Source organism: Eumetopias jubatus, unplaced genomic scaffold, assembly GCF_037043125.1.
Source record: "Eumetopias jubatus isolate StellerSeaLion01/CBP00866 unplaced genomic scaffold, mEumJub1_p1.0 scaffold_2, whole genome shotgun sequence".
Lineage (NCBI taxonomy): Eukaryota > Metazoa > Chordata > Mammalia > Carnivora > Otariidae > Eumetopias > Eumetopias jubatus.
The window spans coordinates 142,981,005-143,101,092 of NW_028274808.1; the positions used below are offsets into that span (position 1 = coordinate 142,981,005).

Consider the following 120,088-nt stretch of genomic DNA (forward strand, 5'->3'; position numbering starts at 1 on the left):
GCATGCACATTAAAGTTTGAGAAGCATCATCATTCTAGATAGAACATGGGCTTTGGAGTAAGAAGGTCCAACATTGAGATCAAGACTTCGCCTCTTACTAGCTCTGTAACAATGGGAAGGCCACCTAACCTTCCCGAGCATCAGTTTTCTGGTCTCTAAAAAGACCTAACAATCTTCCAAATGGCGTAGACACATCACAGGCATTCAACAAATGTCATTTCCCTTCTCCCCTTCTTCTCTCTTCCATCAGAGGACATAGTCGGGAAAACCAGTTAAACTCCCTGGTGATCCCTAGGGAATTGTGACCATAGGAAATGTGGCAAGATGAGGAGAGGATGATATTCTCTCTCCCTGCCCCCTCCTCACTCTCCTGCTTTCTTTCTGTAGTGAGAGACACAATATTTATCACGTTCCAGCTGAGGCATCCCTGGGCCACCACAAACGCTGGAAGCAAGGGCTGATCTGGGTGTGACCAGTGTGGGGAGAAGCCAGTACCCTTGGCTCAAATGTCAGGAGGAACAAATTAAATTTCTAAGATAAAATCTGGGACTGGTGGCAAAGGATGGATCTTCAAAGGAAGAGCCCAGAGGGCAAGTTCAGATCCAGGGAATGGATTAGGCGGATGGTGGCGGAATGAGGATCTGAGAGACATCTGGGAATAGCGAAGATGAAACTTAACTTGTCAGGACACTTTCCGATCTTTTTACTACACCCTCTTGCACGCTCCCAGTGCCCCCTGCACATTACCAAGGTGCCCGTCACTCTGTACGGAGTCCCAGTTTTAGATTTAGCCTGTTTAATTTTTAGACTGAAAGCATGTTGACGATGAATATTATCTTAGGGATCATGTTTTGTTTCACCTGTTTATACATCTAGAATGTATAAATGAATACTGTTTGTTGAATGGTAAATAAATGAATGAATGAAATGTTTGCTTTCAATGCTACCGTTCCACCGCAGTCTACTCCTTAGTTGAATCCATGGGGCCCTTAACTGAGCAAACAGTGAGGCTGTCCATGAACAAGTGCTTTCCAGTTGGCCCCTAGTCCCATAAGGCCTGTCAGGTAGCAGCCTGGGTTTCCCACTGCCCCCCTCCCTTCTTACAGCTAGGGTCCTAAGCATAGAAAAGGCACTGAGAGGGGAAGGATGCAAAGCAGGGCAGAATCTCTAGCCTTTGTCCATGGTTTTGACTATGCTTGGATTGAGAGCCTGCTACTCTCCAGGGAACCAGCTGCCTCAGTTTGCAGGAAATTATGGAGGCTGGGAAGGATGATTTGCCTTTTTCTTTTTTAAAGATTTTATTTGTTTGCTTGCTTATTTACTTATGAGAGAGAGAGAGAGAGAGAGAGAGCGCACAAGCAGGGGGAGCGGCAGGCAGAGGGAGAAGCAGGTTCCCCGCAGAGCAAGGAGCCTGGGATCCACCCCAGGACCCCGGGATCATGACCTGAGCTGAAGACAGATGCTTAACCTACTGTGCCACCCGGACACCCCGAATGGTTTGCCTTTTTTTAGCTGAAGAGCCACCTGTCAGCTCCCTGGATAGCTCAGGATGTCGGTCCCCGAGGAGTGAGTTAGTTTACCTGAACTCATGGGGGCACTGAAACCGGTCTAGGGGAGACAGACGTAGAATCCGGCCTCTCCGCTCTGGAGAAGAGTCCAGCAGCCAGGTATTGCTGGGAGCCCTTGGCAGGGGCCAGGCAAATGCTTCAAGGCTGTGCCCCCATGATTAGGGCTGCTTAGTGAGCTTGGCTGCTTTCCAGAAATAGCTGTTCAGAAGGAGAGAGCACAGTCCCTCAAGCAGCCCCCCCGGCCTCAGGATTTGAGATAAATTGCCGTTGGGGCTTACTCATCCTGTAAGTTAAATGTATTTCAATTCATTGCATATCAGCCCCAGAGCTTGTAATCATGGCTCAGCAAGACCATCTGCAGCCAGGCACTTCCTCACAGGAGGAGAGGAGTGGGGGAGTTGGGAGGATGTGGAGGGCGGAGTGGCCCATGGGACTTCTATGTGGAAAGTGAATGAATGAAAGGAAACCTTTGCTCTTACTGCCCGCCACACTCCCCAGCAGATCTTTTATCAAGTTCTGGCTTTCTGAAGAATGCACCATTGTCCTCAGAAGACCCCAAGCAGAGATGAGGAGCTGGGGGAGTTGGTGGGTGGATGAGGGTGTGGAATGACCCAGGGCTCTGCCTGCAGCAAGCTAAGTGCTGAGAATGGTTTTTAACCTCTTCTCTACCCTATTTTTTTTTTCTTCTTCTGTTTAGTGGGGGTGGGTGAGGTGGGCTGGAGGGATGGGGGCGGAGAGAGGAAAGAGGAATGAAAGTAGGGAAGGGAGAGTATTTGGCACTTAGGTACCATGTGGGCATCTCTCTCTCATGTTCATTTATCTGTGGTATTCAGTTCAGTAGCTCTCTTGCTTTTCCAGTCCCCAAGCTTTCCTCACGTTCCGGCAGGAGGTCTGAGTCACCCTGCCACGTAAAGAACCCTGTCCAGATGAGATGTGGCTGAGGACAAAGGAAAATGCACAGGCTAGCAGAAGAAGGAAGTTCTCAATACCAATGCTGTCTCCTCATCAGTTGCAGAAAGGAAGTCTTTTTGTAACTATGCATATTCTCTTCCTCAATTTGATACATATATGCGTATGTGTATATATATATAGGTATTTGTATTCATCAGTTCCTCTTCTCTCTTCATCCCCCCACCTTTATCCAACATAAGGTGGTTAACCCTATAATTGGGCATTTAAGTTGCTGGGTATCAAAGGAAGATTGCATCTGGACTAGGAGTGAATGTTCCCAGAGCTGAAGCCACACATGGCATATTCCGTGTTTTTGTCTTTCTTTTTAGGGGGCAGGTGAGTGTACCCTCAGTTGTGTAAGGGACAGTTTTATCACCTTAGGGATAAAATGATGTTATTTTCCTTTTGGGGAAGTTCTAATCTTGGAGGAGTGAGGGTGGACTGTGCTCACTTATTTGCTGCTCAGCATCCTTCCCACGTTGCCTAAGGTCTCCTTGGCAAACCAGAGGGGAACCAGAAATCGCATTTCTTCCAATTCCCTTTCCTGCAGGGTTTGGCTGGAGCTTGCCCATGAGAAGTTCTCCAGGGATATAGGCAAGATGGAAAACAGGGGAAGCCATTCCCCCGAAATCATTGCAGGCAGGTGTGGGGGCAGCTGTGGCCCCCAGTGAGCTCTTGAGGACCCCACCTCTCCCCTGCCCCACCTCACTGCTGGAGCCTGAGATGGTGGCAGTTTCCCAGACACCCAAGATTTCCAGCAGTTACCTGCTATGGTTCCCCTACCCACTTCTCTTCTCGCTCTCAAAGTGTCTATGTGAGACTCTAATTTCGACGTGAAATCCTTTGCTTTGTATTGAGATTTTAATATATATTCCAGAGATACACGGAGAAGTGTTTTTGTTTGTTTGTTTGTTTGTTTTCCCTGATGAATGCCGGTTGCAGGCTTCAGTGTGGTGGTGCGGGGGCATGCGTTTGTGTCTCACACCACCTGACAACCCCTGGCTTCTGACGGGTTTGAACTTTTCAGCACTTTGCCCAGCAGTGTTTGTTGCAGTGAATTCTGTCCCCGTGCCAAGGCAGGCGTGGCTAGTGGGAGAACACGAGAGTGTTCTGCACTGTCTCACCACATCCACTGTGTGGGTGTGGTGACAAGGGACAGGTCAGCCTGGAGTCGCCTGCTGTCGAGCTGGGGGCTGTCGGGTGGGCGACCTTGTCTGGAAGCGCCAGAATCGAGACAGAAGCAGCACAGAGTCGGCCAGGCCAGAAGCCTTCCTTCAGGGAGGGAGCTCGCTTCTGTGCTGGGCGCCCAGCCTTGGCCACACGGAGTTCAGACACAGATGAGCCTGTCTGATGGCGGGCTGAGCGGACGTGCAGGAACCTCTGGCACCGGGTGGGGGCTCCATGGAGGTGATGGAGAGCATGGGCGCTCGAGTCTGACTGCTGGCACTTGAATTCTGCCCCAGCACTTAGGGGCTGTGTGACCTTGGGCAAGTCTCTACACCCTCAGCCCTTAGTTTTTTCATCTGTACAATGGGGATACTGCATCAATAATATCTACCTCCTAGGGATGTTAATCCGGGTAAAGCGCTCAGAACAGGATCTGGCTCATAGTGAGTGTTAGCTGAGAATAAGCTATCATTATTGTTAGGATACCAAGGAAAGACAAGCTCTTGAAATAATGGAAACTTAGGGCGAGAGGGGAAGAGATTCCGAGACAGAATCTCTAGTCCAGGCTGCTGTGGGCTCACACTGGTCTCCTACGGGGAGTGGGGAGGCCGCAGGTAGAAGCTAGGAGAGGTTTTCACTCAACTCGGGGAGGCAGCGGGGCCTGTGTTGATGAGCTCTAACAGAGTGGGGGAGGTGGAGGCAGCCTCTTCCTTGGCAGAGGACACAGCCCAGCAGGGCAGCATGAACTGGCAGGAAGGTGACAGCGCCTGGCAGGGGACATGTGCCTGGGAGCTGACCGGGCTTGCTCTGGGCCGCGTGCCAGACCCCCTTGAGATCACCTAAAATAGCTGACGGGAGACTTGGCAAGAGGTGGAAGATCCCATTTTAGTAGAAGGTGTGAGCACTGGGTTCTACTTAGATCAGAAACCAGTCCCCTGAGTGGAAAATAACCCAGGGCTTTGGTGACAGACAGACCTGGTTGGAATGCCACCTCTGCCACTGACTCAACTGTAAATATGTGGCGAGCAGGGCCCATCTTATTTGATATGGAGTCCATAGAAGGATTCAGTACACGCCAGAGTGCATTTCATATGCTGGAACTTCAGTTTCCTTACCTGTAACATGGAGAGAGTGTAGAGACCATGACGTTGATGCAGGATGGCATCAGACAATGCCTGCAGGCACCCAAAGTTCCTACTGGGTACTATATTCCTTCTGTTTTATAGTAAATATTCAGTGTCTTGCTTAAAATAGAAACGCAATGCATTTCTTGAGTCAAACTGATCAATGCTGCTTTAGTGCAGTAATGGAGTCCATTCTATACTTGCCAAGGTTTAGATCCTTTCAGAGATCATACCTCTCACAGGCTTTGTCCCCCAATCTGTTCAGTACTTTTCAATCTCGATTTGACAAAAATCAAAATATAGCCAGCGATTGGTGAGTCCTGCTGACCTTTAGGAGAGTAAAACACGGCAGCGAGGTTACTAAATCCTTGAAACATACTATGATCTGACTTGGAAAAGCTACACTGTAGGAAAATATATTGTTTTGGACCCAATAATTCGTAATAGGTAAACACTACACATTATCCTTACGCCTTTTCTTTCCATGCACATTTGAAGTGCTTTCTGACCGACTGTGTTCAGGTGAGCTTGGAATAATGGAGTTGCTACTTGCTTTTGTGCCCGTGGAGGGCCTCCAGAGATGCCTGGATCATCACCAGGAAAGGGTCTGTTTCACGTTTGGTCCTCTTTCTTCCTCTTGACTCTTTCCAGTCAATCCTCCATGCTGTGCCACTGGACCCCAGGCACCTAAACTTATTAAATCTGACCTCAAGTTTTCAAATCATCGTATCACTTCACTCTAGCTTGCAGGTGCTTCCATTCCCCTCCTGTGTTGCAAAATGCATGGGTTTTATTGTTGCTCTTTTCTTCTGAATCAGAATAATCTTTGGTTAGCTCCTGAGGGTTGATATTATGTTCCGAATGATTGAAATTGCTTGCTATTTCAACTGTCAGGATGGGTATGATGAACTCAATTTTTTTGAAGGAGAATGAAACAAGCAGGTATCAAATGTACCACTAATGCCGATATGCCTTAATATGACTTGATTTTGTACCCCTGCCTACTTATTGAATCAAAGTGTTTATTTTTACAGTTAATTTAGAAGACATGGTGTATTGTTAAGAGCAAAATGACGGCTTGGAAAGTTTCTTCATTTCTGACACACTTCAATTCTGTTTCGAGATCAGAGAGACCTTCCCGCTGTGCAGAAAATATTATTTATTGATAGGGGATAAATTTTCTTCAAGAACAAGTCAAGGCTACTTAATAGGGGCATATCAACTGAATGTCCTGAATAACAAAACATATCAAAATGTGAGTCACCACTGTCAGATGCAAGCTTTTAACAACTTTAATCGATATAATTGGTATGCAATATGTCTTACAACAAATGTAGATACAACGACATCAAATATCAAAGTTGCACATCTTTCCATCGTTAGATGATGTTGGCTAACTCACCCCAAGAAAGCAATGTGGCATTGGTCTCTCGGTTAGCACTATTAGCAGTACCAACTAGCACTTTTAAAATGGAAGTTGAAATGGTACATTCGTTTGCCAAAAAGAGGTTAAAGGCAAAGAGGGTGAATCGAACGTGCAAATCAACATGGCGCAGTTGCAAAATTCATTTCCCATACGCGAGGGATTGAACCATGCACCCTTGCAAGCAAGATGAAGGGCAAACGGATGACATCAAACCAAAATCAACTCCACAAAGAACTCAGAAGACTTCAGGATGGCGAAGGCCAGAGGCCTACTTCTATCAGTCAGTGCTCAGTATCCCTCCTGTATTACCCTAACCTTCTGGATCCTAACTCAATAGTCTGTGAGACCTAGGTCCTGGGACATCTTTTCATTTGGAGATGGAAACCATTCTCCTGGTTCCAGGCATGGTTCACCCTGCAGTCAGATGCACTGGGGGTAGCTCAGAGCTGGGACAGCTGCCTGATGTGGCCAAGAAACAGCTGTTGTTTTATAGATTTAAGTCAAAACAACACACCAGTATAACAACAAACAAGAAACTGAAACTGAGATCACTTATATACCTATGTAATACTTAAGATGTCTATAAATATTTTTCTCCAGAAACTGAAAACACTGTAGACATTGTTTCATGAATCCTCACAACACATTTGTGAGGTAGCATGGGGTGAGGTCAATATGAAAGCATCACCCTCATTTAAGAAATGAAGACAGACATCCAGGGAGGGCAGGAGACTTCACTGGGGCCAGAGAAAAGAAAACAAAGTTGAATCCCACTCTTCATCATTTGCAATCTACGGTCTAGAAGAGGCTGCTTGCCTCCTTCCTGCTCTGACAGTCTATCACTTTATGACTAGTCCTATTCCTGGATGAAATGTGGTTGTTTTTTAGATCCACTGGAGCAATTTCCCTTGTGCAGACCTAGACAGAATATCTCCCTGACATCAATTATCAGCATGTATTTCAGGTGTGTGTGTGTGTGTGTGTGTGTGTGTGTGTGTGTTTGTTTCAAGCAACATGTGTTGAATACAGTTCAAATTCTTTGGCCAACTCAGAAAAAAAGTACTTGGCAAAATAAGGTTCAACCTGGAGGTATTTTATACTGCCATAACAAGGAGGGTTAGAGGTTTTTTTGTTGTTGTTTTTAAATTTTTTTCCTTTAAATTTTTTTGTTACGCTAATCACCATACATTACATCATTAGTTTTTGATGTAGTGTTCCATGATTCATTGTTTGCATATAACACCCTGTGCTCCACGCAGAACGTGCCCTCCTTAATACCCATCACCAGGCTAACCCATCCCCCCACCCGCTCCCCTCTAGAACCCTCGTTTGTTTCTCAGAGTCCATCGTCTCTCATGGTTCGTCTCCCCCTCCGATTTCCCCCCCTTCATTCTTCCCCAAGGAGGGTTAGAGTTTTTTTTATGGGAAGCTGTCACCTTGCTGAATACATTTGCTTTAGGCCCAGATCCCTCTCTTTGCCATAAGGATTTGGAAGTTAATAGGAGCAACAAACCCATCAGGTGCTCTTGCACAACAGAAGACTCTGGTAAGGGAAGATGCTTACTGATTCTGTGTCATAATGGGAGCAGCATCCAGGAGAGCAACGCTCTAAAGGTGTTTCATGGACATTTCGTTAAAATGTTTGTGGCCAAGGGAGAAAATAAAGGGATGTCCTGTTTTTATTGAATAGTCCTTTGCTAAACTGAAGGCCTACAGGCTTTATAAAGGGGGTAGGATAGGGAAGAGAAACAATTAATCAGGCCCAGCACAGCCGGAGGGGGCACCATGGGTCATCCCTGGCCAGTTTTCTGAGAATGTCCATTTTGTTTGTTTGTTTGTTTTTTAATAATCAGAGCTAATCGGATTTCCTGACAGCCTACTTCTCATTACCTGGTCCTGTTGTAAAGTACCTGTGGGGCTTGCTCATTCCCCTCTGATAATGTAAGGAGTTTGGGAATAATTTCTCTTCAGAGTGTGGGAAGGCAGGCTGTGGAGGGCGGCACAGCTCCTAGCATCTCCGAATATCATGGCAACAGTGGTCTTCATGTCAGTACTTTGCTGGACCACAGCCAGTGATAGGTTGAGCTGAGGGTCAGATTTCTGGGAACAGCCACGGCAGCAGGTCCAAGTTTAGAAATAAAAATTGATCCAGTTTCAAGTTCTTTATGACACTGTAGGACACTGTTGGACAAGAGAACGTATTCCGAATCAGGACCCAATGGATGCTTCCTAATCCGTGAAGTTTCCTACTCCAATCAGGGCACAAGATGCCAGTTACTAACATGAGGTGTTTCGGGAAGATAGAGTTCTAGCTACGAAATAAAGCTATCTAGAGAACACACAGAAATAAAAAGGCAACCACACATGCCAAAACAACCCATCAGCCAACAAACTGAATACTTCTTAGGTAACAATTTAACAAATCATTTCATTTAGGTAAAAATAAAAAATGTTACTAAGCTGGGAGTGTCTTGTTTTGTCACAAGGGACGTTTCAAGAAACCAGAGTTTCTTAAACTCAGCACTACCGACATTTGGGGCCAGGCAATTCTTTGTTGTAGTGGGCTGTCTTGTGCATTGTAGGATGTTCAGCGCGTCCGTGGCCTCTATCTACTAGTGGCACCCCCGGGTCGTGATACTCAACAATGTCACGAGACATTTTTAAATGGCTCACGTTGGGGAGCAAAATTGTCTGCCGGTTGATACCCACTGCAGTAAATGGCCATCTGCAAACAATAGCAGTTCTTTTTCAAAATTCGAGATCTAGGATTTGAAGACCATGTACCTGGGAGTGTTCGTTAATTAGAGGGCAGAATTAGTAAGGTAAGCGTACAGGAAGAATACATGGATTAATCGTGGTGTCTGTTTCCTATGGAAATGCCTCACTGAGCAACTGCAGATAGACTAATGCCTTTACAGTTTTTTAAAAAACAGTCTACAGCCGTTATCCAACAGACAGTAAGGCAGTGAGCTAGCTGTTTTGTGGGTATAAAGCAAGGATTCTTTCTAGAGGTTCCTCGGAGCAGTGGATATCTCTTTCAGTTATTGGGGGCTGATTCCTCGTTTCCCCCAGGTGGTCCTCCATGCCCTCCCCTCCCAGCCTCCTCCACAGCCCCAGCGCTCGCTCCCTCCCACGCCTCCCCCTTTCTCTTCTCTAACTAAACTCCTCTCCCAGACGTCTCCCGCAGAGAGCCCGCGGGCCGGATGCCGGCCGGCTGCAGCTGACCAGAACGGGCATCCCGGGCAGAGCGGAGATGGGCGGCCTGGAGGGGAGAACAGGTAGAGGGCACGCTGCGATCTGACAGCAACACGCTAGCTGTCCTCCTGGCCTCCCCGGGGCACCTTCTGGTTTTCTCCTCCACTAATTGGGCAGTTAAGAAGCCGGGACCCCGCTCGCAGAGCCGAGCAGGCATGCTGGCAGATACAAACAGAGATTAAAAAGGAATCGGAGCAGCCCCTGCGCCCTCACCTGCAGGGGGAAGTCCTCCCAGTACTCACTTCCCTTCCCCTCATTGAGACTGAATGTAATTTCCTAACTAAAAAGTTTGAGAAATACCACCAACAAAAAATTCCCCTAAAAGTAGCCCCCGACGGAACGACTCGATCCCTGGCCCTCAGTCCCTCTTACAGTGGATCCTGCGGTGGGTACGGAAGCTTCCACCATGGTGGTCCGGCTCCAGGCTGGCCCATTTCAGCTGCAAGGAAGCCTCCGCTCACCTTTAAACAATGATTCTTTTTGTACCAGAAAGGGGAAGTTATAGCAGCCAGAGGAGAGGGAGGAGAACAAAACAACCAAACCAACGAAACAGGGCTTAAGAGATTGTCGCTCAATGCATATCAGGTACTTGTATTAATTCTACTGGGAAAGCACTTTATAAATAAACAACAGTTCTTCCTCGTCCCGGCCATGTTCCTTCGTTAGGAGTCGTCGTACAGAGGATTGTTGTAGTTTCCCCAGGATCCGTAGTCATGATCATCCAAAAGCCTTCCGTAGGAGGAATGCCTGGTGGAGGGAGCAGAGAGCTATGGTTACCTGGAGAAGTTGCCCGCCTGAGCGGAGCCGAATGCCTGGCAGCCTGCGCGGGGGAGGCTTCTGGGGCCCGCAGGAGGGGAGACCCGATTCTTCCACCCGCCAGCCCTGGAGGCCCCAGTCTACAGACCCCTGGAAGTTAGGACTGCTCACGTGGGAGCCCAGCTGGCCCCTTCCGTTGAGATCAGCTGGGTCCTTGTCTCTCTACTTGATCTCTAGTGCTGGAGAAGGAGGAGGACCCGTTCCTATGGCTCCTTAATAAGAAGGAATAGCAAAGGGAAGGCTGCATTCCTGGCATTTGACTTCAGCCCTGGACTGAGTTTTCCCGGGAGTCGTAAGGACGCCACCACAACCACTGTTGCTCTCACCACCCCTTCTGACCTGCATATCGTGTTTTACAACCTACACAGTGTTTCTGTGTTCCATTTTCACTTGATCCTCAAAATAAGGCCATGGGGCGGGTATTGCTTATTTCTCCGACAGGGAGAAGTTCTCTCTCCGAGCTACTGATCTGACGTGCGCCAAGTCACCCCAGCGAGCTATGAGTCAGATTCTCACCTCCTGGGTCCAGATCCCGGGCTCTGAGCTTCCCAGAGTCTGATTAGCATTCTTAGTTCAATGGCAACTTGGGTTTAACAGGCTTTGACTGGTTATTCTGGGAACCTGTCTCACAATTAGTATTATTTCTGTAAGAAACTGAAATCAGATAGTTCTTGCTCCTCTGTTTAAAACCACATGGAGCGGCTCCTTATCTCACAGAGTAAAAGCCAAATCATTAGGATGGTTTGCAAAGCCCTCTGGATCTGGCCCCTGTTATTTTTCTGAGCACATCAGCTGCTATTTCAGTCCCCCTTGTTCCCTCTGCTCCAACCACGCCTCCTTGCTCCGCCCCATCACGGCTGGCACACTCTTGCCTCAGGGCCTTTGCACGTACTGTTCCCTCGGCTTGGAACAGCTGGCCTCCAGATCGCCTTCCTTCACCTCTATCAAGTCTTTGCACGAACGTCATCTTCTCAGTGAGGCCTCTCTCAGGAACTCTGTTTAACTTGCAACTCCCACCCCCCACTCCCAGCATTCCTGGCTTCATTTTCTCAAAGTACTCATCACCGTCTAACATACTATATAATTTACTTGTTTATTTTGTGATTGCCACCTTCCCTGACTAAACTCTAAGTATGGATGATATGACGGCTTTGTTTGTTCTTGGCACTATCTGCAATGCCTAGAAGAATATCCAGGACATAGGAAGTCCTTAATAAATGTTTGCGGAAGAAACAGTGATTGGAAAAAAAAAAAAAAGTCCCCAAAAGCCAATCTGTTCACAAGATGGGAGCTTCCCAGAGAGGACTGTAGTCATCGTATGGCTAAAAGTACTGTCAGGGTGAGGAGAACATCACAAAATGAACACCGAGTGGCTCTCAGGTTCATGTTTGTGTGTGAATGATTACACCTTGCCACTGCAGATCCCATCTGCTATATATAGTATGGACAAACGGGCCCACGCCCCCTAATTATTGTCTCAACTCGTATATGAAACCTGAACCAAATGAAAACACAATCTGAAAGGCACAAAAAGCATTTGTTACACTTCTATCTGTTGTTAAAATAACTGCTGTTCTTCTGAAGCTTACTCCCATATGCCAGATATTTGAAAAGAGATGGTCTGTTGCAAAGCATCAGGCCCTTGCTGAGTTGGTTTTAGATTCTTAGTCCTCAAAATTCTGCGGGCTGGCTCAGCTGGCCCAGCTGTGCACCTGGACATTTGAGGATGTTCCACAATATGCTTTGTTTGCCCTAAAGGCCCACTTATTTCCGTGGATGTGAGAGGGACAGAGACCACAGATAACACACCACTGATCTTCTGATCGCCGGGAAGAGGGTAGGCCAGTTTTGGTACACAAGGTCACTGGCCACGCATCGCCAACACCTCCCCCACATTTAACACCTCCAGCCTCAATCAAATCCTTCAACAGGATGGTTGAGCAATGGAAGCTAGAGAATGAACAAGTAAAAACCTGGGGATTGTATGGGACTGGAGCCGAGCCTAAACTTTAGCATGACTTACTGTTGTAAGCCTGGCCAACAGCTACCTAATAAACCTGTTCCTTTATTGATAGGGTACTCCTGCCTCGCCTTTGTATGGTAATATAACTTCTCGCAGCGTTTTATTATCTATCATATAATTTTATTCCCAAGAAGTATCAGTTGGGTCAACGGATGTATGTCCTTGAGTATGTTTTTAATCCCCTGTTTCTCCATCTATAAATTGAAGAAACTTAAAATGTGTTAGAGCTGGTGGGAGGATTAAATGAGGTAATGCCTATAAAAGCCCTGGCACATAGTAAAAGCACAGTAAATGTTGGCCAGTGCCCCTTTTTAATTTTTATTATAATGAAACTTACACAGGCACAGGGCAAATCTGCAAAGAGTGGAAAAGGGCGCGGAGGGAAAAGCGAGCCTCCCTTCCATCAGGAACTCCTGAAACCACGCTGCGGGCACAGTTATAAAACCGGTTTCTTATAGTAGTATTTGAATTTGTTTTTTAAAGCATTATGCTGGAGTGGGGTTAGAGGATTAAAAATTTCTCGGCCATCAGGTTTTCCTGCTTATAGTTAGTCCAGGCAAGACTATTTGATCCTGAATCTGCTGTATTATAAGAGACGTTCACTATATGAATACTAGAAAATAAAAGGAAAGGGGGGACCTTTACTTTCATTTTTCTTTGCCTTCTTGTTGGAATGTACAGGGAGTTGAGCACAATACCAATAACTGACGAAAGTGAAGCAAAAGCTATAGATAAGCCCTATTTGGGAATGTACTGAAGCCGGAGGGCTTCTTTTAATATATTAATGAGCCTAAGCAAGAAGAATTGGGTGTGCTGGGATGCAAGCCGGGTTTGCATCAATCCTCTAATACTGTAAAGAGAGGAAGACAAACACGTTTGTGTTGTGTGTGTGTGTGTGTGTGTGTGTGTGTGTGAGTTAAGAGGAGGATAAGAGACTCTGGATTCCGGGAAACAAACTGAGGGTTACAGAAGGGAGGTGGGTGGGGGGATAGGGTGACAGGGTGATGGGCATTAAGGAGGGCACGTGATGTGATGAGCACTGGGTGTTACACGCAACTAATGAATCATTGAACACTACATGAAAAACTAGTGATGTACTATATGCTGGCTAACTGAACATGATAATAAAAAAATAAAACACGAAAACCTGGGTGGCTCAGTCATTAAGCGTCTGCCTTCGGCTCAGGTCATGGTCCCAGGGTCCTGGGATCGAGCCCCGCATCGGACTCCCTGCTCGGCGGGAAGCCTGCTTCTCCCTCTCCCACTCTCCCTGCTTGTGTTCCCTCTCTCGCTGTGTCTCTCTCTGTCAAATAAATAAATAAAATCTTTATCAAAAAAATAAAAAATAAAAAAAGAGAATAACTAAGGACCCTTTTAAACTGTCTCTCTAGGTCTGAACTTCTTAAATCATGCACGTCTTAGATGGCGATGGGGCGGTTTTCAGATTGGTACTTGTGAAGTCCACGAGGGGCAAACAACCTCACCCTCAAGATAAGGAAAGTGGGACTCGAGGAATCTAGATGCCTGTGTGCACGTGACTTAAAGGCAGAGCTGGTTCTGAAATCTGGGTCTCCCGGCTCTCTTCTGCAATACTGCTTCATCTCATTTCCCTCGGAAGAGCAGTCGGTACGAATGGCATCATCACTGGATCAGAACAGTTTTGTTTACTCAATTTCATTGTCAAGACTGGCACCAGCCAACATAGCTACATTTCCTCTTTGCTGCACCGCGGCTCCCATAGATGGTAAACCTCTTGGGGACAGGCCGCCTCTGACTTTTCTTTGAATTCTCAGAACATTTCACATGTTGCTCTTGAGTCAGTGGTTCTTTCGTAAATACTTGATGATGAGGGCTTACATCAGGTACACATAAATAGCATAGACAAGAGTTTGCTTGGTCGATACCAGCAGGGATTCGTACGGTCTGGGGCAATTCATTTCATAATATAACTGGGGCAGGGTGAAAATATTACTAAAGAGTACAAAGGGTCAGAGACACCATTTTGACCTTAATTATAGTGAGAGGAAAGAGAGCTCTGCATTTCTCTGAGACAATGATGTGGCATTAAAGCCCCCAGCACAGAGCTCACAGGTAATCCATGGCCTTGTGCCTTGAGCCCCATGTTGCTGCTACCGTATGGGTTCGTGAGCTAAAAGCAGAACCTGGGGGGACAAAATAGGGAGTGATTTATGTCAAGCCCTGGCCTCATGGCTTCCTTCTCAAATGGCTTTGCTCTAACAGGAAGCAGCCCTTCCTACTCACCTTGTCCCTAATAGCTGATGGCCTGTGACAACTGGGACATGCAGTGGAGACATCTGCGGTTGGAGGCCTTTCCCCACAACTGCACAATGGTACCTATTTTAAGATAAGTGCAGCATCGATACTTAATGGAACCCAATCGTCTTTGAAAATGAACGAAGGGTGCCTGGGTGGCTCAGTCATTAAGCGTCTGCCTTCGGTTCAGGTCATGATCCCAGGGTCCTGGGATCGAGCCCCACATCGGGCTCCCTGCTCCGCGGGAAGCCTGCATCTCCCTCTCCCACTCCCCCTGCTTGTGTTCCCTCTCTGGCTGTGTCTCTCTGTCAAATAAATAAATAAAATCTTTAAAAAAAAAAGAAAAGAAAATGAATGAAGTGTCTTACTTCCCTTGTGTCGACACATACTTGTTTGAGAAAACACCTTCTCCTTTACAAGGGTCAAGCCCCGATCTGCCTCTAGGCTCCAGCTTTGCTTATTGTGACACCCCCCAAGTTCTCTCCTCTTGAGTTAAGTGAGTCTTGCCATTCAATTGTGAGCGCTTATTATGTGCTAAGAAGGAGGGGCATAAAGATGAAAAAGATATGGCTTAGTGCTGGGAAAACACAGCCTAACGTATAGCTCATTAGTCACTGGTAATTAAGCCTTCAGACTCTTATCATCCATTTGCAAAGCCAGTTTGGTACAGTTGCCACGGTCTCCTTTGTTTCTGTTGGGTGGCTTGCTTTCTCTGTCATTTCCCTGCCTGGTTCCTTTCATTTAAAGATTCACTGAAAATGAATTCACTTACAATCTGTTAGGCCCTATTCAGGGGCCAGGAGATACTTCAGTGAGCTAAACAGACCAAAACCCCTGTCCCGCCCCCTTTTTTTAAAGATTTTGTTTATTTATTTGACAGAGAGATAGAGAGAGAGAGCACAAGTAGGCAGAGTGGCAGGCAGAGGGAGAGGGAGAAGCAGGCTCTCCGCTGAGCAGGGAGCCGGACGTGGGGCTCGATCCCAGGACCCCGGGATCATGACCTGAGCCAAAGGCAGCCGCCTAACCGACTGAGCCACCCAGGCGCCCCCAAAACCCCTGTCCTAAGGGACCTCACGTTCCAGTGGGGGCAGGCACAACAAATAAGACATGAAAAATAATATGGTGGAAGGTAATCTGTGCAGTAGAGGACAGCAGAGCAACAGAGGGGAATGAGGAGTTCTGCATGTGAGGTGGAGACTGTTCTTAGGAATATGGTGATCAGAAAAAAGTCTCACTAAAATGACATTTGAACAGACAGGTGAAAGAGGTGTGGGATGAGCCACGTGGATGCCTGAGGTAAACCATGCAGAGAGAACAGAAAGCGCAGAGGCTCTGAGGAAGCAGCAAACACCGTATCTGTGTGATAGCTACTGGCCTATAATCGTTTCAAAATAAATTATTTAATTATTTGGAATGATTTTAGATTTATAGAAAAATTACAAAGATGGTACAAAGAATTCCCGTATGCCCTTCACCCCGCTTCCCTTGATAGTGACGTCTCATATAGCCATGTCACATTTGTCCAAACTAGGAAAGGAACACGATCAGCGACATTTTTGAGGCTAAGAAAGCTGTGACCATTAGGGGTGAATTTACAGTGACTGTAGCAAGTCGGTGGCAGAATGAGTATCATAACTTAGGAAACCTATCAGTCCTGTCTTTCTACCCAAATCCCAATGATGGAAACATTCCAATCATTCATTTTCAAGGTATTCTGTCCACAGTCTGGGTTTCTTTTAAAGACCAGTTACTTTTGAATTTACCTATAAATAATCACCTTTACTTTGAAGGAGTAGATGAAATTTGTTTGTTTTCCATTTTAAAATTATCTGCCAGTATCATCCTGGCAGACGCTCATCACAGAAAAGGCCCACATATTGAAACACCTGTTTATTTGTAAAGCAGTTCAGAGTCACGAGGTAACTAACGAAAGTGTATGGTTTTAACAGATTCCCACAAGCTCCCTCTTCTCTAAACCCCATTTCCTCCTATTTGGAATAAATGAACACTGCTGCTGTACCCCAAATTTTGCTACCCAGAATCATTCACTACTCCAGGAACTATGTATAAAACAATTATTGATTGTCAGGTATTGCGAGGGGCTTCTTATCCTTCTAGTGGAGCAGACTGACAAAGAAGGCAGTGATTCCAGGATAGGGAACTGAGTCATACAAAGGAGAAGCTTGCGGTAAGGGGCTCCCCGTGGAGATGGTGGGGAGGAGGCTTCCCGGAGAGCATCTCTTTCAAGCTAGACAATTTGGAACTAGCCAGATTAAAAAAGGAGATGAACCTAACACCTCTAGCAGGGGGATCAGCATGTCCAAAGTAACCAAGACACAAAACAGTGGGGGTACCGTATCTACAGGGTGTGTGTTTGGAGTGTTGGGGGACAGGGGTAGATCAGGGTTACTCAAAGTATGGTTTTCACAGCCTGCAGCATTGTCCTCACCTGTGAGCTGCCACACTGCATCAGAACCTATGGGACCACACCCAGGAAACTGACATTTTTTGTTTTTGTTTTGTGGGGGGGGACTATCTTGAAATGTATTTCTTCTAAAGACCCATGATGACAGATCTATGAACAGGGACAATGGCCATGAGGAACGCACTAGACACTTGAAGGAGGAAAAGTGATGAATGGGTTATATAAGTGAGTTCAGATATAAATACAGATTTTTTCAATGATAAACATTTTTATAGACTGGTGTTTGCTAATTCCACATGTTTTCACAGATTGATATTGGCCTATAAGTGGGTAAAATTGATTGCTAAGCATAAATATGCTAAGTTGAACATGACAATGAGCTGTCCAATATCCATCGAAGCTGTTTTTCCAATGTTTAGCAGAGAAGAGCACCTAATTTTGCCTACATAAGCCATGGACACATCCTGCGGATAAAATCCAGGATACTAAATTAAATTTCATTTTCATTTAATTTCTTTTAAGACCTACTTCCTTCATGAAGACTTTGTATAGTATCATCTCTAAGCATCTTCCCCTTTTTTTGGATTTTTGTCAAAATAAGTTAGGACATGACTAAATTGGGTTTAGGAGAACATTCAGGAGAAGCTGCTAACACTGTCGAGTCATCACCTGAAAGGAAACTGTGTTTATAATAAGCTCCCCCATTGATTCTTATGCACATTAACGTTTCAGAAGCATTGAGCTAGAGAATCAAGTCAGCTGGACCTACAGAATGCCAAAAGCTGATCTACAAAGTCAACCTGTCAGTAACAAATTCTAGAAGATCTTAGACTTAATGGCTGGCTGGGCTAACTCTTTAAAACCTACCAACAACCAAAAAGGCATCCAGTTGTATAAAATGTAATCACTGGAAGACTTAAAGCAGAACAGGTGACTTCTAACAAAATGCCTTACGAGCCAGGCCCTGTTGTGTCTATAAATCAAGATCACATTTATTTTTGTGACGGGAACAGCCCATGTTGTCCGCCTGGGTTACCCACACCTAATTATAGCAGCATCCACACTGCTGGCGATAGCAGATACGGTCTCCCGCGCAGGGGATTATCTCCTGGCAGAACAGTCTTGAGCCCATTTAAACAAAAACAAAACCGACTTACCTCATTCTTCAATCAGCACGAATTAAAGACACCCTTCTGCAAGAGGCAGGCAGGGCTTTTGCTTTCTTTGCAAGTTGCAAATAAGCCTTGGAATCAAGACTGCTCAGAAGTAGTTTTTGCTTATGAACCTATAACATGGGTGCAGCCTCACAGGCGTGCAGAAAACAACACAACTGAAACCATCAAAGGGAACGTGGACATCCGCCCAACGGGGCATAATTAGAAACCTGAGTTGCTGTGTCCTTTCCCCCTTCCCTCTCTGAATCCCCGATGCCTGGTGAATGGGACTGTCAGCTGCGACCATCTAACTGAGCACTGAGGTGGTAAGTACTGTTGTAACAACAATTACAATGACAGGATTTAGCCCTTCCTCCGCCCTCACCTCGCAACCAGCGCTGACTGTGTATCTGTATTATAACTTAATCCTTGTAACAATCCTGAGTTCGGTATTAGGTATTAGGATTAGTTAGGTATTAGTATTACCTAACCTGAGTTAGGTATCAGTACCATGATACTAACACAACTATATATAGTTATACTCATAGAACTATAAAACTGATCACAGTGATTAATAAATTTGCTGAGTACATGTTCTTAACCACCAGGTGCTCTATCTTCATTACTCCATTTCATCTTCAAAACAACCTTGAGAGGTGTTATCCACTCTATTTTTGCAGATGAAGAAATTAAGGATCAGGGAGATTATAACTTGCCCAAGACCCCCTAACCAGTAAGGAGAAGGGTCCGTGTGAAACCTGACCGCAAAGCCCACACTCCTCCTTCCCTGCCACACCACCACCAGTGAAGATGTGGGGTCGGTGATGGAGAAGACCCCTGGCAGACTCAGGGCAGTTCATGTTTATAAGTCACTTCCAACAGTGGCTTAGTGACAGAAGGAGGTGGTTCTCTAGGCAGGGGATACTGTGACAGAACTAGGGGTCACAGGTCCCAGAAGAATAGGAGCATGGAAATAGATGGTGGAGGCGGCCGATGCCTTCAGAGGGAGTCAGGATTTGGGAAAAGGTGAACCGACCAAGCCACTTAGCAGAGCTTACAAGACATGCTCTTCCCCTGGTTGTGGGGCTGCCCTTTGAAGCAGCCTCTTCTTTTGCATTTGTAGGGACCCTGGCTGCGCCAGGCTGATAGCCCACTGGCTGCAGGCCAGAAATGGTTCCTTCCTGGGTTATGATTTCAGTCACTTGCTACTCCAGCCAAGTGAGCTGAAGGACCACAGAAGACAGACCTCTTGTCATGTTATTGTTCTCAGAAATCTGGGATGATAGGAATGCAGTAAACTTGCAGCCAAGGGAAAACCTAATCCTAGGTACACATGCACGCGCACGCACACACACACACACACACACACACACACACAATTTGTCAATTGATCCACATGTATTTTTGATGAATGATAAGTGGGGCTTTCCAAGAATCTGGCAAAATAACACTCGAAAGGGTTTTGGCATAGCCTTAATATTCGTGAGGGCTCTTAACCTCCTTATGTTATCATTTTGCCAAAATAATTATCAGAGCAGCAGAAAGGGGCTTTCCTTAGGGGGTTTCTACACGGGGTCTGATCACTTTATCCATCCTTAAATTTATAGTCCCAAAGATAAATAACAACCTTAAACTTATCCCCCCGGGGCCTTTCTACATTTAAGAGGGAGGACCCAAATGGGGGAGAGAAACAGTGACTACTTCATCTTAATCATTCACTGAATTTATCTGGTGTTGAGAATGCCTGGAGAAAACACTCTTTAAATTTTTAAAATAAAATGTTATGCAATTTTAATCAGCACTCATTAGAACTGATTTTAATGACCTGCTAACAAAATATTCCAAACGAAGTATGTTCTGTGATGGCAGGATTGTGTCTCGTCACTGATGGGACCCCAGTGCTTAGAGGAGGGCCTGGCACACAGCTAACACTCAGTCACTTGTCAAGCAACTGTTTTCCTGGGGGCCCTTCCTTCTAGTTGACCTCTTTGATGCTGATGATGCTGATGACCGTACTATGTACTTGGGAAGCAGTGTCCATTAATTTTCCCAACAGTGCTACCAAGCAGTTAATATTATGGCCCCCATCTTACACAGGAAGGAGAAGCGAGGTTTAGTGAAGCTCTGTCACATGCTCGGGTCACACTAGAACCTGCTGAAAACTGGTAGAGCTTGGATTCTAACTGAGGCCTCCTGGCTTCTGGAGTCTGCTTTTTTTTTTTTTTTTTTTTTTAAGATTTTATTTATTTATTTGAGAGAGAGAGAGAGAATAAGTGAGAGGCAGGGGGAGAGGCAGACTCCCCCCTGAGCAGGGAGCCCAATGCAGGGCTTGATCCCAGGGCCCCGAGATCATGACCTGAGCCAAAGGCAGACGCTTAACGACTGAGCCACCCAGGTGCCCCAAGGAGTCTGAATTCTTAATCACTGTTCTATAGATTAGGCAGTGGTTTGAGATGGTAAACCTGAATTCTTGCCTGGAGTCAAGACAAAGATAAATTTTGGCAAGTGTGTGGCAAGAGGAAAGCATTTCTATTCGACTCCATATTTCAGTGGAGGTCATATTTTTTGTGACCCAGCCCTTCAGAAACTCACCACTGTGACTGCAGAGTGATTCTAAAGTTTATCCGTAAGTTCCGCTTTTGCCTCCTCCCACCTCAACACAAAGTGGGAATGAGGGTTCCAGACTAGCTTATTAAAAGCCAATTTAACTCCTAATGAAAACAGCGTATCCCGCAGTGATAAACTAGTAACGAAATGGACGGAAAAGTGTACCATTTCGTAAGATATAATTCATAAAATTAAGTTTTTGGTCAAGGGAATACAGACTTCGTGAAGAAAAGAGATGTTTTAAGCAATGAAGGAGACAAGGATGCTTTCACAAAGGCTTTTAGATACAGGTAACGCTGGCCCTTTAATTCCAATTTCTCTTTGAAACCTGGCTTTCCTGTTCTTTGTACCTTAGGTAAGGTGATATCACAAGGCATTCTCATACTTGACACCATCATTAGATTGAGCTGGTGCACAATTTAGAACAAAAAATGGAGGGAGGTAAAAGGGAAAGAGCATGGGAGAGGTTCCTGGTGGGTGTTGGTTTGGGCTGGGGCGAGCAGAGGAAATGAGAGAGGAGAGCAAAGGGAATGTGCGGCAGAGATGATAAGTTAAACATGTGGTTTACTTATTCAGTTTATTGAGCATCTTCTTTGCGCCCGGTGTTGTGCTCATAAAGTCTGGGTCCTCATGGAGCTTAGCATTTTTTGTGTGGGGAAAAGAGACAATAAACAAGTAAACAAATATATAAAACAATGAATAAAATAATAAACAGTGGCGATAGCCAGGACAAACGTAATGAGGCACCAAACTGGAAGGGAAGTCTTCTGGAGGATGTGATGTGAAAACCCTGCATGAGAAAGAGCTAGAAGAAAAGCCTTCAGAGACAGGGTCGGTCAAGAGCCAAGGGCCTGGAGAGAAGAAGAGCCTGGCGCGTTCTAAGAACCGACAGAAAGCCTGTGTGACTGTGACTCGGGGGTTCAGAGGGAGAGAGAGAAGTGATGGGTGAGAAGATGTAGGGCAGGCTCCGTGAATGACCCTGAGGGCCAAGCTGGGGGGTTAGAATTTAATTCTAAGTACAGGGGCGCCTGGGTGGCTCAGTCGTTAAGCATCTGCTTTCGGCTCAGGGCATGATCCCGGAGTCCCGGGATCGAGTCCCGCATCGGGCTCCCTGCTCGGCGGGGAGTCAGCTTCTCCCTCTGACCCTCCCCCCTCTCATGTGCTCTCTCTCTCTCTCATTCTCGCTCTCTCAAATAAATAATAAAATCTTTAAGAAAGAAAATAATTCTAAGTACAGGGGGAAACCACCCAAAAGTACAGGGGCTTTTAAGGGACGGAGTGACGGCCTGCCCGGAGCTACCGTAAAGATGACTCCAGCCGTGGGAGGGGGTCAGAGAGCGGCTGTGCTCATGGTGGCACGTGGCCTTTTGTCACTCGTTAGAGGCCCTGCACAGACTGGCAAATAAGACTGCCAACTTGCCATTAGGCATGTTCCAGCTGTAAGGACCCTTAGGGTAAGCAATGTGGTTTTTGAGCCTTTGGGATTTCACGAAGCAGTAGACAACAAAATTGGGGGCTCACAGACTGTTGCAACTTTCTATTTAGCCAAAGCAAGTAAAAACTCAGCTGCCATCCGTGATCACCTTCATTTCATAAAAGATGAGATATTTTAAAGCCAAAAATATAAACATAATCTCGGGGGGGGATCTAATTTTATAGAAAACACTACACTTTCTTTTCTTTTTAAGATTTTTTATTTATTTGAGAAACAGAGAGAACGAGCACAAGCAGGGGGGAGGAGCAGAGGGAGAGGGGGAAGCAGACTTCCCGCGGAGCAGGGAGCCCAATGCAGGCCTCGATCCCAGGACCCTGAAAACATCACCTGAGCCGAAGGCAGACGCTTAACGACTGAGCCACCCACGCACCCCGAAAACACTACACTTTCCTTGTATTTTCAACATTTTGCTTTAGAATCAGTGAAAACCTCCTTACAGACTGGGCACACATCCACACAGTGGTATTCTGAACATCAGTATTTACGAACCACTGAGCCTCCACCCCATCTCCCAGATGAAGAACCTGAGGTTGGTGGGGGGGGGCATGTAGCTTTCTCAGGGTGAGGAGGGGAGTTAAGGGCAGAGGGCCACGGCCTCCGTCTCCTGACTGCAGGTCCGTTCTCATTCCATTACAACAGCATGCTGTATACCTCCGCTTATTTCTTCTGCATTGCCAAGGTTCAAATACCACAGCATGGGTTCCTGTCCAGCACGTGCTACGATGGCCATTGCTACATCCCTACCAGCATTCCCAAGAGCTAGGGTGCTTATCAGGACACAAGCGTGTCCTGCAAACCAGCTCTCAGCAAACCAGCTCTCAAACTGACAAAAATGGAACCCTTCTCTCTGTAAGGAAGAGTAAGGTGCGTCTCACCTGATCTTCAGATACGCTGCGACTCCAAACACCAACAACACCACGGCAATGACCGTCACTGTAATGGCGGCGATGCTCCCTGCAGGGGAGGAGAGGCAGAGGGAGAAGATGAAGGAAGGGCATTCACTTTCATCGGTCTGCACAGAAGTCAGAGCTAGAACGAAACCCAGGATCTTTTCTTTCTTTCTTTTTTAAAGATTTTATTTATTTGACACACAGAGAGAGAGAACACAAGCAGGGGGAGGAACGGCAGGCAGGGGAGAAGCAGACTCCCTGCTGAGCAGAGAGCCCGATGTGGGACTTGATCCCAGGACCCCGGGATCATGACCTGAGCCGAAGGCTGACGATTAACCAACTGAGCCACCCAGGCGCCCTGAAACCCAGGATCTTAATTCTGTTACCAATACGCTTCTCAGGCTCCGAGAGATTGGGTAAATGGCGAACTTTTTAAGACCGTGTGGCTGGCCTGGAGTTCTGAAAATAGTCTCCAGTGATATTTGTTGTTTTAAGAACGACAGCAGGCTGTTTTGCTGCTGCTGTTGCTGGTGGCAGAGGTGGGGACTGCAAACCTCCCGACATCCTATTTTCTTCTTTTATAGACTCTGGCTCCTCTCTCTACCCTTGGGAGATCTTGGGAGGCTTGGGATGTTTTATTCAAGGGTCACTACAGAGTAAGTGGTTGGTTTTTAAATAAACCAGAACCACACAGCTGTATCAGCAGTGTCCACTTCAAAAGGATCATCTTGGTAGGAGATGTACTCATTTTAATGATGCCATCAAATCAAAGCATTTTTTTTTTCTAAAACTCCTTTTTGGGAAGTGTTGAGTTTTCATCCTCGGAAGGTGAATTTGTTTTTGTAGAGAAGAAAGTCAGGTTTGGTGTAAAACTATGGTCTGGTCTGAGAGGTAACACCATTTTCTGTGTATGGAAATAACCAGGTGTAATTATAAAGTAACATGAATGTTTTATTGTGTAATTTGAAATCTGGCTCCAAAGGCAACTATTAATGGGCAGTTAAAAACCCTTTGAGCAGGTAGCCTTGTAAGAATAACCATACTGCTTCCCAAGATTACTACTTTGAAGCACAACACTCTTTTTTTGTGTGAGCTTTGGACGAATAATGTATTTACTTCAGCTTTATTCTACCTGAGAAATGCAAAGAATCAATCGGGCTCTTGTCCCCTAATAGTGAAAGTGACTTTTTTGGCACTAAACCTGGTGTTAGGGGCACCATGTACTCTTTCAGGCCACTGGGAAACTGTTTACTACTTCAACAAATGAACGGGACTCTTAACCACACTGGAAAGAGCATCAGAGATCTGGAGTCCGAACATGTGGATTCAAGTGTGCCTCCATCATTCGCTGTGTATGTAGCATGGGTTATTTACCTAACACTGACTTGCATGCCATTCACCTGCAGCAACAGAGAAAGAAGAGCTGTTCCCCCCCGCCCCCATGACTTTAGCAGGGATTAAATGAGATGCCACGTACACCGAGTGGAAGTCTTATCCAAAAAGTACCGTCCTGGACCAGTGCCCACCAGTCATGTACTGGATCTCAAGGGTGATGGATCTGCCCCCACATTTTTGGAGACTTGTCATTTGTAGATTATTTTGTCATTTTTCCTTTTCTTTCTTTCCCTCTCTTATGAACGGCTTTTGTATATTGTTCTTCTTGTTAGCCCTTCCACCAAAGGAATTAGAGCACAGCTAAGAAGCAAATCAGTCTAGTTATTAACTCTTTAGTAACTCCCCAAAAGTTCTGACTGAAAGAAGGCTACATCAAACATCCATGCTCTCTCTGCTGGTTTAGAATTTCTAAAAGAGAGCCAAAGAGGTCCACTGCTAACTAACACTGAGGCTAAGACCAGAGCTTGATGTGTCCATACAGACTGACCACATTCCACCATTTCAGGGCTTCCACATATGTGGACGCTCACATGCCCACCTCCTTGCTCCTGGAACCCTTCAGAGCCAGATTCGTGTAATTATCAGGTTAATTCTCTCCCCCCCCCCTTTTTTTTTTTTTACCACGGTAAAGACAGAATTATGACACGGAATGCTCAGATGTGCAGATCTGATCGATGTAGAGAAAGTTCAAGGTCAGATCCCCTTATGGAAAACTTCCACCCCTGCTTTGAAAGGCTGCACTTAGCTTCACGGCCTCCAAACTGTGCTGAAATTAGAACAATTCAAAGTTCACTGAAGCCTCTTAAAAGCTCTTTTAAGAGCTTGTGAAATGAGGATTATGACTGCAAGGTAAGGTGATGGGGGCCTTTCAAGATTCAAAGACATACAGTGGTTGCAATTAGGAGCTGCTTAAAAACTGACCTTTAAATTTAATTTGCCCCTTTCAAAAAAAAAAAAAAAAAAACAGGAGAAGAGACAGACTATAGTTGATTTCTCTATAAGACTTTTCTTTCTTGTGCCAGCAGAGTTTAATACAGGAAACTGTAGGTTTGACCTTTTACAAAGTTTCTTTCCTAACCCTAGGCAGTTGGATCACCTCCAATTCTGCGATTTACTGGATATATTTATACATCACCTCTTTCTAAAGATAAATCAGGCAGTTCCCCAACTCAAGTGCTGTTCTTTTTCAAAACACGGCAAGTGACAGAGTGATCCGCTGCCCCTCTCAGTGGCTGGTGGCTGTCTTCTAGCTCTCGATGTAGCCCCAATCCTCAAATGGGGCTCTCAAGGCCATCCTTCCTTGTTCACAGAGGGCAGCCTCTATGACCAGAGCAGGGATTAGCAGGTGATTTTCCCCCGGATGGGCTCCTGAGGGCAGCTGAGCAAAGGGGCACTTCTGAGGGTTGGTACTGCTCAATATCTTAACTATTCTGCCAGCCGCCGGCTCTTCTCCCGGGGTGCCAGGGTCCCTTGGAAGTCGCTCTCTATCAGGCCCTAAGCCTAGGAGGTCTTGTGGGCTGAGCCTGCTCTGACCTGCAGAGTGCCTGCTACCTTCAGAAGCAGCCAGGAACCTCATCCTGGGAAGTTCCACACCTCAGGGCATCATGGTTCAAGCATATGAGGGGTTTGCTGAGCCAACATCAGCACAATTTTTATGGTAACTGAAAAGGCTTGATTTCCTCCTTGTGAAAACAAATGTCATCCCCCCCCCCGCCCCCGAGTTCTGTTTAAACTAAACTGGAATTCCCCTTCTCCTCCTACTGACTCTTTTTTCAAGGAGGGCCAGGGGGACAGAGAATGAGGAAGGTGTGGTTGGGGCAGCGAAGGCTTTGCCCTGTGAGGAAGGTATGGCCACTTGGTGGGCAGGACGCTGAGAGCGGGGGATGGGAAGGTGGCTGGCATTTCGGTTCCTCCTCCGTGGGATGTGCTCCTTACAGACTGGGTGTGGCGCACGCTGAAGAGCCCTGGAGCCAGAAGGCATTAGAGAGAGTTGGAGGAAACTTATCTGTATATTTTATAAGCCGAGATGCAAGAATATTCCACTGTGCTAGCACATTCCACCCTGCCAACATGTTCTGCCTGACTAGAGGGCTGCTGAAGATCCATGCCAAGCCTCCTGGAACACCGGGCCTCGCTGGAGGCTGGGATTTCTCAGTGGGCCACTTCACCACCTTCACAACAACGCAGAACAAAAATAAACAGGCTAAAGAACCACAGTTACCTCTACCCTGTGGGTACTTTGGGCTAGTACTGTGCCAAGAGCCTGATGGCGATCCTGTCACTTGATTCTCCTTATGAGATGAGTGGACTGAGTCCCATTTCATGGATGAGAAAGTTAAGGCTCAGAGAATTCAAGAACTTGATTCAGGTTTTACAGTCTGATAAATGGTTAAGCTAACATTCGAACCCGGGACTATTTCATTCCAGGCTTGGCATTTGTAATCACTAACATATACAGGTTACTTCCACTGGCCCTTTTCCCAGCTTTCTTGGTGACCTAACTAAATACCAACCCTTCTGATTAGCTTTCCCGGCGCCCCCATGCAAATGACCGTGTTATTGTGGGTTCTCAGCTCTCTGTGTCTGCCTCTTTCAAACGCTCTCTGTTGTGTTTATGAGCTTCCCCAGGCAGGTTCTAACCATATTCATCCTGCATCTCTTCCCCTACTTCCTGCACTCTCAACCCCAGGTGCAGTCTCTAGCGCGCGGTGGGTACTTGATTCATTTATTTAATGTCGAATTAATAAATGTAATATTGGCAAAAAAGAAAGAAAGAAATAAAGAAAAAAGAAAGAAAGAAAAAGAAAGAAATTAAGAAAGAAAGAAAGAAAGAAAGAAAGAAAGAAAGAAAGAAAGAAAGAAAGAAAGAAAGAAAGAAAAAGAAAGAGAAAGAGAACTGGCAGTTTTTGAGCCCAGTCACTGTGCTGAGAAAGTTCCCGAGCAGCAGGTTTCCTGTCTTTCCATCTTGGAATCCCCTGCTCCAGGTCTTACCCGAGCATCTCCTCCTATGATACTCTACAGCTATGGTCCGACCCCTGCGGCATGTGCTTGCGAGTTCCCATGGATGATGGAACTGGAGGAGAGTTATTTTGGGAATAACTGTCCGAACAGAGTCAGATAACATCCTTGAAGTAGCCACAGCTAACTCCCAGAAGGCTATGCTCCCGGTCAGACCTGGCATCCCCGGAAGGCAGGCGGCTGCCCTGGAGGTCATCGCTTGCCCTGCTTTTAGTCTGTTCTGTGCCCTGTGCTGGCCTGGAATAAACTATGGCATCCTGTTAAGGGATCTCTCTCCCCGCACCCGCCTCTCACACAGCAGACGTGTCTTGTTCTTTTCTTTCCTCTCCCTGGTCCAGAAAGTAGGTAAGAAATGGAGAAGAGGAGCAGGGGACCACTTCAGAGTGCGTGGCTGCTCCTTCAGTCAAGGTCACGGAGAGGAAAGGTACATCCTGTCTCAAAAGGCATTCTTCCTCCCTGAGAGCGTGTGTCTGCGCATGTGCTGGAGGAGGGGAGGGGGCAGCGGCAGGGGTGGGGTGGGGACTGGGAGGTAAGACCTCCGCGGAGGGGGGGGGGGCAAACTCTATGACACTAGGAAAAGCCCGTCCCAGCCTTACAGTCATAGTCTCGCATCACACCTCCGTACTCCAAACAACAATGTTAATAGTATTAACAACGACAAGAAAAATAATTGCAACCCACACTTTCTCGTTACTTATTCTGGTCCCGGGACTGTTTGTTCTAGGAGCTTCACTTATTCGAATTCATGTCATTCGTGATCACGAGAACTTTGTAAGGTACGGACTCTCATTATCTCCATTTTATAGATGAAGAAACCAAGGCACAGAGAAGCTGAGGGCCGGGAGGAGCAGCGTTGATCCCTGGAATTGCTGGAATCCGGCACAGGTTCCCGGGTCCGTGCCGCCCTGGGCTGGTACGTGCGAGTCCACCCAGGTTTGAACCCTGCGGCCCTGCACCTCCCCTACATGCTTTCTGTTGGTTGTCCAGGACGCCCGGCCTCACTCTGGGCTGTGCTGTGGGTCGGGTCTTCTTGTAGGTCCCGGTGAAAGTTGGTTAAAACTCTATAATTCAGAGTAATTGTAGGCAGGACTAGTTAGAAGCAGCCAACAGCCACAGAACAGCGACCTAATCAGGCCCATGTCATTGGTTTCTAGCGAGTGTTGTGGTCCGAAAGAATGGCTGAGAGCATGGCCCAGTGCTATTCATTGCCCCATATGAAGTGACCCCGGGGGGTTGACACTAACTGCAACTCGCTTTGGGGCATGTGTGTGTCCCTGCGTGTGTGCGGGATATGGTAGGGGGGAGAGAAAAGTGAAAAAGAAAATCTCAGTATTTGGGAGATCTAGGTGGATCCTAATTTTACCATTATTTCAGTTCACTTGGACTTCTGGCCTTGAATTCTGCTTGGAGTTCACTCCTGTTTTTCCTCCCACTCTACCCCACAACAAGGGAAGCTGAGCTTATCTCCCTCTGATTCTGAATTAATCCCATGAACTTCTCCTGAATAAGCTGCATGGTTTCCTCTGAGCTAGGACCGAGTAGGGTGTGGACAAGCAACAGGCAGGGCTCCCAGGTTTCACTACCCAGTTGCAGAGACAGGTGTCAGGCTCTGGAACCATCCAGTGGAGTGTAGGATCGGGTGGACAGATAGGTAGGTAGTTAATGTGGGAGGTGGATGGTACCAAGCTCAGTGTTTCTGCCTCTAACTTGGGGGGTGTCTATACAAGCTGGAATCCTGGGGATGAAGCTGTTCTTCGAAGGATGGGCCGAACTTGGACAGCAATGAAGATCTGAGGCTGGAGCCAGCTAGATGGAGAATAGACACCTAACATAGCCCAGCCCCTTCACTTTAGGATTCAAGAGACCTCAATACTGAGGGATTCACTGAGCAGTTTACCCAAGGTCACGCAATTTACAAAGCTGACAAAACCAAGGCCACAGTCTACATAAACGGATGTAATGGAAATTAGTAGGGACCATGAAATGGCTGGGTATTTGGGGCCAAATCATGGGAGTGTTCTCAAAGCCAGACACGGTGTTTGGGGACACCGTGACAGTGTGGGGAATGGGGACCATGGAAGTGTTTTGGGGAGAGGGCTGGTTTGCAAGAACCTTCTCAAATCTAGTCTTCTCTTGGAACTCATCCGAAATGATGTCCTGTTCATCCTGAGCCCTCTTTTTCTAGATGTTTGCCCTTTTACTTAGCATGGCACAATTTAGTAAACATCCTAGCACATAGCTAATACTGACACAGGTAGCTCTGGGTAAGTTATGCACATACATACAAGATAAAGACACTATATGCCGTTTTACTAATGGTTTTACGGGAGCCCTCTCATGCCTTGATGTCTGCTCTCTCTCGACTGAAAGTCCTTGAAATCCTGGGATACCAAATATACTTCTTCATTTGTCTAGGCCCAAAGTAAGAAATTCATAGAATATACGATTTCTTCTGAAAGTGTAGCTATTTTTAACATTGGACTTTATTAGTAGTTATGATGCAAATACAGAGCTCCTTTATAAGGCACGCAGCTTGCATCCAAAGACGTTACAGAAATGTTTTTAATTAGCACAACCTAAGTTTGCCTCAGTAAATTGGACCTTCTCCCCACTGCCCCATACGCCCAAATCTTTAAAGCATTAAATCACCGCTTACTCATTCCCTTCCACAGAGTGGCAGAGGTAAATTTTATAAAATTTAGTCAAATATTACCACAACTGGCACCTTTTATTTCATGCTTATTTTCTTACTTAACACGTTCGTTTATGGGCAGAATTGGCTAGTGGGCAGACTGGGGATCCAACCTTTGGGACAGAACCCTCAGTACCTATCTTCTTCCTCTTGTAATCGGAAGACCTGGTTTGGGGACTGGCTTCACTTTTATCTAAGCATTTGACCCACTTAGGTAGCATGTAAAGATGTATACTGAAAATATTAATCTCTTTAAAGATGTGTCCTGGACACATGAAGCTTAACTAATATTAATATAAATCAAGCAAATGCTCGTTTCCTTTTCCTCATGTCCCTCTCATGTGGGCACAGGAGTTACACTTTAGGGACACAGGGAGCCCGGGTCTGCAGTGAACACAGCCCAGGGCACACAAATGGGCACTATTCCTGGTTATCAAGGTCCTAAAGTTTCTTCATTTCACTCACAATTACAGTGTCTCCAAACACGAATGAAGCCCCTTTCCCACCTAGGAATTTGTTCAAACTACGTGTTCAGGTCCCCCCGATCCAAGCTCTCCTTTGACACTTGTACTGTGAGTTAGACTGGGTTTCTAGAAACAGCAAACGGTGCTCCCCACCGGCATTTTGATGATCACACGGCAGCCGCCGCTCAATGTCAGGGAGCATTCCTCTCACTCAGCGCTCCCCAGACCAAAGGAGCCCGCGGGGAATGAGAATTTCTCCTGAAACATGGCTAAGCCTCCATCTGAATGCTATTCACAGGGTCTCCTTAAAGACTGCCCTGAGTCCATTCTTGGCTCAGCAGCTGTTCTCAGGGGACACGCGGAGGAGTACTAGGCCGAGAACAAGAGTGAGATCATGAAGGAAAGAGACCCTGGTCATCACAGCTGGAACCGCCGCCATCATTGCCTTGAGCTACCCCGTGCCAGGCCCCAGCTAGGCACAGATGGGTCGCATCTTCATTTGGGCATTTAGGAAATAAAGACTCCAAGAAGTTACCAGAAACTCAAGGAGTTACTCAAGTAACATAACATAGTAACTCAAGAGGTTACCAGCTCAATTGATTAGTGGGCAGAAATGGGATTCAGCCTTTAAGGCTGGATCCCCCAAACCCATGCTTTTCTACTTTGTGTGATTAGAAGGCCTGGCATAGAGACTGGCCTAATAAGGCACCAGCTGAATAGTCTTTTTTTTTTTTTTTTTAAGATTTTATTTAATTATTTGACAGAGAGAGAGAGAGCGGGCAAAGGGGAAGGAAAAGAGACAAGCAGACTCTGCGCTGAGCGAGGAGCCCAATGGGGGGGCTCGATCTCACCGCCCTGAGATCATGACCCGGGCTGAAACCAAGAGTCGGAGGCTCAACCGACTGAGCCATCCATGCGCTCCCACGAGCTGAACAGTGTTGGGCAAGTCACTCTACTCCTCCCCGCCTTCCTGGCCTCATTTGTGTCTCTACTTGTAAAATAAGGACTCATTCAACCATTCACACAGCTGATGTTTATTGCTTACGAGGTGTCAAACTTTGATGAAACACACTCTTCCTCTCGAGCATCTTTCCAAGTTATATAGTGTATTTAAAATGCTTTGTCCATCAGGAAGTGCAATACAAGGGTCTCACAGGCTCTGGGCACCTCTTACCCATAAAACCCTAAAGCCAGTAAGAAAGCTTGATGTGAGGACATGTGAGCCAACCCGGGTATCTTAGCAATGACTGTGGATCTCAAATTCAGGTTTTGTTTCCAGTGAGATCGTGACCAATGGGATAATGTCATTTTACTGCTGAAAGGAAGTTCTGAGAAGGTTCACTGAATCTAACTTCTTCATTTTACAAATGATAAAACAGAAGCTTATAGAATTTAAGGGATTTGGTTGAGATCAGACTCCATCAACTGCAGAGCTGGGACTAGACACCTTTGGATTTCTGGTTTGCATTCTTTTAAATTCTCTGTTTCTTGGACTCATCCCAAGTGAAGCTGGTAGCTGAGACAATAAACAAGGATAAGATCCTGGTCTCTGCCTCACGGTATACTTTTTCTAAAATTCAAACATCTCCATACCACTCGTGGTTTTTTTTTTTTTTTTTGCCATCTTCACACCTCCTACACTATAATTTTCTTAATATGTCTTTAAATCAAGTCATTATTTTTCTTTAGATACTTACTATATATAGCCTAAACAATAATAGCTATGCAGTCGTGAATTCAATGTGCTATTTTATTTTTTCAAGTTCACAGGAAAACAAAAACAGGTTTTATTAAGATAAAAAAAAGGTTCAGCACCTTGCATACTAGCCATGTAGGGACCATACTTTGGGAACACTGCTCCAGGAACACCAGTTTCTCAAAGGGGCTGGGGGATGAGATGCTGGGCTGGGGGGTAAATCAGCCTCCCTCAGGCCCCCGGAAGAGGCCAAAAAGAACGGAGGGCAGAAAGTTGGGGCCAGCAGCACCTGTGTCGACACCTGCCACTGCTCTAGGGAATGCGGCAGCTTCATGAATACTGCTGCTTGGTGGAGGCCAAAGTTGGCGGAAATGTGACATAGGAGGGCCAACTGTCCTGCCTCAGCCCCTCCCAGGAGCAGTGCAGACATGGAGGAAGACTGCACTTCTGGGTCCATGATGTTAACTAAGCCCCAATGTCTGTTCCCTCACATGCCCCATGTCCGTTCTGCCTTCTCTGCTCTCTCCTGTAGCACAGATTTGCACTGCCTGGCATCATTGCCCATCGTCACTATTTTTAAATTACTTTATACAATGAATAGAATTCAGCCTGGGCTGAATTAGAACTTCTAATGAGCTAAGAGTACCACAACTTGCCATGGGTGGGAATCTCAGCTCAGATCCCTGGGGGATAGGGAAGGGGGAGTGCGGGTTGGAGTGATTTCTGGAGGAAAAAAAAAAAAAAAAAAGAACAGAGAATCCCTTCTATTGTTTATCCTGGATGATGAAGAATTCTCTTTTTGCCCTTCTGAAAATTCTGATCTGTAAGTGTGAGCAGGTCAGCTGTGTCATGTTAGGTCATCTAATTCCTTGACTGGGGGATATAGATATTTCTATTCAGGAGTTAATCAGAAAGAGGAAAAGAAATCCCTAAATCACTCTGCTATCTCAGCATCCTTAATACAATTAGCATTGTAATGATCCAAAAGAATCTCCTAGGGTTCTTTCCTTTGGGGACTAGCTGCATGGCAGGGAGTAGGAGGAGGAATGCAGAGGCTGGGAAGGCAGCCTTTTGTAGCCTCTGACTTTCAACATGAAGGACCAGGTTGGGAATCTCAACTCATCCCTTTGTGAATGACTCAGAGGGGAAAAATAATGGATTGCAGGAAGCATGCCACTGTCTTGCTTAAGAGCCCTCATTTAGCTCCATGGACACCGAAGGGGAGGTTTGTTGTTGTTTCTCTAGTATTTCAATGATGAAAATGAGGCATGACCATGGATAAAACAATCCTGAGGGTAAAATAAACCAGAAAAGTTGGCATATGCCCTTTTTGAGACCTAACTGGTGTGCAGGTGAGGCTCAGATTCCCTTCAGGGTTCACCAGCCTTAGCAAGTAAGACCTTCCACGGTGCTATTTCCTTGGTTCAGAGGACATGTGCAAGAAGGAAGGAACCTCTCAGAGCGCAAGATAGAGTCTGAACCCTGTGTGCCACGCAGTGTGCAAATTTATGATTTTTATCACGGAATACAGATGAATGTAGTTATTTTTCCCTTTCACACTCTTGATTATCCCTTTCTGTATTGGGTTATAGACAGATACTTAAATGGATCCTTATTACCTAAGATTTACAGTAATAATCCTTTTGAGAGTCTTCAAGTGTTTTACAAACATTCTGATTTTTTAAGTTAAGAAAATCAAAGTCTAGAAGAGTCAAACCCTTGGTATCCACATGAAGAGCTGGCTACCCACTGTAATAATAATCGCTAATACGTACTTTAGTGTGAACTCTGCAAGAGACACTTCACATGCTTGTCTCAGTTAATCCTAATGAGCAGCCCATGAGGCAAGATAGCAATTCTGTGGCCTTCGTTTTAGAGACGAGGAAAGTGTCACACCCAGTGATGAACAAACTTGCCCACATCTCCCATCCAGCAAGTGGCGTTGGTGAGATCTGAAGCAGGCAGTCCGATGCCGAAGTCTGTACTATTAGTAATATTCTTACCCTTCTAGAGCTTGGCTTTAAAATGACCCCACAATTTCTCCAGACAGAAATATGGCAAAGTGTCTTTGATGGCCTACTTCCATGGACTTACTGAGATTTCATGATCTTAACCTAAATTCACATTCATTTTTAAATTTACTTTATTTTTCTTAAGGGTTTTATTTATTTATTTGAGAGAAAGCATGCAAGCAGGGGGAAGGGGCAGAGGGAGAGAGAGAGAATCTCAAGCAGACTCTGTGCTGGCTGGGGAGCTGGAAGGGGGGCTCGATCTCCTGACTCTAAGATCACGCCCTGAGCCCAAGCCAAGAGTCCCACACTTAACCAACTGAGCCATCCAGGTGTCCCTCACCTTCATTTTTGAGACTGTGGTTCCCACCTGAAAACCATGAGTCTGATGATAAAAGCAAGGTACTATTAAGTGAAATGCTGTCTCTTATTGGCCAATATTTTTCTTGTGTAAGACCTGAGAAACAAGGCATGCTGAGAGCAGTATTAATTAAGTATCTATTATGTGTTCTCCTAGTACAATGCTCCCCAGTCAATACTCTGGGGTGGGATATTTAGATTCTCATTTTGATAAAGATGATGAATTGGTGCTGATCCCTTTTCACTTTCCTATTATTTGATAATGAAAAGACGCAATCTTTTGAGTGAGAAGATTACAGTAAAGGGTCTAGATATAGAATCGAGTCTATTCCAGTCAGTTTCCCCACTGAAACAGCAAGCCATAGATTCATTAATGACATCAGCTGTGCTTATAAGCGAAATCCCACTCTCTCAGTGAAGCATTTACAGAATCACTTTAGTCATATATGACTGGTGAAAGTATTTGAAACAGAAAATAAGAAAGTGTTCCACTGAGACAGAAACTGTCCAAATGTAATGAAAGGTGATACTGAGACAATTAACATATTGGATGGATGGAGATGAACCGCTACCAGGTAACAACAGCAATGGTAACTAGCTTGGTAACTAGCTACTAGGTAACAACATAGATGGTAACTAGCTGGTTTTATTACCTTGACATATATTTTTCAAAGGATATTTTGGAAATATTTCATCTTCAGATTTCAGATTAAGATTTAGATTGTAAAATAAAGCAAAGGAGAAATAAAAGTAGTGGAGACAAGAATTCAGAACAATTTTTACCTAAAATGAAATCTGATCTTTGGAGCTCCTTATGGGAATTTACTTGGGATTCACAAGCTTTGAGGTTTAGCCTAAGTTTCAAAAAGTGGGCACAAAATTTAAAAAAAAGTGAGTGAAGGTTTATGGCAACCCATAATCTCATCAACTCTGAAGTCCATAGGAACCAGACAGGAGGGAGTCAGCAGGGTAGAAGAGGTGTGGTGGGAAGGAGGGTGGGCTGAAACCCACAGTGGCGGCAGAGAGCCCTTTAGACGGTCTATAATGATGGCTGTGTGTTAATGAGGGGGGTATCTGTGTGCACAGGTATTATGGACTGAATGTCTGTGCCCAATCCCCAAATTCATACATTGGATCCTACCCCCAATATGATAGTATTAGGAGGTGGGGCCTTTGGGAGGTGATTGGGCTGTGAGGGTGGAGCCCTCATGAATGGGATTAGTGCCCTTATACAAGAGACCCCAGAGAGCTCCTGTGCCCCCTTCTGCCAAGTGAGGACATGGTAAGATGTCTGCGTCAGGGGGCCTCACCAGGCACTAAATCTGTAGGTGCCTTCATCTTGTGCTTTCCAGAACTCTGAGAACTACATCGTAGGTTAGTCCACCCCACCTATGGGATTTTTGTCCTCATAGCCCAGACCGATTAAGACAATAGGTGAAAGTGTTTTTCTTCACTCTCAAAGGTCAGGGTTTGTTAGGCTAAGAAAATATGTGGATTTATTGTCTAAAGTTTGATATTTTGTCATTAAACTAGACTCTTGGGTGCTAGGAATATATCTGTGAGCCCACACAGACAAGGCCCCACTCTCGTGCACCTGGAAACACAGTGTAAATCACAAACAAAGAGCCACAGGAGTAGATGCGAAGAAGAGATACCAACTGAACTGTGACAGTTTGTAACCGGAAGACCAGAGTGGGACTGGGGGGTGGGCCAGGAGACACTTCCTGAACAGGTGATCTTTGAGCTGAAATGAGCTGGAATTAGCCAGTGAAGGGATGTGTTTTGGGGGTTCCCAGGAGAAGCATTCTAATGAGGAAAGGCCCTGTGTCAAGAGGGAGATCAGCACGTTCATGGAACAGAGGGACCCCAGGGTGGGAGGTACAGAGAGTGAAGGGTAGGGGGTGGGATGAGGCAGGGATGGCAGCACAGCCCGGCCTTGCAGGGCTCTTTGGGCTTACGGATTTCAACCTCAGGGCAGTAGGAGGCCCCGGAGGGGCTGGGATGCAGGTGGTAGCAAGGTGGTGTGTGACCTGAGCAGATCTGTGTATAATCGTCCCTCTGGCTGCCATGTGGAGAATGGGTAGGATGAGGAGACTGGGGCAGGTGAGCACGTGAAGGGACCACTAGGGTGCCATCATGGGAGCCTGGACACAAGAGGGAGAATGAAGAGAAGTGGACGAATTTGGCAGCTCCTAAGACTTTGGTGATGGAGAGGACACAGGGAGTAAAGAAGGAGCGACATGAAGAGATGGCGGCCCCACTTAGCGTAAGAGGCCAGGCCTGGGCATGCACAACGATGGGACGTCTGCACCACTGAGCCTAAGACGCATAGAATGCATTTTAGGATGATCGCTTCCTGACACATTCTGGGCATTCCAAAAGAATCTGATCAGTAAATCAGTAAATGTTCAACATTCTTTTAGATGATCTTCCCACCTATGTGTTTTTAATAAATCATACACATTTTTAACATATTTAACATATTTTTAATACATCATTTAAATTAACTTACCACGATGCACATTTTTTTTTTTATTCCTACAATTTTTCCAGGTGTACTTCAAAAAAAAGTCTTCCACCTTTTTCAGGACTTCATTCTTTTTCAAATCTATGGCTCATCCTAAGAGTTAATCATGGAATAAGGAAATGTCATGTGGAGCTAAAAGTTCCTCTCAGGTATGGATGCAGAGCTGTCTAGATGTCTGTGCCTGCCAAATGCTCTTTATGGAAGGGTATTTATTAGCACAGTTCATACTGAATAAAGACTGGGGTTCAGACTAGCAATATAAAGTTCAAAGACCATCATCAATTTTCACAATTACATGGCTTTCCCTTTGTAATGAGGAGTATAAGCTAGCACAGTAAGGCCAGTGGACACTTGGGTTTTACAGACAAAAGAGAATATCCACTCCGCAACAAGCAAAGTGACCATAATTCAAAATTTGCATTTGCAAGAATTGAAGATATCTCCAGTATAACTTGGTATGCAACGTCAGTCAATCCCTCAAGCACGTGTTGCGCACCAAATTGCACACGGCACCCTTCAATTTCGGTCATGGGTCAAAGCATATCGTTCTCATACTGTCCACCCTTGAAGAGCTGATCTAATAACACAAGAGGATCCAAACTTAACAGATCATGCCTCTCTTCCTCAAAAGCAAAACAAAAACTGAAAAACAAAAACCAAAACTCATTTCTTCTGCATAGCCACTTTTGGAAGGCTGTGACTACCACCTGCTTCCCTTCCCGCCAGGCAGCCCCGCCCCCTAGACTCGGCAGGCCACGTGCAGCCTTTGACAACATCCCACGTGGCTTATTTCCACAGTAGTGATGGAGGCCGTCGGTCCTCCCCCAACTTTTCCCTTCTGTGACTTCAGGTAGGATCGGTGTAGCGGAACGAACGTTTGACTTAGGGTCAATCAGGAGAACTGAATTGGAATCCTGGTCTGGTCACTCAAGTGAGAACTTGAGTAAGTTACTGAATCTCTTTGGTAGAAAAGATACCATTGAGATCACCTAACTGGAATGTTCTGAAGATCACCCAGGGGCTTACTTGTGTCCATTGCTAGCCTGACTCTTAGAACGTGTATATTCTCAGTAAGCCTTACGTGAATATGGATCTCATTTCTTCGGCATAGGATAATTGTAATACACAACTCCTGGTATGATAAGCCAAAAGGACCCAAAAGATTGCCTTTCTTGTATTTAGTTTATAGCTAAGAGCCCTTAAAGTCAGAGTAATGAAGTGACATGGTCTATCAGGGGCAATGGCAAACTGGAAACCAGGTAGAAACTGGTCTATGTGTTTTTGGTACTGAACGCCCTACAACTTACCATACCTATTCCTGCCACAGGAATATCCTTAAAATATGATTCTCAGCATCTTCTTCCCCTGATCAAAAGCTTTTGATGACTATCAATGGTCTGGCAAGTCAAGTAGATCACCTCATCCAGGTTGTCCTGAAACCTTGCTTCCTGCTTCTACAAATTCCCCCTTCCATGTGGTCTGGGATCCACTAAACTAGACTACCTGCCATGCTGTGCACATGCTACCTTGTAAACTCTATGAGGACAGTGATGTCTTATTCATGGCCAAATCCCTAGTACCCAGCCTCACAGTCAAAGCTCAATAAAAGTTTGTTGAAGATGGTGGGCATTCTTCATTATGATAAATACGACAACAACAAAAATAATAGTAACGATAGTAAAATGGCAATAATAATGATGATGATGAGAAATCATAGGGAAATAACAATCACAGACATTGACTGAACCATTGGTCAATAGCCACTAAGCTCTAAATTTCTTAATTAAACCTGACAATAATCTCGTCATGGGGATACTAGCCTTATCTCACCTTACCAAGGAGATGACCAACGCTCAGAGAGGTTAAGCAACCTCTCTGGTATTGGTTGACTGACTCTTTCATTCACATATTCAACAAATGTTACTGAGGGTCTCCCACATGTCAGGCTCTGTCCTAGGGATCGGGGATGTAACCTTCATCTTCCTCTTTGTGAGCAAGTTCCTTGCTTTCGTGGAGCTGACAGTCTAATGGTGGAAAACAGACACCCACTCGCTAAATAAATGAGATAAAGTCAGAAAATGGTAAGTAATCAAGAGGGAAATAAGTCAGGGTAGCGGCACCAACAGTGATGGGATGACTAGTTCACCCAGGGGGAAGGGGAAAGGCTCATGGGGATCCCTGAGGGGCTGGCAGCCAAACAAAGTCTTGATGGGTGAAAAGGAGTGAGCCACTGAAGACCTAGAGGGAAAATCTTTCAGGCAGAGGGAACAGCAAGTACAAAGGACCTGTGGCAAGAGTGTCTTCAGTATGTTCCAGAAACAGTAAGGCTGCCGGTGCATTTGCAGGTAAAAGTGGAAGAAGAAGAGGAGAGCAGAGACACCGCACGGCTTAGACTGTGGGAGCACTGCAGGTGTGACACAGGCTTGGCTTTGGCTGTGCTTCGGAGGGAAAACAACAGAAGGGTCACAGAGCCAAGAAGTGACAGGGTCTGTCCTAGGTTTTAAAAGGACTTCTCTGGCAAGGGAGAGCTAGTGGGGATCCGTTATAGGAATATTATAGTCACACCGGTGAGAGAGGGAGAGGGCTGAGAGAAGCCTGGGCTCTGATGGGCTGCCTGAGGAGTCTGTGAGGAAAGAAGGAGTCCAGGACTAGCCCCGGGTTTCTGCAAGGTGAGGGAGGAGCAGACGGAGGGCTGAGGAAATCAGGAACTCACCCTACACGTATTCAGCGCAAGCTGCCTACGAGCCAGGCCTGTGGGGATATGAGTTAGCTGACAGCCGGCTATACGTGACTTTAGTTCATTGAAACAAAACAGGGATAGAACCTTCTGTCTCAGGGTTATCAGCAAACGGATGGCATGTTAAGTCCTGCAACGGGATGAGATCATCTCAGGAGTGAGTGCGGAGAGGTCGGGACAGAGGAGGGCAGGACTGGCCCTGGGGAGCAGCACGGTAGGAGGATGAGGGGCGAAGGGAGGCAGCAGAGACTGCGAAGGAGTGCTCCGCCAGGCAGGTGAAGCCCTGAGAGACGTGCCCTGGAGGCCAGGGGGAGACAGCGCCTCAAAGCCCAGGGCAGTGCCCATCCCCGGCCAATGCCGCTGACAGGTCGGGTCAAGCCGGGCCTCACATTAACCCCTAGACTTGGCAGAGGTGGAGGGCGCTGGACCCGTCCTCCGCAAGAGCAGTTCCGGGGACTGCAGCTGCTATGTGGATTCTCAGCTACTCTGTCTCCGGCTCCCTGAATCTCCCTGGCCCTGGCTCTCTTTAGGTCTCAATTCCCTTCCTCTCCTCGGACTCAGCTCCTGGGCTCCCTGCATCATGGAACCTTCCCTCGGCCCCCAGTCACATTTCACTGCCACGGCAATTACCTTGTTTTAGATTTATTCACTGCTGACCACGGCTAGATATCCGTGGAGTGGACGAGTCCTTGGAGGAATAAAAATACGCCAGGTGGATGTCATGCAGAATAGGACAAAATGAGAAATGGAAGTGTGGTATAATTACTGCCATTATGAAGGCCGCTCAGGGACCTCTCAGGGAGAACAGCCCCAAACGCTAATCTGCTAGCCCAGTCTCTGGGTTGCCCTGGCCTGCCGGGCTGGGGAAGGAGCAGCGCAGCAACCCCCGCCTGCTGAAAGGAGGCCTGATCGTGGTTTTCAGGATCTGGGCTCCGGGCCCAGCTCTGCCCCTGGGCGGGGTGACCTTGGGCGAGCCCCTCCAAACTTCTGGGACATAATTTCGTCACCTTTGAAATGAACAGATTGTATCCCATCTGCTCAAAGATCCTTCTACCCATTTCAGTTCTTTCTCGGATTAGAAACTAATGTGATCGTAGTAGTGGTATGAAGAGTTAGTCGTGCCCTTTTCTCTCTACTGTAGCTATGAAATCTCAAAGACCGGTCTTCTCCTCCTTTGCCTCAAGCACAGTATACTGGTAGATGCACAGTAAACATGGGAGTTTCTGTTCACAGGGGTTGCTTATTGATTGTTTGTTAAAAGATGTTCATTTCTCCTCAGTCACAGCCATGCCTTTGACCCCAGCTAGTCGTGTGGCTGTGTTCTGAACATTCCCCAGGGGAGGGGCCACAGCTCCGTCCCCCCCTTCACCTTCTGGGGGTTCTCACCTCACTGTTTCTCACTCGGGAGGCCAAACACTCCCACGAAAGCCTTTTCCTGCTCAATACCCTAAAGTTTACCGTCTTTACGTCAATGCCAGATGCATGTGACCTCAGAAGAGACCCTAAATCTCTCTCCACTGTAATTTCTAAGCTTGCAAAATCAAGATAAGAATAATACTGACTTCAGAGGACTGCTGGGGGAATAAAAACAAATGCGATGTCCTGTAAAATTTATTGTCTTTCCCATGAACTATATCAGTGACTATAAAGAATAAACAAGTTCTCTACCCCTCCCCCCCCCTCCTACTTGGCCTGACTGGTTTCCATGAGGTAAGCACTTCGTTAACAGGCTGAGCAAAACACTAATAACTGACATTTCCTGAGCACTTATTCCCCTCTGGGAACTGTTCTAAGCACTTAATAGGTCATCTCATTTAATCCCCATAAGAATCATGTCCAACAGAACCTGTTTTGTCCCCATTTTACAGATGAGGAAAAATAACGATACAAAAAGATGAAGTCACTCACCCAAGGGCCGGAGCCAGAACTTAAAACCTAGGAAGCTCGGCCAAAAAGCCACGCAGTTAACCCCTCTGTTTACACTGTCTCCCCTGTGGACATTCTCTGTGACATATGTGAAGACACATCATGAGGACTGGCGGCAATTAGTGAGATAGCATGTGGAAATCAATCAAGTGACTAAAAGCAACGTTTGCACCTTGGTGGCAGTTCTGGTGAACGGACCTCAGGCTTGGCTCTCCAAAACTCAAACTGAGATCAGTTGGGTGGGGTTAATGGAACTGCATTCTTCACATCTCCGTGTTCTGGTGACTAAGACTCACCTGAACTTAGCGCATGCTCCACTTCCTGCATGCTCACCCCAGGGGAGGCAGTGGTCTCCATGTCCATCATCACACAGGTCACTTTTGCCGGCACTGTGGCTTGGGGTGCTGTCTCCGTGGGCAGTGGCTGGGCTGTGGCATGTGAAGTGGGTGTGTGGGCAGAACTGTGCTCTTCTGCTGGGGACTCCGGTGGGGTTGGGGCTCCTGTGGGCTTGGTGCTGGTCTCAGCAGAGCTGTGATTGGTGCTGGCAGAGGAGGCAGAAGAAACCTCCGGGGGTGAGGTTGATAGGCGTGGGGGTGATGAGGCTGGAGCCTGAGGGGAGGTGAGGGTGGGAGACTCAGTGGGGGCCGCCGAGGGGGGCTGGGACCCTGTGGGGGGCGCGCTTGCCTCCTCGGGAGTGCCTGAGTTGTGTTCTGAGGGTGTGGCTGTTAAGTGCACCCCACCGCCGGCTGGTGAGGGGTCTGTGTTCGTGCCTTCCCGGGGGGAGGCCAGGCTGCTCGTCGTCTCCTCTTCTCTGGGCTCTGTGGAAATGTTCTTGGGGAGCAGAGGTGCTGGCGCCGAGGCTGTGGCTGGGAAGACTGAGTTGCTGGGAGTGCCACTGGTCAGGGAGGCAGGAGGACTCTGTGGAGAGCTTGTCCAGATGGCCGTGGAAGGGAGAGTGGTTGCCGGAAGAGAAACAGGCAAGGGGGATGACGCAGGCAGGCTCTGTACCCTCAATCCTGTGGAAGAGCCGGCACAAAACGTGGTTAGTGTGTGAAAACCTCCGAGGGAAGCCTGCGTCACAGCATTTTCACAGGTCTTTCTCATTTTGCATCGTGCCCTACCAACTGTGAAGGTGACTTGTGAATATTTTCTGCCCACTCACTGCTCCCCTCTCCCTTTGTGACTATCAGTGGGAACCAGCCTGCAGGCCCAGTAAGAACCATTAGTGGGTCAGTTGACACACGTCCAGCCAATGCATGGAATGACCTAATCTTGTCTCCTGCTTGCTTAAAACTGTGCCCTTAAAAAGTGAGACTCTCTGGGGAACTGACCTTTACCGGGAATTGTCTGAATTACTTTGGGGCCTGTACCCAAATACCTGGGGATGCCCAGGGCGTGTGCTGAGGGTGGGGAGGCCGTGGTTGGTGAGTGCAGAGCTGGAGGGACTTGTGGATTGGCTGTTCCCTGCCCCAGAGGTTGTGAGCTCTGTGTGTGTGTGTGTGTGTGTGTGTGTGTGTGTGTGTGTGTGTGTGTGTGTGTGTCTCGCGCACGTGCGCTTTGCATTTATGCACAATGATACCAGGGCTATGGGCTTGCTGGTGGGATGAGTCAAAATGTGAACACATTGCCTTTGAAGGGGGAAAGGCACAAAGTCCCAGAATAAAAGCTGAGAGGAGGAATCTGAGGTTTGGAAATATTATCTGGGACTGGAACCTATTTCTTTCAAATCCTAGCTTGGGGTCTTTACGATCATAGCATTTTGCAAAATGTTCTCCTTCACGTTTTGTAACATTTAGAATTAGTTTCCTTTCTTCCTTTTTTCCTCCCTCCATTTACACATTCCGTTTAATTAACTAATTAATTCTTTCATCCGTTCAAGTTCTTAATGAATGGCTTCTATGTGCTATCACTCAGCTACTCCTGGATTTTGCTTTTGCTTTTTATGTAAACCATCTTTTGATTGAGTCCCCATGCCCCTCCCCCCCATCCCCCAACTAGCTTTTCCCCTAGTCATTTCCATTCAGTGGTTGGCACATTCTTTCACTCAGTTGTTCAGTTAAAAACTGAGACATCACCCTTAATGCACCTCTTTCCCTCACACCCCATATCAAATCCATTGGCGAATCAGGATGAGTCTACCTTGAAAATATACCCAACCCAACCACTTTTCCCCACCCTCCTGCATCATCTCAACATCACCCAAGCCACCAGTCACTCGCTGAGACAACTGCCATAATCTCTTCATTAATTAGTCTTCTGCCTTCCAGATTTTCTCCCTTTCTGTTACTTTTCACATAGCAGCCGGTATGATCTCTTAAAGTGGTACATCAGAGCATGGTCTTTAACTAGTCAAAACCCTCCAAAGCCATTCTGTTGCACTTAGAACAAAATTCCAAACTAATCCCCTACATTGCCCCACGCTCGCTTCATCATTCAGGTTGGTCTTGGCTCAAATGCCACCTTCTCAGAGGAGCCTTCCCAGATGATCTTAACTAAAATCATTCCTACTCCAGCTCCTTGCTTACTTTTTAAAAGATTAATTTTTTAATTGTTAAAATACGTATAACATCTACCATTTTAACCATTTTTTAAAATATTTATTTATCTGAGAGAGAGAGAGAGGGAGTGCAGGGTGTGGGGGGAAGGGGCAGAGGGAGGGGGGAGAGAGTCTCAAGCAGACTCCACGCTGAGGGTGGAGCCTGATGCTGGGCTTGATCTCACAACCCTGAAATCATGACCTGAGCAGAAACCAAGAGTCGGGCACTTAACTGACTGTGCCATCCAGGCCCCCCATTTTAACCATTTTTAAGTGTACAGCTCAGTGGTATTAAGTACCTTCCCATTACTGCATTACTGTTCAACCATCACCACTAACCCATTTTCAGAACTTTCTTGTCTTCCCAAACTGAAACTCTGTACCATTAAATAACAGTAACTCTCCTTTTTTTCCCCCTCTCCTCAGCCCTGGAAACTACTATTCTACTTTCTGTCTCTATGAATTTGACCGCTCTAGGTAATGCATGTAAGTAGAGTCATATTACAATTGTCCTTTTATGACTAATTTATTTCACTTAGAATAATGTCTTCAAGGTTCATCCATATTGTAACGTGTCAGAATTTCCTTCCTTTTTAAGGCTGAATAATATTCTATTGTATATATAGACCACATTGTATTCATCCATTCATTCACTGATGGACTTTGATGGGTTGTCTCTACGTTTGGTGACTGTGAATAATGCTATGAATCTGAGTGTACAAATATCCATTTGAGACCCTGCCTTCAATTCTTTTGGGTATATATCCAAGAAGTGGAAGTAATGGATCATATGGTAATTCCATGTTTGATTTCTTGAGGAACCACCATACCCTTTGCTCATTTTTTTTCATAAAATAAAAGTTTCTTCCTGAAATCATATTATTATTTATTTACTTATTATCTCTCTCTTCTTTCAGAATGTAAGCTCCATGAGGGTCCAGGGACCTGGTCTTATTCATTGCTGTTTCCCCCAAACCTAGGACAGTGTCTAGGTCATGGTAAGTGCTCAGTAAGCCCTTGTGGAAGGAAAGAAGGAAGGGAGGGAGGGAGGGAAGGAAGAAGGAAGATGAATTAACTTAAGAACGTTATCCAAAAATACTCCAGAATCTCTCTATTCTCTTCTACATATCACTTAGTATGGCCACATCCATCAGAGCTACTTCAGGAACGGCTGCCTACCTGGTGTTACATGAGTGCAGGAACCTTGCTTTCAAGTCAGCCTCAGGCTCTGTCATTCTACAATGACACAAACCAATGCCTGATGTCATGTTAGGTCTTCAACTCTTTAGCCCTCCATACTCAGAGGAGATTTCCTTGGGGGTAGCCTACAGGTAATGGCCAACCAGGGTCAAAATTCATAAGCAGTAAAACACGGGCTAGATCCCAGCACAGAGGAAGGGGGAAAAGATGTATGTGGAGGCATTCAGGCACTTGGGGGAACACTGCTTACCTCTCCATTCCGGCACACAGTAGATGCCGTAGCTGATGAAAAGTTGTGCTACAGAATCTATTCTGAAAATAGTTTTCTCACATTTAACTGAATTTAACGTTTGAATTGTTATCGAAGTACTTGGTTTTATCTTATAGAAAAGGAGTCGGTAAAGACCATAAACTAGAAGAGTTACTCTCCTAGTAAATAGGAGGGCAGACCTCCTAAAATAGGCCACATAATAGTCCATGCTGCTATAGTGGACGTTTCGCAGCTCTGAAGTGTCAATGATTTCAGAATGAATACAGAGAAAGAGATCTTAAAAATATGGACAGAACAACAGTTGGGAAAAATATTATTAAGATGCTGGATCTTCATATGCGACCTTTGGAGCTCACTGGCTCTGCATCCTGGTAGCTCCCATGGCTCATTATTCTGTGGCCAAAACCCCAAGATGATGACGTCTAACTACTGCTGAGAGTATCAGATAATAGACGGGCAGATGCAGGCAGAGACGGTCACAGTCTGGTAGCTGATTCAGAGCCTCTGGAAGCCTGGGATATGTGAGGAATAAGTCATACACAAAGGAGCACTAATTCACTAATTCATTCATTCATTCTTTTACTGAGTAGCTTCTATGCCTGTGGCTTTGCCCTCAGAGGGTTCAATATCCAGCAGGACAGAAAGGACACCTTCCTGTAATAGATGTGGCAAGTGCCTCACTGAAGTATAAGCAGGTTATAGTGGGAGCCCTGAAGTATGACGGATACATTCTGTATAGGGACCATGAAATGCAAAGTATACAAATGTCATTTTCAAATGACATTTAGAAAAGTCACAGAAAAGATGACATTTGAGTTGGTTCTGAAAGGATGAGAACACACAAGATGCCACTTAAGGTGTATGATGTTCAGGGTGACACTTGCTTTGTCATTTCCAGTGGAGCTAAAAGCTGCCATGAAAATCATTAAAGTGCTGAAAAGAACATGCTCCAGTAATTGGTTTTGTTGAAATAGAAATATCTATTTCTTGTTTAACTCTGACTAGCATACTATTATAACTCCTATCTTCCTGCTTCCAAAGAGGACTGGAGGTGGTCATTCATCTTCCATGGCTACCTTCTGAGTACTTATTTAAAGTACTTTACGTCCAGTTCAAGCAATTCCTACTCCTAACAAAACAACGATGCAGGAGATTGTGACAGTGCTGGTCATCTTCACTTGAATAAGGCATTAGAAGTCTCTGCTCTGCCTTATTTGATGGTGCATTCCATACTGCTGCAATCGCATGGTGGTGGTGGGTCTTCTTGCAGCATGAAGACATCCAAGGCCCACTAGGACTATGGTAAGGAATGCCTGCTACCTTCCTCTGCTCAGGCTGCCAGCACGAAATACCATGTAGACTGGGCAGCTTTAACAACAGGAGTCTACTTCTCACAGTTCGGAGGCTGGGAAGTCTAAGCAAGGTGTGGGCCCGTTTGGTTTCTGGTAAGAGCTCTCTTCCAGGCTTATAGGTGGCCACTTTTTCTCTGTGTGCTCACATGACCTTTCCTCACATGTGCTCATGGAGCGAGGGAGACACAGCAAGCTCTCTGCTGTCTTTTCTCATAAAGGCACTAATCCCATCCTTAGGGCCCCACCATCACGATCTCATCTAATCCTAATCACTTCCCCAAAGCCCCATCTCCAAATACCATCACACTGGGGGTTAGGACCTTAACGTTCAGAGTCATGGAGACAGTCTGAGGAAGTATCATTTCTGCTTTCTCACATGATGGATTTGTGTTTCCAAAGGAATATCAAACTGTGTAAGTCAAACGGATAAGGATGTATACTTTGTCAGGATTTAAAAATTTTTTTTAGTGGGGCACCTGGGTGGCTCAGTCGTTAAGCGTCTGCCTTCGGCTCAGGCCATGGTCCCAGGGTCCTGGGATCGAGCCCCGCATCTGGCTCCCTGCTCAGCGGGAAGCCTGCTTCTCCCTCTTCCACTCCCCCTGCTTGTGTTCCCTCTCTCGCTGTGTCTCTCTCTGTCAAATAAATAAATAAAATCTTAAAAAAAAAATTTTTTTTTTTGTTTTAGAGCTAGAAAGGGGCTCTGTGATGTGAGTACTGCTCCTCCTTTGATACATGGAAGACAGACGCAGAAAGTGGTGTAAGTGAACTCATACTTCTAAAAGGAGTAGCTGGGCTATGTGGCCCAGAAAGAATCGTGTAGGGACAGAATCAGACTGTGTCCTTGACTGGAAAAGAGCGGTAGAATGCACCGTAGCAGGTAAGCAGGGGGTGGGTGGGGCACAGGAGGCCGGGCAGCTGAACAAGCTGAAATCATGCAGTGCCCCATACACCTTCCCATCCCAAATAGAGCCACTTTCCCCTGAAGAAAAGAATTAGCTCTCATATTTCTTTGAGAAAAATGGCAGAAAAACTAGAGTGAAGAAATCGAACCCATTACTCTCAATTTAGAGGTGAATGTGTGTTGTTCCAAAACAGTGACATCGCCAGATGTGGTGTGCCCCACCTGGGCAGTGACAGGCCTACATGCCTGAACTGGGCTGACTCAAGGAAGGAAATCTCTTAGACTTGGCCCAGAGGAGAGTTCTAGGGGAATGATGGCCAACTTCACCTAATCTGAAATTCCTCCTAGTGGGCTGACAAATGGCAGTCTTTCCTGAAGTTTGGTCAGGTTGAAGCTTTTCTGTTGCAAGAAGAGCTGGCCACTTGCTGCTCAGAAAAAAGGCGGATTCTTAGTTGGAAAGAAAATTATTCATTTCCATGTACATTGTCCTTTATGGGAAAGGCCAGGATCAGAGTTTCCGTCTCTTTGATGTACGAGAGCAAGGTGTCTGGCTCGATCCCCAGTTTCTTGCCTTGCTAGGAGAAGGGATCTGGGAGCCACCAGGTTTGGGTAGGTGAGTTCTCCCCGTGCTGAGATATTCCAGGGTAGAGTGGCTGCATTCTGCACACGTGCTGCCGCCTCCTGGCCCCCACTGGGTGTCAGCGACATTCCGCCGCATGGGCAGCCAGTGGACGATGAACGCCTCGAACGGTCACCTTTTCCTGGGTTTCATGAGCAGCAACATGGGCCAGTGCCAGAGTCCCAGGTAGCTCGACTGCCGGTGCTGCTTACCCATCCCCCCCACCCCCCTGCATGTCCTTTCCTGCCCTTGGCTTGTCAAGTACCTGAGGAAACATGTGACAAAGCTTTGGCAAATTCAGTGAAACTCGATCAAAACGCAGTCAGGCCCTTTCCCGTTGCTGCCAAGTCAGGCTGAGTGTTGCCTCTGCCTGTGGTCTCGCGGCTCACGCCAGGCCTGCCTGCCAGAGGCCCCACGGCTGCTGAGGGCTGCGAGCTCAAGGACCGCTAAGGTTAGCCAGAGGGCTGCCGCCACGAGCTTCCCTGCGGCCGCCACAGTGAGCTTCCCGAAAGGCCAACCGGGCTGCACGACACCCCTTCGAGGCTTGAGAGAACGGGCAGCCTGAGCTGGTTTCCCCCTGACCTGAGGCTAAAACTTCAAATGCCCCGCAATGATGGGGATTTGGAATATAGGTGAGGTCCGGAGCCCACGGCCAAGAAAGAATTCTTGAGTCGTCTTTGGTGCAAAAAGGTGGTTTATTAAAGCGCGCGGACTGGACGCGTGGGCAGAAAGAGCTGTTGCCCCGGGGTCTTGAGGAGTGGTGATTATATACTCGGGAGTTGGGGGGAGTAAGGAAAAGGGAGGTTTCAAAAGAACTTTCATATGCTTTTTTTTTTTTAAAGGTTTGATTTATTTATTTGACAGAGAGCAAGAGAATAAGAGAGAGAGAGAGACAGAGAGAGAGAGAGAGAGAGAGAGAGAGAGAGAGCACACATGAGCAGCGGGCAGAGGGAGAAGCAGGCTCCCCATTGAGCAGGGAGCTCGATGCGGGACTCAATCCCAGGACCCTGAGATCATGACCTGAGCTGTAGGCAGACGCTTAACCACTGAGCCACCCAGACGCTCTACAAGATACCTGCAAGATACCAGAGGCCGTGCCACTGTCAAGTTAAGGTTGTTTTCCCCTCTAGCAAGGTATTAACGTTAAGATAGCTGGGAGATTCCTGGAGGAATGTCACACATGTCCCACCCAGGAGTGGGGGTGGGGTGGGGGGGTAGGATGCAGGGTGTCAGCTTATGCTTTGTCTTCATCTAGCCTTCTGCTCCCTCATCAGCAAGGCCTGGAGGGCTCTCCACCATCCAGCCCCAGTCTGCCCCTCCAGCCTTGCTCCCCACCAGGCCCTCAAACACACGAGGCTTTTCCCTTAATTCTATTCCTTCTGCCTAAACAGCGCTCTCTTTTCTCTGCCTGAGTTACTCCTATTCATCATGCCAGTGTTAGCTGAAGGGCCTTTGCTGACTCTCCTGCTAAATCCGTCCCTCCCCTACCCCCCAAGCCCTCCTGGGCTCAGAGCACCCTGTACCTTCACCGGCTAGCACTGACCTCAGTGCGTTAACTATGTGATTGCTTGCAAGAAGCTTTGTCTAACGCATGCCTTCCTCTCCAGCCTCCAAAATGCACACGGAACATGGGCCGTGGTGGATTTGCTCACCACGCATCCTCCTTGCCTGGCTCATAACAGGAATTTAAATGATTCCTAAAATAAACATATTTTAGCAAACTGAACTGTTCCCTACTGTCTGCCTCCCTGCCTTTGCCTGTGTTCTTCCCACCCCAAATCCCTCTCCCCATCCCAATTCTGAGCACTCGAGAGCCTTACCCCTCTGTAGAGTATTCTCTAACTTGACGGGGTCACAGCACTTAGCACAGATTTTAATTGTAGCACACATTATTCCGAGCCATGGTTTCTCTCCATGCTTGTCTCCCATCAGTCTGGGAGCCCTATTAATAGGGACTGCAGCTTGTTTTTTGTGTCTTAGTGCCTGGCACAGATAAGGGACTCAATAAATATTCATTGAGTGAAAACATGGATTCTCGACCCTTTGAAAAACAGAAATGTTCTCTGGCTTATAGGCTGGGCCCTGATAGGACAAATTCATCTTCCCTTTGATCTGTCTCTAAGTTCCATAAAAACCATCAGCTCATATGAAATTGTAGATGGGTCTCCAAGCAGACGTTTGCTATTTTTTGCTTGCTCGTTTCCACTTTGGAGACTGCAGGACTTTCCTCTCTCCGGGCATGATACAGACCAGAGTTACACACAGCCCTCGAAATGCTGGCCATCGGTCAGTTGGCCCAAACACAGGCTGGCCTCACCATTTCTTCACTGAATGGGCTACATTTCTGTGCAAGAGACAGAAAAAGAGGGAGTAAAAATAATCTTACGATGATAGATATTTTTTAATATCAAAACTGGGTCTTTGTGTTCTTTAGTTTGAGTGAAGCCACTGTTAGGGACTTTCACAAAAATTCCCAACTGAGGGCACCCACCACTCCAGAAGAGTCATCTAACATCTGTAAAACCATCACTAATCAGAGCCTGGTCCGCCCATATGGTATTTGAAGGCTATCACATATCTAGGCGGAATGTGTATGCCCCAAAGCCATCAAACCGTGTTTAAGAAGACACTTGTTTGAAGTAGAAAAGCCAGTTCTCCTGAGGGTTTTGTTTATGGAAATGAGGTGCAATCCTAGTCCAAAAAGAGGAAAAACCCTTTTGTTTTTGAGCCACCAAATGAGAACCTACAGACCTGGTGTATGACTCAATTTCTCTCTCCATAAAGTCAGGACCTCATGATATCACTGGGCTCCCTGTGGGTGCTGGGAAGACTAATGACAGAAGAACATTTGGGAAGAAGTTTTTATCTCCTGGAGAAAAAAAATGTAACATTTTCTTTCTTTGTTCCAGAAGCAACAACTGTCTTTTGTCAGTAGGATGTCCCCCCAAAACTCATTATCTTTGGTTGCGTGGGGACTGTGGTGCTTGGTCTCAGGAAGCGGCTGTGCTGAACAACGACGCCCACAGGTACCCGAAATTCCAAAGGTACCGTATTGGGGTTCCTCAGGGTGGAGCAGTGGAGAGAAAGAGACAAAGAAGGGAGGGCGAGAACCTTCTCGTTGGCTGCTTTGTGGTTGCGGGGAATATGGGCATGTGCCATGGGTAGTAGGCTGGAAGAAGAAGACAACCTAACATCTCCATCAGGGAGCGGGGGGATTTCTGAACCAGTGTCAGGTTCTCTCGTTCTTCCCTTCCAAAGGTCCAGTCCCAACGTTTGTGGGGTCCAGGACCAGAGCACACACAAAGGTCCACACAGAGAATGTCTAAATATGTAACTGCTACACATAACTCTGTGTCTGTGCCCTAGGCTGCGTTCCATCCAGGGCCCTGCAGCCCACAGCGAGGGGATCCCTCTGGTGCCCTGGGAATGCATGGGGCCGGGGACCTGCTGGGGCAGTGCAGGCCAGAGCCGGGCCTGGGCCCCCCCAAACCCAGGATGGAGCCCGCCCCATACACATTTCCCAGGCAGCGTTGGTGGGCAGGCTCCCTCTCCCCAGGCCTCACTTTGCAGGATTTTCAGGCATTCCCAAACACAGGGGATGGAGGGAGTGCAGGTAGCACTCTGGGTGACTTGCAGTGACCAAATTTAAGTAGAGGCAGCCACCCCTCTGCTGACCCAGAGCTGAGGCTGTTGATTCTCTCTTCCCTACACTCACTGGAGGGCTTGCTGGCCACACTGTCTGGCCTGGGGGCACAATTCAGCAACCCTGTCCCTCTCCTGTTTGCTCTATCAATTTCTGAAATTAAAACAAAAACAGAAACAAAAAAACCTTCATAGGATTGAACAGAAAAAAAAGGTGTTTGTATTTGGGTGTTGTAAAATGCAGTGGTCTCTTGCCTGGTTGAGGGGTGGCATACCCTTTCTTCCACCCTATCCCTGAGAAGCGCAAATGACAAATAGGTTATTTCCCAGCCCCCATAGCCCCTGCAAAGTATAAAATGTAAGAAAGCCACTAATATTGTCCCGGTCTGACTCTGAACCTCTTCCTTCAGAGGATCTTCTTTCAGGCTTCGAAGTACCCTGATGGCTGCGGCAGCCCTGGGCCATGGGCACCACTGCCTTCTCAGCCTAAATGTACTTGCCCACTTCTTCCCCCAACATTGTCCCCAGGTCAGCTGAGGGCAGCATCCATGACCTCTTGTTCCACACAAAGAGTTGGAGCTCTTTAGGTGGTCAGCTCCATGGCAGTCTGCCTTTGGAAGGACAGTTCTTGGGGGCATTCCAGGCTGATGCATCCTGGCGTTCGTATTGGTCAATTAGTAGGCAATCTGACTCATTACAGGATAATGCCTGAGAAATGCAATCAGATGTATTTCTGTTTGCCTCCCCACTAAAGTTCACCACTGACCACCCAGGGGTGAGGCAAGAGGCAAGAATGGCTCCAGTACAAACACATCTCCATGACTGGGCAAATGACTCAGAGGAAGTTTCCTCTGAAGGGAGGGGGACGTGCAGCAGAGGCTTTCTGAGAGAAGACCAATAGCCCTCCTTCCCCTTCCTGCCACCATTTTTTTTCTAAGAGTGTCCTCCAGAAATGCCAGTCAGCGTAAACAGGTATGCTTCATTGTTTCTGGTTTTCTCTTTTTAACATTTTTTTATGTACTCTTAAAATAGAAATATAACGTATGTGCAGTATAATGCACACATCTTCAGTGTACAAATCAATGAATTTTTACATGTGTATATACCGGCATAACCACCACTCAGATCAAGATACAGAACCTCTCCAGCAGCCCAGAAAGTTCCCTCATCCCCTCTTGCAGACTTAACTCTCCCAATGGGAACTCTTCTTTTGACTTCCATCACAATAGGTTAGTTCTGCCTGTTTTTGAACTTCAAATGCATGGAGTCACACAGTGTGTACTCATTTATGTCTGGGTTCTTTCACTCACCATGAGACTATCCTGTGTTGTTGTGTGTATTAATAACTCATCCTTTTTCACTGCTGCATGGTATTCAGCTGTATGATTACACCACGATTTATTGATCCCTTCTGCCAATGGGGGGCATTTGGGTTCTTTCCAGTTTGGGGCTACGATAAATGAGCCTGCTTCATAGATTCTTAGTTAACAAGTTGCTAGTGCTTATTCCAAGCCAAATTTTCTGGGTACTCTACAAGTATTACATCACTGACTCTTCACCATAAATGGAAGGTTATCCCCATTTTACAAGTGAGCAATCCAAGGTGAAAAGAAGTTAAATAACCCCTCAAGACATAAACTAAAAGGAAGTAGAGCTTGGATTCAGAGTCTAGAAGGCAGTCTATCTCAGCGACTTGCCTTCCTAACCATCTTGCTAGATGGCTGCCAGCTATGGTGGAAGCTATAAGCCAAACCATTTATCAGCTGCTTGATCTTGGGCAAATCTCTTAACTTCTGTCTTCTCACCTGCAAACTGGGGTATCTACAGTACTCCATTCACAGAGCTATTGTGAGGATGAAATCAATAATCCATAAAAGGCAGACACTGTTGTTTGACTAAGCTAACATCCACTCCCCATCCCCTCTTGCCTGCCTCCCTATAGAAGCTATGAACGTTATGAAAGTTAAATGCTCCCTTCCTGGCCTCCTTTGCAGGGATTGACGGGATGTAGGTTCTGCACAGCAGGATTGATGGGATGTAGGTTAAGGGGCTTCTGGAAAAAATGTTGTTTCCTTATAAAAGGAATATGTAAGAAAGGGAAATTCCCATGGTACCTACTCTTTCCCCCTCCTTCCTGACTTTAATGCAGATGTGATGTCTGGCATAGGGGCAGCCATCTTGTGAAGCTAAGGCTGAAAGTCAATCCACTAGGGATGAAAGTGAAAGAAAGAGCCTTTCTCCATGATGATACGGTTGAACTTGCCAAGCCAAGACCGGTCTGCCTATCTCCAGACTTCCTGTTAAATAAACCATAAATGCCTTTGGGGATTAAAGCACTGTTGGTCAGGTTTTCCATCACTTGCAATATAGATGACAGACCACGTAAAAAGGCCTATCACAATGCCTTGCACAGAGTAAGAGCTCAGTAAATATTAGGCTATTGTGCTGACCTCTAACTGGAAACTGGGCCCACGTGCCTTCACCTCCTCTAATCTGCTAATAATTTGCAAAAGGCACTTTGCAGGCCCAATCAGAGGGAGACTATCACTCTTCATAGCATCAGCTGTGAGCCTCAGGGCCGGAGAGCTCCCCACATCCTTTAAGGAAGCAGCAGGTAACAGGACCTGTCAGCGTTCCTAGAGGCATTCCTAGAGGCATTCCTTAGGCTCATGCCTCTGAAAGCTGAGCTGCCTCCCACACCCACAGAATGCCTCAGAAAGGAAAACAAAACAAAACAAAACAAAACAAAAAACCCAGCTAACGGGGATTTGCATTTTTCCACTTTATTGAAAAAAAAAAAAACCATTCAAAAACTTCTGGGCAGCTTCACCGTGAATCTTGATAGGACCTGAATGAGGCTGACTGGCTTCAGTAGCACCGAATAACCCACCAGGGACCTGCCTCTCCTTATTCTTCTTAGACCGGCGGCCTGCCTTCCTCAGTGCTGGGGGTGGGGTGGGCGGGTGGGCGCTAAGCAAGAACGCACTCACCAGAATCGCACCCTCCTATTGTTTTCCAATTTTTGGCTTCACTCCACGGTTTACTTTGTAAAAACTCAATCAGACTTCTGTTTGTTTAGGTCCAACGTGACAAGTCCCTGTTGAGTGCCTGCTCCGGAAGAAGGCATACCAGAAGTGATATAAATGTGTTTTATGTTTCATACAGCCTTTCCACTGACCGCTGCAATGTGACTCTACTTCCCCCCTCGTGCATGTTGATTAATGCCTTCTGTACCTGACCCTTCTGAATAAAGACCTCTGATATTGGCGCGGCCATGATTGCTCCTCTACCACTTTTTCTCCCCACAGATCATCTGTTTTGCCAAGCATGCTGAAAGCTTGGTGCTATGGTCTGAATGTCTGTGTCTTCCCCCCACCTCCCAATTCATACGTGGGAGTCCTAACTCCCAATGTGATAGCATTAGGAGGTGGGGCCTTTGGGAGGTGCTTCGGTCAGGGGAAGGTAGGCCCTCATGAATGGGATCAGTGCTTTTATAAAAGAGACCCCCACAGAGCTTCCAGTGCCTTCCACCCTGTGAGGAGGCAGAGAAGACACCAGCTATGAACCAGGAAGAGGGCTTTCAACAGAATTTGACAACGCCGGTGCCTTGATCTTGGGCTTCCCAGCCTCTGGAACTGGGAGAAATGAATTTCTGTTGTTTTCTAAGCTACCCAGTCTGTGGAATTTTGTTACAGCAGTCTGAACACACTGAGACAGAAGCAGATAAACAACAAGGTGAAAGGGATTGGTAGACTATTAAATAACACACTGAATTAATTAATTATAATTTCTATGCTTTAGCTCTCTTTCTGCCTTTTAAACTGTCTCCTAAACAACAGGTTTAAAAACTTACAGTGTTGGCATGAAAAGATGCTCAACATCACTCATCATTAGGGAAATGCAAATGAAAACAACAATGAGATATCACCTCACTTCTGTCAGGATGGCTAAATTCAACGACATGAGAAACAAGAGGTGTTGGTGAGGATGTGGAGAAAGGGGAACCCTCTTGCCCTGTTGGTGGGAATGCAAACTGGTGCAGCCACTCTGGAGAACAGTATGGAGGTTCCTCAAAGAGTTAGAAATAGAACTACCCTACTATGATCCAGCAATTGCACTACCAGGTATTTACTCAAGGAATACAAACTACTCATTTGAAGGGGTACATGCACCCCAATATTTATAGCTGCATGATCTACAATAGCCAAACTATGGCAACAGCCCAAGTGTCCATCGACTGATGAATGGATAAAGAAGATGTGATATACATATATATAATGGACTGTTACTCAGCCATAGAAAAGAATGAAATCCTGCCATTTGCAATGACGTGGATGGAGCCAGAGTTTGTTGTGCCAAGAGAAATAAATCAGTCAGAAAAAAGACAAATACCATGTGATTTCACTCAAGTGGAATTTAAGAAACAAAACAAATGAGCCAAGGAAAAAGAAAGAGAGGCACACCATCCTAAGGGAAGAGAGAAGCAAGTCCCCGTTATTTCCCTGAGGAAAGAGAAGGGACCCTGGTCATGAGGAGCCTGCAGTCACACGTGCAAGCTCATAGCTCAGATGAAGGTATGAAGAACAGAACCTAAGTGGGAACAAATTTTATTTCCAGTTTATGTGCTATTAGAGGACCCTGTTAATTTTGTAGGAGTGAATCTTCTCTTCAGAAATATTCCTTATGATGAACCAAATCAGTTGAAATCAGTATGAGGAAACATGCTTGATAGAACAAGGTAATGAATGTTAATCAAATTCTTTAAGTAATGAGGGAAACTGGCTGTTTGAAGGAATTCCACGGTGAATTTTCATTTAATGTGATTAATTACCTCCTAATTTGTCACTTGTGTAAAGAAAGATTTCTGATTTTTAATTTGCCTAAAAATCCAGACTCTCTTAGGCTCTTTTTCCCGAACACATTCACTACTCCAGAAAGAATTAGCTTACTCCCTTTAATCACAGAGTTTACATCTCTGCTTATAATACCATAGATCACTGGTTGGGTACACACAGACACATAAACATCGTCTTCAGGGTTTCATGTGCTAACCGACTTCCAGCCACTTCTCCCTCCAGTATTTCTGCAGCCAGGCCACCTCTGCTGGGAAGAGTGTCAGCAACGCCACCGGGGCAGGTGCCCCCTGGCACCGTTCGTGGTGTCCAGCGTGTTCTGATGAAAATCTTTGGGATCCATCAAAATGCCACTCTGCAGCCACTGCTGACAGATGCTATTAAACGCATCAGTCCGGAAGGACAGAAGCTGGCGACATGAGCTAACTTGGGTGAATTGCGGAAGATGTATAAAAATTGGTAGCTCAACCTGAAGCGGCATTTTGCTTTCGGCATACTGACTTCGAATGCATTTGTAAGTGTGGCTGCTTAGAAATAAAATTATTCAAAAAGTAACTCTGAACCACTTCCTTAATATATTCCTAAGTTCCCTGTGGCAGTGTTGGGATGGTGCAGCAACGCCCAGAACACACATGTGCTTCATCTGGGGCAGCGGCAGCTAGCTCTACCTTGTGGCTTTATTTTAAAAGCAATTCCCAGGTCTACCTCTCCAGCCTGCTGTTCTCTCCTGGGTTCCAGGGCTCTGTCTCCAATAGCCTTTTGGGCCTTGCATAATTCAGTAAGTCCAGCAACTGGTTTGCCTTTCCCCATCAAACTGGCTCCTCCGGGCCTCCCTTATTCCTGTGATCACCCTTCCCCTTAGCCAAGTTCCTTTTATTTTATTTTTAATAAAAACAGTATATATTTAAGGAGTATAACATGATGATTTTATTTATATATATATAAAGTGATATGATTACTACAGTCAAGCCAATTTACATATCATCTCTTCATGTAAGTTACCATTTTTTGTGTGCAGGATGAGACCACCTGAAATCTACTCTCTTAGCATACTTCTGGTATTCAGTACAGTATTCTTTTTAAAGATTTATTTATTTATTTGACAGAGACGGAGAGAGAAAGAACAAGCATAAGCAGGGGGAGCGGCAGGCAGAGGGAGAAGTAGGCTCCCCACTGAGCGAGAAGCCCCATGCAGGACTCGATCCCAGGACCCTGGGATAATGACCCGAGCCCAAAGGCAGGTGCTTAACCGACTGAGCCACCCAGGCGCCCCTCCATACAGTATTATTAACTACAGTCACGGTGCCATACATTAGATCTCTAGACTTATTCATCCTATGTATCTGTAACTTTGTATCATTTGACCCACATCTCCCCCCATTTCCCCACCTCTAGCCCTTTGGTAACCACGGTTCTACTACTCTGCTTCTATGTACTTGACTTTTTTAGATTCCACATATAAGTGAGGTCACAAAGTTGGTTTGTATTTTTCTTTCTGTGTTGGCTTATTTCATTCAGCATAATGTCCTCCAGATTCACCCATGTTGTTGCAGATGGCAGGATCCCTTTTATTTTTTTTTAGGCTGAATTATTATAAATATAAATATATATGCCATAATTTCTTTATCCATTCATCCAAAGTCACACAGCCCACAAGAGGCAAAGCAGGGGTTTGGGTCCTGGTATGTCTCTTTTAAGTAATCCTTTAGGTCTTTTTGTAAGGAGGATCTTATTCCTGTAGATGTGGAGGCTAGAAGGGAAGCACTCTGTTTGCACTCGGGTGAAATATTAAGCTACACATGAACGCACACACGCATGCACGCACGCGCACGCACGCACACACACACAGAGTCCAGCCAAACATACAAATTCCTTAGATGTTTAACCAGAAGGAAATGGGTGGGTCATTCTTTAGATTAGAGACCAGATGCCCACACATCCTTTGGCAGGGGCTATCTGCCAGCCAGACTATCAATGCGCCTTCTCTCCAGCTCTGAGGCTACTTTGAGCGTGACAGATTCACATCTCACCATAACAGCACATATCAACGGTTAGTTGGGTCCCTGTAGGCGGAAGCAGAAGCACTTTGGTTTGGTATGGCTATGGGGCTGGAATTGCATTCACAAGTCTTCATCCAGAAAATCTACCTTTAACTAAGTCCTTATCAAATAATGATGTATAGAAAAGCCAAATTATTCTTTGCCATATCAGGAATAGCATTCCTATTTGCTGTGTAATTGAATCAAGTACATTTCAGCTTTGGCTTCTCTCTCCTAAATCCGTCCTTTCATTTACGGCCTAAGCAAAGAACAGCAGAATAAAAAAGATACAAGCAAACTTTCTGAACAATGCAGAGAAAATTAATTCTCCTTTCTGTGTGTGGTTGTACACACAACCTAGAGAGGAATATGCTTCATAATAACCTCGATTTCTGCTTCATTGTAATAAAGCCACAATCAGTCTAAGTAAACACTACCAAGCAAAGACAGGAGAGCAAGATTTTCAAAAAAAAAAGTGGTAAAATCTTAAGAGGGTAACATTTGCAAGTTTGAATCTCCAGCCTCACAAATGAGCTTGTTCCAGCATTTCAGCTGCACACAGATCAGTTCTTCTCAGATGACATTTCATCACCAGATTCCACAGGCCCCAGTATAACCCCAAAGGATTTTCCTAAATACCCTCTTGGTGCTGCCAATGGTACTACTTAGGTCCGGTGTATTAGAAGAAAGTTTGGTTTCTCTCTCTTTTGTTTTCTATATCCTGTCAAACTCAATCCTTGTTTATCCTCCAATTAAAAGAGTTATTTAGAGACCACTATGTCCTAGGTACCATGCTAAGTGCAGGGGATATAATAATGAACAAGGTCACTGCCCTCACAGAGCTTAATATTCAGGGGAGTGAACCAATTATGAAGTGTGTGGTCAGACTGCTGTATAATTAGTGAAGGTACCAGGCACTGGGCACGCACATCAAGGGAGGGCCTCAGGCACACGCAGCTCAGGGTGCCAGTATAGAATTTCTGAGGGAAGTGGCCTCTCAGATTGGATGTGAGGGATGGGTAGAAATTAGTCCATGAAGAATGGGGAGGGTGGGAAGAAGGGGGAGCAGTATTTTATTTTATTTTATTATTTTTTTTAAAGATTTTATTTATTCATTTGAGACAGAGAGATACAGAGAGAGAGAGAGAGAGCATGAGCAGGGGAGAGGCAGAGGGAGAGGGAGAAGCAGGCTCCCCGCTGAGCCAGGAGCCAGACGCGGGGCTCGATCCCAGGACCCTGGGATCATGGCCTGAGCCGAAGGCAGACGCTTAATGACTGAGCCACCCAGGTGCCCCAGGGGGAGCAATACTTTAAATGGAAAGAGCATCAGGTACCAAATCCCAGCAATGAGACAGCATGAAGTCTCATGGCATGTCTGGAACCTAGAATGCCAAAGGATCTGGGACCAGATCATGTAGAGCCTTAGACGGCATGGATGAGCTTTGGACTCCATCCCAGTGATTCTGAACAGGGGGGCAATGTGATCAGCATTTAGCTTCTGGAAGATTGCTCTGGGGAGAGCAGAGAACTGACTGGAGGGTGACAAGTCTGGAGCTGGGGCAGGCAGCTGGAGGCTGTTTCAGAGAAGAGAAGCCATGGTCTGGGACGAAGGCAGGGGCCATGGACACAGAGAGCTGTGAGTGCACTCAGGGTCTTGCGGACTGGGTTCCTTTCATGTCGTTCTTGGTACTATCATGGGGCCCACACAGCCTGAACACCTGAGGGTCTGCAGAGCTAACATGGCACTCCGGGGCCAGACCATCCTCTTCAAACCCCAGCTCTGCTCCTCAGTAGCTCTCTGACCATGGGGGAGTTACTTCATCTCTTGGTGCCTTGGTTTTCTCAAATGTAAAACCGGGATGATAACAGTATACACCCCATAGTAAATATGCAGTCAATGCAGAGCTCATACATATAAGCACTTAGAAGAGCACATAAGAAGCAATCAATATCAATTATTGTTATTACATGCGTTTGGTATTATGCTGCCACTTGCTTTATTCATGCTCATCATCTACCGCATGGCGACCTCTCAGCCCTCCCGCCTCGCTCCTTTCTTGTCCAATTCTACTCTGCTCATGCCTTCTACGTGACCGTCAGCACATCTGTCATCACGTCCCTCCCCTTTTCCAGATAGCAGAGGCCTCCCAAGTAAGTCCCAAATCCTTAATCTAACAATAAAACCCTTCCTTAACCTGGTCTTATTTGCTCTTCCTTAAGCTTATTTTCCGTTATAGTTATATCCCGGAGTATGCCCTTCTGGCTTACAAGAATTTAAATTTGCAAGGAGTTTCATGTAGTATCTGCTTTGGCTTATGATGATGCTTTTATTCACATTTATGAGAACTGCTTTGGACAGCGTGTACTTCCCAAGTAGCCGAGTGTCAGGAAACAAGAGCCCCTATGAGGTCATCTTCCCAGTGGGGAAAGAGTCCCAGTATTTTTGGTTTGTAAGTCTATAGCAGGGACAATCTGATGCACCATTTACATTGCTTTTAGTGATTTATCTTGTCTTTTGTTGGCTAAAATAGAATAGTAAACCTTTAAATATATGGGATGCAACAGCCATAAATGAGCTGAACTAAGACATCCAGCCTTATCATAGAGTAATTAATGAGGGGAAATTGCCTTGGAAGACCATGCCATGGTAATTAATGTCACTTACTTAAGTGACAGTGTCCGTTTTAAGGGGATTTGATATTGTTTTAGTATAAGTAGCTTAATTTCCAGGCTCAGGAAGTATCAACATCTCTTGGAGTTAATAGTATCTATGTCTTAGACTTATAGGAATTTGCCCTCTGGAGATTTTCAGGAAGAAATTACCCTTGAAAGATTTGAGGAAGGTGGTTTTCTGGCTAATTCTCCCTGTCCATACACCAATACCACCTCCTCCTTCTTGGTCTTGAGTACTCTACCCTCTGCCTCAGTGTCTCCCTGCCTTCCTTCTACCACTTTACCAAAGCCTGACTCTGTTGCTCGGTCTTCTGTCCTTTGTGAAACTTTTTGTAATAATTACAACCTACCTGGACTCTCCCCTTCTCCAAACTTCTATTATTTATTTTTTATTCTTTAATTCATACCTTTTTTGAGTATATAACTCATGCACAACGAACAGCACATACTTAAAGTATACAAAACTGAGGAGATTTAGCATATGTGTACTCTTATGAAACCATCACCACAGTCAAGAGAATGAACATACCCACTGCCTCCAAGTTTCCCTGTGCCCCCTTGAAATTCCATCCTTCTTCGTATCTCGCCCTGCTTCTAAACAACCACTGATCTGTTTTCTGTCACAAAAATAAAAAAAAAAATTGCCATACATTTAATTTCTTCATTTGTTATAAAATTTTTGCCTTAAACACTCAATTATCTTATAAGGATATGTAAAAAATAGGGCAAAAGTATTTTACATTTATCCTTATATATATTCCATTTTCCTTCTCCTGGCATATCAGGTATATATTGCTGCCTAACAAGTTACTCCAAAACTGAGAAGCTTAAAACAACATGTATCATTTTACAGTTTCTGTGGGTCAGGAATTAGTATGGGACTCAGTTGGCTCCCCTGTCTCCAGGTATCTCACAAAGCTGTAAACAAAGTACCTAGAGCTTCAGTCAGCTCAAGATTCAACTGGGGAAGGAGCTGCTTCTAAATTCATTCATCTGGTGGCTGGCAGGATTCAGGTCCTGAGGAGTGTTTAGACTGAACACTTCAATTCTGTCATGGCCATTGGCTACAGGTCACCGTCAGTTCCCTGCCACATGGGTTTCTCTATAGTGCAGCACACAACAAGGGTTGCTTCATCCAAGTGGGCAAGCAAGAAGAAACAGAAAGTGTGAGCCAGATGGAAGTAACAGTCTTTTATAACCTAACCTTGGAAGTGAGATCCCAGCACTCTTGCTATATTCCATTCACAAGAAGCAAGTTTTCAGATCTCTCGAACACACAGGGAAAGGGATTACACCAGGAAGTGGGGATCACTGGGAGCCATTTTAGAACTGGACTACTACTGTTTTTGTTGTTGTTGTTTTGTTTTTTTCAGTACCTATGTTATAAATTGCACAACACACTGTTATCATTTTTGTTTAGAAGGACAATTCCTGGAGCTCTTCATTCCTTTGGTGAGATCCAGACTTCTACCCGGCATCATTTTCCTTCTGGATTTCCTTTAACATTTCTTACATTGCTTGTCTACTACTGCACACACAGTCTTTCAGCTTTTATACGTCTGAAGGAATCTTTATTTCACCTTTGTTTATTAAAGTTAGTTTATTTGTTTGTTTTTGCTGGGTACAGAATTCTAGATTGACAGTATTTTTTTTTTCAAGTACTTTAATGTTGTTACTTCACTTTCTTTATATTGACTTGCACTGTTTCCAATGAGGAATCTGCTATGATTTTTATCTTTGTCCTTCATTGTATTTTTTTTCCCTCACCGCTTTAAAGACTTTCTCTTTTTCATTGGTTTTAAACAATTTGATTAAGATGTGGCCTGATGCAGTATTCTTCATGTTTTTTTTGCTTGGAGTTTGTTGGAATTTCTTGGATTTCTAAGTTTATAGTTTTCATCAAGTTTGGACAAATTTCAGCCATAAGGTCCTCAAATATTTTTTTCTAAACTCCCCATTTCCCTTGAGGATATGTAGAGGAGGCCACAAAGAGAGGTCCCACTACTTACTCCTGCCTTTTTCAATTATTTTTTAAATCTTTTTTCTCATTATCTTATATTGGAAAATTCCTATCACTTTGTCCTTAAATTTACTAATTTATCTTATGTCGGGTCTAAGTTTTGTTAGTCCCATTCAGTGCTATTTTGCTTTTGTTTTTTGTGGTTTTTTGTTGTTGTTGTTTGGTTTGGTTTGGGTTTTTGACATTGTAATCTTCTTCTCTATACATTTGACTTGTCTCTTTTAAAAATCTTCCACATGTCTCCTTAAAATGCTATTCATTAATTTTCTCTTCATGATGAGTTGTATTGTATTGTTTCTTTATGTGCCTGGTAATTTTTGATTAGGTGACAGGCAGTGTGTCTTATCATGTTGGGTATTTATTTATTTATCTATTTATTTTTGCATTATTTAAACCATTTATGAACTTTGTTCTGTAACATGGTTATTTGGAATCATTTTGATCTTTTCACAGCTTACATTTAAGCTTTGTTAGGTGGGACCATAGCTGGCTTTAGGCTAAAGTTAATTTGGCCCCCCTACTTAGGCAATATCCTTTTGAGTACTAAATCTGATGCCCCATGTATTATGGAGTTTCTCTCCTCTGGCTGCTGGGAACTTGAATTATTTCCAGTCTTGAATGAAATTTTTCTGTCAAACCATGTTCATGTCTGGTAATTCTTTCCTCAACTTTAAGCAGTTTCCATGCAAGCATGAAGGACGTAGTACTCAGCTTAGGACTTGAAAGGAACCTTCTTCAGGTTCTGGAGCTCTCTCTGTATTTCCAGTACACTGCCTTAGGAATTTAGCAGTTTTGTCCTCGAAGATTCTCAATTCTATCTCTTCAACTTAGGGAGATTGCCTGGCTCTCTCTAAGTTCTTTTTCTCTGTACCCCAGCCTGGCACTCTGTTTAGGTATCAAACTGAGGCAATTATGGGGTTCATCCTGTTTGCTTCCCTTCTCTTAGAGATTATTGGCTGTTGTCCAATATTGGGAAACCATTGATTCATATAGTTTGTTTTTTTGTTTTTGTTTTTTAGCGTTTAAGGCAGAAAGTTAAATCTGGTCTCTATCACTCCATGATGTTCAGAAGAAGAAATCTGTTCTTTACTAATCTATAACAGAGTTTACTCTCCCCCCCTCCATTTTCATATATCCCTTACGCTCATGAAAAAGTGCTCCCAGAGGGCAGAAGATGCATCATTTGACTTCTTTTGCCCTAACACAGTGCTATGCATATGTTGAAAAATGTTTCTTTTTGCACGGTTTCTTGGAAGGGCTGGCTGTGAAGTATCTTCTGTTTGCTCTATAAAAGTGCACCCTTGTGGTCCTTCTCTTATCTCTGTTTTCTTCATATTTAGTTTTTCTTACCACTCCATAGATACAGGAGCTCCTCTGCATAATACCACTGAATCTGATGGCTTCAGCTATTAATTTTGTTAAATCCTCAGTGGCAACTTTACAACACCAGAGGGCCCCAAATTGGAATTTATGTGCCAAATATCTCAAAGAGGAACACGGGCAAGAAAAACCTGCCATTTGGAAAGATTAGTCTGATTATCTTAATTACTACACTTGGTTGACTCCCATTATTATGGCCATCTCCCTGCCTTCTGATCCTGAGCTCCAGCTTTCTGCTGTGAACGTCCATGTCTGCCCAACTCAGATGGTAGCAACCTGTGACTTTCCAAGACGTTCCCTGGATGATCCTAAGTCCCTGTCTCTTGGATCACAGACAGAGCCCAAGGTCCATTTGCTGTTTCTGGTACTGTTCTAAATTTCGTCTCTAGCTAGATCTGTATTGTGCTGAGGCCAACAATAATCTGAAGGAGCTCAATAATTCCTATTCATACTGCAGTTGCAAAATTCTTCTTCCAGACAGAAAAACTGGTTTTGTAGATGAAGATATCAATGAAATTACTATCTCATAGGTGAAAGTCATTCCCTTAAGGACCTACTGCAGTGGCTCCCAAGCCTTGCTTGCCTGAATTAGAAACTCTGTCAACCACGTCGACAGTCTGCTCTCACCTCAAGCCCAGTCTATCCACAAATTCACCTTCTCATCTCTCTTGCCTTTCTGATCCTCCCCCTGTGGTTCCCATTTTCATTAATGGTGCCTTCAGTCTCCTAATTTAAGATTGACGCTCAGGACTCATCTGGAACACCTCAGTCTCTTACTGTTTTCACCTGATCTGTTTTCCAGTTCCAACAGTTTCATATTTATGATGTCTCCTGTATGTTACAGATTCTCACCCTCCAGTGTTTCTCTTATTCATTTTTTCTCTACATTCCCATCATCACTCCCTTCCTTCAAGGCCTCATCCCTGACACCCTGCCTCTAGTGTCACCAATCCATCCCAGATGGTCTTTCCAGGTAAATCTCCCACAAGGACAGCCTGCTTAGGTGACTTCTCTCCTCAAAAGCTTCAACAGGTGTCCACTGTCTACATAATGAAGTCCAGAAGTATCCTACAGCACTGGAGGCTCTTTCCTCAGTAACTCCGGCTTATACCATTGTTGTGATCTTGGCCAACATGACTCACCCCAGAGCTGCCATCTCCAGCCAAACTGCACTCCTCTCTTCTCTTGGAATTCTCTCAGGCCCAGCTATGTCTCTTTAAACCTATGAGTCTGAACTTTAGGTCCCGCACACATGCCAGCTCCTTCATGTCATTTTCTCAAAGTTTCTAGCCAGAAGTAATAGCCATGTGCTTATGCTTAGAATAGTGCCTGCCACACAGAAGGCACAAATGAAGTATTCATTTGATGAATGAATGATTCTCTTCTATGCTTTCATAACATTTTGCACTTGTCCAATAGCACTTTTATCATCCTGCCTTGATGCACTAGTTTATTCATTCAACAAGAAATGATTGAGCACCCATGTTGTGCAAGGTTCCCTGCTACAGAGTTAACTGAATAATGGTCCATCTCTCCCACAGCAGTGTGAATGTGTCTACGGTATACACGGCTATCTCTCTCAAAGCAGTGTGAAGGTGTCCACTGTATACACAGCTGTCTCTCCCACAGCAGTGTGAATGTGTCCACTATATACACACCTATCTCTCCCACAGCAGTGTGAATGTGTCTAATGTACACACATCCATTTCTTCCATAGCAGTGTGAATATGTCTGCTGTATACATGGCTGTCTCTCCCACAATACTGTGAATGTGTCCAGCACATACCTGGCCATCTCTTTTCCATGGCACCGTGAATGTGTCCGCTGCATACACAGTCATTTTTCCCCCCCAGCAAGGTTCCCAAAGGAAGAGATCGCATCTTATTCCTCCTGGCTTCCTTCATGGAACCTAGCACAGGGCCTTGAATGACTTGAATGACTTCTGAATTAATGAAATAAATGTAGCTCAAACAAGAGTCAGGATACTGATAATCTGTTTATGTCTCAAATAACTGAAAGGAGGACAAAGGTCATTTAATACCCCCTCCAGGGAAATGGAGGAAGGTGCTGACTTACTTCTTCTTCTTCTTTTTTTTAAAGATTTATTTATTTCAGAGAGAAAGAGAGAGAGCACAAGCAGAAGGGGGAGAGAGAGAGAGAGAATCTCAAGCAGACTCCCTGCTGAGCCTGACACAGGGCTCGATCCCAGGACCCTGAGGCTGTGACCTAAGCCAAAACCAAGAGTCAGCTGCTCAACTGACTGAGCCACCCAGGAGCCCCTCATTTACTTCTTTTTATTTGACTTTAATCCCTTTCAAAACAGAAAGGATTCTGTTCTTAGTGATCAACCATAAGGGAATACCACAAACAACACAAAATCTGGGAAGTTGAGTTTCTTCAAAAGGTTATCAAACTAATTGAGTGGCAGAATTTAAAACTTCAAATGCATCTGCTGACCTTGACAAAATCTGGCTTTGGTAACACCTCAAATATTTTAATTTTTAATATACAAAATGGATATTCAAGCTGTTATTTCAAATTTAAAAGGAGTCTTACCATAAAAATAATTTTACTTCATGGTCCTCTTGTATACCATTTAAAATAGGGTTTGCTTTACACACACCTTTCCTTAATATAATTATTACTTATAGATAGGGCTACTAGAATATTCACTGCCTCTAACTTTTAACTGTGAATATTTACAGTGAATATAAAAGTGTTATGAAAATGTTATGTGTCTTCTCTTCTAAGAACAAACAATGGAACGGGCCCCTGTGGTCACACCCAAACACTGGTCCTGTCCTCCAACCACAGCTGACCAGACCGGGGTAAACACGTGACCCAAGTTGGACCAATCAAACCCCTTCCTTTGGAAAATTAATTGTATTTGGGACTGAGACATCAGGTAGTTTGTCGGAATTAATGTTTACATTGGGATGGCATATGCATAAAGAAGAAGGGGAAACAGATTTTCAGATGTTAAAGAATGAAGCAAACATAGAAAAGAAACACAAATAATACTGAGCATTTAATATGTGTCCAGGTACTATCTCATTTATTTCTCAGAGAACTCAATTAAACCCAAGCATTTGCAGTCAAGGAAACGGAGGCAAAGAGAGGTTAATGGGAGTGGCAGAGTTGTGACATGAATCCAGCAGTTGGACTCCAGAACCAGACTTGTTAGCGTGAACTTGGACCGCCCCGGAGCAGCAGAGCCAGGTCAGGGGCCCCGAGACCCCGGGGAGCAGAGCTGGCTGGCTGGCTCCTTATCACATTTCCTCATCTTGCCTGAGACTTGTCTGAATTTTCTGCCTTTGGATATTATAAGGAGGACCAATTTCTTTCTTTCTTTTTTTTTTTTTAAGATTTTATTTATTTATTTGACAGAGAGAGCGAGCACAAGCAGGGGGAGCTGCGGAGGGAGATGGAGAAGCAGAGAAGCAGGCTCTTCACTGAGCAGGGAGCCCAATGCGGGGCTCAATCCCAGGACTCTGGGATCATGACCTGAGCTGAAGTCTTAACTGACTGAGCCACCCAGGCGCCCAAGACCAGTTTCTTTTATTAAATTCTTCCCCTTTTGCTTAAACAGTTGCAGAGGTTTCTGTTACCTGCAAAGCAAAAGTCACATGCAACAGCCCTGCCCCCTTCATTTACACCCCATGTCAGACCTAGCTTTGTCATTGGAGTTCACATGCACGTGCTCATGTTCCCACTTCCAGCAACCTCCTCTGCTGCTGTGTTAGTTTCTGCACATAGACAACACATGTGCACCACGTCTTTGCACCTGCTACTACGCTGTACATACAAATCGTTACTTGTGGAAATGTAGAGAGAATAACGCAAAAGGGTTTTGGAAGAAGATGCCTGGAACTTTGCTTAATTGATGGGCCTGGATAAATGATGAGAAAACATTTTATTGTGAGTTGCTGTCTGTAATATCTGCAATTAATGTTTTTAGTGTAATTAGGCAGTTCCAACATTAGCTAGAGAAGGGTAATTAAATCCGTGTTTTGCTTTTCATACTGCAAAGGAAACCTTTCAAAACCACCGAGGAAAGTAAAACCTAGCCAAATCCATTTTTTTTTTTAACCAGGAAAGTTTGTGGCAAACTTTTGCTGGCATCTAAACACGTGTAAATCTTCGAACGGTTATGCATGGCAGGCCCCATGCATTGTAAAAATGCCATCTCTCAGCATTACCATTATTAAAGCCAGAAGGCAAAACAATGAATTACTTTATCAGGTATAGAATGCACGTCTAGCCCTTGTGGTTCTTGGCTTCCTGCTGAATAAAATGAGGCAACTGTATTCAGGGCTCTGCATTCAGACAGATCAGGGCTAAATCACTGCTCCCCACCTCTGAGCTATGTAACCTGGGGCAAGTTACTTTTGACCTCGGGTGGGTTACTTTGTTGCTCTCCTTCCTCTGAGCCTCAGTGTCTCCAGTTGCAAAATGGGAAATCGGTAGTATTTATTTACTTCACAGGATTGTGGTGAGGACGAAACGGGCGATCCACTGTTGGGAAAGACAGTGTGCCCCAGGCCCAAGCATCTGGAAACTTCCTTGCTGAGTGTGCCCAACTGCAAGGCCCAACCATCCTCCGACGCTGAGCCATTTCTGTAGCTAGTCACGTAGCCAGTTAAGTGAGCAAAGGTGAAACAGAGTGACTGCCATCTGACTACGAGCTCCCCAGGGGGAACCTGGCTTGCTCACTGCCGGCTCTAAGAGCTGCTAAGTCCTTGGCCCCGGATTCCGCAGCTGGAGCACACCTGCCTGCACAGGCAACCATCTGGGTCCATCCTGTCGTGCAGGCCTTAGTGGCACAGGTGCCTGCACCATCACGTGACGCCCCTACAGTGTGCTGCGCTGTAAGGAGAAATTGTCTTGCGGGAATCCGCTGAGGCTCATTGTCTACCTGCAGCAACTACGGAGTTTTGGCAAGCCAGTCTTCCTGCTTGCTTACTCATGTCCTTTGGATCTTTTTGGGGGATCTTTTTACCCCTTACCATCCTCTGTGATAGGAGTTGACAAACGTCTTCGGTAGGGGCAGTCGATATTTTAGGCTTTGGGGCCACATATGATTTACACTGCATAATCTTCTTTGTGAATTTCTTTTCTTTAACAACCTTTCAAAATGTGAAAACCATTTTTAACTCACAAGTTGAACAAAAATAGGCTGAGGGCTGGATGTGATCTCCACTTTCATGAAGCTGGGGTTCTTCCCTGATATCCACCTAAAGCACTTAAAATAATCTGTACTAGATTAGTGAAAATTCAGAAAACACTAGCTATTCTTACACTTCATGCTTTTCACTTGTCCATCTTTAAGCCCAAAGCAACCCTGTTAGTACTCAAAATAATGTTCCCAAATAATGGAGAACTTTCTGGTACACATATAATGCACAGGGACTAATTTTTTCCACTCCTGCAAGTGAGTTCTGCCTCTTTGGTTACAGGACAATTCTTTATTATCAGGCTTCCCGATGCAGTGCCAGGAATAGGTTACAGGTTAAAAAAAAAAAAAAGGGTAGATTACAAGTGTGGGTGTAGACATCCAACCCCTCAGTTCTCAGGGCAGCTGGGCAACCAGGCTTGGACCCTCTCCTCTGTTTACCCCTGTGTGCTGGGCAAACATTATCATTTTTAACATGATAAATGTTGTTAAGCTCTGCTTCAAGCCAGTAAGTTATTGTTTGATTAAATACAGCTCTGGTCTATGCGGGGATTTTACATTTTCAAATCACTATTTGCGAACAGAACAGGGAGCCTGGGACTCAGAGGGGCTCACAGGTGTCTCTACTGACCCCAGGTGACTGTGGGATGGTTTCTCCAACAGGAGAACAGGTTAAGTCTCACTAACTGGTTAACTCTTAATGGTGCAGATGGCCTCTGAGGAGAAGGATGAACTCAAGCAGCCAGGAAGACATCAGGGACACAAAGACAAAAGACAAGGTAGGTCTTGGAAGACGGCTTGACTAGAAGGTGAAGGATCAGGGGGGAAAGGGAAGCCGGAAAGAAGCAATAATTCAGTGCCCATGAATTTCCAGGCACTGGTTCTAGTTCAAAAGGCAAACTCTCTGGGGCCTAATGTACTAAATGAAGACAGGAAAAGTAGTGGGAGAGAGGAGTAAATGGGAGGGAGAGGGAAGAAGTGGGGTGAAGTGCCATGGGCCCTGGAAGCCATGCACCTGAGCAGGAGCAGATGCGTGACCAGGGGCACTCAGCTGCGGCCAGGCCACCAGCACATGGAAGGACACTCTCCCACCGGGGTCCCATGGCTGGACGCGCCTGCATCCCACGGCATCCCTGCATCACGGCGCTCCCCTAATAATGACCTTGTGTCACCCAGAGATGCGAGAATGATGTACATACCCCCTGCTTTGTTTCCTGAGTCAGGAAACCATGCGTTTCAGAAAGATTTCCCCCATAAAAGAGTTAGGGGTTAAGATTTCCAAAACACTCTCCATAAAAGGATAGAGATTTTTGTTTTCCGAACGACCTCGTTTCCAGACCACTGTCAGTAACAAAAGCCTCACTCTGCTATGAATCTCCCAGCATGTGAGGGACAGTGCAGGTCCCCCTCGATGAACCTCTCCTGGTGCCCACCTGTCATTGGCTCCTCTGGTTTTCTTCCCACAGAGCATAAGATTCTGAGCTGTCATCGTAGAAACATGACAGTATCTGGTCCCTGGAACAATTTTTTGTAATGACGTTAGGGGTGAGGTAAAGCAAGGGAGACCTGATTTTCTTCTCTTGGTAAAGTGTTAGTGGAAAAGTAGGAAAATATGCATGAGACTAGCAAGTGTACTTTATGGGGTCAGAGCCCAGAATCCTCTGAATAGTGAGCTGATTGACTCCAGAGGTGATAATGATTTTCTGTATAGAAAGAAGTAGAACTAAACTCTATATGTCTTAGAATAATGGCAACTTAATTCAGGCATATCATTGGGGAAATTGCCTTAGAATTTTTTTCTTTTAAAGCTTGACTGAACTTCTCAGAAAATATTCCTGAAGGAAGTGTTTCTGAAAGTCACCCTGGAAATGGAGGGCCACTGCCTCTGGACTAAAGTTCACATTCACCAGTGATGGCCCGGTTTGAAACCTTAATCCCAGGTTACAGCAACTTGATTTGAAAAATACACTCATGCACTAAGATTGAACAGGGGTGATCTACGGATGGTTGGAAGAGTAAGCTGTTATTTTTTTAAAAGTTTGCTTGTTTGAATTTTCTAATTTTCTCTTTTTAAAAAAGATTTTATTTATTTATTTGAGAGAGCACGCGCATGAGCTATGGGGAGGGGCAGAGAGAGAGGGAGAAGCAGACTCTCTGCTGAGCAGGGAGTCCGATGTGGGGCTCATCATGGCCTGAGCCGAAGGCAGACGTTTAACTGAGCCACCCAGGCACCCCGAGTTTTCTAATTTTCTATAAAACATATAAATTGCAAGTGTAATTATGCAAAGCTCATTAAAAAAAGAAAGAAAGAAAGAAAGAAAGAAAGAAAAAGAAGAAAGAAAGAAAGAAAGAAAGAAAGAAAGAAAGAAAGAAAGAAAGAAAGAAAGAAAGAAAGAAAGAAACTACACCCAAGCCATTGTGGGAGGGTTGATTATACAGGGGTTGGTAAACTACCAATTCACTTGTCTTTCCTAACTATATTAATCTAACCAATACAATGAATGGAGTCAAAGACGACTCGATACCAGTGTTTCCCAAGCTTCTTTGGTACATGGACGCCTGTGAAATGTCTGGCAAGGTTCAAAACCTAGTAAGAGACATCCTTTCCTTGTATTCACAGGCAGGCTTTTATATCTTCCAACTTCCTCAAAACTCACAAAGTCGATCAAGGAAATTGAGATCAGTGAACTACTGCTCTTGGAACTTCATATCCCATATTTTTGTTTTATTTTGTTTTGCTTTCCAGAAACAAAAACAAAATCATAATCTAGCTTGACTGGGACATGCCAAACTCTGATTAACTACATTGTCTGGTTATGTCTAATTAGAGCTCATTGAACTCTAATGCTAAGCTAAAGATGCTTTTAAGAAAAATGATACATCCAAATTTAATGTGCCTGATAGAGGCTGTAATCTTTCAAAAACTGGATGCTATGGTCCACCTGTTCTGGCTTTTCAGGGGCTCTGCTGACAATCAAAAGTGGGGGTGGGGGGTGGGAAAATGTGCAAATTATTCCCTGAGGAAGGAACATGAGCTGGTAGCATCAGCTGGATGGAGTCTTACTGACACACACAGTGAGCTGGTAGGGTTGTTCCTGTGTCCAGTGCTGCCCCTGAAACTCATCCCTTTCAGGCGATCAAATCGGGAGACTCTATGGTGGATGCAGCCACCTCCACATTCTCTGTTGATAAACCAAAACGGGGAGTGAAAAACTTCTGACAGGCTGGTATAGCCAATAAAAGTCTTCTATGTCTCCCTGTCTCCTGAAATGGCATGAACAGAGCCATACTGGCATCGGTATGGAAGTCTAGAAAGCTGGACACATTCCCAGTGGTCTTTCCCCCAGCATGTCTTTGCTAGGTCAGGAGGCAGCTGGGGGTCCCAGGGTCCTGAAACCTGAGGGAGGTGGCCTGGGCTTCCTTGAGCCAGGAGAGAGGAGAGAGCCAGAATCTGCGGTGCGTGGACAGTATGGGTTTTCTACGCCTGAAAAAAGTAGTGTTCAACTCAATGTCCAGCTTGAGGCTTATACCACGGTAAGAGGGTCTGAGGGAGGATCGGAGGTGATCCAGACCCCACAGCAGGACTTTGTCTTCAATTCGTACTCCCATCCAGGACTCAGATGCAGATGAGGAGACCTGACCCCCCTCCTCCAGTGCCCTCCAGGAGACACAACGTCCCCAGCTCTACCCCTGCACTGTGATTTAACGCTGGGAAATGCCTTGACTGCTTTCAAGATGCTGAGAATTTTATGCGGGAAACTGAAGTATTTTATATGCTGAGATCATTAACTCTTTCATACTCTTTAAAATCCGTTCACATTTATTGGAAAAATATGTTACTTTCTTCCACATATATTCTCTCCAGCATCGCCTAAATGGCAGATTTTGCTAATTACTCTGCTTCAAGTTTATGTTGCTTACATGGGTACCACGGTGAGAACATCCAGATTTTACACTCTGCTGATTGCAATACAGAAGCAAAAGCAAAACCAAAAAAATTCAAACCAACAAAAATATTGAATAAAGCTTCTAAAAGCATTGTGGAAATGGGAAAGAAGGAGTAAATTTAAATACCTACTGTGTGCTGGGATTGTAGTAGGTACATTGGTATACTATTTGTTTAATCTTAAGAATAACACTCTGAGGGGGCGCCTGGGTGGCTCAGTTGGTTAAGCGTCTGCCTTCGGCTCAGGTCATGATCTCAGGGGCCTGGGATCAAGCCCCGCATCGGGCTCCCTGCTCATGGGGGAGCCTGCTTCTCCCTCTGCCTCTGCCACTTGCCCTGCTTGTACTCGCTCTATCTCTGACAAATAAATAAATAAAATCTTTAAAAAAAAAAAAGAATAACACTCTGAGGTATTACTGTCTCATTATTTACAAATGAGGAAAATGAGGCTCAGAGAAACAAAGACCATTTAGCAGATAAGGGGCAGGACCAACGTTTTCAACTGTCACCTGCCCGAAAGCAAAGCCCATGCCTTCTCTGCCACGCTGGGCCAGCTCCCAGACGCCCCTCAATTCTAAGCCAAAACTGTAAACTTTCGTTTCACCTCTCAGCCTGGAAACACAGTGCATCATCAAAATTACATCATCAAGGACTTTATATTTAAAATGAAGTAATCCAGAGGACACAGAGGTACCTGTTATGTTACCAGGCTCAGACTGAGTCTGCGTTACTTTCTTAGGGTCTCTGTCGATCAGAGTAAGAAATCGTGGAGTACTACTACTTTGAGTGTTTACCCGAAGAGTTTTCACAAGGGTGTTAAAGTAAAAGATAAGTCCCTCAAATATGACTCTTGATTCTAAGAAGCTACTTACAGCAGAATGTCAGAGCTCCTAACACTATTGAAGAGCCGCGCTACAAACACAGAATTTTGAGAACATTCAGATTCAACTGTGATGTTTAAAAAAGGCAAAGATTTCAAAAAGGTTTTAACTTAGATTTGCGCTTCTTTCTGAAGTTATCTTATTGTTATGAGACCTATAAACATGCAACTCAATGATAAACAGAGGAGTTCGGAGGGAAACAGAGCAGTTTCAAAACCAAGGGGACATATCTGGTTGAAAAGGAAATAGTGTCACAGGCATTTTTTGTTAACGTTGTAAACAAAACAAAACAAAACACACAAATCCAGTATTTAGGGCAAAGGCCAGGGATCCCTCACAAGGGCACAAGAGGTGGATGGTCGGGAGATTCCAGAGCTGAGTGGCAGGGCCTTAGCTTATCCTTCCTCAGCTCTGTGGTTCCTCAGGAAGGTGGTGCAGGCAGCCTCACTCCACCCGGCAACCAGGCAGGACTCAGGGATTTCAATGTTTCCACCCCACTGACCTGCTCCAAGACAGGGACATGATGTCCTCAAGACCCCTGCTCACCCCTGCTCGCCCTTGTACACCCCAGCCCAGCCCCTACTACCTGTGACCTCAAGGAGCTATAGGTGAATAAAGAAGGATCTGTGACAAGAAATCATTATGCTGGTGGCTGTCCTCTGGTCCTGGTGGGGAACAGCACCAGCCAGCTACTCTGTGAGGCAGGAAGAATGTGTTCTGATACCTCAGACTTCTCGGAAACCTTGAGGACTTTCTCCTGGAAAGAAAAGGGCAGCCCCAGCTGGGAGAAAATTAGGATCGGGTGTAAGGTTATTAAAAGGTGAAGCCAGCCCCTCGTTCACCCCACCCGTGGAGGAAGGCGATGGAATGAACGATTCAGCAAAGCGGCACTCAGAACCTCAGAGCTGGCCTCCCCAACCTCTTCATTTTCAGGTAAGCAACCCCAGCTCAGAAACAGGACTGCATTTTTATCAAGCCTAAAAAGTCGCGATTATCAGATGTACCATTACTTTGTGTACTGGGAAGAGAGGCAAAATGCTGCTGACAAACCATGATAGGCCATCGACCGTGAGATGCATCCAGGTCCAGAGGTGGTAAATGTAAAGAACAAAAGGTGAGTGTCTTTTCTTTTGTTAAAGATTTTATTTATTTGAGAGAGAGAGAGAGAGAGAGAGAGAGAGCGCGCACAAGCAGGGGGAGCTGGAGAGGGAGAAGCAGACACCCCGCCGAGCAGGGAGCCCGATGCGGGGCTCCATCCCAGGACCCTGGGATCATGACCTGAGCCGAAGGCAGACGCCTAACCGACTGAGCCACCCACGCGCCCCATGAAGTGAGTGTCTTAGAACTGATGAGGTTTGAAGGCCACTTGCCTCCCAACGCCACCTACTCAGCCTTTGGGTGTCCTTTTTGTCCTCTGCTGCACGCTGTAGCTTCACTTTACAGATACAGGAGCAGGAGTCCAGTCACTGGGTGACTCACTCGGTCTCTGAGCTGATGAGAAGCAGAGGTGGGGCCCCAGCTACACCCCGACCCCTACTGGTGGCCCCCACAAGTCTATGCGGCCTCTACTTCAAGGTACTGATCTCTGGCTCTGGAAAACAGAACTACATTTGTCTGTAGAACATTTGCCTCCTGATTAGGTTTTGCTGGTGGTAACATAAAAATCAAACTGCTGTCCTGAACACATGGCAGTGGGTTGGAAGCCGGCAGGGTAGATATTTGCCAATGGGGAAGACAGTGCTTCTGGATTGAAAATGCACTCTGGAAAATCTACTAAGATCACCCACATGCCTGGCAACTGAGGAGCTACTCATGGCAGTTAGATTTGATGTTTCCCTCGATCTGGACTTAGTGGAATGTGGAAGGGGGGTGAGAATGACTTGATTTTCTGCAGTCCTAGCCCTTCCTTCCCCAAAGCTGGCTAAGAGTCCTCCACAAATCCTGGGCCACCGTGTACATGGCGGAAGCTTGCCCTGCTTGTCACTAAAAGCTGTAGTAGCTGGCATGTGAGTTCTGCAGCTCCACGTGGCCCAGAATCCCCTCAGACTTGAGAAGAGGGCCAAGGCCACATGGGAAGACGGCCCCCTCTTCAGTGCCTCCTCTGGTCAGGCTGGCATCAAGGCATAAATTAGGCTTGGAAGAGAATGATCTGGAATGTCTCATCTGGCTGGTGCCCCAGGAACCCCTGTGTATCACTTGGCTACATACCGTCACTTCTAAGTTTAGCTCAGGGAGGCATGGCCTCTAATTCCTCACGTGGGGACAAGCCCCTTTTAACTCAGAGCATTCCAATACCTGGATTGCAGGTGACTGCACATAATGTCCCTCTCATCCCCTCCCCACCCCTCACCCCCAGGGCCCAGGGCTGGTCATCTGGCCGTGAACCGCCTTGCTTTCCCGAATATGCCAATGCCTTAGACAAGGAAAAAAAAAAAAAAAAGGTTTCTCCCAGATTCACTTGGCCCCTTGTTAGGAGCCCTGGGAGCTCAGCCCACAGATGTCAAGATGTGAGTGAGGTGCACTGTGACCTCAAAAGCAGCGGGAAACAAAACCCTGCTGGGCCCTGGCCACTCTCCGGTTGCCTGGCCTGATGGCAAGCTGTCAAAGAGCACCCAAAAGAGAAGAAGCGGCCAGGCTGCCCGTGCAGGGACAGGTACAGAGGCAAGCCTCCCCACAAGGTATTCGCTCCCATCATGCCAACGCCACGTCTTGTGGCCTTTGTCTTCTTGTCGCTCCCTGCCTCGGGAAGAAAAGAAACCCTCGAGGAGCCATGCTTTCTGACCCGTTGCTTAAGAAGATGTATCATTCCCCTGAAGACACTGTTTTCACAAGCAAGACAGGCCCTTCAGCTCTTGGGATGAAATGTGAGGCCATCTGCCCCCACCTCCCCGCCATGTTCTCTGGAGGACCCCTGCATGACTCAGGAAGGCAAGCCACACAGGCCAGCCCTGGAGCAGATGGGGGAGGCAATAGCATTCAGATTTGGTGTCTGCATGGCAGTAACTTGGATAACACAACATTCCAGAGGCTCTGCATTTAAGTGCCTTCTTGTATGTTCTGTAGGAGGTTAGGTTTGCACATTCCTTCCTAACACCGCCGACAGACCCTCTTTAAGCTACTTAACAGCCAGGAAGGGGCTCTGGACCCCTCAACGTGACCACAAGGGGCCTGTGAGCTGGGCTCCCTCTGGGTAGTCCTGAATGTGAGCCGAAGCAGCTGGAGGCTAACGGGCCACTCCTCCGCACCCTCGGCCTTGTCACCAGCGGAAGCCCTATGTGCGCCCCCCGTGGCCACCTTGACCACAGCCACCTGCCCCAAGAGCCGGCAGCCACACGTGGTTGACTTCTGGCCTGAATTCCATCTAATCCTGTTCTCTGTCTGGAAGGTTATTTCTATTCCTGAACATGAACAGCTCTGGCAAACTAGCTCATAATCTACTATTGTCTTTCGCAGCGTTTCCTTCCTCTTCTTTTGCAAAGAAATATTTTTACACTTGTGGTTTTTCACTTGAGTTATACATTCGAAGCATGTGGTGATGCTGCAAAATTGCCAGTATCCAAGTTCTCTGTCCCCCGAGTTTCAGGTTTAAGTGTTCTGGCATGGGGCAGGGACAGCGAGACAACATGAGTGTCACACCTCCAGACATTAATCATGTCGTTGGAGATTGTCTCACTTCGTCGCAGCACTGCTTAAATACGGAGCGCACTGCTACACTCAGAAGGAACAGAAACCGAAATCCTGCAGATCTGCCTGTATTTCTACAATACGATTTTGACACCCTCCCAAACTTGAGCTTTGCTTTAATTCAGTCTGCTGAAATCACATCACGTATTTTGCTACCTGTGAGTAATGGGGAGACAGAAGTAAACGATCAAAAGGAAGTTTTTTGTTTGTTTGTTCTGGGAAAAGAAAAAGAAGGAAAGAAACTGGATGCAAAATTGGCCAAAGAAAGCACAGTGGACAACTGATCCTAAACTGCCTTTTCTCTCTGCAGTCGGCAGAACCACATCAGGGGGAGGGCGGCTGATTTCACAATTAATTACTGTTTCAGTTCATTTAAGTGCCAGTATTATTTTTCCTTCCTTTTCCTTCTTCTTTGCACACTGACAAATAGAGTATGACATGGGAAAATTTCAAATCTCTTTTGAGGTTGAGATGGTATAGAATTCAAGAAGCACAGAAGTCTTATTACAGAATACAATACCCACATAAAGGGTGGGGCATAAAACCAGAATAAATCGACTTTCTTATTTCCTGACCTGTACAAACTTAATTATCTAGACCTGATGTTTCAGTAATCTGATTTCCAAATGATGCAATGTTCTTTTCCTTAATTTTTTCTTGCGACAAATGCTCTAATTTTATTTGTAGCATTTGGGGGAAAGGAAAGTTCAGTGTCTAATTTTTCTGATATATTTAGAGCTATTTTCCTCTGCTTTCTAGGAGACAAAATAGAGAAACAGAAATGGGAATCACATTCTATAAATAAATTATGGTTCGCTTGTCTTTAAATATCATAAACTGCTGAAAAGAAATGAAGTCATAGACATAGATTAGTTTTATTTTGAAAGCTGGGTAAGAGATGACGTTGAAAGTAAAGAGTTCTGCAAGAAGGAAAATAAAAAGTGGGAAAAAATCCTGGGAAGACTTCAGAAATAATGAAACCCCTAGATATCCTCCCCGGCCTCTTCCAAAACATCAGAATCCTATGTTTGCTGCTTTACCCACTGTGCTGGTTTGGATACTTAAGTAAACCACCAAAGTGCTGGGGTTGTTAGCTGACAATCCGGAGCTGTGCTGCTTAATAATGGCTACATTTTGCCCAATATTCTAGCCACTGTTTCACCTTCTTGGTATATTAAAATATCCCCCAAGGAAAAACCACAAGTTAAATAACAACAGAACAAGAGGACTTTAGAGGTAGGCATGGATTTGGTTGGATTTTATGACCTTCTTTCATGTCCTTTCAGAATTTATTTTTAGAGGAGTTGGGAGAGTCAAAATGTGTTAGCTTATGAAATTTTTTTTGGAACTGAAACCAAAGGGGGGGGAAAAAAAAGAAAACAACTTTGAACTTAAGTTTTCACCAGCTTGGCCCATGTGCCAAGGTCAACCTCTGCTGGCTCCCCTGACATGCTCTCCTGCTTCGTGCTCCCCATGACAGTCTGTCTCTCTGCAGGCTGGGCGCTAAGGTGTTCCCTTAGCCAAAGCCAGCTGGAGAAACGGAACTACTGTGAAGATAATTTTAGGTCAGAATACAGGCCCAAACCCAAAACTGGTTCTGCTCAAAATTGCCTCACTGTTCTCATTTCATCACTTGGCTTTGCATGGAGAGACACTGCTCCGGGACTTACCAAATGACAAACCACCATGACATTCCCCACCAAGAGTAATGCAGAGTGGAGACTGAGCTTATCAGTTTTTGCAAAGCCGTGCACACCTGGATATGTCAATGTGAATGAATGTGCTGGACTGGCACAGAGGGAAATAAAAGCCTCCTGTAGTTAGTTGATCTTCTTGACCTAAACTGGCAGATTCACTGAATTTGTGTTTGTACTATACCTGAAGTTCTTACAACTGCATAAGGATTTTTGACTGGAAAAAGGACTTCTGCCCTGGGAAAGAACGGCCGGGTAGAGTCTGGGTAACAAACCATCTGCAAGACTGCATGCCAAATTCTCAAAGCTTGCTGTTTCCAGACCCCAAAGCTAATCAATTTGGGAGGAAATTAGCTCATATAATATCAACCCGGTAAGGCCAGTGGCCACGATCCAGCTGCTGGATGTGAAATCACTTGGAATCTGCTCCCAGTCTGTAACATGCCAAGGTTATGGATGTAACCAAATCATCTGGACAGGAGTCAAATAAGGTGAATGCTGATAGTAGAGGTGCCACTCAAATTGGAATCAGATGGTATTGGTTTGATTGATGATGCTAAAGACTCCTTGATCAAACTTTAGTCAGGCTCCTCCGGGTCCTCTTCTCAACTAGTCCTTGACCTTGGGGTCCTTCCTTCCCCTTCTCATCCTGTCTGTACCTGCTTAGCCCAGTCTCAGCAAGAATCCTGCCAAGTCAGTTTAGTGAGAATCCCTTCCACCTTGATACCTGATCACCTTTGGTACCTGACCAAGTTCCTCATTCCTCACCTTTGATGTTTTAGACATTTACTTATACATGTCTTTGGCCTACCTTCAGCAAGGTTCCGGTGAGGTCAGTTTAGCAAGAATCCCCCTACCCTTGATGTGTCCTCTTAGTGATTTTCCACCCACTGCCCCTACACCCTTGGCTGGCAAACCCAACGTGTCCTTGCTGTATTTGGAGTTGAGCCTGATCTCTCTCCTCCGACTCGATAGTCTTGGCACCTACTGCAACAGTCTTGAATGAATTCTTCCTTACCATTTTGACACATGTCGGAATAATTTTTTCATTGACGGTAATGACTGTGATGCTATAGGAGCCAGAGGTCAAGCATTTTGGTGATATCAAATATCACTGTCTGCTTAGCGGGGAGCTTAAGTTTTCCTTTATGTGATTACTTTGTTTAAATAAACTTTTTTAAAAAAACTGTAGTTATTTATTTTATTTGCTTCCTCTACTGGTTTAACGAAGAGCCAACATTGAGTCTTTTAGTTTTGAGGCTTTCTTTTTAAATAAACTGTTTAGTTTGGAATAATTTTAGATTTATAGAAAACACTGGCTATTTTAGTTATGAGCCTTTACCTTTAAATAGACTGTTTATTTTGGAATAATTTTAGGTTTACAGAAAAATTGCAGCGATAGTACCAAGAGTCACCATATACTCCTACCCAGATCTCCCCGTTGTTGATATCTTAGTTTTGTTAGAACTAAGAAATCATCATTGGTACATCACTATGCATTACAAGTTTTTATTTAATTAAAATTGTTATTAATTAGACTTTATTCAGATTTTATCAGGTGTTCCATTAATGTTCTCTTTCTGTTCCAGGATCCTGTCCAGGTACACACTGCATTCGATGTTCACATCACCCTAGCCTCCTGCGGTCTGTGACAGCTTCTTGGCCTCTGCTTGTTTCTGTCACCCTGATGGCCATCAGGAATACTGGTGAAGTGTCCAGTAGAATGTCCCCCAATCTGAGTCGGTCTGATGGTTTTCTCATGAGACTGGGGTTATGGGGTTTCAGAAAGAATATCACAGAGGTGAAGTGTCCTTTTCATTACATGGTCATGTTTTTTGTGATTATTTTGATTGTTCTGAGTATTACAAATTGGGCATCTTTTTTGCTCATTAATTTTAGAGCATGACTCTTCACGTTCCAGAGCTATCCAAGGGGAAACCCACTACCCAAGGAAGTAGTGAGAAATTTTACCAGAGGTTTCATGGTGGAAGGTGGGGAAGGGTAAGGAGGAGAATGTTGCATGGCGTATGACAGAGTACAAGTTAATGGAAATCCTCACTGAGGGGCACCTGCGTGGCTCAGTCGGTTAAGCATCTGCCTTCGGCTTAGATCATGATCTCAGGGTCCTGGGATGGAGCCCCGTGTCAGTCTCCCTGCTCAGCGGAGAGTCTGCTTCTCCCTCTCCCTCTGTGCTCTCTCTCTTGCTTTCTCTTAAGTAAATAAATAAAATCTTTAAAAAAAAAAAAAAGAAAGGAAGGAAGAAAGAAAGAAGGAAAGAATGACAGAAAGGAAGAAAGAAGGAAAGAAAGGAAGAAAGGAAAGAAGGAAGAAAGAGAAAGAAAGAAGGAAAGAAAGAAAGAAAGGAAGAAAAAGAAAGGAAGAAGGAAGAAGGAAAGAAGGAAAGGAAGGAAGGAAGGAGGGAAGGAAGGAAGGAAGGGAGGGAGGAAGGAAGGAAGGAAGAAAGAGAGAAACCCTCACTGCTATCCGTGGTCCCTTGTATGCAGGAAGGTCAGCTTCTGCGGCCTCTATATGCCCAGGTGGCCTCTGGAGCCCGCCAACTCCAATCTGCACCCCAGATCCCCCCAACTCTCTTCTTTATGCATTTGTACACCCATCATCTGGCTCAGCAAAGGCCATTCCGAAGACCCATTTGCACAAAAGTCACCTAGGGATAATAAATAAATCATTTTTTCAATCACCATTTTTTCTTTTATATAAAGAGAGTTTATTATAATTTTTTCTACACACAATCTAGTAAGCAAAAAATGACTTAAAAAAAAAAAGTCCACCCATGCCAGATGAACTGGAAAGTGGAGGCAAATTGTCCTGGCCCTGGTATCTGGGGGGCAGGAGGGGGGGGGGAGTAGGAATTTATTTTGCCTAAAGGTTCAATATTGCCTTTCTTCACAGTCACATTCACAGGCAATCCCACATTCACCCGTTTACTCTGCTGCAGCTATTTGCCACCCAGTCCCCCTCTCTGTGTCCCAGACAGTGTTCAGGCAGGACTACCCCTAAATTCCCGGAGAAGTGGAAACGAGTCTAGAGATCAGGAGGACACGCCATTCAGTCATTCGTTCCATCACTCGACAAAAAAATCATTCCTTGTGCTTAGTTGGGAAATCGGGTAGTCCCTGCCCTTAATGCAGCTTTTATTTCTTTATGTTTTAAGTCAACAGATGTTTTCTAAGCTCCTACAAAATGTCTGGGACTGGACCAGACCCTCGAAACAGGTAATAAATAAAACAGACACAGTCCTGACCTTCTTAGAATCTACAGTCTAGGGAGATATCAAATAAACATAAAACTAAGCTCATTTCAAGCTATGACAAGAATCACCATGACAGCATCAAGGAAGGATGCAATGAGACCTACTGGGTGTGTGTGTGTGTGTGTGTGTGTGTGTGTGTGTGTGTGTGTGTGAAAGAGAGAGAGAGAGATGTGCAGGGTGTGGGGAGCAGCAGATTTACTTTTTAACAGTAGAGGTCAGGGAATGCCTCTCCGGAGGAGTAAGATTTATAGGGGACCTGAAGGATGAGTAAATTAGTTAAGCTGAGGATGAAAAACACAGTTGGGGCTGAAAGGAATGTTCTAGAAACTGCAGAGGACAGTATGCTTGGAGCATAGAGACTCTTATGACCTCAGCAATCATGCAGGGCCAGGTTAAGACCATGTTCAAGGTTGTGAATGTTGTCCTCCCTGTAGGATGCATGGCAAGTGCTCAGGAGGGCAAGAGTGAAGTACCTCCTTCAGGTCTTGGAGGAGCCCTGTGTGAACTGTGGGTACATGCTAACTGACCTGGCTACCTCCCTTACCGACCACCCTCCTCCTTCTACACCCACACCCACATCTCAGGAAGGACAGCAAGGCAGCAAACCCGAAGATCAGCTCCCTGATACCACGTGCCATTCCTAACCAGGGTCTGATACAGATAAAGGCTGAAGTCTCCCTCTCAGAAGAAGGAAAGAGCTACATCTGTAGACTGGGCACCATACCAGTCCCCTGAGCATGGCTGCCTCTGAATTCAAGGATAACAATTTACACTGGTTCTTGCAAAGACTTGTGTCTATGCCCCACCATCCCTTCTCAAGCCATAACTCTGCTAATTGGTTCAATAGCCTCCGTTTTCCAATGATAATCTGGGCTTGTGTTTTGTAAATAGTAAAATAAGGTTCATATTTTTGTCGACAGTTTGGTTAACAACCAGGCAAAGCCACAAAAAAAATAATAATAGTATAACAACAACAACAAAAGCACTAGTTATGAAAAGAGTGGTGCTCAGCATTTTGTACCAAATGAGCTGCTGCCGATACATAATGCCCCCACTAGCATCTGTCAAAACCAGGGACTAAATTTAATATCTGTCAATGAGTTATGGATTACTGGGGATCTACTGGGTGCAGCAAGTGTGTGAGAAACAAAAGGAGCAGAAATGTTTATGGTGGGGGAAAGAGAGGTGGCCCAAGGCTCAGATCCTACAAGGCTTATGCAACAGGAACATTCCAGGGTGGAAAGGATAATCCAACCAAACTTTAGGATAATAAGAGCCTTGCCCAGGGAGCAAGAAGACCTGTGGGTTCTAGCACTAAGTTTGTCATTAACTATCTGTGTGACCCTGGGCAAGTCAATTTCCTTCTCTGAGCCAACATCTCCACATTAATATAATGGTGTGTGTGTGTGGGGGGGGGAGTCTGAAGAATGTTTATATAAATCTCTAATTTGAATTTTCTATGATTCCATGATGCTAGACCTCCATTGTCTAATACAGTAACCACTAGGCACGTGTGGCCATTTGAATGAAATACAATTAAATGAAAATTCTGGTTTCTCAGTTGCACTAGTCACGTTTCAAATGTTCAACAGCCAGATGCAGGTGATGGCTGGTGCAGAAAGAGAACGCTTTCATCACTACAGAAAGCTTTATTGGACGGCACTGTTCTAGACCTTTTTCTTTAAAAGAGACTCTTGAGGAGTCTAACGCAAACACTATTCATGTTCCTAGTGATTGATTTTATTGTAGCATTAACTACTGCTACCACAAATACTACTAAGAGTTGACATTTATTGAGCACTCCTATTGCTAGAATTGTGCTATGGGCTATTTTGATTTAATCCACACAACAACCCTTAGAGGTAGGGACTGTTATTTTCCATATTTATAAATGAGGAAAACAAAATTCAGAATGACTATGTAAGGGGTTCAGAGCCACATCCCAGAAGTGGCAGGGGGAGGACTTGAGCCCACTGACTGTCATAATCTAGAACCCCTGATGTTTTTACCCTGGCCCCAAGCTTGTTCTCTCCTCTCACCGTCTTACGACCAAGCCTCTTGGGCTCCTCACAGTCTCTCCTGGGATGGACACTGGGCCTTTGCACATGCTGTGTGTAGGATCCCCTTCCTCTCCTTTTCTCCTTTGCTTGGCAACTTCTTATTTATCCTTTAAAAACTAACTCAGATATCACTTGTCCATCTGCTTTGGGTTTCCACTACACTCCATTCATGCCTCAAACACAGAGCCCACGAGGTTCTGTTAGGACATCTGTTTGCAAGTCTGGTCTCCCAGACGGTCAGTGCATTCAAGATTAAGTCTGTGCCTCAATCATTTTTGTATATCCTCAGTTCAAAAAAGGTGCTGAGTCAATGTTTTCTGGACAAAAATACTAAATATATTTCTAAGATGAGAAGAGTCACCACCTTTTCCAACTACTCCAGCTGATCTAGATGCTTTCCATTTTCCCTGGAACTTGTAGTTTAGATGCATTCATTTAGATGCAAGCAGAGGGTTCTGGGACCTTCAGGCAGGGAGCAAAGTTAAATACATATCCACATATATAACTGATCATTATTTTGGAGACAAATCTCTCTGCAAGCAGGCTGTCATTTCTAGACAAGGAGATGCTGCCATTCCTACCAAAGCTGGTGAGGTCTTGTCCACACTGTCCACCAGGCACCAGGCCTGGGCAGTGTTCTGGACTAACTGCCTACATCTGCTCAGACACACTGCAGGCCTGGCAGGGTGCAGCCGGGCTGCTGTCTTGCTTCAACCCCTCCCCAAAGCAACAGGATCGCACATGCTTTATGAAGGATGTTAAAGTTATTCACAAGGGTCTTGGTGCATAGTTACAAAGAGACCTGGTAACCCCATACATTCTCGGCAGGAACAGAACAGCACTACCCCACTCCCTGCCCTGCGGCTCACCCCCCCCCCCGCCCCCGACAGAAAGCAGGAGAACAAAAAGTTATCCCTGCCTGCCCTCCCTTCCTCTAAAGTCATATAGGCACCTGCATTAAGAGTTCCCTTCTTGCTTCTGCATTTTAAAAGAGCTGAGTTAGGTCCAAATCTTCAAAACAAAACAAAACCCCTAATCGATTAACTGGGCAAACAAAAACAAAATCAGAGCTATTGACAGAACAATGAATAGGAAGAGAAATGTTAATTATTGAAGACCTCCTGTGTAGCGGCATTGTTTTGGGTGAATTAATCTCTTGTAATCCAACAATGCTGAAAGGTATATCGAATGATCACATTTTACAGATGGAGATATTGAAGCCCAGAATACAGGTGCTGGGCTGTATAATTAATTAAATAAATAATTAAAATAAATATAATTATTAATTATAAGAATAATTAAAATAATTTAAAAAGAGCCAGGGCTTCATGGCAGAGAGACCTGGGTTCAGATTTGGGTGCCACTAGCTCTTTGGCTTTGAACAAATTGTTGGATCTTCTCAAGTCTCTGTTTTCTCATTTGGAAATAGAGACCAGTAGTACCAACCTTCCAGGGCTGCCGTAGAGGTGGGTATGAAAATGTCCGTAAAGTGCCTAACACGGTATCTGGCACCTTATTAGATTTAATGTAAGTTCCCCCTTCCTTTGTCTGCTACATGGCTGAACAGGAGTTCAAAAGCAGGGTCATGGGCCCCAAACCCCAAGTTCTTTGCAGACCTGGAATGAGAACTTGACTGAGGTGTTCCTCTACCACTAGCTGAACTTGAGGGGTTCTGGCAAACGTTCTCCCCATTATTTGATATATCTATGCCCAGTTTTAGGTCTTTTAGAAATCAAAATCAAAATACGTAAGTCATGCATCTCCCAGTGCATTTTAATGTACCTTCAGCACAGCCTGCTCATAAAAATGTCTCTACCAGCCACTTACTATCATAAAACTACTTAGGAAGAAGGTTTAATGTTGGCAAAAGATAATGGAATAATCACTGGGTTTCAGCTTCTACGGAATTTGCAAAAACCCAGTAAGACTTGGGTAGCAACAATAGCCTTTCTTGTCCTAAATCTCTCTTGTAGTCCCCCTGCTTTGAAGTAGGCTATGTATTCTTCTGGAAAGAAAAACAGAATATTTTTGTAAAAAGTTGTAGGCTGCATTTAGGACTGGGGAGGGTTTCAGTCTCAGTAGTTTTCTCACTGGCTGGAGGTATCTTTGTTCTTCGCTTGGTATGCTAAAAGATTCTGCACTTTTAGAAAAATTCTTCAAATCTAGACTCCAGGGAATGCACTGTTGATCCCCTCAAGGAATTTCTTCTGCAGACAGCTTCCTCTCCAATGCATGAGTCTCTGCAAAATGTGGTCTCACATTTGCACATATGTTGTCACATGACAACGCAGTTCCCAGCCTGTGCACCCCTTCCCTATGCTCGATGCCCTCAGAGCACTGTAAAAACAGCTGTAGTACAATGAGAAGGTGCAAAGTTGAAGTCGCGAGATCGGCACTGAGTTCCGGCTCTGTGCCTTTCACTGGGACTTTGGACACGTTGCCTCACTTCTTTGAGTCTCGATTTTTCTAATCTGCATAATGGGGGTATGAGCCAACTGAGAGCTAGTGAGGTTTGAGTGTCATTTTGCCCCAGAAAGCTCTGCGGAAACCGCAGGGACTATTCGAATGTGTTTATCAGAAGTTAAGGAGCAAGAGCCTGAAGACCTATATGCTTAGAGTCGTATTTTCCATTTTTAAATTGAAATTCATACTTGCCACTAGTCTGATTAATTTTGGATCAGGTATCTGGGAAGCTTAGAGTTTAAAGACTTTAACTAAATTAGTGGTTTCCAAAATACTAAGCCGTGCATTAAAGTGTGGCTTTTATGGCACTCTACAAAACAGACTGCAATGGAAAGAGTACAAAGTCAGGAAATCAGAATACCCATGACTTACTCCCAGGGCTCTCAGTGACCCACCACTTCAGTGACATGTCTCTGAACCATTCTTCCCTGACCCACCATGATTTCCTTATCTGTAACTAGAAAGGACAATCTCTGCCTTTCTGGGTGATCAGAGGGTGACATGGATGCACACAAGAGCAATCTGGACATTGGAAGCCATAGCTCGTGTAAACTCGAGGCAGCACTACTGTTAGGCTTATGCCATCCTCTAGCACCAGACCATCCTGAGGAGTCCTAAGGATCTTTAAAGAAAGAGTAAATCATTTAAGTGTAAAATGAATCACAGGATGAATGTCAGATATTCTTAACCTTATTAGGGACCCAGAGTTCAAGTAGTGGATGCAATCTATGGATCTTCTCCCAAGGGAAAAAGACACAAAAATACAAGCATGCAGTGTTGGGTACAATTTTAGGTGTTTCGTGGACTTCCTGGTGCTCATTTATAGATCATCTAGGCTTTGGTGGACCTCAGGTTAAGAGTCTGTTGCAGATCATAAAGAGCAGATCTCAAAGGTCATCTCGTTTAAGAATTTTATTTAACAGATGACACATGGACGCATGGAGCTTATCAGGGGCCTGGCCACAGATGTTAAATATAGTTTTAAAAACGTTGTTCTTCCATTTTTAAAAACTGACAACCCAGATTATATAGAGAAAGCTGTTATTTGGAATATTTTATTTACCCAAATATTTAATTTGTCATCCCTGTTAAATCAAGACAAGCTTATGCATATCTCATCCATTTTCCATACCATAAATTGAATTTATACCTTGAAAGAATGCTGTGTCGCAAGAAAGGATAGATTGAATTAATCCAATGTCCCATTTAAAGCCAAACTCCTAAAGCTTTTAGAAGGATACTTTATCCACCAGGGTTTAAACCTAAATTCTTAGATAAATTTTGATCTAACTATTAATCAGGCTTCCTGAATTTACATAGCACCTAGCTAATTGCCCATGTTTTGCCTGACTCCTCACCAAAAAGAAAAATCAAGTGTTGCTTAAGTCCGATGCTAAAAAAGCATATTCTTATACAAATAAAGCCAAGAAAATTTGCGAACAATATAATTTTCACATTAAGGAGTCCAGGTGATGAGAGCTAACACTTCCCTTGCAGATGGGGCTTTGGTGCCTGTTACTTGTTCAGTGTCATCACAACCAATAAAATTTCTCTCTTGTGGTGCAGTGGGGTTGGTTGTTTTCTGAATGCGATGCTAGAATATACCATCCGCGTCCCAAGTGAAAAGTAAATGAGCTGGTTTAGAACACTGAGTTTACAGCAAAGTCTGACCTACACATTGCTCACTGTGTAGTTTCAAAATAGCAGCTTTTTTTGGGGGGGGGGTCAGGCATTATAAGTCAAACACAGGTCACATTTGGGTTGTTAAAAACCTTATAGTGTAGGGGCACCTGGGTGGCTCAGTCGTTAAGCATCTGCCTTCGGCTCAGGTCATGATCCCAGAGTCCTGGGATCGAGCCCTGCATCTGGCTCCCTGCTCTGCGGGGAGTCTGCTCCCTCTCCCACTCCCCCTGCTTGTGTTCCCTCTCTCGTGTGTCTCTCTGTCAAATAAATAAAATATTTAAAAAATAAATAAATAAAGCCAGCAGGAACCATCTCTTTAAAACAAAAAACAAAAAACAAAAAACCTTATAGTGTGTAAAAGACAACCTACTGAATGGAAGAAGGTATTTGCAAATGACATATCTGATAAAGGGTTAGTATCCAAAATATAGAGAGAACATATACAACTTAACACCAAAAAAAAAAACAAGTAGTTTTTAATTAAAAATGGGCAGAAGACGTGAACAGACATTTCTCACAAGAAGATATACACATGGCCAACAGACACATGAAAAGGTGCTCAACATCACTCATCCTCAGGGAAATGCAAATCAAAACCACAATGAGATATCCCATATGTCAGAATGGCTAAAATCAAAAACATAAGAAACAGGTGTTGGCGAGAATGTGGAGAAAAAGGAACCCTCGTGCACTGTTGATGGGAATGCAAACTGGTGCAGCCACTGTGGAAAACACGATTTTCAAAAAGTTACGAAAACTTCAAAAAGTCACAAATAGAACTCCCATACGATCCAGTGGGTTATACCCAAAGTATACCATATGGGTTATTTACCCAAAGAAAATGAAAACACTAATTCAAAAAGTTATATGCACCCTTATGTTTACTGAAGCAGTATTTACCATAGCCAAATTATGGAAGCAGCCCAAGGGTCCATTGACAGATGAATGGACAAAGAAGGTGTGGTGTATGAATACAATGGAATATTACTCGGCCATAAAAAGAATGAAATCCTGACATTTGCAGCCACACAGATGATCTAGAGGGTATAATGTTAAGTGAAAGAAACCAGTCAGAGAAAGACAAATACCATATGGTTTCACTCAAATGTGCAATTTAAGAAACAAAACAAACAGAAAGAGACAAACCAAGAAAAAGACTGTTAACTATAGAGAACAGATGGTCACCAGAAAGGAGGTAGGTGGGGGGATGGGGGAAATAGGTAAAGGGAATGAAGGGTACACTTACCGTGATGAGCACTGAGCAATGTGTAGAACTGCTGAATCACTCTATTGTACACCTGAAACTAATATGTCACTGTGTGTTAACTATACCAGAATTTTAAAAAATTGGAAGGGAAAAAAAAAAACAACAAAACCTTTTCAGAAAGCAAAGAACATAGGTGCCCTTTCAAATCCAAGCCGCTACCATTGACAGTCTGACTAGACTAGGCACAGCTGAAGAAAGAAGAGAAATGAGGTCACTCTGGCTAGCACCGACCTGGTGAAGTCCTACCTGGCACATGTCAGTGGGGACCGTGTCTCTAGTTCAAGTTTTCTGGGCCTTCCTAGAAACCCAACCACAATGAAGTCAAAGAGAAACTGGGTCTTTTCCCTAGAACTCCTGTGTTTTCACGCCCCATCTCAGAAGGCTTTTAATTTTCCTGGGGTAGCTCCTGCAAAAATAGTGAATGATCTCTTCCCACCAATTCTGAGAAGCATTTGTTGTGGGGATTGAGCCTTAGAGCTTCGGAGGTTCCATTCCAGATCTGCTCCGAGTTCCTGCCTCGAGTGCCCTGTCTCAAGCAGCTGCCAAGGCCGAGCTTGGAGAGGAGGCGGTGGGGCGGCTGGGCCAGTCACGATAGAACGGGTAGCCTCCACAGTGGCCAGCTTGACTTGCCAAGGGAGACAAGCTGTTTCACCACACCTGACCCACTCTCCTTCCTCCTCCTGACAGGCCCCTGGGGGTTCGAGCCCCAGCTGGCTCATCCGCTTTCCTTGGTCAGATGTCTCTGGAGAGGCCAGGATGTTCTCAGATGTCGGTGGTGGGGATCGTTTTTCAGACTTTAATGTTTCTTGTCGCTCCTTTCAATTCTGGAAGAATTATCATACAGAACAATCTTCCATGGAAAAGTTTGGTCATCCCAAACATGTGCCCCAAACCAGATACATGAGCTGGTTGACTTGCTCAACCCTTATATAACCTCAGATTTCCTGATTAACTCCTTTAATCTTAATTGTTTTAGAAAAAAATTCAAAGCTTCTAAAGCTCTTTACTCCTCGTCTCCTGGGCACCGATGTTGGGTCCCAGGCTGTTTTACCACATTGCTTTGGCAAAACAATGGCTCTCCCCGGGATTTTAAAAATATAATGAGGCCATTCTCTTGTTTTGTAACTTTTTATCTCAGCATGAACTCAGTTCTCATCAAGGAGCTTTGTTTATAGCCTTAAATTTTTTTTATTCCTTTGAGAATAACCCAAATCAATAACGACTTCAGATAGCACACCTCTCACTTTTCTTGGAATATTTCTCTTGCCTATATAAGCAAAACTATCTGAGTAATTAAATCTCCTATAAGAGAAATTGTGTTTTATCCAGGGAAAAGAACTTCAAATGTTGATTTTCACTCTGACTTGTAAGGAAAGCTATAATTCCAAAACAAATGACAGGGTAGCTATAGAACCAAATGAATGTCCATGTCCTACCTAATTAATATCCTAGTTACCAATCAGAAGATGTGGATGTATATGATTATAGCTAATTAAATATATAGAATATCCAGCTTTTTATGGGAGGAAGAGTTGAACTTCAGATATTATAGAAAATGTATGAATCCCTTGAATATTAATTTTCCCTGAAAAAAAATTCTTCCTCGTGTGACCTGGTCTCCTCCTTTTAAAATTCTTCTAATTACTTTGGTAAGGAAGGATGCAGGTAAGAAAGGAGGGAAACACACATCCTACCCGCAAATATACATATGTTACACACACACACCCACGCACACACACGCACACACACCTCACACTGGCAGTCCATTGTTCTAGAATGTCACGATTTCTCAAGTTTCCCATGTAAGATTCCTGTGACCTCCCATGTCCCACATCCAATAACACATTACACAGAAAGGGGAAAAGAGGTTTTTTTTTTTTTTTTTTTTTTTTTTAGGGAGGGGATCATGCTTTCCCTGCATATAGAGGATAGGCATCATATCTACAGGCAATGAGCTACACCAAAAAAGAGCAGAGGCTATTTTTTAATCCATGTAACTTTTTGCTCTTACTATTCTCTTCCTGACTCTACCTCAGGCAAAAGGTTGAAAACAATACAGTGTTAACCACAGCAGAGAAGAAGTGAAACAATGCCCTCAAATTTGCCCCATGCCTCCCAGAAGCACACATGCTACAAGTCATGCCAGTTATCAGAACGTTCCGGAAGCATCCAGAGTACTCTCAAAGTTATTCTGGCTACATAAGCAGAACTGCTATTGTTTAGTGCAACCCATTCTGTATTCTAAGGAGAACCATTAACAATCTCATTAATTTACACCATTGGTTTTCAATGAGGCTGATAAGTTTAGAAATATGTGAAGGCATTTCCTTCCCTCCCTTCTGTTTTTTCCTATTTTTCTTGTGTTGCTTGTCACAATGTCTGTAGGGTAATACTGTTACTTAGTGGTCAGGGACCAGGGATGCTGTCTCTGCATCCTATGTCCCCTCCAAATGCCCACAGCATTCTGTTTGAGAAACGCCTGATGTAAACGGTCTCAACCAGCCTTCTATCACGGAGAGCAATAAATAAATTAAAAAGTAAACAAGTAAAACCAAAAAATACTTGACGTGATTGCAGCTGCTATCTTGAGTAAAAGTCACTTAAAACTGATTAAACTATTAACTGCTTCTTTTACCATTGGGGGTGGGTCTTTCATGAACATGGCTTAGATCTGAGAATACTACAGCTGGCTTGGGGTGAATCGGGTCCTCGCAAAAAGATATAATGAAGCCCCAACCCCCAGGTATCTGTGAATGTGACCTTAGTTGGAAATCTGGTCCTGCCAGATATAATGAAATTAAGATGAGGCCATACTGAATTAGGGTGGGCCCTAATCCAGGATGACTGGATGGCTGGTGTTATTGTAGGAAGGGAATCTTGACTCGGACGGAGGGAAGACGGTCCTGTGAAGACGGAGGCTGAGATGGACGTTAATGCTTCCGCAGGCCGAGGAATGCCTGGGGCTACCCGGAACTGGAAGAAGCAAGGAAGGGCCCTCCCCTCGAGGGAGGCTTGGGAGGGAACATGGCCCTGCTGAAACCCTGACTTCAGACTTCCAGCGTCCAGAACAGCGAGAGAATAAATTTCTCTTGTTTTAAGCCATCCAAGTTTGTGGTAATTTGTTATGACAGTCCTAGGAAACTAAGACAATAGCTAATCTATATTTATCCCAAGCTTGGCAGTGTGGTATAGTCCAAGGGAGCAAGCAGTCTGCAGCAGGATGGGGGAGTGGTGTTTGGGGATAGGACGCTGGCTGGCATCCCCTGCTGCTGGGTAACCGAGAACACAGGGACCGGATCCCCCTTCTACCCAGGAGGGGACACTTTCTTTTGAATTCCTCTACCTATGCATCCTTTAAAGGACAATCTTTACTGAATTTCCTTGTCTAGAGGGAAATTTTATCTCATAAATATATGCAGCTAAGGGGGGCTGCCCAAAGACAGCAGGCTTGTTTGGAAAGCGATTATAATTCCTTTCCAAATGTCGCGAGCTGCTGTGGGATCCTGTGCAGGCGCATTGGATCTCCTCTCCTTTCTGTGCTTCCCTCGGGGCCTTCGATGGCCAGTGCATTCGCGGTGTCTCTCCCTGGGCAACTCCTTACCCACGTGGTGTCCCAGCTCCCAGGCCACTTTACACTCTCAGCAGGTTTTTGTCCGATAGGCCACCCCCGTTCTACCTGCCAATCCATAAATCACTTTCAGCTACTCTTAAGATAACGTGTTACTTCTCTCAGAGATCATGGAGCCTTCCAGCATCACGCTCAAGTGTTGGCGTGCTGGGAAACAATGTGGAAGGGGCTTTGGAGTCTTTGAAGTCAGGGGACACCTATTCCTTTATACATGAGATTTGTAATCTAAGTTCAGCCACAAATGAGCTGTGAGACCTTGAAGTCTACATGTTTGAGCTTCAGCTTCCTCAGGTCAGTTCAGTAAGTACTGAGCACCTACTGTGTACACACTCATACACGGGCAGGAGGGATACGAAACTAAGACTGAGATCCCTGCTCTCCAAAGGCCAGAAGTCTAAAGGGGTAACATATGCAAACAAGTGGAGGGGAAATTTGAACTTGCAGGCCAAAGAGAATTTTGGTTGGCAGAGAGTGGAGTATGGCATTCTAGAATGAGGAACTGGCAGGGGCAAAGGCCTGAAGGTATGTGGCAGGTGCTCCCATCCTGGGGAAGACTTCCCAAACAAGAATGATCTATTTGCTTCTCTAGCCTCTCACACTGTGACTGCCTGCACCACCTTGCTTTCCTTATGCCTCTAACTCAGATCTTAATCCACCTGCTAAGGAGTTTGGACTTGTTTCTGGAAGAAATGGGGGTTTCTGGAAGATCCTTTTTAAAAACTTTGAATAATGGAAAAATTTAATCATCTACAAAATGGGAGAGAAGAGTGTAATGGACGCTTACATACCCTTTGCTCAGTTTCAAGAACTACTAACTCATGATCATTTTTTTTTCCTGTAATACTCTCACTCCCTTATTATTTTGAAGCAAATCCCAGGCACAGTGGCACTTCTTATGTAAATACAACAGCATGTAATTCTTAAAGATAAGGGCTGTCATTGAAAATATATAGGCTACGTCATTGTCATACTGAAAATGATAATACATTAGTATCATCAAATGTCTAGTCAATGATTAAATTCACAATCGTCTCATAAAGGTCATAATTTATTTCCACAGTTTTGGTTTGATCCAAATAAGGCCCACAATCGTGATTGGTTGCTATGTCTCTTAAAGCTTCTTTTTCATCAATAAATCCTGACTTCCCATTTTTCTTTTAATCTCTCTTTTTTCCCTTGCAATCTATTCGCTGGAGAAATCAGTCTGTTTGTCATGTAGAGTTTTCTTGGTCTGGCTTTTGCTGGTTTCATTCCTGTGCTGTTATTTAACACCTTCTTTGGTCCTCTGTACCTCCTGTGACTTGATAGTTGGATGTGGAGGCTTGATCAGATGTGGGTTCCTTTCAAGGTGTCAAGGCTATTTCACAGGGGATGGGGTACCCTTCCACAGGAGATATAGTATCTGGTTGTGTCACACTTCACGATGTTGGCAGCCACTGACGGTCAGTGCCAGGACCCACTAATTCATCATGTGATGTAGTATGGTGCTGTTCTATTTCCCACCGGGCCATCTTCATTTACTAGCTGGAAAGCCTGTATAAAGATGGTCATCCCATCATCTAATATTTGGTCACCCACTGATACCCCTCATAAAATAAAGGCAAAAAAGATCAATCAATCAATCCACCAAGAACCTTAAATCTTCCTATTTATTATTTTTCAAAATAATTTGTTGGTTTGTTTGCATCCTCCAATAGAGACAAATGAAGTATTGTGTTATTGCTTTGTTTTTGGTATCATAATTAACTCATGAGTTTGAATAATGTAATAATGCATTGTAACGAATGTGTAATTCATTACAGTTGTAATGAATAATGTAATTCATTGCAGTTATCCTTACTGATGCTCAGTTTGCTCCATCTTTGGCCAGCGGGGGGCCTCACTGAGGGGTTCTGAGTCCTTTTCACAGGAGCCATGTTTGTCTTTGACAGCATCCTTGCTATCTGGTATGACGAGATATTCCAGGCTCATCTTTTGTATTTTCTAACTCACACCTGGAATTAACCACTTCTCCCAGAAGCCTTCATTCTTTTTGGTGGAAATGGGATTTAGCAGCCACAATCTGAGCACCTGGAAGACTCTTAAGCAGATTTAGGTCTGCTTCTGCTCCTTTGGAGGGGGGCAGGCAGTTTGGCCTGGCCTGAATGACTTCCAAAAGAGTGGCAAGAGACTGTGAGAAGGGAAAGAATGGCCAGTGACCATTTAGGAGTTACTGTGACAGGCTAGGAAGAGATGACAAGGGTCTCGATCAAGTCTGTAGGTGTGGGCTTGGGAAAGAGGATCAGAGTCAAGAGAAACTTTAGACACTAAATTCACATAGTCTGATTTGGCCATTCAAGACAGTAGGGCCTAAGGTGGGTAAAAGATGACAGACTGGGTTCAAAGCCTAGCTCTGTCACTTATCAACTGTGTGATCTACATCTCATTACCTAACTTCTGAGACTTGGTGACCTGAACTACACCATGGGATTGGTACAGTCTATCTCATGGAGTTGTTAGGAGGATTAGATGAAGTTGCAAATGAAATAAGCATCATATGATGTGTGATACCTACTACAACTAAAAATTACAAATGTGGAATCTCCATTCCACAACAGCATATTTAGCTTTATTTAGAATATGAAGGGGTCGGCCTATCTGCTCATGGACTATTAGTAATGGATGCTCCAGCATTTACCTAAACCACATTTTATTGATTATTTTATTGAAAAGATGCTATAACAAATTTAATGTTGCCAAAGGAAAACAAATCATATATTCTTCTGAGGGCTATTTTTTCTTATTTGATAGCTAAGATGATAGATTTCATTATAGAAAAGCTTAGAATAATGTTTTAACTTAAAAATTGCTGCCATAAGTGACAACCAAGGTATTGAAACAAAGTATCTCAAATACTGATCAGTTAAGTCAGAGTTTCTTAAAATACTATCCAAGACGGTTGTTCTGATCAATGATTTATGTAGCACTCTGTTTTTATAAAATATATTACTTTAAGTCAATTCCTTCCCAGAACCTTCCTGGCCCATTGTATCAGTGATATCCTGTAAACCTTTCTGAGGTTATCCGCTTTCCTAAGATGTATTTTTTGAGGGGTCCATCAGAAGGATTTCTTGACTCAAGATTTTGAGAACAGAAGTAGCTATCCAGCAGTTACAACAACTACATTGTTGATAAAGAGGGATTAAAATCTTGATAATATCTTTACTTTTTTAATTGTGAAGGCAATACAAACTATTTTAACAATGTCAGACAAAAGAAAAGGGCATAAAAAGTGAAAGAAACCCAAAGCTCACTTGCCAGAAATAACCACCGTATTCTTCTAAATGATTTTCTCTACAGGCACACACATAAAAATGTTTTAAATATTTCATCACAATGTACATTTATTCTGTAGCTTGCTTGTCTGATATAATTGTGAGATATAAAGTTACACTTACTAGTTCAATATATTGTAACCACTTAATGTGTTCATACATAAATGAACCAACCACCTCCTACTTCTAAGCAGTTGCTTGGTGTTGCCCAGTTGAATGAACATTGAATGTATGCTAGTTTATCTGACTAACACTTTATAGTTAGACATTTACATGATTTCCAATGTATTAAAATTTTAAAAAAGTTCTTTACCAAAACAAACAGACTCTGAATCAGTTCTGGGTGGGTGATAGATACATTCTTGTCAATTTCTGTGCCTGTTTATAGTTTCCATAATAAAAAAAAAACAGTGCTTGAGGGCAGCTTTTAAAAAACTGTTATAAGGGCACCTGGGTGGCTCAGTTGTAAGCGTCTGCCTTCGGTTCAGGTCATGATCCCAGAGTTGTGGGATCAAGCCCCACATCGGGCTCTCTGCTCAGTGGGAAGCCTGCTTCTCCCTCTCCCACTCCCCCTGCTTGTGTTCCCTCTCTCGCTGTGTCTCTGTCAAATAAGTAAATAAAATCTTTTAAAAAAAGACTGTTATAAAATAAGACGAGACTGTCACTTACGGATATTTAATTTTTTTAACAAAAATTTAGCTGTAAATTTCCTCATCTCAAAAACCACATCTCCCCCTTTATGATAACCCTCCATACTCAAATGGTTCTCAGTGATGTAATGATTTCTCCTCCTTCAGCAGCGACCCTTGCCTTGGAGATCTGGGGAAGCTTCTCTTGCCAATGTGCATGGCTTTTCCTTTCTTTTCTTAAAAAATGTACTTGAGTCACTTTATTGAGATAGGATACACAAATATAAAGTGGTGCAGCAACTTTGGAAAACCATCTGATACTTCCTCAAAAATGAAACCTAGAATTACCACAGGCCCTGCTTTCCATTTCCTTTCGGAACACAGTCCCTCCCACAGAGGAGAGGTGGGGGAACGGTCCCCAGTCCTCTGGTGTCATGCTCACACCACCCAACGCAGCGCCCCCAGCACCAGGACAGGCTTATTGCCCTTGGCCATTCCCCGGCTTACAGCCCATGCTGCTCTCCTTCAAGCTGCCCGAGCACCCGCCCCCCTCAAAAATGGGCAAGTGGACCTCACTGAACAAGCAAGGCAAATGTTTTTAATATAAAGTGTCATCTTTTCTGTTCTTTGGTTTGTTTATAGGTCACTCTGCAAGTACAATCTTCAATTTTACCATTGTCCCTGAGGCTTCAAGCAAGTATGTTGTTATTTCCTAAACTTGTGTTCTTTTTGGCAGCTGCTAAATACTTAAATGTTTCTATTTGAGCCAGAAAGTACCATGAGTATTTATTGGATGATGAAGCTGAGGGCTATGCCAGCCTGGGTGACTGTAACACCAGCCATGTCGGGGGGGTCCGCCCTGCAGTGTTGATAACAAGCGTTCACAGGAATGCAGGTCTGATTCTAGTCAGGATTCAACCACTTCGAACTATTGCTTGGACTATATAGCACAATTCAGAATCACCAGTGGAGGCACAATGCAGAGTCTTTAAGGCCAGGAAAACTCTCATTCTATTCTTCAGTTTATTGGTGACTAACTTAGGCTCTCAACACTCAGCGTTAGAATTTACTTAACTTCCTCAAACATCACTGGGAAACCGCCTGTCATGCTTTCTTTAGACTCAAATCACTTTTCATCATCAGGTTATTTTTAGTTATCCAGAAAATTCTCAAAAATGTTCAAATAGTGGAGGTATCTTTATCTTTTCTAGCTGAGCTCAAAGGTGACATTTTCTTAATTGGCCAGAGAACTTAAAATGTTTCAGCTATTTTTTTTCCTTTTTTTTTTCACATTTCAGCTATTTCAAAGTGATATCCATGGAGGTGAGGAAAGGCTTACATTTTTATTTATTTTTTATTTTTTTTAAAAGATCAGTTTTATTTTGATGAATATGATTTGTAAGGCAATCAAAGTGTCTTTTTTTTTAAGATTTATTTATTTATTTGAGAAAGCGAGAATGAGAGAGAGAGAGTACATGAGACGGGGGAGGGTTAGAGGGAGAAGCAGGCTCCTCGCTGAGCAGGGAGCCCGATGCGGGACTTGATCCCAGGACTCCAGGATCATGACCTGAGCCGAAGGCAGTCGCCCAACCAACTGAGCCACCCAGGCGCCCAAGGCTTACATTTTTAAAAGAAATGTTTTGTAAGTTCATAGCTCAAAAAAAAAAGCTGATTTTAAAGTTTAGTTTCTGTAAACTTCAATGAAAACTAAAGGCTGACTCACATTTTTTTTTAAAAAGCTATTTGGAAACACTAGACATAAGCACCTGATAGTAAGCAAGTTTGCCAATGTCTCATTTTTGGGTGATCTAAGGCAAAATTTGAATTAAGTCTTCATTTTACCAACCCTCAAAAATGTGGTTTTTTTTTTTAAAGATTTTATTTATTTATTTGAGAGAGAGAGCAAGAGAGAGAGCATGAGCAGGGAGAGGGCCAGAGGGGGAGGGAGAAGCAGGCCTCCTGCTGAGCAGGGAGCCCGATGTGGGGCTGGATCCCGGGACTCCAGGGTCATGACCTGAGCCGAAGGCAGATGCTTAACCGACCGAGCCATCCAGCACCCCTCAAAAATGTATTTTACTCATTCGGTTCAACAAATATATTTTGAGTACACCCTAAGTGCCATGTAGTATTTAGCACTGGGGCTACCACAGAAAGTAAGAGACAAAATCCCAGGGGGGCAGGGATAGGTAAGGGATGGAGGGAGACAGACATTAAAGAAAAAGTAGAGGCAAAAGGCAGTTAAGGGGCACTGGGAATGTGATGTTGTTCGGTGGAACAGGCTGCAATTTTTAAAATGCTGGTCATTGAGAAGGTGACATTTGAGCAAAGGTTTTTTGGAGGTGAGGGAATTAGCCATCTGAAAAAGTATGTCGTAGACAGGGGAACCAGCCGCTGCATGCTATAAGGATGCCAGTGTGGCTGGTATAGGGTGAGCAAAGAAGATGAAGAAGCCCAGGTCCAAGAATGAACGGGGCAGCAGTTCATGTAGGTCTTAATGGTCACTTGAAGAACTTGGGATTTCGCTGAGTGCAACGCGAAGCCATTGCTAAGCTGCGAACTGAGCAATGACATCATCTACTACATTTCCATTGGATCAATTGTTGCCATGTGGAGAACAGATTTTAGGAGGGAAAGGGTCAAAGTTGGTAGACCTGAGAGAAGGCCACCACAGTATTCCAGGAGAAAGAGACAGTGGTTCACCCAGAGCGAGAGCAGTGGAAGTGGCAAATAGTGTTTGAGTCTGTATCTATTTTAAAGGTAGGGCAAAGAGATCTGGAAGGATCGGATGAGGGGTGGTGGGAGAGAGGGACTCAGAGAGGACTCGTGATTTTCAGCCTGAGCAACTAGAAAGTTGAATTGCCATTAATTGAGATGGGCAAGGCTTCATCTGGAGCCTCCTGGGGGAGGGAAGTCCAGGAGTTCAGACTTGGACATGCTGAGTTTAAGATGACTATTAGATAGTCAACCATTGATTTCTTCTGACCAAGTCAAAATTCATCATCCTCAAAGAATGAAAATTCTCTGAGGGTAGAGTTCTGTCTAATTTGTTCACTGTTGTTTCTCCAGAGTCTTGGACAATGTTTAGTACATGTAGGTTCTCAATTAAAAGTTAATTTAACAGTTATTTGCTAAGCACCCCTTATGTGTTTTGCTCTGTTCTACGTGCTGGGGACACAGTGGGGACAAAGCAGCTAAAATTCCTGCTTTGCCCACACCTTACAATCTAGTAGTGGGATGCAGGCAAGCAAATGAAGTAAAATAAATTAAACCTTCTATTTGTTGGCGTACTTGCTTAATAAACATTTGTTGAATGCTCACTCACATGGTAATCAATGTATATATCATAACCCAACAACACAGAAAATTGAGATCTTGGAGTTGGCATTCCATGCCAGCCTGACTTAGCCAAAGCCTGTTCCAGCCTTATTGCTTCTCACAAATCTCATCCTCAGGCACCTGGGTGGCTCAGTTGATTAAGTGTCTGCCTTCGGCTCAGGTCATGATCCTTGAGTCCCAGGATTGAGTCCCACATGGGGCTCCCTGCTCAGCAGGGAGTCTGCTTCTCCCTCATGCTCTCTCTCTCTCTCTCTCAAATAAATAAATAAAATCTTAAAAAAATATATGTCATTCTCACCTGATAAATATCAGGGCTGTGTGCCTCATCCTATAAGCATGTAAAGGGGTGTCTGTTCAAAATAGGACTCTTTGAAGTGGAGGGTCTAGGATGGCTGCCTTGAAGTGAGCACCCCCAGGCCACTCAGCCCTCCTTAATGGATCCAAACTAAGCAGCAAATTCCTTTTGACATCTTGAAGCATTTTCTCATTCTTTGTCCCCTTTTATAATGTTGAGGATACCTTACTTACCTGCCATTAAGGGCCACCACATTGTTTTATCCGAAAGGCTCAATTTGCAACCTTTCACAAACCTAAAAAGGTGTACTAAAGTAGGCTTTATATTCATATAAATTTGAGGAGGAATCACTTATCCCAACCCGTACCCCTCCACCCAAAATGAAACTTGATGAGTTTTCCATTCCCAGCAGCAGTAGCAAGGGGCTGGTTTGGTCTTTAGTAGCCCCCAATAATTTTAATTATTACCCCCTATTACCCTTCCACCGCCACCACATTCAGCCATCTGATATTCTCTCCATCTCACGTAACAGACCACCCCCGGGCTTTCCCATGTACTCTATGCAGAATTTCTGCAACAGCCATGACTCCTTCACAGTGTCCATTTCTTACCCAGTTTCCACATGTAATTTGATATCACACTTACTTCCCCACCAACATTTCCTAGAATATAAATGATGAATAATCTTATAACCTTGAAAACTGATCATTCCTTCTCTTGCTAAGACCTGTCTGAACAGCCCTTCGAAAAGGAGAATTCCAGGGCTCTGTCCTCTTGAATGCTGTCCCTATCAAATTGTAATTTTTTAAAAAAGATTTTATTTATTTATTTGACAGAGAAAGACACAGCGAGAGAGGGAACACAAGCAGGGGGAGCAGGAGAGGGAGAAGCAGGCTTCCCGCCGAGCAGGGAGCCCGACATGGGGCTCGATCCCAGGACCCTAGGATCACGACCTGAGCCAAAGGCAGACGCTTAATGACTGAGCCACCCAGGCGCCCCTCAAATTGTAATTTTTAAGACACAACATCCAGGGTTCCTCATCGGTTGGGTGATGGCCATATTCATCTTTTTTTTTTTTTTTCTAAGATTTTACTTATTGACAGAGAGAGATAGTGAGGGCAGGAACACAAGCAGGGGGACTGGGAGAGGGAGATGCAGGCTTCCCGCTGAGCAGGGAGCCTGATGTGGGACTCAATCCCAGGACCCTGGGACCATGACCCGAGCCAAAAGCAAACGCTTAACGACCGAGCCACCCAGGCACCCCCATATTCATCTTGATGTTGCCTCTCATGCAGCAGATCCACCGAGAGCAAGAATTCCTCCCCTGGCAGAGTGTGTGATCCACCAATAACGTGCCTCTTTTCCCAGGCCAACAAAGAGGTGTTCAGTCCACCAGATTTCTTTAGGACCCTCTGATGAACAAATGGGCATCAAAATTCCCCTGTATTGTAATTCTGAGACATACTGAAATCCCCTCGTAATTGACATAATTTGACACACTACAGTAACTCAATAGAATTACGGCGTCTTAAATATTTCCCTAAACACATATAGACAAGGCATTGTAGCTTTTGTACAGTGAAAAAAGAGAGCATCCTTTTATCCTTATGATAATTGTTATTGTTCTTCCTAAAGAATCCAAATTACAGTACAAAGCAAGAATCACATGCCGTGGAGTGTATAGCAATCAAATAAATGTTCAACACCAGTAGATTGGTATCTGTCTGCTGTCCATCTGTAGGATCACAAAAACTTTTCTAACAGAAACTAAAAAGATTTCGTAAGAAGCAGAAGCACCCATAGTAATCCATCACAGAATGTGATAGTAAGTGAACAAACTGTCAGTAATGAGGTTATGCTTCTGGACAACACAAAACTGGCAAGAATAATCATCATTTAAAAGGTAATATGTTTTAATCACTCCATTCAATCACGGCCAAAAACACACACACAAAATCAAACAAAATTTTCTCTCCTCCAATTCTTTTCACGTTCAACACCTGCACTCAAGTTCCTATGTCCTTATCTCCTCCCTGATAGAAAACAAAATCAGGTGTCAGAATGTGGACTGAGTGGAAGATATTATCATCAAAGTTGTATCCTACCACTCACCTTCTCTTGAATCGAAAAGATGTGTTTTCCAAATATCACACCGGTAACTTGCCACAATTTTTTTTCCCACTTAACAGTTACCTATTCACAGATTTCAGAGATTCTGCCATAGGTATAAAAGATGCAAATTTCTACCACAGTCTAATTGCTTAAGGGTTTCCCCCCACCCTCCATTGGCCTTGAAATTCTAATATGCTGCTTCAGGCTTTATACCTACAGATTTCAAGTGTACCAATAGACCTACCCTGTAGGAATTACGTAAACCTTATATAATTAATACTTGTGAGATGTATTAAGATCCGGGCACCGAAAAGAGCAGTGAAATCCAAACCTATTCTATAACTTTCTTTTTTAATTAGCTGCCAGCTGGATTCTAGAAGGCTTCTAGTTCCAGCTCCCAGGCAAGAACATTGCTACCATTTAAAATACGTATACCGTTTTGGTTTTTTTTTAAAGGAAAAGTCACAAGAGGCTAAGGTAATGTAGCTTCAGGAAGCCTACAGAAATCCCAGATGTTCAGAAACACGTAACAATGCACAGCTAATGGAAATGCAATCAGAGGGGTGCCTGGGTGGCTCAGTTGGTTAAGTGTCTGACTCTTCATTTTGGGTCAGGTCATGATCTCAGGGTCCTGGGATTGAGCCCAGACTTGGACTCTGGCTCCACGCACTCAGCAGGGAGTCTGCTTCAAGATTCTCTCCCTCTCCCTCTGCCCCTCCCCCCCAACTCCAGAGTGCACGCATGTTCTAAAATAAATTTAAAAAAAAGGAAATGCAATCAGATTTAAAATGTTTCACTGGAGAGCTGCTTCTGAACCTTATTCCTTGCAGTTGCTATCCTAGAGAGAGCCGCTCTGGAATCTCCCTGTCTTCCCATGAACAGACTGAAATGGAGCGGGGCAACTAAAGCTAGGTGAGGTGGGGTTCAAGGTAAAGCGAGTCCTATATCAAACCCACTGTACAGATGAACCGCAGATGAAAGGCCAAACGTTGGGTTTTTAGATAAAATACGGGATGCCCAGTTAAATTTGGATTCAAGATAAACCATGAAGAATTACTTAGTTTAAGTGTGTCCCAACTACTGTGTGAGACATGTTTAGAATTCACTGTTTATTTGAAATTCAAATTGGCCTGGGCAATCTGTATTTTTATTTGCTAAATCTGGCAACACTAGCCAAGGAAAATTAAAACAGCTTATTTTCAATTGACATTATACTGCCCTGCACCAATGGAAAACACAGATGAAAAGAATTATTTAATTGTCTATTTTGTTGTAATGATTTCTATTACTTAAAAGTGGCAAAGCTCTCAAGGTTTATAAATGACATTAAAACAGGTAAAAGACAGGTCAAAGAAATGGGCTATGCTGGTATAAGGATGACGATGAATGTTTAAAGATCCACACATCAGAAAATCTGCTGTTACATGAATTCTGTCATTTAAATAATTTAAGCTGTGACTAAAAGCAAAGTAACGCCGCACACAAATCAGTCTTATTTTATAGTCACCTTAACTGGACGATAACCCATTAGCCCCGCATTTCTAAGTAAAAAGCCAGCATTACCTAAGGCACACACTTATTACTTGCCTACCTCTTTTTAGAATTGCCACTGTCTTCTAATAAAACATTTTTTCCGCAAACAACTGTTTCAGTATCTTATTAGCAAAACAAATATTGGATTTCTAAACTAACATGTCCAGATTAAGTGACAGATACTTCCAAAAGGAAGCAAATTATTATAAATGCTACGGCAGGGTTCCGTTCATTTGGACGTTAAGACAGCCAATCCCTTTTGAAAATATTTCTAAAATGTCCCTCTCCATTGTTTCCACCTCCCCACCTCCCCACTCCCACAGGGAAAATTATTGCTTAAGAAAGTCTGATCAAACAGGCTAAATACTTGGCCAATATTTTCCTTATAAAAACACACACACAATTAGACCTGGCCCAAATGCTCAAGGTAAATTAGAGATCTGGCCATTACTGATGGTTCTGGGCTTTCAAGAGAGCCCTTCTGGATCATTCAGGCACCAGGAGCTGCCTTTTCCTAAGTTCTTTGATCGGAATCATCTAAAATTTGTGGCTCTGGGAACCTGACCTCAAGGTTTAGCTGAGTTGGGCTTCTGAAACACACCAGTTTCCAAAAGACTTTGTGGAAGAAATAAAGTCCTTTGTGAGACTTTACTTCTATTTGTTCCAGAGCATTCCTTTGGACTGTTGTGCTAAATCTGAGCTGGCACATTATTAATCTTTTCAAATTAGGCATTTAGTAGGCTCAGCTGAATATTTTCTTAATTTGCACATTAAGGTTTGCCAAAATAGCTGGCCCTGTACTGGACTATCAGTTGAGATCTTTGATTTACATAGTCTAAGCACAAATGTAGAAGCTCTGCTTCTGAGAGGATGACCTAATGGGTACCAAACACTGGTAAACGTTATTAATAAGATTAATAGAAACAACAGTGGCTAACACTTATTGAGTGCTTCCTATGTCCCAGGTGCTGTGAGTACATTGTCATTTAAAACTTTCAATAAACTTATGAGGTTTTATTTCCCCGATTTTGTGGATGAGAAAACTGAGAATGGTTAAGTTACTTGCCCTAAATTACACACTTAGTAAGTAGTGAAATTTAGCTTTGTACCTAGGCGATCTAGCTGCAGAATCTACGGGCTTACCACTTTGCAACACTGCCTCAGTAAATGTGTCAGATAACAAGGAAGAGCTTCCACCTTCTCAGGTCAGGTTTCATGGGAAGGAGGTGTCACTTCTTGGACTGTGATACAGACTTCAGAGGAATGGGAGGTGCCCAGGCTAAAGGGATGGGAGTAACCCTTCACCCCCACTCCCAAACAACCACAGGCAACCTTGCTGTTCTCATAAATGTGTGTGCAATTTTGGTTTATTTTTAATATGTTTATGATATGATTCATGAAAAGACTTTAATATGCTGATGATAAAGTATTGACATATATCCTGGATCTGTAGTGACAAGAGAGCCATAAATGTGTAGGGTGGGGTCTCCCTTCAATGATGAGAACCATTCTAGATGTTAGTCACCCAGAGAAGAGCGATCTGACAGGCCCAGAACACAGACAGTATCTCTAGCTGGGTGGTGGACTGGAGTCTAGCTCTCTTGGGTTTGATCACCAACGGTCAAGACATCGGCCTAGGTAATGGGGTGGGATGTGATAGTCTCTCTGCGGGGGGAGCAGGGACAGACAGGGCAGCATCCAGGGCAGGAAAGTAGGATCATGGGGTTTGTGCCTCTTTTTATCTACGCTTCTTTCCCTTTTGTCCTCCCTGAGTGTTGGAAAAGGCCTTTTGAGAGTTCCAGTATATCTCCGATGTCTCAGTGAGGGAGTTTCTAAATAAATGGGGACACAGAACACCAGAGAGGGGTAATGATGGCGGTGGGAAAAAAGAAGAGAATCCAGAGGGGAGAGGGAGAGGGATGAAGATGGAAGCTTCCTTCGGCCTGCCATCCTCCCTCCCTCATCAGTTCTGTAGCCAAAACTTGGGGGTGCTGCCTTGTAATTTAATTTGGAGGCAGTATTCCTATGCGCCTTGTACATAGAGATGTTTGAGAATGGTCTGTAAACCAGCCATGATAGTTCATAACACAATCAATGTTGAAAGAACTGAAGACAGTCCAAGCTCTCTTCCTTCTTTTTTTTTTTTTAAAGATTTATTTATCTCTTCCTTCTTTTTAAAATACAAGTGAATAAATGTAGAGATCATGGTTGTTGACAATGACCACATATTTGCAAGTATCCATTATACAGGCAGGAGAAAATGCTATGTATATATTGAGTGGATTTATTAAGCTAAAAAAAGGTCCCCTGCCAAACCCCATTCCTGGCTCAAGAAAGTATCACCTTCAGAGTTTTCCTGGAGGAGCAAAAAAGAAGGAAGAGTAGGTGGGGGCGGGGGAGTGGAGGAGGATGGGGAGGAAGAGGAGAAGGAGAGCAGAAGAGCAGCAACTCCTGGGTGAAACCAACCGGAGCTTTACCAAGGGAGCTGGGGGATGAGCCACAGAAACACGCAGGCCACTTTCATTTCAGGAACCCTCACCCCTCTCTCCTTTACCAACACAGCAATTTTTTTTTTCCCCTAGAAAAATGATATTTTGGTTTCTGAAAACACCCTACTTTGGGGATGCAAAGAGTCTCTTGAGGTATTTATGCCAATTTTTATATTATTTTCGTCACAATTTATTGCAGTAGCTCTAACAACACAGGGATCCCTAAAGAGGGAAGGTTGAAGCTTCATCACTCTGTTCGTAAGACGTACACAGAAACATGAACTATGTCTTCTGGGGTCTGGAGAGCCCCAGAACTGGGAGGCTGTGATCGTCTTGGTTCTGACCCCCCACCCCACGTGTGCGTGGATGAGGTTGCTCAGTGGGCCCACCAGCCCCCTCACTCCAGCAATGGATAAGGGCAATATTCTCACCCCCAGAACAGCTGGACTAAGCTCTAAAATTGACCAAGAAAAAAACTGTTGAGCTCCTTAGGATAAAAAATGCTACCTACACTGCCTGGGAGGGTTAATCCGGATATTGCCAGCTGCCAGAGCTCTTGATAAAAATTAAAAAGACAAGCCACAAGATGAAATTAGCCAACAAACCTACCCACTGGTTCTACAGGCTCACTCAAGTTTTTCTGAGCCTTGGGCTTCATGGAAAGATTTCTAGCGAGGAAGAAAGTAAAGGCACCTTTCATGTCGTGTGGTAAACATCTCTTGCTTGGAGGGTTACTGGAACTGCCTCACATGGCAATCCCGCGGTTTGGAATGAGGCTGTTACACCTGCTTGGGATCCTGGCGCTCGGAGCCCCGCCGAGGCTGCGGAGCCAAAGCCGCCAGAGTGTTTGGGAACCGTCTGCGGACGCGACTGCAAACAGTGCGGATACCAAAACCAAAAGGGGGTTTTCCTCAGGCTTTCAGCAAGTAAAGGAAGAAAACAAAAACGAAACAAAACACGCTACAATCTTAAGTTGGGAAACTTTTCCTCAAAATTGCATTACCCTTTGTGAGCGGCCAGGAAACCCCTAGCTTCTTTTCGAGGGACTGTAACGACCTGTGTCCACAAGAACAGGAACCCAAGCAATTCAGGCGGAAGAAAATCACGGACTAGAAGCATGAGTCAAATCGGCTTGTGCTATGTGGCTTTGGAACATTCTTATCAAAAACATACCAGTGTCCGCGCACTCGGGCTGCTCGTTCCACTGGTGCCTTATCCATAGTCGGTTGTCCCTTGTAGGGCTGCATTTTCTGGAAAAACTGGGTGCCCAACACCAGACTGAAAGCGTTGTCTGTCTCCCGGCCCCCACGAAGCCGAGCTCAGCCCTCCTGCTCCTCTCTCCGCAGCCCCTGCCAGAGACGCCGCCGTTGGTCCCGAGACCAGCGAGGCGCGCGCGCGGAAGCCGTCCAGAATGGGTGTCGGGGGCGGGGGCTAGTTCTAGCCAACTTGACAGTTTCTGCCACTGCACACATTTTTGGGAGGCTCCAGGCCACACGGTAGAACTGCAAACCCAGGCGGTGATCGCGAGCTCGAGCCGGGTTCAGGCAGCTGCCGGTGGGGCTGTTAGTGACGCATCATCCCCAGCGCGCAATCACGGAGGGACGCCGGACACCCGAGACCCGGGACCGCCAAATCCCGGGCGCGCGTGCAGCCACTGCTTAGAGCCTTCCAGATTATGATTCTCCCCGCCTCTCCCGGCCCTCCCGGGGTCCAATCGCCTCAAGAAGTCTGCTGCCCGACTCTGGCGGGGTGTGCTCGGAGACCTGAGAAGCCTCGAGTCGCACGCCAGTCTCGCTCACCCGGGGTTCGAACGCGTCGCGCAGCCACCTGTTCCACAAAGCCCGGAGTTTGTGTGGGCGCGGGCTGCGGCAGGAAGGACCTTGTCATACCCTCGGTCCCGCACGGCTCAGGATCTCGACAGGCTTACACCACCCCAAATCCAAGTGCGCACATACCTTCACGCAACTCCGGAGGCTCCCCCCACTCCGGCCACCCGCGCGTGGTGACTTACTTCCCGGTGTCCCCGGCTTCAGCCCCAGCCCCAGCCCCAGCCCCAGCGCTGGCCACCGGGGCCCAGAGCGCGCCCGGCCAATCCGGGAGGACGGTGCCCCCAAATACCTGCCGTGAAGATGCAGAGAGCGAAGAGAGTCTTGCAGACCATGGTACCCTGGTGTGCGGTGCCGAGCTCCGGGACTGACCGAGGGTTCGGAGCGCGGACGGCTCCTCCTCTGCCGGGCTGGCGGCCGTAGCAGCCGGGAGGCGAGGGCGGCTCTGCGCGCTCGGCCCGCGCGGCTCGGGCTGCTCCGGCGGCGGGCGGAGAAGCGAGGCAAACGCGGCGCGGTTCCGTCAGCTGCGTGTCGTCCGGCGCCCGGCGCGCTTCTACTCCATCCCAGCCGCCCGAGTCCGGGCCGCCTCTGCCGCCGCGCCGGCCCCCAGCCAAACCCCTCCCACCAGGGCCCCGCGGCGCTGGCTCGGCCACCCCTCCCCCGGCCTCCCCTCTCCCGGCGCTCGGGTCCCGGGAGCCTCGGCCCAGGGCGGCCTCTGCTGGACAGTCAGGGCGCGAGACTCGAGTTTTGACGGAGTTCAGCAAAGGTCCGGGCGTCTGGCACCCAGCTGGGAACTGAGGGGATGCAAAGAAGTGTGAGCGGCTCTCTGCCCCCGGGAATTTATCTCAACTTTTCTTATGCGAGTTTACAACAGGTGCGCATATGCCATGTTAGGCGTCACTTCGAGGAGCCAAGACCCCACTATTGCAAAAGAGAATACACATTCCTTGCCAAGTATGAGAAACTTTTCCTTCATTTCTTCAAATGTTCCTGCGTGTACTTTAAACTCTCCCACACATTCAACCCCGCTGCATTTCCTGGTGCCTGAGCCAGGATGTCTTTTATCCTTTTCAGCTTCTACCAGAAGAAATAATACTAATGTCTGGTAATAGTGATCATGGGATAACTGAGCCAGGCAACCTCCTAGGTGTGGTATCATGACTCCTTCTAACAATCTTGTGACACAGGAATTAATATTATTCCATTTTACAGACGAGAAGACCGAGGCATAGAGAAGATAAGTACTGTGCTCAAGGTCACATAGCTGGTAAGGACTGGACCCCATAATTGAGCAGTTTGTGCACCAGGGCCATAAAAACAAAGTCTAACATTTCCCGAGTGATTGTTGTGTGCTGGGCAGCGGTGCTGTACAGGTATTAACCAAGTGAAGTTCTCACAGCAATCCTTTGAGGTGGGCCTATTATATCTTCATTTTCAGGGGAGGAAATGGAAACACAGGGAGGTTTAAGTACTTGTCCAAGGCCACACAACTAGCGAATGGTACAGATAGCATGCCTGCCCAGGCACCCTGGGTTATCCCCTGTACCATACTCCCTCTCCAAAGCCCAAGGTTTCTGTATGTTCACACAGATCAAAGCTGACCTTGCACTTAGTCCTCCCCACCACCTTAGACTTGCTTATTTCTCACACCTCTATCAGATCAGATGCCAGATCACCTCCAATATCTCTGTTAGTAGGAGCCTGCTGGTCCCCTAGTCACCAGAGCTGGAAAGTGGCTGGAATTAATGAAACTTCCTAAAGAATTAATTAGCACAGGACCATTTGTAGACCTGGGGAGCAGCTTTCTTTTTCCTGTGGCTTCTTTCTCCTGTACCAGAGCCTCAGGTTTCATTTTGTCACTTGTTTGGGTCTTATCACTGTACCTGTGACCACGTCCATTCCTCTGCCTGATCTCACCCTTACCACTCGTGCAGCTTGTCTTGCTTCTGCAACCAGATTAAACTGGGCTCATAGTTTTGATGGTTTGTTTTGTTGTTGTTATTGTTTGTTTTTTGGGGGGTTGTGTGTTTGTTTTTAGTTTTGGTTCATTTGTTGATCATTGTTGGAATTTGGAATGAGAAGTAAAAGATATCACAACCAAGTGCCTATCCCCCTTCCCTCCTCCCTGGCCAGAGAAACTGCAAATTCAATTTGTTAAACATGTTTTCTGAGTGCTATTGACCTTGAGGTTTTTCCAGTTTCTAGTGTAATCTATATGATTATGAAGAATTTCTGTATCTGGGTTGTGGTTGTCATGGGGGCAAGGGCCACACACAGATGAATTTTATATATAAACTAAAATTTGTATGTTTATATGTAAAAGTTATATAAGACAATGGTGGCTTTAAATAAGGGCCATTTAAGTAAGTAACTCTATGACAGAAATAAGGGTTTTTCAAAACCCCTGCAAAGAAAAAAATATTCAATTGAAATTCAGCAAAACTTTAATGGAAGCCCTCTGGAGTGCAAAGCATGTGTGACTCTGATTTTGATACCTAATATGATGGTTTGGTACCCAAAGGATGGTGATCCCCACTTCCGAATCAGTTAAAATTTCCAAAGATTTTCACTGTACACAGAAATAGAGTTGAAAATGATTGATTTCTTTAACTGAAATCATTTTTATTAATAATGATTAAAACTTCCAATTTATTAATTTAGTGAAAATATATTTGATCAGTTAGTAGGTGCCAGACCTTAAGCTTGGCTGTGGGAATGTCACAGGTTGTAATAGTTAGGGTAGGCTAGGTTATGCTACTGTCATAAACCACCCCAAAGTCTCAGAGACGTAAGCAATAATGACTTATTCTTTGCTCATCGACATCTGCTGTGAATCCAGGTCATTTCCCAGAGTAGCTATCCTCTCTGTCAAGGGCCTCAGTGTTGCACCTCCATATCAAAATCTGCTTTCACACTCACTGAGATAGGGAAAGAGAAGTGGAGAGTTCCGTGCAGCCTTTAGGTCTCTTACCCGGAAGTGGCACTTCCACTCACATTTCATTGGTTAAAACAAGTCGGTGGCCATGTGCAACTCCAAGAAAGCAAGGAGGCACAATCTTCTCCTGTGCCCAGATGGAGAGGAGAGCTAGAGAGCAGGGAACAGTTGTGATGTATTCCACAGTGGTTCATTGTCTCTGCCATCAGGAAGCTTATATTCTAGTAGTGGAAAGTCAAACATTGAATGAACAATCAGAAAAATATATGCAATAATTTATGATGTTAAAAATGGGAGGATGGGAGAAATGGGTGAACTGTTTTTGCATTTCAAATAAATTGAATTTGTAAAGAGTTTAAAAATATATGCAATAAATTATTACATTAAATACTATAAATAATAATACCCACTAACATTTATTGAACTTCTGCTATGTATTAGGAATCGTTCCAAGCATTTTATGTAATCTGTTTAAACCTTATACCCCATAAGGTTATATTAATTTTACAAATAAAGAGCTGAGAGATACTTAAAGAGACTGTAAGTGTGAAGGAAACCAAAAGTATGAGATATTACACCAGGCTGACTCACACTCCTCAGTGGGGCCAGGGATGGAATTTCCATGCAACTCTTTAGTCACGCCTTATAGCCAAAACCAGTTTAAATGGATTATATATGTAAAAAAAAGTTGGCATGTTCTCAGTGCCAATCAATGTTATCTGTTATTAGAGGGCAAACTTTGGGGGTACATTAAAATAATTGTTTTTGGATCTAAAGTACAGTAGCAAAACATTCCTGCCTGCTGCAGCTGTTTCTTCACACATTCAGTTATGTGACTTGGGCTGTGCCTTCAGTAATTCCGACCCTGCGACAATTGAGGTGCCCGGGAAATTTCTAAACCCAATTCAACAGCTCCTCCCCCAACTCCCTCTCCTCCCCAAAGGCAGGAATGCAGCAGCCTGAAGACACTGATATATTTTGTCTTCGTTTTATTTCTTTTCTCACATTGCATTGTGAAAACGTCTCCGTGGTTTCTGCTACATTTCCTCTCATCGCTTTGCTTTTCTCATCTTAACTCTGATTTCCCTCTTTTTAAATACTAATGGCAAAAAAAAAAAAAGATTAAAAGCAGTTATGCGATATGTGTAAAAGCGTAGATTTGGAACCTGGCCAAGGAATATTTGCTTGAACAAGAGCAATTTTAAAAGGGCATGATGAAGCGTGATTACTTCCCTGATTTAAATAAAATTGTTTGATGCTGCATGGGCTCTTTGAGGACACAAAACCACATGTCACTAATTTTTATTTTAATTAAGGAGGAAGCCCTTAAAATATTTCAGGAAGGAAGAAACTGTCTTCTTGGAGGTGATGCACATAATGAAACCTCTTATTTAAACAAGTCTAAAATGTGATTCAGTCGATGCTGCAGACCTGTGTTGTTCAATAGAAGTAAAATACAAGTCGCATATGTAATTTAAAATTTCTGGAAGTCACATTTTTTAAAAGGAGAAAGAGGTGAAATCAATTAATTAATTAAAGTGTACTTAATAATATGCTTTATTTAACCCAATATCTCTAAAATATTTATCATTTCATGTGTAATGATTATAAATGTGTTAATGAGATCTTTTACATTGTTTTTCTCATTCTAAGTCTTCAAACCCCAGTGTTTATTTTATACTTATATAACATCTCAATTCAGACTGGGTGCATTTTGAAAACTCAATGACCTAACGTGACTAGTGGCTATCATAATGGGCCGTGTCGCTCTAGAACATTGATTGGCCCTGTCTTTTGCACTGTCTCATGATATATACTGTAAAAGTACAGAGCAGTGCTCGTGGGACTTAAAGTGTTGGGACTTTCTCCAACAGTGGAGTACTTAGAAGTCTAGGATTTGCTGAGTGCATGGCCTCTGACCCTCATTAACCTCTCCAACCCCCAGTTTCCCCCTCTATGAAATGGAGATGAGGACAAATAATAATGGTATCTTACTTCAAAGGATTACTGTAAGGATTAAATGTAGAGAAAGCATTTAGAACAGACTCTAGACAGAGCAGAACCTCAATAAATGTTTGCTGTTATATTTGGTAGGAATGGTTATGATGAGGATGAAAAATGATTAATAGTAAAATCTTTCCAGTTGACATTGTTGTATTAGAAGTTCCTTACTATTCAGAGGCATCGGCAATATCACTTGTCTCTAGTTATCTATGTATGTACGCAGAGTTTAGAGCAGTATTTCTCAAACATTTTGGTCTCAGGACCCACTTACATTCTTAAAATGGATTAAGAACTCCAAAAAACATTTGTTGATGTGGGAGGGCCATTTTAAGGACCCTTTCAGATAATTATGGCTTTTCTGCACCAAAACCCAACAAGCAGTATTTTCTCATAAGTTAGCAACAATGTGGAATCTGAAAGCATCTCAATGAAATTTTCATATTCTATTACATTACAATCCATTGGTCTATCTTGCCTTTGTATCTTTTACCTATATATGATTTTGTGACATCATGCATTGGTTATATAGAAAATATTGGTTCACTGAGTTATGAAGACCTTCCAAATTTTAACACACTTCATTATATACAACATCAAAAAGTTACATTTGTTAATATCTTTACCTGTATCATCAGAAAGGTCTTTAAATATTAGTAAGCTGTTAAGTTAATGGTGGATACATGTTTGGCCAAATTCTAATTTCTCTTTTTTCTCTTTTTCTTTTTCTTTCTTTCTTTCTTTCTTTCTTTCTTTCTTTCTTTCTTTCTTTCTTTCTTTCTTTCTTTCTTTCTTTCTTCCTTCCTTCCTTCCTTCCTTCCTTCTTCTTTCTTTCTTTCTTTCTTTCTTTCTTTCTTTCTTTCTTTCTTTCTTTCTTTCTTTCTTTCTTTCTTTCTTTTTCTTCTTTCTTCCTTCCTTCCTTCCTTCCTTCCTTCCTTCCTTCCTTTTTCTTTCTTTCTTTCTTTCTTTCTTTCTTTCTTTCTTTCTTTCTTTCTTTCTTTCTTTCTTTTTCTTTCTTTCTTTCTTTCTTTCTTCTTTCTCCTTTCTTTCTTTCTTAGAGAGAAGAGAGAGCAGGAGAGGGACAGAGGGAGAGGGAGAGGGAGAGAGAGAATCTTAAGCAGGCTCCATGTCCAGTGTGGAGCTCCACACAGGGCTTGATATTATGACCCTGAGATCATGACCTGAGCCAAAATCAAGAATCAGATACTGAACCGACTGGGCCACCCACCCCAGTGCCCCCAAATTCTAATTTTCACTTGACAGCTTGAATCTTACCATTGGCATCAAATACTGTCAACTGTTTTCTTTGAAGTGACAGGCTAACATCATGAAGAAAATGTCATGTAAATAACCAAGTCAGAATAACCATAGTATGTCTTAGTCATTTTTTCAAATAAAATTTGTGTTCCATGAAAAAAGTGGTTAGTTCAGCTTGCAACTTGAGTCATCACATAAGTGCATTTCCTTGGGATGATCATCTCATTTTGGTAAGCAGCAAGCCTGTTTTATGCATACATCCCATTTATTTACATAGGATGTGAAAAAGACGTGTACTTAAGATGGAAATTCGATCAAGCTAACGATTTTTACTGCTTCTTTAAGGACATTCCTAAGTGAAAGTTGTTTTTTTCCCCTTTAAACTTACCAGGTACGATGGTGAAGAATATAAAGGCAGTGCCACTGCCTTCAGTTCTGCTAAGACACCAAATTCAACCTACAATTGCTTTTGCATCACCAATGCATAAGTCAACATCCACAAAAAATAAATGAAATTAAAAAGGTAAATAGCATCTTAGTGTTACTATGAGAATAGCTTTGACTTTGCAGATCGGACAGAATCTTGGGACGCCTAGGAGTTAGTGGACCACACTTTGAGAACTGCTGGTGTAGGGAGACATCATTGAAATTTGCTAAGGAGATGAACTGTTTTATCTGTCCAGAGACCTTTTTTTTTTTTAAGGGAGATACTTAGTCCCCTTTTGTAAGCAAGTGGCTCCAGCAGTGACTACAGCTTCTTTTGCCACAGTGACTGGGATAGGGTGGACATCAGACTCTATTTGCTTTACTGAGTGCACTTCCCAGGATTTTAAAACTTGGGACCAGGAAATGCCACTATCAGTTGCTCTCTGGAGATGAAATGATGGGGTTCTGGTATTCTGGTGGACCACTCTAGCATGTGAAAAAAGCCAGTCTGAGGTAGGATCCAGAAACCTGACTCAGAGAAAAGGAGAAATGGGAGAAAAGAGGTCTGGTGGCTTTCCGGTCCCTAGCCACACTTGTCTCTGAGATGCCACCACACCTTTGCCCTTCTCGTCACTCTGTGAGCATTTCGATCCATTTCCCCTTTGGGCCATGCTAGTTCAAATTGGGTTTCTGTCACCTGAAACCAAAAGAAATTAGCTCATGCAGAGGGCAGCAAAAGCGAACTTCCAAAGTGATTCAATGTTCAATAATAGAGATTGAGGGGAGTCTTCTCATTCAGGAAAATTCCATTCTCAGCTCTGAGCTAAAAAATAAAATCACAGTAAAACCATACCATTGCTAAGCTATTGAACCAAGGTATGGTGGAGCAAGTCAGGATATTCAGCTTTGATTAAAAAAATATTCATGAAACTGAAAGAGGCGAAGTTCATAAAAGCAAATGAGGTTTACCAATGACTCTGCAGGCTTAATAATATGTGATAAATTCCAAAGATTTCCACAAATTGTTGTCATGAAAAATACAATGAATAACCTTGGCTGTAAACAGATTACATTTGCATAATATTGGTAAATTTATCCGACTAAGCTTTCTTTCTGTTCTACATGTTTTTGCCACCATCAGTTGTAATACATCTTAGTAGATTCTACCCCAGGTTGTACTGAGTTCGGATTTTTTCATCTTCTTCGAAAATATTCTTGACTTTAGTTTTACTCAGACCATTCATAGAGGCTAATTTTCCAGTCATTTCAAACTCGGTCAAATAACTACAACTGAACAACATTGGTAATATCTGCTGACCCATCAAGAGCCAAAGAAAACCATTAGAAATCATTTTCCTGGTTTTTAAGTTGACTATTGCTGTCCCTCCTAAGGTCCTCAACACTTTGAGCAACAGAAAGGCCAATAGTCCAAACCAGTTTATTTTTTCTGGACACGTATTTTTAGCTGCTGCAATAAAATACAATTTAATTAACTCACAATTGGTAAACAGTTTTCCTTGCTTGGCTAACAAATGAGCTACTTAGAACGTTCCTTTGGTTGCAGCTTCATTTTGACTTTTAATTTTCATGGAAAACTTGAATGCGATACTTGTTTTAAGTTTTATAGTTTTTCTAACTGGGGAATCCTGTGTATTGGTAACAGTGTGGTGATTATTTAGTCTGTTATTATTGAACTTAGCACAGCAACAGCCTGATGCTTTGCAGTTCCATTAGCTAACAACATCATCCACATTCCATTGCACTCTAACGGTGTGATACTTAGGGTCTACTTTTCATTTTTTTTTTTTTAAATATTTTATTTATTTATTTGACAGAGAGAGACACAGTGAGAGAGGGAACACAAGCAGGGGGAGTGGGAGAGGGAGAAGCAGGCTTCCTGGTGAGCAAGGAGCCCGATGCGGGGCTCAATCCCAGGACGCTGGGATCATGACCTGAGCCGAAGGCAGATGCTTAACGACTGAGCCACCCAGGCGCCCCTTACTTTTCATTTTTTAAATTTGTTTTGACAGGATGGGTAGGCAATTATAATAAAAAGTCAACCAAAACGTGGTGGTATGGTGGTGCGTGCAACATGCAAAGCGCTGCCTGGTTGTGACTTCATCTCTGTGAGTTGCCGCAGTGTGAAGCCATGAGAGTGTCCCACAAGTCTGTCACGACTCCTCAACTAACACGGCTGCTCCTAGTGTGAAAGTGGCTGCACAGCCCTTAAACAAGTAAGTCCAGCGGTGTCCCAATACAACCTCAGAGATAGACGGCAGAAGTTGACCTTCATACGATTTTCGTGTCTTAGGAAATATCTCCCTTTTGATTTCTTCCAACCATTCTGAGGTCACAGGCTATCCAAAAAACAGATACGGCCTCCTGGCCAGAGTTTGCCAACCTCTGTTTTAGCAAAGGTTTGCATCTGATTCTGCTAGGTATCTGGGATTGATGCCAACCTATAACAACTTCAAATCATTAGCCTGCGGTTTCCTGAACTTGATAATGTGGAGTCACACTGCAAACCCACGTGAGGTTAGGGCTATGTTCTGATTCATGAGGGAGACTATTTTCCTTATTACTATTTTTTTCTTTTTTTTTTTTTTTTTACCTGGAGCTGAGCAGAGGCCCTGACAGACAAGTTACATTTTGTGTTTCCTTTTACCAACAGACATATTTTTCCTAGCCTATGTTTTATTA

At 44.6% G+C, this 120,088-nt stretch overlaps 1 protein-coding gene and 1 long non-coding RNA gene across 2 annotated transcripts; one reads left to right on the forward strand and one right to left on the reverse strand.

Moving 5' to 3' along the window:
- Positions 1 to 6,084: 6,084 nt before the first annotated feature.
- Positions 6,085 to 111,362, reverse strand: PARM1 (prostate androgen-regulated mucin-like protein 1). The gene is made up of 4 exons (XM_028100714.2): positions 111,062 to 111,362; positions 42,296 to 43,015; positions 23,161 to 23,239; positions 6,085 to 10,238 (listed from the first exon to the last, which is right to left on the reverse strand). The coding sequence occupies exons 1-4, from the start codon at positions 111,102 to 111,104 to the stop codon at positions 10,154 to 10,156; spliced, it is 927 nt and encodes a 308-aa protein (XP_027956515.1). The 5' UTR covers positions 111,105 to 111,362; the 3' UTR covers positions 6,085 to 10,153.
- On the forward strand, positions 79,148 to 82,684 carry LOC148164906 (uncharacterized). Its single transcript, XR_015767414.1, has 2 exons — positions 79,148 to 79,327; positions 82,453 to 82,684. It is a non-coding gene; the product is annotated as an uncharacterized LOC148164906 (long non-coding RNA).
- Positions 111,363 to 120,088: the final 8,726 nt, after the last annotated feature.

What these genes read in the sequence shown, in the direction of transcription:
- PARM1 (XM_028100714.2), bottom strand. Translation starts at nt 111,104, where the DNA reads ATGGTCTGCAAGACTCTCTTCGCTCTCTGCATCTTCACGGCAG. An exon ending in TCTCTGCATCTTCACGGCAG is followed by an intron (nt 43,016 to 111,061) that starts GTATTTGGGGGC and finishes GCTCTTCCACAG; the next exon opens with GATTGAGGGTACAGAGCCTG. An exon ending in GCAGCGTATCTGAAGATCAG is followed by an intron (nt 10,239 to 23,160) that starts GTGAGACGCACC and finishes TCCCTCCACCAG; the next exon opens with GCATTCCTCCTACGGAAGGC.